The sequence below is a fragment of the Sminthopsis crassicaudata genome, chromosome 4 (assembly GCF_048593235.1).
Source record: "Sminthopsis crassicaudata isolate SCR6 chromosome 4, ASM4859323v1, whole genome shotgun sequence".
NCBI classification, from domain to species: domain Eukaryota; kingdom Metazoa; phylum Chordata; class Mammalia; order Dasyuromorphia; family Dasyuridae; genus Sminthopsis; species Sminthopsis crassicaudata.
Window position 1 is genome coordinate 374,251,877 of NC_133620.1, and position 144,179 is coordinate 374,396,055.

Sequence of the window (144,179 nt, forward strand, 5' to 3'; positions counted from 1 at the left end):
TTCCAGAAGAGCCACTCTTTCATGCTGCTCTATATGTAAATGAAGTATTCTAATCACATTTTGATAATTTTGTTAACTGTAAAGACAAAAACAAATGAGAGACCTGCATATATAAAGAACATTAAGAAAGTAGGTCATAGAAACAAAATTATCAATCAGATTAAAGACAGCTATATTTTTAATCAGTGTTTAATTTTACAGTATCTAATTTTCTTACGACCAATATGAAAACTTAGAAGTGGAAGCTGAAGAGTGTTGAAGGCTAGAATTCCTTTGGATTGTTGGACAAATGGGTTCAATTGATGGCCTAGTTATAACTTAGCTAGAAGAAATGAATATTTGGTTAATCACCATGAACTAAAAATGTACACAATTCCCTTCACACCTTGTACCCATCTCTCTGAACTCTGCCCTCTAGATTAGAGCAAGATGGGACAAGAAGAGGAACACTCTTTTCTATATGAAATCTTTTAGCTTTAGTACACCTCGCTCCTCTAAAATTTAACAAAGGAAATATGTATTTCCCATATATAAAGTAGAAAAAAGATGATTGTACATGACACCACAAATATTCATTGTACCCAATTTATATTTCCTTTTGGCCTTCCTCCATTCCTGTGCATTTAGAAAATTTTCAGTGCCTATCTTTTCTTTCCTTTTCTTTAGAATCTAGGGGATAATGCTACCTCTAACTGCCTTCTAGTTCCTACTGCATATTCCTAAGTGAGGGGGGAAAAAGAAAAGGGGAAAAATTGGCAACCCCCCAAAAAAAACAAACAAAAAACCCACAAAACAACTCAGTGAAGAAAAACAAATTCCCACTTAGCTGTGTCAGAAAGTATGTACCTCATTTTGTACCTTAGACCCAACATTCTGTCATGAAGTGAGTAGTATGTTTATTTGGTCTTCAGGAACCATGGTTAGTCATAATCAGAATCCTTAAGTCTTTGTTAGTCGTTTTTCTTTACAATGTTAGCATTATCATGAGCTCAGAGCCTCATCTGATCATCAGTGCTGACCAGTTTACCAATGTCCTTCTTAAAATGTGGCCCTCATGATAGTCCTCCAGGTGTATTCTTATAAGAGTAGTAGAGCTACCACAAAATTGCTGACTGGGTCCACTACAAATTTATGTAGCATGATTTCAAGAGTATCCTTGCTACTACAGGCCAATACTTTTCCACTACCTTAATTAGATTCCACATTCCACAGCAGCTCTTCCAAAGCATCTTATCCCTCCCCCTCCATCTCAGCTGAGAATCTTTCTGGTCTTGATTTCTACAGAAAAAAATTGAGGCCTTCTGCTGAGAGCTCTTTTCTCTCTTCCTCTTCATTTCATCACACATATGCCTTCTACCATGACCTTCTTCACACATTTCCCATGATAAAGTATCTCCTCTTGCTAAGGCAAGTCCTTCTACAAGTGATGACCCCATTCCAAAACTGTATTTTTCAGTTTTTCTGAGCTCTATCATCCTTGCTCTCACTTCTAATCTCTCCTTTTCTTCTTGCTGCTTTACTACTGCTTACAAATATGCTCATGTTTCCCATATCCTCAAAAAACCCTTGTTTGATCCCACCATTCCATGTAGTTGTCATCCTCTAATTTTTTTCCCTTTCTCTTTGAGAAGGCCAGCTATGTGTTTCCTAACTTTATCACTGAATGGGCATTGCCTCAGTCAAATTGAGCCATGGGAAAGACTTTAGCTTAAAAAGGCCAGGACTTCCACTATATTGAGGGTCATCTCCAGTCATCTTGATCTATACTTTGCCATCCGACCCAGAGGACTCTAGAAGAGAAAATGAGGCTGTTGGCTTAGCACAGCTCTCCCTTACTTCAATTCACTTACAAGTCATAGCATCACCTTTGTGATGCCTTTTTAAAAAATTTAAATAATTTTATTGAGATAATTTTTTTAAATAAAAAAGATCCAGTCACTAATGACATTGAATTTTTTTCATCGTTATTGCACCATCTAGTGGTCTACTCTTAATTTGTATGAAGGTCTCATCCAACAACAGAAAATAATTTTTAATATAAAACTATTTGTTATACCCAATATACTTTATACATATAGAATAAAGATATTTAAAAATAAATAAGTTCTTGTATAGTCTCACTCATAGTTCTTTATATCTAGAAATGTTTCCTCAATATTACATTTTTAAAGATGATTTTCCTTGCAAAGATTTTGTTCAGCTCTTTCTTTAAGTAAATTGGCTTGTTCAGCACTTTGGGCTTGTGCATTCTTCAGTAAGAAGTGGCTAATAAAAAGCTTCAAACCTTCCTACAACATTCCCAGCTTTGGGTTGTCAGATACTCTGCCAAATATTGCAATAAGTTCTTCAACTTCTATTTCCATTAATAACATATATAATATTTTCCATAAAAAGTGGACTCTAGATTTGTTCACCTTTGTGATGTCTTGATCCTCTTTGAGAATGAATGACAAATCACAAGAACAATGAGCTATAAGTAAGATATCTTACAAAAGAGACTTGGCTTTGGATAAGGAAGTGGATCTAAGAACAGAATACAGAGTCATTTGACTTCTTTACCAGCCTTGACATCTCTACCTTTTCACCCTTTCCTTTGGTGTCTAAGTTCCTCCCCAGAATTTGCATTGGAGAAAATGATTGGGCTAGTCATGTTCATTTCTCTTTCTCTTTTGTTCTTGACTTCTCCAGCTTCTTTACCTTGCTATGACATTGGTAAATATTTTCCTCACCCTGCTTTTCAACTCTCCTTTATATATTGTCTTATTAAAATTTAAACTCCCTTATGAACAGACAATTTTCAGATGATGAAATTGCAACTATTTCCACTCATATGAAAGTGTTCCAAATCACTATTGATCAGAGAAATGCAAATAAAGACAACTCTGAGATACCACTACACACCTGTCAGATTGGCTAAGATGACAGGAAAAAAATAATGATGAATGTTGGAGGGGATGTTGGAAAACTGGGACACTGATGCATTGTTGGTAGAGTTGTGAAAAAATCCAACCATTCTGAAGAGCAATCTGGAATTATGCCCAAAAAGTTATCAAACTGTGCATACACTTTGATCCAGCAGTGCTACTATTGGGCTTATATCCCAAGGAAATACTAAAGAAGGGAAAGGGAACTGTATGTGCCAAAATGTTTGTGGCAGCTCTTTTTGTAGTGGCTAGAAACTGGAAAATGAATGGATGCCCATCAATTGGAGAATGGTTGGGTAAATTATGGCATATGAATATTATGAAATATTATTGTTCTGTAAGAAATGACCAGCAGGATGAATACAGAAAGACTTGGAGAGACTTACATCAACTGATGCTGAGTGAAATGAGCATAATTAGGAGATCATTATACACTTCAACAATACTGTATGAGGATGTATTCTGATGGAAGTGGATATCTTTGACAAAGAGAAGCTCTAATCCAATTCCAATTGATCAATGATGGACAGAATCAGCTACACCCAGAGAAGGAACACTGGGAAATGAGCGTAAACTGTTTGCATTTTTTTTGTTTTTCTTCCCAGATTATTTTTACCTTTCGAATCCAATTCTTCCTTTGCAACAACAACAACAAAATTCGGTTCTTCACATATATATTGTGTCTAGGATATACTATAACATATTTAATATGTATGGGAATGCCTGCCATCTAGGGGAGGGGGTGGAGGGAAGGAGGGGAAAATTCAGAACATAAGGGAGTACAAGGGATAATGTTGTAAAAAATTATCTATGCATATGTACTGTGAAAAATGTTATAATTATAAAATTAATAAATAAAATTAAATTTAAAAAAAGAATTTAAACTCCTTGAGGACTTGTTTTTCTTTCTGCTTGTATTTGTATTTCTAGCTCTTTGAAGAAAGCCTAGTTAGTAAGTGATTTGATATCTATTTATCTATGTATCTTTCTATCTACATACCTCTGGATAAGTTGAGAGAAACTGTGGCAAGGGACTAAAGCCAAAACATTTTAGGATAAAGGACCAGGTTTTTAAGTGAGTTATTCAGATAGGAGGAGTACAATGGGAAAAGGAGTAGGTTATCTAGCAGCTCCAAGTTAGCTTGCCAAAGTAAATTTCTTCTCTAGGGGATTCTAAGTTCTCAGAGTAGTTCCATAATGGCAGCTAGGTAGAGCAATGGGTAGAATACTGGGTCTGGGGTCAGGAAGACCCAAGTTCACTTATCAGTGTCCTCACTTTAAAATAGGAATAATAATAATAGCAGGTAACTCTCACTCAGGATTATAGTAAGTATCAAATGAAACAATAATTCCAAACCACTTAGCACAGTACCTAGTACACAGTAAATGCTATTTTCTCCAGGGGTTATGGTGAAACAAAGTATTATTAGAATGATAGGGATATTGTCTATTTGATAGGTAAAAGTATATTTCCTTTCTTTTTTTTCAACAACAGTTCTTTTTTTTATTATTATAGCATTTTTATTTACAAGATATATGTATAGGTAATTTTTCAGCATTGACAATTGCGAAACCTTTTGTTCCAACTTTTCCCCTCTTTCCCTCCACCCCTTCCTTCAGATGGCAGGTTGACCAATACATGTTAAATACGTTAAAGTATATGTAAAATACAATATATGTAGTATATTTCCTTTCAAAGGGGAATCTGGAATATGGGGTAACATGGGAATTTTACAATATCAGAAAAAGTTAAAACCCCTGACAAATGGGAGAGTTTTCTCGATTATTATGAGATATTGTGAGTCCTTTACATTTTCTGCAGGATGAAATAGAGTCCCATACCTACTATGTACATTGTTACTTTGAGTATTTATACAAGATCTAGGAATCCTTTTCTGCTCACATTTGTGGAAAATTAGACATGAACATTACAAACTAAGGATACATTGATTTTTTTGGGGGAAATTCCCAAAATTAAACTCATTTTGGGGCCCCAAATAACAGTAGTATCACGTTTCAAGGATTTTAAATGCTTTCCTTAGGATATAATTGTGGTGGAGGGAGTACAAGCATTATCATATCTCTTCCCTATCCTTTTGTTTTATTTGCAGATGAGAAAACTGAGGCTCAGGAACACACAGATAGAAAGTGGCAGAGAATGAGATCTCAACCCAGTTTGCCTGATTTGCAGGCCATTTCCATGCCACCATGCTTCCCTTGGTAATAGCATGAGTAAGCTTCCAAATACAATAAGCCAATGACCTTTCTTTCCCACTTTTCTTCTTCCTTGACTTCTCTACCCGTTATTTGACAATTTTTAAAAAATCAATTTGATTTTTTTTTAGGTTCACATTTTCTGTTGATCACCCCTTCTCATCAATAATTTTTCCTCTCTTGACTTTAGAAGTGCTACACTTGTTTCTTTCTCCTCTCTTTTTTCTAATTACTCCTTTCCTAGCTCACCTTCTTTCTTTTCCCTGTTAAGATGGGATGATCCAAGATTCCATCCTTGGCTATTCTCTCTCTGGGGAATCTCATTCATTTTCATGATTTGAATTCATACTCCTACACAAAATTCATAGGTTGTTATTACCAGTCCTGCCACATCTTGCATTTTCCAGGCCTATATCTCCATCTGCTTACAGAATATCTCCCCACGAACACCTCAAACTCAACTTGCTCACATCTTCATAACTAAGCTTATTTATTGAAAATAGTATCATGGAAAAAGAAGTGGATTTGTGGTCTAAAGACCTGAGCTTAATTTTAGTTTTGACACAATAGCCATGTGAACTATATAAATAATTTCATCTCTAAGAGTCTCACTGTTTTCATTAATAAAGTAGGTAAAATAATACATTAACAAGATTTTAGTGTGAAATGTACTTTGCAAACCGTAAAATCTTAAAAAAGAGATTTGAAATATTATTTCCCCACAAAGTTTCCCCTTTCTCTTAATTTTGCTATTTCTCTCTATGTCATTACCACCTACCCATGTTTGAAACACTCATCCTCCATCACTTCTTATATCTAATCAGTTGTGGCATCTTTAACTGCTGAAATGTTTATTTTTTTTTTTGTTTGATGAGTTCCTCTTTTTGTTTTATGTATATATGGTTTTCCTTTTTAGCATTTTGTACTTGCAAGTGCTGTATTTCATCACTCTGAAGAATGGTGTTGGATCAGTGCTGATTGCTATCTATTCTATTTGTGCTTGTAAAATTTTTATGTAGCTGTATTAATTAGTAAGAATTTTTATTAACCTATTAATTAGTGCTAATGAGCTGTATTAATTTTAGATTCATTAAATCTTTGTATATGAAAGTTTACACTCCTTCCCAATGGAATCTCAGAATGTTGCATGAAGAAGCTCAAAACCAAAACCAAAACCAAACATAAGCATCTTATGAGTCCTTGAATTCTCACTTGGAAGAAAAACTCTCCTGACACTTGCCAAATAATTACCTTGTGATTTGTAAGTGTTAGTTGTCATTTGTTCTTTTCTCAGTCCCACTTCTTTTTCTTTTTAAAAAAATTAAATTAATTTTTCTTAGTGAACAAAAAACTTTTTTCTTTCTCTTACCTCCCCCCCCCCACTACTGGAAAAATAACCCCAAACTAAACTCTTGTAAGACAGATGCATAGTCAAGCAAAATGGATTCTCACAATTTCATGTCTTAACAAAAGTCTTGATCTGCAGCTTGAGTCCATCACTCTCTCTTAGCAAATGGCCACTTTAATAATCAATTCTGTGAAGTTGTAGCTTGTTATTACATTGATCAGTTAGTATTTCAAATTTGCTTTGTCTTTACAAAGTTGTTTTTTCTAAGTTATTAGAATCAGCTAAGTAGTATACTGCACCAAGTAATGGGTCTAAAGTCAGGAAGGCCTGAATTTAAACCTTGTCTCAGATATGTATTAGCTGCATGACCCTGGCAAGTCACTTAACCTCTATTTGGTTAAGTTTTCTTAACTATAAAAGAGATATTATAATAATATCTATCTTGCAGAATTGTTGGGATGATTAAATGAGATAATATTTGTAAAGTAGTTAGCATAGGCTCTGGCATATAGTAGGTGTTATGTAAATACTCATTCCTTTTCCTGTTTCTACAAATGATGAATTGAAATGGGTAGGAGAACTTGGTTATCTTTTTTCATTTTTAAATTCCTTGAATTCAAGGAGACCTCATTGTAATTGTCACAATGAAGTAGCTATAATTCATAAAATCTATTCATTCTACTCCTGCTATGGGTATTGCATCTGTTCCTTCTAATATAAATTTCTTCAAATGTATAAAAAGAAACTGGGAAAATTATCTCTAAGGTTTCATATATTAATTTGCATATCTAGGAAGTCAAAAAGTACAATGAAAGGTCCCTTATGTAAATCAAAACAAAGTCAGTACTTGTTGACTAGAGATTGGCTGAACAATCATGGTATATAAACACAATGGAGTATTATGAAAAACAGTGAATATGAAGGATTTTGAGATTCATGGAAAGGCTCATTTGAACTGATGCAGGGTGAAGTAAGGTGAACCATGGTAACAACATACATAATACTATAACAAAATCAGTGAAAAGAACATGAAAAGGAAACAAAACTATGGTCAATTTAAAGGACCAATTAGTTCTTGAGAAGAAGTAATCAAACATACTTCACTTTTTTCAGGAGAGATGGGGAGAGAGGTACAAAGTGTTGAATATACAATCATAAGGTATGTCTATTGGTCTGTTCTTTGTATAAAGGGAATTTTGATGCTAGGAGTGGTTAGGAGGAGATTATATCTAGAAATGACTTTTGTAAAAACAAAAGACATAAGTAAAACTTTTAAAAAATCATATAGTTCTTTTATAAATATAGTATATATGTATGTTTTGTTTAATTTGACATGCATATACACATGAATCTTCTAGATGTGGTATTAATAGATATCGCTAGCAGTGGTCCTCAAATTTTTAAAATAGGGGGCCAGTTCACTGTCCCTCAGACTGTGGGAGAGCTGGACTATAGTAAAAACAAAAACTCACACTCTGTCTCTGCCCCTCAGCCCATTTGCCATAACCCGGCGGGCCGCATAAACGTCCTCAGTGGGCCGCATGTGGCCCTCAGGCTGTAGTTTGAGAACCCCTGCAGTTTCCATCACCCATACTTCTCTAAGGAGACTGATTTTTTTTCAAGAGAGGAAGTAGGAGATTATTGATAGAGGTTGACCACTCTTCTCCTTTGAGAAATGATACTGGGCTGAGATTATATCTCTCTCCCTCCACCTCATAAATATTATTAGTCTTGAGGGAATAATCTATAAATTCAAGCTGAGTTTCTGATCACTATCCTTTCACAGGAAAATTGTGCCCCTTTATATACCCAGCTTTATATATCCAAAGCTTGATAACCTTTCAAACAAATACTAGTTCCACGATGAACATGCATAATACTTAGAAAATAAATCCATTTATCCAAAGTGATAGAAAACAGAAATAAGAGAAAAGGATACATATAAAGAATATATATCAGAAACATATAAGAATGAATGAGTTCTCCCATCAGAAATGAGAAATTTCAGTGGATATGAGGAGGAAGAGAGACAGAGAGAGAGAGAGAGAGAGAGAGAGAGAGAGAGAGAGAGAGAGAGAGAGAGAGAGAGAGAGAGAGAGAGGGACAGAGAGAAACAGAATCAGAGGTAGAGACACAGAAACACAAAGAAACAGAGGAGAGACATACAGAGAGAAGACAAAAAGAGACAGAGACAAAGACAGAGACGAGAACAGAAAGACAAAATCCCAGACATCCCAAAGTCTCTAGTGTTATAAATTGGGGACATGATCATGGTGCCTCATGTTATAGTCTTCCCAGAGTCCTCTCCTTGAAGAGAATCTGAAATTCCATGTCTTTTTTCTTAAAGAGAGAAGTCCAAAGTCAGGACATATTTTCTTCTATGCTCCTGCCAACTCTGTCCTTCTGGCAATCACAGAATATTGAATAATCACATAGTCCTATGTAAACCTAAGGCCTGTGTTATATAATAATAGGAAGCTGAATGTGGATTACATAATAACTAATCTTGAATCTAGAGGGCATATGATGAAACACACCTCTCTTCCAATAGGATGTTGGACAGTATTGTGTAGTGATATATATTATTAATTGTAATTATGTTGGTTGGTTTTGATAAACAGTGTTTCTTAATTACAAGGGAAGGTGGCAAATTATTGGGATTTATATTAGGAAATTATCATGGTATAAATGAGGAAATAAATGGGGCAGTGGATAGAACGCTGAACTTAGAATCCTGAAGATCTGAATTCAAGTATGGTCTCAGACACTAGCTATGTGACTCTGAACAAGTCATTGAACCCCCTGTTCTCTCAGTACCTTATCTATAAAATGAGTACACATTGGAGAAGAAAATTGCAAACTATTCCAGTACCTTTGCCAAGAATACTTTGTGATCAAGTCCCATGGAGTCACAAAGAGTTGGATGTAACTGAACAACAATAAAAGGTGGAGGAAAGGAAATAAATTTCTCTATCACTGGATGCTGTAAGTGCTTTGCCACTATTATCTCATTAGATCCTCTCTGCAAAGTAGCTACCCACATTTTATTGTCCTCATTTTACAATTAAGGAAACCGAGACAGAGGATAAGTGACTTGTCCAAGGTCACACAGCTAATAAATGTCTGATGCCATGTTTGAACTCAGGTTTTCTTGATTCCAGGCCTAGCACTTTATTCACTTTGTCACCCAGCTGCCTGACTGGTGCAATAAAATAAAATAAAATAAAATAAAATAAAATAAAATAAAATAAAATAAAATAAAGGCATCAGTAAAAATGCCTAAGCACCCAGGTGATGCAATGTATAGCGTGCTAAATTTGAAGTCAGGGAGATCTGAGTTAAAACCTACCTTAGACACTTCTTATATCACTTAATATCTCCTAGTCAGTTTCTTGATCTCTCAGATGGGGATAATAACGGCTTTTACTTCCTAGGATTTTTGTGAGGAACAAAAGAGATGACATATTTAAAGCACTATGACAATCTTAAAGAATTATATAAATGCTAGTTATTATTGAGAAAAAATAAAGAAAACAGTGTCTGGAGATTTGGGTCTGAATCCTAGTTCTGAATTCTCTGAAAAAATAGGGAGAAAAATGAATGAACTGTTTCATGGTTGTTATGAGGAGAAGGCCTACAAAAATTTTAAACTTCTATAAAAATGTGAAGGGTTATTTTTAGTAATAAATAATAAAATGAAATAAATATAAAGAGAGAGAAGACTCAAAGCCTTTTTATCTTGTTTCATCAAAGAAGGAAGCTCATTTGTTGTCTGTGTTGTCAGGGTGATGATAGCAGAGGCCTGGAAGGAACAATTCCTCTAACTTGACCTCTCATTTCTCAGGAATCCTAAAGTCTTCTTGTCCTACTGTCTTTCCTTCCATTTCCACATCAGTACAGAAAGGTGAAAAATCTCCTGGCTTCTCTAGGGAGCACACATGGTCAGGCTCAGGAATGAAGTTGAACATTCTCATAATTGCCTATGTCATCTTCCTGTGTCTCTTCTGTAGCCTCAGTCATCCTGTTTTTCTCCTGCAGAAGTTGTTCTGATTTCACTTCACTGTACACAACAGAGAAATCCTGAGAGAAAAAGTACATGGATGAAGATCCATGAAAGAGAGAGGGGGAGGGAGAGGGAGAAGAAAAGGGAAAGGAAGAGAGAAGAGGAGGGGAAGGGAGAGAAGGAGGGAGAGAGGAGAGAAATTTTGAGAGATGGATGAAGGTCTAGGAGGGAGAAGGAGAGAAAAGAGATAGAGAGGGAGAGGAAAGGAGAATGGGAGGAAAGGGAAGGGAAGGAAAAAGAAGAGAAAGAGAAGAGAAGAGGAGGGGAGAAAAGAGGAGAGGAGAGTAGGGAATGGAAGGGAAGGGAAGGGAAGAAAAAGAAAAAAAACAGGGGGAAACCAAAAGGAAAGGGTTGTGGAAACAAAGAGGATCTGAGGGAATTGATTGACTCACCTGGGTGGGTGATAGCATTGATGTGAAGTCATCTGCAGGGGAAAGGCAAGCGTGTAGCTTTAGGCAATTACTCTATTTAAAGTCCACCCCACTCCAAATTGTAAGCCTTAGAACCCAGAATTATCAGTTCATTTCTCTTTATAAAGTTTTAGATAAGCTGAATTGAAAAATCAATTAGTCCAAGCTATATTTGAATAGGAGTTCTTTCTATAAACTCCTAATTCAAGTTCAACAAACCTTTGCTTGAAAACTTCTAACAGTTCAATTCAATTTGACATTCACTGAAGTAAACCTTCTTGAAAGCACCTTTGAGGGAAAAAAAGGAATCATGTACTTTTGTGAAAAGTGAACTTTATTGCTCCAGAAAAGACAGAAGAAGAGGTAATGATGGATGGAGTATGTCCAAACAATAGAGCAGTAAGTGTGTGTGTGTGTGTGTGTGTGTGTGTGTGTGTGTGTGTGTGTGTGTAGAAGGAATGGAGCAATGAAATAGTTCTCAGACAAGTCAAAGAATTCTTGGCAAAGACTGGTGGATATAGTAGAGGGGTTCCTGCACAAAATCCATTTCCTGGATCAAGTATCCTAGCACTAGATTTCTTAGCCTTTAATCTATCATGGACTCCTGGGGCAGAATATGGTGAAGTCTACGGGCCCTTTCTCAGAATATTTTTTTTTAATTTTTAATTTTTCAAAATACACACAAAGATAGTTTTCAACCTTTGCAAAATCTTGTGTTCCAATTTCCCCCCCACTTTCTATACCTTCCCTTTTCCTAGACAGCAAGTAATCCAATTTAGGTTAAATATATGCAATTCCAGAATGATGTTTTTAAATGGGTAAAATACAACACCCAAGATTACAAAGGAAACCCATCACATTGAAAGAACTTATCAAAATATGTTAACAACTTTATAGACAACCTGTAATCTAGCCATGGACCCTTTGGGAATTGACGGATCCGAAGTTAAGAGGATTCTTGTCCTGGAGAGAAGAGGAAGTGGCACAGTGCTAATTTACAAATCAATCATTTGATCCTTAAGGCAGCAGAGGTGGAAACTGAGGCAGACAGAGGTTGACTTGTTCAGGGTCCCATAGCTAGTAAGTATCCCTCAGGGAATACTTCCTTGGGTTATTGACATAACTCATTGTTTCTTCAGCTCAGGAAGAAAAGAAAATAGTGAAACAGTGACTAAGTAGTCCAGAATGATAGTATCATTTGTTCTCTAAACACTGAAAGATCCAGATTGTTAGCTGACAATATCACTTTTAGCTCTGATAAGAACTAACTGCATGGCTTTGGATAAGTCATCTGATCTTGCTCAGTCTTAGTTTCCCAATTGAGTAGAGCCCTGTAAGTTCTCTTCTAGCCCCAGAATTTTCTAGTTTTGTGATTTATTTGATTGTTTCCTAGACCACAATTAAGGTGGAGTAAAAAAAAAAAAAAAAAAAAAAAAAAAAAAAAAAGGGACCAAAATTTCCTTGACTTCATGGTACCTAACCAAGCAATTTTGGGGGGTTTCTTTTTGTACTATGGTAAAAAGAAGCCCACCTTTCCTGTCTGTTTGTCACCTTATTTACCTATTACTATTATGTGACCTTAGTACTTGATCTCATTTGCTTCAGCCAAAAAAATGAAGTGAGATTTCTTAAACTTATTTTACACATGATTCCTTTTCACTTAAGAAATTTATTTGACCCCAGATATATAGGCAAATAAAATAAGTACATAAATCAAACATTTACTAATAATAAGTCATAATTTTGTGACTCCCACATTTAGTTATATGACTCCATATGGGGTCATGATCCATAGTTTAAAAATTTTGGTCTAGATGACCTATAAAGTCCCATCCAGCTGAAAATCTCTTTTCCCCTATGCAGAATACTGTGCCTCAAAGACTCTAAAAGTCCTGTTTCCATCTGAACTTCTATTAATTGCCCTCCATTATTTGATCATAGATTAGTAAGAAACTTGGAATAGAAACAGAATTTGGGGGAAAAAAACCTTGAATTTCTTCCTCATCTCTCTCAGCCTTCAACTCTTACCCAGTGGAGATATTTTCTTTTTAACCCACTTTATTTTATTTTAATTAAGGGAAGGATTTACCAACACATGGCCCAGAAAGCTAAGGGACTAGTATCACCAAGGATTAAGTAAAAGGAGAACCCCTTTAGGGCAAAACTCTGTCATTCATCTGCAAGACATTTTCCTCATTGTCCTGGTCATTTTGCCACAGGTCAATAGCCACAAGAATCTATCATGCAGCCAATCCACCAGTTCATAAATTTGGGCATCAATTAGTTGACAAGCATTTGTTAAGCATCTACAATCTATCAAGAATTGTGCCAAGAGCTGAGGATGCAAAGATTAAAAAATATTGTCTTGAGGAGAACACTTGGGCAGTTCTGCTGAGCAAATTTTCAGAAGAAGATGGCCAAAAAAATCTGGCACCATGTTGTAGCGGGCTAACATAATTTGGAATGGACCTCATACAAGAGGACAGGATACAACTCAATATAAGAACCAATTCTTATTATCTCACCTGTATCTTCTTTTTTTTGCTGTGAATTCCAGACCTCAGAGTATACTATGTCACTGATGACAGGATTCACTGTAAGTTCTTGGTCTACAAAGACTGGGTTGTGTGTTCTAGACTGCTGGTCTGTATCTGCAGGTGCTGAGCCAGAAATGAGAATAGAACCTTATAGGCAGGATCAGATGGATGTGCCAGAAGTTAAACATTTATATTTATTACATTATAGCAGAAGATGAAATCCTTTCACACACACACCCTGACTCCTCTTTCCAAGAATCTCTTCCATCTCAGGAATGTTATTGGGCATTCTAGAAAAATCCCATTTTTATTGAAAGGCAGCACAAACAGTATTGGTTTTATTATCAAAATCCTGAGTTTAGGTGCTAGCATTGATACTTATCAGCTATATGGCTATGGACAAAATTTGGAAATTTAGATCCTTAAACTTTGCTCTTTAATATACTTATTTGTAAAATGGGATGATTGTACTATATAAATCATGAAGTTCATTTAGAAAACCTTTCAGCTCTACATTCTCTAAAAAGTAATACTATTCACTTTATATTAGAGTTGTGAGCTCACATAAGAACATTTCACAATTATATGATGATATAAAGAGATATCAAAGGGATCTATGATACACAAAAGGTTAGATGAATGTAATATCTTCTTCCTACTGGCTGAGATGCTGATTAAACCACTCTCTTACAATAGTCATGGGAAACATGTTTAAAAAGGTTTGATCATCCAATCTTTTAGATAAGGAACCTAAAGTGCTAGGTACATATGACTTATTATTGAAATTATCATAAAGTAATAATGATATTAATATAGTGCTTTAAGGTTAAAATTACTTTATATAAATTGTCTTTTTTTATTCTTATAACTCTGTGAGATAGATATTATAGACAGAGATAAACCCATTATACAGAGAAGAAAACTGAAACTCAGAGTGATTAATTTGCCCATGCTCACATAGCTAGCAAGAGTCAGAAGTGGAATTCAGATTTAAATATTTTGCCTGGCTTCAAGTGTATCATTCTTTCCATTAGATCTGTTTGCTTCACAAAGCTATACTCAAGAAGTCTTGTTCTCTGAGGCTCAGCAAAAAATGGGATAGATGGTAGGCTAAACCAATAAGATAATTTACATTTCCTTCTCCTCCTCCTAATTGCCTGGCCTCAGATCTGAAGCCCTTGTTAATGGAGAGGTTGTTACCATTGACATATGTTGGCTCTAGCTCCACTTCAGTAAGGTCTTGGAATCCTGGGATGGCAAAGTCCCTGTAAAATACACATATACATCATATTTACTGGAATATTAACCATGCTAATTATACATTAATGACATCATCAAAGAGAGTGCCCTGCAGGAAATGGTGTGATAACATTGTTTTAGGAAAATCAGCAACTAGAAAGGGAAGAAAAACTTGGTGTTTTTCATGGGGTTTTAAAGTGCATGAATCTGTGCACAGGTGGAAAAGCACATTAAGGAATAGGATAGACCAATGATAACCAAAGCTAGAGAAGCAGGGCAGGAAGCCTGGGGATAGAGCCAGAAGGTGATGGTCATTTAGTCACAAAGTACTAATTTATTCTACTGACATAGTGGCCATTTTAGTTGACCATTTCAGGTAATGTCATCATTGTCCCCCTTGTGTCCCCTACCTCTTCTTTCCTCTCCTCTCCTCTCCTTTCCCCTTTTATTTTATTCTCCCCTCCCCTTCCTCTTTACTCCTCCTTCTCTTCTCCCCCTCCCACTCACTCCTTTTTTTCCTCCTTCCTCCGCTTGAAATGCATACATTAATGCTTACAATATAAAGATCTACTTAGGTTAGTGTAGTATCTGCCCCTAGTGGCCAAGATGCTCCTATGCCAACATTTAATCAACTTAATGAACTTTTTAATTAAGTATGGAAATCAATGACATATAAATGCTAGGTATACATAGAATGGTTAATGCATATTTGGTGAGTGACTTTTCTTTATGTATCCCAAAACATACAGGGCAGAAAATTGGTGCAGTGGATAAAGCACTTGTTATGGAATCAAAAAGATTTATCTTCCTGAGTTCAAATCTGGCCTCAGATACTTCCTAAGTGTGTGACCTTGGGCAAGGTCACTTAAAAGTATTTCCCTCAGTTTCCTTATCTGTAAAATGAGCTGGAGAAGGAAATGGAAAATCACTCCAGTATTTTTTCCAAGGAAACCCTAAATGGGGTCATGAAGAGTTGTACAAGATTAAAACAACTGAACAACAAATGCCAAAGTGTGTGAAATCAGGAAATGGATAAGTATGGTCTCAGGGATAAATGTCATTTTCCTGCTCCCAGATTGTGGACTTCTAGCAGATGACAAGAAGTCATCCACTGAAAAGACTAAGGACTTGCCTAGAGAGTCCAGGAGCAAAATTTTCTCCTGCAAAAAAAAAAGAAAGATTAATGTCAATTAATCAGAAAACATTGTGTCAGTCATTAAATATAACTCAGATACTGTTCTAGATACTGGCAATGTGAAGACAAAATGGTGAGTACAAATATCTTGCCTTCATGAAGCTTGCATTCTATTGGGGAATGTCAGGAGAGAATATGCAGCATTGTAGGAATCTTACACAAAATATGGAAATGGATGCCTATGTCCTTTTTTGTGCCAAGTTAAAACAAGATGACACACTGTAAGAAAAAGGCATGATTTTCACTTGCTAGACTCTTGGAATTTGAATGAAGCCCTTAGACGTGATTGTAGACTTCACTATTATATCCTAAGATGTTAATAGTTCTGACAGACCCAGATTCACATTTAACAAAGTTGTAAGCACCCATCTTCCATAAAGTTCTATGCTAAGTACTACCAGGGAATACAAAAGTGGTCTCAGTGCTCAAGGGGCTTGGAAAGTTATAGCATCATGGGTTTATAAATGTAATTTTGGAAGGAAGCATGGAAGTCAACTAGACCAGTTTCTTGGTTTTACAGATGAGTAAAACACTGGTCTTAGAATCAAGAAGATGAGCCAGAATCCTGCTATAGCTAGGAATGAGCTATATGGTTTCATGTAAATTACTTACCTTTTCTCTATAAAGTGGAGGCACCTATTATGAAATGAGATTATATAGATACATACATATACATGTATGTATGTATCTATATATAACTCTTTGAAATCCTTAAACTCATATATAAATACCATTTATTTATGCTATTTATTATTATCAATAATAATTATTATGATGATGGCAAAGTTGATAGAGTCATGAGTCTGGAGTTATAAAAAACCTAAGTTTAAATCCAGCTACAGATACTTTCTAGTACTGTGATCCTGGGCAAGTTATTTAATCTCTGTTTGCCTCAGTTTTCTCATCTGCAAAATGGGAATAATTAATGATAACACTGACTTCCCAGGATGGTTGTGAAGATCATATGAGATAATAATTGGTAAAGTACTTAGCACAGGACCTTGCACATGGTAAATTTTTTTGAATGTTAGCTATCATCAATCATCATTAATATCATCATCATCATCATCATCATCATCATCTTTTGACTTGTGCTATGTCAGGTACATAAGCAACATCTTATTGTGCTTATTAAAGCACTAGTCCTTTAACCTTAGACCTGAGGCCCTTTTCAATATATTTTCCTAGTTCTGTTGTAAAGGCTATACCCAAGAAGTGCCTAGGATATTTCTATTGAATCTATGTTGTTTCTCCTTAATGATATATTAAATTCTTTTCAAAGATTAACTTTTTGTTAAGGTAAGAACTCCTCTGACTATAGATATCATTCCTGTCCTTTTAATGTAACATTTAAAATGATTGATTCATAGCCATTTCTCATATGTAGGCTGTAAATCAGAACTATATCTTTGGCTAGTGAAAAGAACTGGAATGTGTGAACTCTGAACCACTCTCAGTGATCTTTGAAAGATCTGGAGAATGGGAGGAGGACAACAACATTGGGTTGGACAGGAGCAACTATTAAAAAAAAGGGGGAATGTTTGAAAATAAATAATCAGGGACCCAAATCTTTATTCCTGGTAAAATCCTAGAATATATTAAATAATATATTCTATTATATATATTTTATAGATTATATTCTATATAACATATTCCATAGATTCTACAGAATATATTTTATAATATATTACTGGAAATCTAAGGGAAAAAAAAAGCAGAGATGACACACTGCATGAGGTGGTATAGAAGAAGTTTATTTCCTTTTATGATGTGGCTAACTGATTTGTAGAAGGCAAGAATGCTATTGTTACTATTTTCAGTGAATTCACCAAAGCATCTAACTTCCATGAGGTAGCTAATTAGTACAATAGTTCTGGGTTTAGCAAATCTGAGTGGATCTGAATTTAAATGTGGTATCAGTTACTTGCTAGTTGTGGGACTCTGGGTAAATTACTTAACTTTTTTTGGCCTCAGTTTCCTCATCTGTAAAAATGGGGATAACAATAATATATAACATAACATAAGTATATTGTGAGAATCAAATGAGATTTTATATAAATATATATGTATAATGACTATATATATTTCTCTCTCTATATATACACACATATATATATATATGTACAAATACAAATTATATATGCCTCTGTATATACACACATACAACTTATATATATGATTCTATGTGCATATATGCATAAACAAATTATATATATATATGTGTCTCTCTATATATACATATACAAATTATACACACACACACACACACACACACACACATATATAATCTTGGGGCAACTAGGTAGCTCAATGAATAAAGCACTAGGCTTGGAATCAGGAAGATTCATCTCAGATACTTATTGTCTGTGTGATCCTGGCTAAGTTACTTAACCTTTTTTGCCACAGTTTTAGCATGTTCCAGTATTTTTGCCAAGAAAACCCCAAATAGAGTCACAGGGAGTAGGATACAATTGAACAGTAACATCAGTCTAATCTGTCTAAATAGGGATGTGGGTATAGATACACATCCACATTCATAATGATTCACATAATCATTTATATTTACACATAAATTTATAAATCTTAAAGTACTATATTAAAATGTTATTGTTTTTATTATTAGCTATGATTATGCTATTATTGTGGATGTCATACAGAAATATGGGTTAGCCAGTATAATAATTAAGAACTTAAATGCAATTCAGATGTTTTTAAGTGAGACTGAATGGGAGAAAGGGCCAAAGGAAAAGATAACAGAGAAGTCTAAGATTGAATCTAATCCATGAATAATTAGAGTTTCAGTTCTGAGTCTGATTAAATGCTATCAGATAATCAAAATATGTGATAGAACAAAACTGGTATTTGACTTGGAGTACTCACATCTAGTGCTACCTAAACTTGTCCTCTTTTCCTTATTCTATTTCCTACTTTAGGGAGTCCAGAGAACATACATATGTTCTCCACGGATTGTCATTCACCAGAAAAGGAGGTAGCAAATGTTGATTATCCTCTTGTTGGGACAGGGATACAAATTCTGGTCACTTAAGACTAGATCCAGGAACTGTGACTGGACCATTGGCACTTTTTTCCCATTGTTTTCAGTCATATCTGACTTTTCATGGTATCATTTGGAATTTTCTTGGCAAAGATAATGGAATGATTTGCCATTTCCTCCTCCAGTCCATTTTTAGATGAGGACACTGAGGCAAACAAGATTAAGTGATTTGCCTGGGGTCACTTAAGTGTCTGAAGCCAGATTTCAACTCAGGAAGATGAGTTTTTCTGACTTCAGATGTAGTATTTTATCCACTTCATCACTTTGCTGCCTCTAGGTACTACTTCTACCAAGGATGCATTTCTTCCCTGATTAGCTTCATGTAAGGTCAAGAGTAAGGAAGTCCTTGCCTCAGAGTGGAGATTTGTGGGGAAATGACACAAGCAGCTGGGAATACATAATGATAGTGGAGATTTAGGGCCCACCCAAGGCCAGCTCTATATGCTGGATTCTGAGTTGAAGGATTTAGGGAGAATATGGGTCAAAAGCTTCAAATATCTAGTTTCCTAGGGAGGAGGATGAAAGAACCATCTCATGGCATATTCTTAAGCTGAGGAATAAAGTATACACCCACTAACAGAGAGATCAATCAACAAACATTTATTAAGCAGTTATTAAGCAATATGCTAAGGGGAAATAGGTGTGTAATTAAAAAAAAAAAGCTTATTGATTAATTGATTGCTAGGCACATTGTGTTAAGCCCCAGGGAAAAAATTGGAAAAAAAAAAAGAAAGAAAAAAGACCCTGTCTTTAAAGATCTCACATTCTAATGGTGGAGACAACTAGTTACTTATGAGATAACAGAATAGATGGAAAGTAATATCACAGGGGAAAGTACTAGTAGTGGACAGAACCAGGGAAGGTGGGGCTTAAGCTGAGTTTTGAAGAAAACTGGGATCCTAAGGCAAAAAGTTGAGGAGGGATAATTTTCCAGACCTGGGAAACTACAGAGGCTTGAAGATAGAAGATGGAGTGCCATGTTTGAAGAACAGCAATTAGGTGAGGACAGGTGGATCACAGAGTATGTGGAGGGGAATAAAGTATAAGAAGACTGGGAAGGTAGAAAGAAATTGAGTTGGGAAGAGGCTTAAATGCCAGACATCTACTTTTTATTTTATGTTTAAGGTGATAGGGAGACTTTGAAGTTTATTGAGAAGATAGTTGCCGAGGACACAGCTGTGGGATAGGGGCCGGGACCAACCAATGGAGACAAGGAATAACAGAATGGAGACATAGGGACACAGTGGACAAGTTGGCAAGTGTTCACAGAACTCATATGACCTAGGATAAACACTCTAAATAGTTAACAGATTCATATAGTATCAAAATTTGAAAGGATCTCAGAGGCCATAATAATAGTTAACATTTGTATAACAATTTAAAGCTTCAAAAGCACTTTATAAATACTTCATTTTACCCAAAGATAGATGAGGAAACTGAGTCAGGCAGAGGTTACATGACTTGTTCAGAGTCACATAATTAATAACTGTCCAGTTTTGGATTGGAACTCAGATCTTTGCCATTTTGGGACCATTGCTCTATCCACTATTCCATCTAGCTCAATTCATACCTGGGTAAGAATTCTCTCTCCAAAATATCCACAAATACTCATCTAAGCTCTCCTCAAAGACGTAAAGTGATTTGAAGAGGTGGGACAGTCCTTTTTTTAATTATTTGTATTTCCAGTGCTTAGCACCATATCTGCCATATACTTTTTTTTTTGTTATTGTTTTGCTGAGGCAATTGGGGTTAAGTGACTTGCCCAGAGTTATATAGCTAGGAAGTATTAAGTGTTTGAGGCCAGGTTTGAGCTCAGATTCTTTTGATTTCAGAGCTGGTGCTCTATCCACTATGCCACCTATAATAAATTTTTAACAACTTTTATTGACTTTGACTATTGAAGAGGAACTCAAACTTCCTATTCTACTTTTGGCCAATTATAATTTTTTAGGAAATTTTCTTTATAAAAAGTGGGAATCTGTGTATTTGCATTTTCTGTTCAATCTTCTTCTTTCTGCTCCCTGAGATCAATCTGTTGTTTTTTTCTTTTTGTTTTGATTGATTGGCAAAAATGTGGAGGGAAATAAAGGAGAATTATATTGTAGCAGACATAAACCCATAGGATGGCCCATGTATTTAAAAAAAAAACAACAGAAAAATCCAAAACCTGAATTTTCAATGAGTTCAAGGCCTGGGTGATAACGTTCAGCTGTTTTCATATATTAAAAATCAGGGGGCAGTGAGGTGGCACAGGAGATAGAGAGAACATGGGTTCTGAAGTTAGAAGCAACTGAATCAAAATGTGGCCTCAGACATTTATTAGCTATGTAACCCTCAGCAAGTCACTTAGCCCCAATTGCCTTCTAAAAACAAGTAAAAAAGTCATTTCTGCTGGTATGATAGAGCCAACTCTTAATGAGAGGTATGGTTAAATTTTTAGTGTGAACATTAATACTTCAGAAATCTACAAACATAAATAAGGGCTTAATTTATTGTTTTGTTCATTGTCTGGATAAAAATATTGGAAATATAGATTAAATTTAAAAGTATATCTTGTATACACATTTTAACTTTTTATTTTTCAGAAATCTGGCTAAACATTTACTAGGATACTTCTGATCTGGTCTATTTTTCACCTGGTGCTGCATTAGTTATTCTGTGAGGTCTGAAGCATCAAGGTGATAGTCTGGGCATGAGGCAGAATGGGCTCAGGGATTCTGTAAATGTTATGGAACAGGGCCTACAAACCTGATCTCCTTTGGGATCTGAAGTACAGCAGAAGAGCAACACCAATGAGACCCAGGAATCCAAGCAGGCCCAAGCTGACTCCTCCAGCAAGCAGGCCCCTTTGCTTCCCTTTAGGGATTGAGAAAGGAGAGTATGGCATGAGATCAGGATGGGAAAATAGGCCTAACAATTACTGAATCAATAATCCTGCTGGCTCAGAATATGAGAAGATGGATCAAAGGGATGGGGACAAGGGAGGAATTTTTAAATTAGGCTTAGACTTAGGAAGATAGATACCTGCTTTAGCTCATATTCAGGAATACAGGAAATATTCCTTTTGTCTTTGAGCAGCTGAGTCCTGAAACTAGGTTTGAGAACTATGACTGATTGTGAAGCCAGGGATGGTATATGATCAATTATACCATTATACCACCCCCAGCAGTATTTATATTTTTGTCCAATGTTCAGTAAAGTGATTGCCTCATGGGAGTAGGGGTCTTGGGATTTAGAGAGAAGAGACTCAGCCAGTTGCTGAGCCATTCCTCCCCCAATATCTACCTAGTGATATCACCCAGGATGATATTATTCTCAAGGACTCAACCTTGCACCTTCCCAAATGATATATACTCAGAAACAAGGTTCCATGATCTGGTATCATGAGAAATGCCCTCATTCTTTTGGGAGGATATCAGATGTTCATCTTTGAGATACCAGGTCCAGTCCTCCTTAGATACCTGTGGCAGAAAATTCCACCCCTTCACTGAGCTGGGGACCGATGCCATTGTCAGCCTCACAAGAGTAGATCCCAGAATCCTCAGCTTTCAGAGAAAGGTTGAGAAATGCAGCTTCTCTTAAGTGGGTCCAAACACTCCCCAGGATTATACCCTGGTGAAAAAACTGATAGAAGATTGGACTGGTGCCTGTCTCAGCTTCACATTGAAGCTCCACCAAGTGCTGTCCAGGGGCCTGAGACTTGATTTCACTGATAGTCAGAAGAGGACGGGACACTGGAACTGAGGGAGAGGTTGGAAATCAGTATGTCAGTTTTGGAAACATGAGCCCTTTATTACAATAACTTCTAAACATATATATATATATATATATATATGAAAGTAACACTTTTTCCTACATTACTCAAATTTCTTCCCTGTATCTTTCCCCCTCACACAGAGCCATCTTATATAACAAAGAATATATATATATATATATATATATATATATATATATATATATATATTTATATATATATGTATATATATATATATATATATATATATATATATATATATATACAAAAAAATCTTTCTAGCTTTTCATCTCTGATGTAGTAGTAATAACAATAGCAGTAGTAGTAGCAGCAGCAGCAATAATGGTAGTGGCAGCAGCAGTGATAATGGTGGAGGTAGTAGTGGTAGTGGTGGTGGTAGTGGTATGGTACCTGTTATGGTAGTAATATCCACCTCACAGTTTTATTGTTAGATTTTACAGAGATGGTGCATATAAAGCACCATAGAAATGTCATTTATTATTAGAGGCCATCTTTCTACTACCTTTAAAATTGAAGTGACAGACACAGAGAAAGGTACCTTGATGAAGAAGTGACAGGAGCCCATGTTCCTACTCTTAGTCCAGCATTCTCTCAGCGGTGCTGTGCTAGTACTCACTGTGTAATAAGACATTCTGGGAGCAGAATAATGGGGGAAAAGTGTACCAATTGGAAAGAAACCCAGTTATTCAAGTCATCATTGAGTGATTACAAGAAGGAATAAAGTCACTGAGTCAGTTTTTTTTTGCTAGAAACAGGAGAAACAAAAATGATTTGTTCTAGATAGTTAGGGATGACAACTTAGTTAAAAGCAGGAATAGAGGCCTAAAAGAAAGACACTTATTTGGGTGGGGAGAACAGGAGAGCCTCAGCCTGGACTATAGCTAATAATGACAAGAAAGGAGAAAGAAGAGATTTCTTGGGGAATCAGGGAGAGAAAAATTGGGGCTGGGAATGGGAAAGGAGTATAAGGTTGGTCAGAGGTATTTAGGATCTTCATCCTAAGGTAGAATCTATTTTACCTGTTGTATAGTTGCAAGACCTGAGTTCCAGTCCCCATTCTGCCACTAATCATCTGGGAGACCTTAGATAAGTCACTTGATTCCTCTGAAACTCAATTATTTTTCCCATAAAAAGAAGATTGCAGATTAAATTATCTCTAAAATCCCCCTTAAGACTAATAATCCATGGATCTGCATAAGCAAATATAGAGCTAAACCAACATTGTTAAAATCAGTTTATTAAAATAATTTCCTGAGGGTTTTTGTTTTGTTGTGGTGGTGGTAGTGGGTGGTGATGGTGGCTGTTTTCTTATTTTTACAGATTAGACCATATACACTGGTATATTCAAATCAAGACGGCATTTGGGAAGCTTTTCTAGGTGAAAACTTGAAGGAAAGAATCTCTGATCTCTTCAGGGTAAAGAAATTAAAGATGAGGATTTTTCTTTACCACCACTTGTCACTTCCTTTCAATGAATTGTAGAAAGCTGCAGGCCTGGTCTTTCTGACTCAAAGCCCAAAATGTAATCCCACATACTGGCTTCCATATATGAAGTATATACAAACAAAATAAGAAAGCTGTTTGAAATGGAGAAAGTTAATCCTTTTGTGGCATTTTGACTTAATGAGCTAGTTCCTATTCAAAGCTTACTGTAGGCCACTCTGGCTGTCAACTTGACTACATTAATCTTTGGAAGCCAATTTATTACTGTTGTAAGTGCAGTGGTCTTATAGGGTTATAGGGGCGTGGTGCATATCAGGCACTTGGGACAGAGGAAAACCACTGTTAAGGCTGGTATTTGTGGCAAGGTACACAAAGGCAGTAGAAGAACTAAGCACTGACTGATCAGTCTCAGAAAAATAGCAAGATTAGAGAACTACATATTAAAATAACTTTGAGATACCTTTTTTTTACCTACCAGATTGGCTAAAATGATAGAAGGGAAAAGGGACAAATATTGATGGGGATGTGAAAAAATGGAGACACTAATTCACTGTTGGAGAAATTGTCAACTGATTTGGCCATTTTGGAGAATAATCTGGAATTATGCCAAAACAGTTATGAAACTATCTATGCCCTTTGCTCCATAAATACTACTACTTAGTCAGTTTTTAAAGATCATTAGGGGAAAAGGAAAAGAAAGTTTATGTTCTAAAATATTTATAGTTGCTCTCTTTGTGGCGGTAAAGTATTGGAAATTTTGAGTATGCCCATAATTGAGAATTGACTAAACAAGTTGTGGTATATGATTATGATGAAATATTACTATGTTATAAAAATGATAAACTTAATGATTTTAGAAAAACATGAAAGACTTGCATAAAATAATGAAAAGTGAAATGAGAAGAACCAAAAGAACATTGTATACAATAACAGCGTTATTGTTTAAGACCTTTCACTGAATAAGTTTTTTTGACTATTGTACCCAAATTATCCATAAAGGATATATAAAGAATGATGCTATCTGAATTCGGAGAAAGAACTGATAAGTAGAATAATCACACACACACACACACACACACACATGCACACACACATCTATTTGTGTCTAATGATAGCCATCTCTAGATTGCATGGAGGGAAGGAAAAAAGAAATTTACATGATAATTTTACTATATATTTGAAAGCAATAGCAAATTGTACATAGTAGATTTACAATTTCATATGCGATCATCTTTTTTACTTGTACTGTGTAATGGTAATGCTTGTTTTATTCCATAAATTACAAACAAAAACAAAAAAGGAAACTGGCAAGATCTTAACATGCTTTAGAAGCAACATAGTTTCTAATAACCATTTTGAATATGTCTACTAAATTAACCTCAGACACACTAACTTTTTGCCTTTTTGCCTCAGATTACTCATCTGTAAAATGAGTTGGAGAAAGAAATGGCAAACTACTCCAGTGTTTTTGCTAAGAAAACTACAAATGGAGTCATGAAGAATCATATATGACTCAAACAACAGAACAGTAAGTTAATAAATTTCCAGGGGAAATTAAACCATAAAAACATTGGGGAAAACGTTAGAATTTTCCATCCTGAGTCTCCAAGCAAAGATTCCTGGTGGAAAGAACCCAGGCTTTGGAGTTAGGATCATATTTAATTCTGTAAAGTACTTTTGAGTTGATTTTACAAGTATTTTACAAATGATCCCTCAGAGACTTGGAAAAGTTCAATCATTTATCCAAAGTAATATAGGTGGTAAATGGCAGAGCTAGGTTTTGGATCTAGGTCCTTTGACGGAAATTCTACTTGAAACCATTCTCCCCTCTCCCATTAGCTGATTCCAACTGTGGGCTAGAATCACACCTCCAATACTTATCAATTATATGATATAATACATATCTATAATTATATGATCCTGGATAAATCATGTAATATTATAAGTTTCAGTTTCCTTATCTGTTATAGGGAGCAAATAATATTTGTTCTTTGTACTTTATAGAATTGTTAGGAAGAAATGAAACCTTTCTTATAAATCTCAAAGTGTCATAGAAATGAGTAATTATTATTATTTTGAATCTAATTATAGATTTACAAATCTACAATTTCCCATCTGTACTTATTTGTATTCTGAGGATTGTTCACACTTGTGGTATAAAGCAATTCAAGTTACATTCTAGAACATTTTCCTCAGTTTCCTCATCTGTGAAATTAATTGGAGAAGGAAATGACAAATCACTCCAGTATTTCTGCCAAGAAAACCTCATTTGGGATCATGAAGAGTCAGATGTAGCTGAAAACAACTGAGTGAAAACTGAGCAAAAGCAACAAATCACTGGCTTTGTTGAATTGTTGTTACACTGACTGCTATGAGGGGACCTGTAAGAAATAGGAGCAGTGTCTGAGTTCCTAAGGTCTCAGCCCCTTAAGGAAGGGCAGAGAAGTCCAGGAGCCTATTATGATACCATCCCACCCCACCAGAAGACAGCCTGGATCCCCATAAATGGAATGCTCAATATTGGAGATGTGCTATCTGCCCTGGATATGGTTCCCCTCTGGGAAGGGTCAACGTACCTTTGACTGATAGCATCAGCATCTGACTGGATTGTATAGATATGCCATTGTCAGCCTCACAGAAGTAATTCCCAGTATGCTGTTTGGTCAGTGATAGGTTGAAGGATGCTGCATCTCCAAAAGAAGCTGAACTGTTTTTCATGATTTTACCCTCATGATAAAATCTATAAAAGATCGGGGCTGATCCTCTCTGGACATCACATCGAAGCTCCACAACCTTCCCCACAAACATTTGTGTCTTAGGGATGCTGAAGGTGAGGAGAGGAGGAGACACTGGAACTGAGAGAGAGATAAGGACAAGAGTCAGAGTGAGCTTCTGCTGCTGTGGCTCATGATCCTGGGCATTTGGGGAAGGGAAAGAGTACTCTCATCAATCCTGATTCCTATCCTCTTTATTCTGCATCTAGATCCCTCAGAGGTTTTTCTCCAAAATCTAATAAGAGAATTTCTAAATATTAATCACCTTGACATCAACTCAGAGCCTTTCTTAATCTTCGTCTTACTATTTGTTCACCATCCCTGTCACCCCCATGATCCTTCTTTGCCTCATATGTCCTGTCCTTCCATAACAAATTACAATTTGTTAGGAGGAACTGATACCACTAAATAAGTATTTATTTTCCCTCCAAAGCTCTCCTTTTTTGTGAAACCATTGGACACCATTCCATATACTACTGATTCATCTCTGAATGGAACTCTAAAAACCAATTAAAAATACATTAGCTGAAAATTAATAGCATGGTATATAATTAACAGAAAGAGCCCTATCACTGGCACTGGGATACCTGGGCTCAAATCTCAGTGCCAACATTTATTCTTGTATTGTATTTACTCTGCTCCTCTAAATCTTGATTTCCTCATCTTTAAAATGAAGTCTACAAACAATCTGTCAATAAAGATAACATTTTTACTTCTATTACAGAGCTACAGTGAGGAAAGTATGTTGCAAACCTCAGAATACAATGCAATTATGTATCATTACTAAGAAGCAGAAGAAAGGGATGTTAATACTTACTTTTTATAGAGATGCTCACTAGTCTACTATATAAAGGACTATTGGTATTGTCAGCTGTACAGTAATATTTCCCAGCTTCACTCTCTCTAACAGCCAGTATTTTAAACTCTGCTTTTAGGAACCGCTCAGTTTTCTTCTTCAGGACTGTTGCAGTGCCTTCCTTGTACCAAGAGAATGTGATGTCACCTGTGCCCCCAGATACTGAACAGAGGAGAACCAGCGTTTGCCCTTCTGTCACTTGCCCTCCAGGGGGCTGGATCTCCATATGGATTCCTGAGACAGGGATTCCTGAGTGAAAATGAAGTAACAAATAAGAAGTCTGATCCTGATAGACTTCAGGTTTAGGGAAGCTGTGGAAGGTGAGGCTAATGGTATCTACTTGTGTGATCATAAAATAAATGACATTTGAATTTAAGTTATTGAAAACAGATCAGTATAGGCACTGATCTAGAATTTAGGTCAAGAGTTTTTAAAAAATCAAAGGAAAAAATAGTCTGGTCTGGATATAATAGCACTGAATTTGAAATCAGAATATGTGGGTGAAAATCCTAGCTTTGCAATTTCTCTCTCTCTCTCTCACACACACACACACACACACACACGGGTCAAGTTCCTTCTTGATCTGGGACTTGATTTCCCTATCTGTAAAATGAGATGATTAAACTAATTAATCTCCAGGACCCCTTAAAAATTATAAATCCTGAAACACAAACTTTTTTTTTAACCCAGGAGAATATATATTTCTGACTCGTGATCTTTTAAATTTTATCTAGTTTAACAGAGTTCCATTTCAGGATCTTATTTCTTCCTTTCTGACCTCTTTCCTAACCCCTGGGAACAGACTAATTCTTGGGCAGCTTTGGGACATTTTCCTGAAAGTTCTGATGGGTAGCTTATTCTGTTTTAAAGGGATATGGAAGAACAATAGTATATGTAAACAAAGTTCATTTGTTCTTAAAACTCCATCTCCTTATGATTTACTACATGAAAGAGCAACAAAAACCTTGGCTATCTGGAGATAGGAAGGCACATGCTTCCTGCAGCTTTTTTTTTTTTCAAAGAGTGTCTTCATTTTTACTTCACTCCTTGTTCATCAATTGATAGAGAGCCCATCTCTCTAGGAGAGCTGTTACATTGTCACAAGGATAATGTGATGAGCTATAAGGGCAACTGAATGGTTCAGTGGGTAGATTGCAGGATTTGGTCAGGAAGATTTGTGTTCAAATCTGGCCTTAAACACTGACTGTGTAACCTTGGACAAGTCACTTGACTTCTGTTTGCCTCTGTTTCTTCATCTGTAAAAAAGGAACCTCCCATGGTGGTTGAGTGGATCAACTGAAATAATATTTGTAAATGCTTAGCAGAGTGTCTGACATACAATAGGTACAATATAAATATTAGTTATTATTGTTATTATTATGATTAATGGAAATAGTACAGAAGAGGTCTCAAAATGCATGATGTAATTTACTCAGCCTCCCTCACAGACCTATTAGATCTTTTTCAAATACATACTCTTCACTTTGATCCTAACTGGAAAGCTCTTCTTCCAGACCTCTGATGTTCTTGCAGCACAAAAATAAAACCCAGAGTCTTCCTTCCAGATGTTGGTGATCTGGAGTTTTGAGGTTTCTGTCCATTCTGACAGGCTATTTCTGAAGAAGGAGAAATGCAACTGGGTATTTGCTTTCTCTGGAGGGAGCTGGGTCTCACAGCTCAGAGTCACATTGGTCCCCTCTAAGGGCTCTAAAGTTGTACTTTTCAGTATGGGAAGTGAAAACAATTCTAGAGAGAAAAGATAAGATAGTTTTCAGGAAAGTGCACTTGAGAAATTCTGAGGAAACAAGCTTTGGATTTTCAGCAAAACAAATATTAGAAAAAAGGCACATTTCTTTTGGTACATTTTCCCTTCTTAGTTTCTTCCATCCAATTAACACTTAACCTGATCCCCAATGAGTCAATTCTGTGCTGACCCAGGATTACAATAATTGGCAAGCTCATGAGATCCAAAAATTACCCATCTTACCCTCTGCCAATCCATCCCTTTCATGCCATCATAGATTCTGTGTCAACCCATCCCTATAGGGCTGAAAGTCTTTACCTTGGACTTTGATTACTACTGGTTTAGCTTCTATTTTTTTGCTTGTTATTCCCAATAATATTGACTCCTTTGAAGTACAGTGATACTGGTCATAATTACTTAATCTTGCTTTTGGGATAGAAAAATCCGTGTCTTTAAAAGAGCCTTTTAAAAAACTTTTAATAGTTTTTCCATTCTTATAGTATGTTACATCAGTAAATTCTATGTCCTTCTTTTTCCGGCATCTTAAAACCAGCGTGTCTCCTTCAAACACAGGATATGGGGTCTGTAGAATGAGCTCATCTGTATGAGACAGAAGGAGACATCAGTAACTTAGCTTATCCATGATACCTTTCCCTTTGGTCTTTTGATTTTTTTTATCCCCAATAATGGCTTGAGGATCTGTAATTGCCCCAGTTTTTAAAAATGTCTTCTACATTTCCCATAAGACTCAGACTTCTTACCTCTCCAGGTTGTAGTGACTGCCCTCTATTCCAAACACATGCAGAACCATCTGTGTAGTGATTTAAAATCTGAGATCTACCTGGTTCTCTAAATATAGGAAATGATTGCATAGATCTAGAGATAGATGAAACCTTAGGAGATCTTAGAGGAGGAAAATGTGCCTTAGAGAAGCTAGAATTTGTACAAGATTACACTAACAGTGGCAGAGATGGCATTTGAACCCAACACCTCTTACTCTAGAGCTTCATCTACTGAATCAGACTGAAAGGGGAAAAAAACTCAGAGAATAATAGAACCAAAGTTATTAGTATTCAATCTAAAACCTAAAGTACTGGAGGACCAAAACTTAGTTCAATTCTGCCCTCATCTCTATTTAGGTCCACTTCCACTTCCATTCTGGAGTGAACTTATTTTTTAAAAAATTCTCTCTAAGCTCAACTTCCTATAAAACTTTGTCAATCAGGAGCTGCCATGCCTATGGGGCTGAGCCTTAGTCTCTTTCTCCCTATATGCACACACATTCATACACATAAATATACACACAAACATATATACACACAAAGTTACTGCTAAGGGGATAGAAAGAAAAGGAGAACAGTCCTGCTCAACTCATACCATATCAAACATCGAAAAAATTTTGTTGTTTTAATTGTATTCAACTCTGTGACAACATTTGGTGTTTTCTTGTCAAAGAAACCAGAGTGGTTTGCCATTTCCTTCTGCAATTCATTTGATAAGATGAAAAACCTGAGATAAACAGGGTTGAGTGGTTTTGTTTAGGATTACATAGTTAATAAGTGTCTGAGACCAGATTAGAATTCAGGAAGATGAATGGCACGAGATCCACTGCCCCACCTAACTGCTACATATGCATATACTCAGAATACACACACATATATAAACATATATCCATATTCACATATATGTATATAACAGCACACATATACATATTATATATATTGTATATGATATACCTTTCTTAACTACTTCCTATGTTTTAGACACTGGGGATATATAGAAAGGCAAAAACACATTTTCTGCCTTCAGGGAGCTGACATATTAAAGGAGATCTAGAGATCATAAAGATTTACTCCTTAGCTTAGAGCAAGACTGAAATGAAGGACTTGAGCTCTTAGAGGAACTGTTCACCCATAGCAGATACAGGGTAAATGGGAGGTGATCTCAGAGGGAAAGCACTAACAAAGGGAGGATGGAAGTCTGGGATGGAGGATTAGGAAAGCTTCATACTGCTTAACATGATACCTGATATATATGAGGCATTTAATAAATGCTATTTGACTGACTTGAGAGATCAACTGACATGAATTCCCAACATCTAAAACAGAATAATATAAAATCATTGGATTTGGAATCAAAGAACCTATATTCACATTCCAGCTCTGCCCTTAATAAGTATCTGACTTGGGATGACTCCTTGAGCTGTTTCCTCAATTGTAAAATGAATAAAATGGATTAGATGGCCTTTAGGGGCCCTATTCAATTCTAAATCTTTCAAGATAGAGAAATCTGTGTCTTGTTTGAAATTAGCAAGAGTTCTTCCATTCCTATATGTCACTTCAATAAATTTTGTTCCTTCTTTTCTCTGGCATTTTAGAACCAGTCTCTTTCAAATATAGGAAATGGGGTCTGTTGGATCAGCTTGTCTATATGATGGGATGAAATCCTAGTCTTCCCACATGGACAAGTCACTCTTCTCTGTAGTTGATCTCTAAGAATTCTTTCAAGTTCAAATGGCTGATCTTATGTGTGGGAATCCAGTTCTAATGAATAGGATGAATGTGGAGATGAAATGAAAATACACAAGCCAGGTAGGATCTGTCTAAGCAGCCCAATAATAGATCTGAGAGCCAGAGTTTATATACTTTTTAAGCTAGTGCTACATTAACGCTAGAATTAAGCTAGTGTTTCATTAACACCAGATGTCTCCAGGTGACACTATGTACATTTCAGGGTTAATGTATATACCATACTTGACATATCAGTTTGACAGTACCTTTAAACAGTAACTAGCAGTAATAATAAGAGTTATAAATAGCAGTAACTAGCAGTAACAATGAACCTATGATGAAAGTTGTAAACAGTATAGTTTGTGATGCCCTGTTTCTGTTACATGCATTCTTCACCAAGATCATCTTAAATTTATCTCCAGCATGTTTTTCATTCATTGTAACAAGGATACTGTGAACCAGTGCTTTAAACTGCATGCCTTTACAGAGAGCAGGCCTAAAGTAATACCTGGACTGGACTCTTCCTGTACATGGATTGATTCAATACTGGCCCTCTACACCTATGACTTTCTGGCTCAACAGTTTTTCCCCCAACTTTGTTGTTAAACGTTTCAAGAAGATTTAGAGCAATAAGTTCATAATTTTATTTCCTAGAAAAACTAGGATGCTTTGCAGGATCTATCTATGATAATTTGTACTTATTGTTATAGAGGAAAAAACTGTCCCATTCTAAAAGCATCATTTCATGAAACTACTAGAGAAATGAAGGTCCAATATAGCATGTAATTATGCTAATTCTTATATACTTAATCAAGAAATGAATCCCATCCCATAGCCCTATGATACTTAGGGTAATGTCTTGTCATATGTGCACAAAGCTTCTTATTTTTTCTATGCCTGCTTGTTCAAAGTGGAAGACCAAAATGTTACCCTACAACCAAATGGAAGTGAATATTAATACCCCAAAGGCCAAAACAGGAGATGGAGAAGAAGATAGATACTTGGCTGACCAGGTATCAGGATAGAAAGTCCTGAAAATAGGGATATGCTATTATTGTCCTATAAGATTTCTAACTGCTCCCCAGTCCCTGTCCAGGAAACATTAATATGCAAAACCTTAATCTAGAGATCATAAAGATTTACTCCTTAGCTTAGAGCAAGACTGAAATGAAGGACTTGAGCTCTTAGAGGAACTGAAACCAATTTTTAAAGATGAAATTAATAGATATCTATTGGTATTTGCTATTTCTATATTAACTACATTTAAAGAGTTTAAAAAGAAGAAAAATAATTCAGCAAAATTAATCAAAATATTGAAAAAGTTTGATGTTATAGGTTAATATTTCATATTGGACAATTCTAATTCCTACAAAGGGATTTTGGGAGGTCCAAGTTTTTTTCCCTTACCTCTTGAAAAGGACAAGGATACAGGGTTACTGAGGGGTGAATCCTTGGTCCTGCATTGGTACTGTCCAGAATTTTTAACAATAATGCTGCTATGGGTTTCTTCAAGGAGTTTCTGGTTGAAGTACCATTGTATTTCCCCTGTGACATAGGAGTGAAATCCATTGCATTTTAGAAGCACTCTTTCCCCTTTGAAGTAAGTAGTCCATGGGGGCGTGAGGGAAATCACTGGCTTCAGTGTAGCTGATATGAGGAAGGAAAAAAAGGGCAAAGTTGAAAGCATTCACAACTTCAGCTATAATAGTTAACATACGAAATACAAAAAAGATGATTGTCCCTTTATCTCAATGTATTTTGGGTTCATAGAGGGAATCCCTATGCTATCCCTCCCCTTCCCCTCACACAGTCCTCCAGATGTTCCTGCTTTTCAAAGACTGCCTCCAGCCTTTAGACATTAGCTCACCAATTGGGAGAAGTCTGTCCATGTATTTCAAACAATGAAAGAACATTTAAGAAAGGACATCCATAGAACTGTCTTAGGATCTCAGAAAGGAAAAAGGCTAAATTAGCTCTTTTTTCTTAATGTTTTATTTTTTCCCAATTATATGAAAAACAATTTTAACAATTTTTGTCTTCAAATTTTGAGTTTCAAATTCTTTTCTTTCCCTCCTTCCTCATTGAGAAGGCAAGTAATTTGACAGATTATATATATATTCTTATAAAACACATTTCCATGTAAAGCATTCTGTGAAGAAAACATAGACAAAAAACCCCAAGGGGAAAAAAAAATTATCAAATTTCAATAAAAGTTCTCTGACTCCATAATAGAAAGGGGTCTCAAATACTGCCATTTCCAGAAAAAGAGATATCATAGAATATTAATACTTGAAATAGGCCATTCAGTCCAAGTTCCCCATTTTATAGATAAGGAAACTAAAGAACCTCAAAGGTATGACTTACTTAAGGTCATATAGTTACAAGTGACATACCTGGGATTTGAATCCAGGTTTTCTGATGCTACTGTATTTTAGGTGAGGAGTCCACTTATGTGCACAGGTATTTGGATATATGTGTATGTGTGTGTGTGTACATACACATTTACACACATATATATGTACACAATCAATAAGGGCTACTATGTGCCAGGCACTGTGAGTACATATCCATCTATATATCTATTCATGATATGTTGTTAATGACAGAGTTTGATTCAGGATCCAGGTCTAATATTTCTCATGCCTGATGCATTTTTCAACACATATCTCTTTTAGGAGAGCAAAGGGGAAACTGGATAGTTGCAATATCCCAGGAAATGTTGATCTGAGGAAAAGGATTAATGCCATAGTTTCTGGCTCTTGCTTATTTGGAGACCATGAAAAATAAAATATAACTCACCAGATTGTCCACAGACTGAAGCTGCAAGAGAGGCAAGAACAGATTATTCAATGTGGGATTTCTCAAAACTTTTCATTTAATACCTCATATTCTGGAAGAGAAAGACAAGGTGGAAGAAGAAAAAGAAGAAAAAGAAAACAAGGATGATTGGAAGCAAAAAGAGGGAAAAGAGGAAGATGTTCTTTCTTGTACCATGAGACCATTAATCACACTCTTTCCTTTTTTTCCTCTTCCTTTTCCTCTTACTCTCCCTGCTCCTTTTCCAGCTTCTGTTGTCTCCTCCTCTTCATCATCATCATTGTCATAGCTAGCATTCTTATAATACTTTGGTTTGCAAAGCTTTTTGTATAAGTTAGCTTGTTTGATTCTCAGAACCACCCTTTGAAGTAGGGACTATTTTAAATTCCCATTTTAAAGAGCTAATAAGTGCCTGAGGCAAGACTTCTAACTCCCAATCCAGTCTATATGAGTGCCATCTGACTATCTCCAGGTGATGTTCTTAGAATGCTTGTCACCTTCTTGCCTAAGCAATTCATACTTATTTTACAATGCACTATTCAAGTCCTGCCTTATCCGGAAAACTCTCTCTGACTATTGCAAATCAAATGGAATATAGTCTTCCTTCATTTTTATTGCAATTATCAGGAGTTTGACACTTAGCTTGAGTTGACTCATATCACTGCTGTGATATTGTCTTATTCAACTTCTTGGGGAAGTTGGGATTGTCTTATTCAACTTCTTACTTTCTATGACATGAAAGTAGCACAGCCCCTTATTCTTGGTAGGTGGAAAAAAAATTAACTTCCATTCATTTTTGGTTTGAAATTCTGAGAGAGGGAAGATAGAATCACACTGTATTATTTTTGCTTAATCGTTATTTATTATATGGTAGGACATTATATACTTCAGGTGGCAATGAATCCCTACCATTTACTCAAACCTTTGTTATCTGGATTGATCAAATCTTTAGACCATCCCTTCCCCCCACAAAAAGGAACCATCACAGTCAGCATAAAGAAAATACCATTTCTACAACACTTAACCTTTATTGTATTATATAATATAATTTTTGAAGATCTAGAAGTTCCCTCCCTCAAACTCCTTCCCCCAAACCTTTCCAGGGTTTTTTCCTACAACAAAAAATAGTTTATTGTAAATACCAGTGGGAGTGAGGATAAGGTAGAGAATCTGGAATTCAAAAGTTGTTTTAAATGTAACTGGGAAAATATTAAATGAATGAATTAAAAAAATAAAATAAACCTCATTTTTAAAAACTGAGTTTTATCATTTCACACACAATTGGAATATTAAGAAAAAATGAAAAAAATTGTCATAAAAAATAATAGTGGTAAGCAAGGCATTTTATGTACAAATTCACCAAATAGAAACTAAAATCTTAAACAATTTAGACAATAATTAAAGACTTCTAAATAAAAGCCTATTTTCATGTGACTATATTCAATTAAGATAAGGGGTATAGGATGGATTTTTTTTTGTTTGTCTTTTAATTTCCTTTTAAAAAACCCACAATATCTGAAAGATATTGAGAAAGCAATGACTATAAATAGACAAAATCTTAGAAGGAAAAGAATAATGGAGTATAATCAGGAAGGGAATAAGAGAAAGGGAAATAAATATTTCAGGGACAAAAATATCTTACTCCTCATTATTAGTAGGTAAATTTTTATTTTTATTTTGAGCAGAAGAGTAGGGTGGGACAGAGACATTCAGGAAAAAGATTTATCAGAATTCTAGTGTAAGTAGGAATTTTTAGATTTCTCTCTCTGCTTTTGAGAAGATAAGAAAGTAGGGATAGAATATTGGAGAAGGGAAAGGAATGTCACAGAAGAAGAAATGAGTATTTGGCCCCCTCAACAGACAGGAGTTGCATATAGACATGATGTCATAGTATAGAGAGAGAGAGAGAGAGAGAGAGAGAGAGAGAGAGAGAGAGAGAGAGAGAGAGAGATTATTATCTTATTTCATAAATCACAATAAGTTCTAAATGAATATGTACCTAAATATAAAATGTAATACCAGAAGTTACAGTGGTTAACAAGATGGGGTACCTTTCATATCCGTGGTTAAAGGGAGATTTCTCAACCAAATAAGGCACAGAAGTAATTGTAAAAGATGAATTATACAAAATTTAAAAGTTTTTATACAAATATAATAAAAACATAATAAGAAGAGGAATTATTAAAAACATGTATATCAAATATTACTCATTATAGTCCAATCTCAAAGATATATAGGAAATTGACAGGAAGATATTAGACCAAGTCATTCCTAATTTGTAAATGGCCAAAAGGTCTCAAAAGAAGAATTGCAAATGATAAATGATAAAATATACAAAGCAACATATGCTTTAAATCTCTAATAGTAAGTAGGAAAAATTATCTGAACTTTCATTTCATCCATCAGCATAGCAAAGGTAATAAAAATGAATAATGAATTTTGGAAGAAGTATGAGAAGAAAGGATCACATGCCTGCGGATAAAACTATGACTTCCAACCATTTTTGTTATTGACTTGGAAATTATACCAAAAAAAGTTACTACATTTCTTATATTTTTTACTCAGAAACCTCACTATAGGAATGTTTTCTAAAGATGGGAAAAATAGAAATAAACATCCTATATTCCCAAATATTTGTAGTCAAGAACAGGAAACAAAGAGAATGCCCATTGATTAAGGAAGGATGGAATATATTATGTCATAACAGCACATGTATAGTGGAAAGAGCACAGACTCTGGAATCAGAAGTCTTGGGTTCAAGTGTTTTCCTTGATACTTAATTATCTGTGAGACTTTGGGCAAGTCACTTCAATGGGTCTCCATGTCTGCATGCATAAAATGAGGAGGTGGGACTAAGAGACCTCTGAGACCCCCTATAGTTAATGTCCAAGGTGTGAATGTAATGGAATATTATGACTGATTAAGAAATATTGGATTTCTCCAAAGGACCTATGAAGGAAAATGTTAGCCATCTCAAGAGAAAGATTTTACACATATTTATTTCTTTGTGTTAAATTGGTGGTCTTCTTTAGTGTGTGTTGGGGAGAGAGTGAGGGAGACAGTTTGAAACTTAAAATGTAACAAAAAATAGATTAAAAAAAGAAATGATGAATGTGAGTTCAGAGGAAGGGGATACAATGGATAGAACATTAAATTTGAGTCAAGAAGACTTGGGTTCTCTGGCCTCAGATACTTCCTCATTGTGTGATGCTGGTCAAGTCATTTACCTACTGTTTGCCTCAGTTTTCTCCTCTGTAAAATAGGGATAATAACAGCATTTATTGCCTAGGATTGTAGTGAAAACCAAATGAAATAGTGCTTAGCAGAGTACCAGAAATATTGTATTGTTATTCAGTGATTTCAGTTGTGTCTCACTCCTTGTGACCCTATTTGGGGTCTTCTTGGCAGATATTGGATATTGCCATTTTATCTCCAGCTTATTTGTATAGTAAGTAAATGTTAGTATTTATTATTGTTGGAAAAACATAGGACAATTTGAATGAATTTATGCAGAGTGAAATAAACTGAACCTAAAGAATGATACACACACACACACACACACATATATCATTGTGTTGAAAATATTATTAGTAGAAAGCTGAGACCTGATTAACTAAAAAAATCCCAACAATTATCCAGTTATCCTAGAGAATGGATCAAATGGACCACTCTCCTCATGGTGAGGTACAAGGAACAACAAGGTCCGAATGTGGAATATATTGGTCAGATTTGGTCTTTTCCTCACTTGTTTAATTTTTTTCCTTAAAAATTCCTGTAATGTAAAACCAATATTCTTTAAACTTGTTTGAACAAAAGATAAAAAGAAAGAAACATGAACAATTATTGTGACTATCCCAGGCTGCCCAGGGCAAGAATTTCTTCCCTAAGATCAACTCAGAGAGGGCTTTGTTTCTTTTATAGGGCAGATCCCATTCTGAAAATCCTACTTACCAATCACCAGCAGTGATGCCCATAGGAGCATGAGGAGAAGGTCCAAGGATGATTGGAAGGGAAATGTTCTTTCAGTAGCAAATAGATTCATTTCTTATCCTTGAAACAGAAATGTGCACATTAAGACAAAGGTTTGGAAGCAGCTTTTCAGAAGAGAAGTGGCCATCTTAGTTAAAAAAAAAGGAAGTAAATAAATCTTCCTTCAGTGCTAATTATAATTTCTTCCCTTTTGATTGTCTTTACTCTTTCTCTTTCTAAAAGAAAACAGTTTGTCCATATTTTCTTCATCTTGTTATTTGTCATATTTTTCTAACTTTTGCCTGTCTCTCAAAATCAGCTCTCTCTGGTACTGCATTTGGGACCAAACTGAGGTCCTGTTAAATTGAATATAATTTGCTTTATATTGCTAAAGGGGTCTTTACTTTCACATATGCAAATGTTTAATGACTTTACTGCATAATTCCCCCTCCCTCCTTAGAGCAACACAAAGCTGTCCGGCTATAGAAAATTCATTTATGTGCCTCTAAACAAATCAAGTTTTCTAATCTTAAATAGGAAGTACAAAAAGGAGTAAGGACAGTTTAACCCTTACCTGATCAGTTAAACCAAAGACAGAGGGTCGAGAGCTATGAGAGCTGGAAAAAATTTCCTCAGTTGAGCAAAAAGCCCTAGTTTGAAATATTTGTTTTAGGTCTTGGAAAGCAATACTCTTCATCATATGGTCAAAAGCTATTAGACCCTAAAAGAACCACAGAAAATAGTTAAGTCCAACCCCCAGTGATGTAATGGAAAGATGATTGACTCCTAAGAGACTCAAAATGGAGTTTCCTTTCAACTATTTAGGTTCACACAGTTTGAAAAACTCTGCTCTAAGACATCTGCAACTTTGTGGAAAACCAGAAGCTATACCAGAAGTTTAGAGAGATACAATGTATTTAGGAGTAGGGTAGGGCAAAGCAGAGGTAAAAGATGTCTTCTTCCAAGCAGATGGCTAAGGAGTAAAAGATGTAAGAAACATAAATAACAAGAGGGAATTCAGAACAGCTGTGCCCAATTTAATTCAACAAACTTTTATTAAGCCTTTACTCTATGCAAGAATTCTGTTCTTTTTGTCCTGTTCCTATTATATATAGCATAGTCATACTCAGGAATAGGAAAGCAGTGTTGTCAAGAAAGCAGCTGCTACTGGTCTTAGTGTGCAGAGTCCCATAGGTATATTTTATGCAAAAGATCTAAGCAGTCAGAAAACCCAAAGTATTAATATTTCCCTAGAGAAACAGATAACATAGAGGAACAGAAACATTGACTCAAAGGAAAGAAGGCCTAGATCCTACCCTCAACCATATATTCAATAATAACTTTAGTTTCTCTACAGGGTTATTGAATTGCTAGATGGATGCTTCTAGTTATAATTTATTACTTTTAAATAATATATTTTTTTCTCTAATCACATGTAAAAGTGATTTGTGACATTTTTAAAAGTTTTTTTTTTTTGTTCTAAATTCTATCCCACTGTCCCTTTCCTTTCCCCTCCCGGACATAGGTCATACATATCAATCATATAAAAAATTTTCATATTAGTCATTTTGCACAAGAAAACTCAATCAAGAAAGAAAAAGAAAGAAAGAAAAGAGGGAAAAAAAGCATGTGTCAGTCTGTGTTCAAACAATATTAGTTCTTTCTCTGGAGGAAGATGACATTTTTCATGATGAATCTTTTGGGATCATCTTGGATCATTGTATTGCTTACATTTACTTTATTATTCACAATTTTTCATCATTTATTATTGCTGTTATTGTATACAGTTTTTTTTACCAGTTCTGTTTTCTTCACTTTGTATTAGCTCATGTAAGTCCAGGTTTTTTCTGAAATCATCTTGCTTGTAATTTTTTTTAGCACATGGAATGACTGAACAAGTTGTAGTAGGTTCTTTTTTTTTATTTTTTTGGTTTATTTATTTTTATTTATTTTTATTTTTTTGCTGAGGCGATTGGAGTTAAGTGACTTGCCCAGGGTCACACAGCTAGGAAGTGTTAAGTGTCTGAGGTCAGATTTGAAGTCAGATCCTCTTGACTTCAGGGCTGGTGCTCTATCCACTGTACCACCTAGCTGCCCCACAAATTGTAGTATTAAAACAATATACCACATCTTGGTCAGCCATTTCCCAATTGATGGACATGCCCTAAATTTCCAATTCTTTGACACAAAAAGAACTGCTATAAATATTTTTGCACAAACATTTGATTTTTTTATCTATAGAACAATATGCAGTGGATACTGCCACTTTCAGGTTCCATTATGAATCAATTAGTATCTGATATTCAACATATCATTACATAGCTTCCACTTTTCCCTTTGGTGAGTTCATCCTGGAGCTTTCATTTTGTAAAGGGATTGTATTCCTGACTTTTGGAATTTCAGAATAAATTATGGTATATGAATGTTATGGAATATTATTGTTCTGTAAGAATGATGAGCAGGATGATTTCATAGAGACCTGGAAAGGCTTACATGAACTGATACTAAGAGAAGTGAGTAGAACCAGGAGATCATTGTATACAGCAACAGCAAGATTGTATGATGATCAATTCTGATGGAGGTAGCCTCTTTTCAACAGTGAGATGATTCAAGCTAGTTCCAATGATCTTATGATGAAGAGAGCCATCTGCAACCAAAGAGAGGACTGTAGGACTAAGTATGGATCACACTCCCCCCCTTTTTATTATTGTTTGCTTGCATTTTGTTTTCTTTTTTCATTTTTCCCTTTTTGATCTGATTTTTCTTGTGCAGCTTGATAATTGTGGAAATATGTATAGAAGAATTGCACATACTTAACATATATTGGATTACTTGCCATCTAGGGGAGGAAGTGGAGAGAAGAGAAGGAAAAAAATATTTGGAACACAAGGTTTTGCAAATGTTGAAAATTATCTTTGCATATGTTTGGAAAATAAAAAGCTTTAATTATTAAAAAAAATAAGCTCATGTTGCCTGGTGCACATAAGATAGTATTAACAAATGCCAATTCCTTATTTTTCCCTCACTCTTTCTTTTCTTCCCTCCTTTCCTTCTTTCACTTTCCTTCCTTCCTTCCTTCCTTCCTTCCTTCCTTCCTTCCTTCCTTCCTTCCTTCCTTCCTTCCTTCCTTCCTTCCTTCCTTCCTTCCTTCCTTCCTTCTTTCCTTCCTTCCTTCCTTCCTTCCTTCCTTCCTTCCTCCCTCCCTTTCACCCTTCCTTCTGTCCCTCCCTTCTTTCTTTCCTCTTCTCTTGCTTTCTTCCCACTTAAAAGGCGTATATGACAAGGACAACAATAATTATGCTAAAAATAACAATTGAAAAGCTGGGTACATTTGTATCGATGAAATAGAATTTTTAAATTGTTTTTCTTTTAAAATAATTTTTTCAAAGAGCAAAATTTTATTTTCTATTCTTCCCATCTTTCTCTGTCAATAAAACAAACAACCCCCCAAGTATTTGTAACACACATAGTCAAGTAAAACAGATTCTTGCAATGGTCATGCCTATATCTTCTACATCTTCTTTCTGTCTCTGTCTTTATTTGTTATAAGATTAGGGCTAGTAGCTTTGACATTAGGCTTGATGGTTTTGAGATATCATGACAGTCTTCCCTTAAGGAAGGGTGTGAGCTTATAGAACATACTCATAGGGAAATACTGACAATAATATTTTTCACAGATTATACTTTTGTGTCACCCAAATAATATATTATCCACCATCAGCTTGTTGTTTTTCCCCTGGTGACAAATTCCCCTGGATACTATTTTACCTTGACCCCTGATGTGTAACTTCAGCAGCTTAGAGGAGCCACTCAAAATCAGAGTATGAGAACTTCACACTAAAAAGACCATTTTGGAGCACAACCTTCCCTTTACTGGGAGCACCCCCTTCCTTCCAGAAGCACACCTATCTATTGGAGCACCCCCTACCTGCTCAATAGACTTGTATCTCTGTGCTCCCCAACACAGCACTACCCTTGAATGAGTTATATTCCATGTTAATGAGTTTGCTCAGTTGTATTTAGTTTCCCTTTTTTTTCTCTCTCCCTCCCCCTTTGCTCACAACAAAACTTTTCCTTGAATTAATACTCATTCTTTTATGTGCTATTGTTAGCACCTAAAACTCATTAAGGGGTTATTTTCTCCAACATCATTGGTTGGCCCATAGATCTTTCCTTAGACATAAACTGGATCCCTGAACAAAAATTTAATCTATTAACAGTAACACATTCATTGTGGGAGTATGAAAATGTGAGTACAGTTGTAGAAAGTCTGGGTCAATAGGGGAAACCTACAATCTCCCAGGAGAGACTCTTTATGGCAGAGGATTGTCTCAAAACATTCTCTCTCTCTCTCTCTCTCTCTCTCTCTCTCTCTCTCTCTCTCTCTCTCTCTCTCTCTCTCTCTTTCTCTCTCTCTCTCTCTTCTCTCTCTCTCTCTCTCTCTTTCTCTCTCTCTCTCTCTCTCTCTTTCTTTCTCTCTCTCTCTCTCTTTCTCTCTCTTTCTGTATATATACACATGTGTACACACATACAAATATCTGCATTTCTCTGTCATTCTACACCTTTGCACCCTAAGTTTTCCACTTTTCTATTGTGGATTGTTAGTATTCTTTATTATCAGTTCTCTCAAATCATAGTTGGCAACTGAGCTGATTAAATCTTGTTGCTATAGTATAAATTGTGCTCAGTTCACTCTGCTCATGTCATGCAGGTCTTCCCGGGTTTCTCTGAACCATACCCCTTTTATTCCTTATAGCACAAAGAACTTTTCTATGTTATCATTTGTTCAGTCCTTTCTTAATTGGTGTGTATTTCCTCAGTTTTCAGTTCTTTGATAAGATTAAAAGAATTTACATGGAAGAGAACTGAAGGGGTTTAAGTGGAAAACAGGAGATGCTATAAAAAGGCTTCTGACATGAAGTGAGATGTTGGAGTTAGTGGCCTCTACAATTTCTTCCATCTATAAGACCCAGGGATTCTAACTGAATGATACAGATCTGATGATGTGAAACCTTTTTGCAACCTTAGGCTGGTATTATGCCTGGACCCAAAAATAGTAGGTTGGGAAAATTCCTTGGAGAGAGAAGCTGAAGAACTCAGGACAGTTCAGAAAGGGACTACACAGACTAGACTTACTTAAACAGCTACTTTATAAAAACTTCTTTGCTGAGAAAAAAAGTCATTCCTAGCCTTGCGGAAGTACTGATCAGCATGATCATGAACATGCTTGGTAGAGAAGCACTTCTACTTCTCTTTTTTTAATTCATTTTCTCTGAGGGAGCAAGCACTCTAATTTGGATGCTGGTGTGGACTGTGCCTAGTCTGAATTTGTCTGATTTCTTCTTTTATCCCTATGGAGCCATTCTTCATTCTGGCCCTTGGTGAGTAGGGTAGCTTAACATAAGCCCTCAGGGATAAGATGCAGATGGAGGCCTGCAGGTTTCCCAGAAATGATATCTTTGGATGTGCTGTTTGAAATATATCTTATTGGTGAATTTCATTTTTAAAAGATCATGGTGAACAGGAGGGATACAGTAGGATTTTAGGAGGACAAAATATTAGGATCTCAAAAAGAAGGGAAGAGAATAGAATCCACAAATTATACAACAGAAAATAGAGTTTGACTTCTCTTCCTGCCAAAATTCTAGATGCTCTCATCAAAGGGATCACAAAAAGGCATTAAGACCTGGTCTTGCCAGTCTAAGCTTATGTCCTTTTTTGACAGGGTTACCATGCTGGTAGATAAAAGGGATATTAAACATATTATTTATCTAGATTTTAGCAAAGCATTTGACAAAATCATAATATTAATTGTCACATACATAGCAGTTTGAGGTTTACAAAACAACTTTGAAAAGAAAATATCTCATTTGATCAGCACAACAACTCTAGGAGATAAGTGCTATTGTTAGCCTCATTTTGCAGATGAGGAAAATGAGGCATACAGAGATTAAGTAATTTGTCTAGGGCAAAAAAGGGTCTGAGACTAGTTTTGGACTCAGATCTTCCCGATTTCTTGATCTAGCACTCTAATCACTGCATACTATGCTATTCTTGAAGAAAAGACTGGAATGTGGGCTAGATCAAAGATTCTTAAACTTTGATTTGCAAACCTTTATGGGATCACATAATTGAATGTGGGGGAGCATGAAATTATGATTTATTATCAGCTTTGCCCAACATTGCAAAGAGCCAATATATACTAGGATAGGAACCATGAATATTAAAGCCTTATCGATTCTCTATCCTATCCTTTATGTCAGGGTGGCAAACTCCCTAAGGACCAAATTCATGTCTGTTTATGTATTCATCCAACCTAAGAATGGTTTTATATCACTGTGAGATACATACCTCAAGGAGGTCATGTTAGAAAGGAAGTCTTCATGTGCATCAAAATATTTGTAGCAATACTTTAAAAAATTTTATAATAGCTTTTAATTTTCAAAATACATGCAAATATAGTTTTCAGTATTTATCCTTATAAGCCTTGAGTTCCAAACTTTTCTCCCTCCTCGCCCTCCATCCTCCTCCCCTAGACAACAAGTAATCAAATATAAGTTAAACATGTGCAATTCGTCTAAACATATTTCCATATTTATCATGCTACACAAGAAAAAAGAGATCAAAAAGGAAAAAAAAGTAAGAAAGGAAAAAAAAAACTCAAGCAAACAACAAAAAGATGAAAACACTATGTTGTGATCCACATTTAGTCCCCATAGTCTTCTTTCTGTATGCAGATGATTCTCTCTATCACAAGTCTATTGGAGACCTGAATCCTCTCATTGCTGAAAAGAACTACTTATTTTTTTTAAGGAAAAAAGAACTGGAGACCAAATAATTGACCATTATCTGAGGACTGGACAAATTAGGATATATGAACAATACAATGTCATAGAGAAGCACATGATTTGTGGAGGGAATCATTGATAAATATTTAGGACTAGTGACTGTTTATAGGGTAGAGAGGAGTTCATTGCTAGATAAAATAATGACAGGAGAATTCTGAAAATGGACTTGAGACTGAGTATGTGAAGAGACATATATTTTTGAACTTGACCAATGTGTGAATGTTTCGCTAGACTATTCATGTTTGCTTTGAAGATTTTGCTTATTTTTAAAAATGGTTCAACTGAGGACAAAATCAGTAAGAAAGATAAATGTGTGCACATATATACATATATGCACATATGTGTATATACATATATATGTATATATATAATATATATGGGTGTATGCACATGTATGTATATACACAGACATATGCAAGGCAAATGCAGAGATTTATGTAGCCTAGCTCTGCATTGAACCTTGAAGCAAAGGGACTGGATGAAGGACCTCTTCCACACAGAGATGCCAATATTCAGGGATATGATGAGGAAGTCTGGTTAGATTCTATTTTTTTATATGATGGTTCAAGGAGACTAAAAGTTTGGGATGTCATTGATTATAAGGTTATCTGTGACAGCACCAAATGAATGATAGAGACAATAAAAGTTGATAGGCAGAGAGAGAGAGCTCATTGTGAATTAAGGTGATACAGGGTAGTATAATAAAGAGGATGACACTTGAACTGGACCTGGATGGGAAAAATAGAAAAACAGTATTCTAGTTGTGGAGGACAGGAACTATTTTCTTTTCTTTCTGGTAGAAACAGGGACCTGTTACATGGCCTGAGGAGCAGCCTCTCATATCACAATGGATACAGAGCTAATCTAAGTTAGAAAATCCTGGTTTCAAGTACTTTCTCTGACACATATTGACTGTGTTACTCTGAGCAAGACATCTAAGCTCAGAGTGCCCAGTTAATTCTAAGCTGTTAAAATGTAGAACAGCTATATATATATATATATATATATATATAGCTGTTCTACATTTTAACATATATATATGTGTGTGTGTGTGTGTGTGTGTGTGTGTGTGTGTGTGGAGAGAGAGAGTTTCCTCAATGGGAATTCTTTACAATCACATGATTGAACACCTCCTGATTCCTTCTTCATTTCTTTCCCTTTGTTATTTCTATGGATAGAAGTAATCTCTCTTTTTAAAAATTAATTAAATTAATTTACAAAGCATGGATATTTTTTCCAACATTGACCCTTGCAAAATCTTTCAAATTTTCCCCACCTTCTCCCCACCCCCTCCCCTAGCTGGCAGGTAGTCCAATACATGTTAAATATGTTGAAATACATGTTAAATCCAATATATGTATACATCTTCTTGCTGCACAAGAAAAACTAGATCAAGAAGGAAGGAAAAGAAAAACTGAGAAAGAAAACACAATGCAAGCAAACAACAACAGAGAGTGTGAGAATGCTATGTTGTGCTCCACACTCTGTTGCTATGGTTCTCTCTCTAGGTGTAGGTGGCTCTCTTCATCCCTGAACAAGTGGAACCAGTTTGAAGCCTCTCATTGTTGAAGAGAGCCATGTCTATCAGAATTGATCATCGTATATTCTTGTTGTTGACATGTATAATGATCTCCTGGTTCTGCTCATTTCACTTAGCATCAGTTCATATAGGCCTCTCTAAGCTTCTCTGAAAACATCCTGCTGGTCATTTCTTACAGAACAATAGTATTCCATAGCATTCATGTACCATAATTTATTCAGCTATTCTCCAATTGATGGGCATCCACTCAGTTTCCAGTTTGCTGCCACTACAAAAAAGGGCTGCCACTAAAATTTTTGCACATGTGGGTTCCTTTTCCTCCTTTAAAATCTCTTTGGGAATAGACTCCCAGTAGAAACACTGCTGGATCAAAAGGTATGCACAGTTTGATAACTTTTTGAGCATAGTTCCAAGCTGCTCTCCAAAATGGTTGGATCTGTTCACAGTTTCACCAATAATGTATCAGTGTCCTCTCGATCCCCTCCAACATTTGTTGTCATCTTTTCCTGTCATCTCAGCCAATCTCAGAGTTGTCTTAATTTGCATTTCTCTGATCAATAGTGATTTGGAGCACCTTTTCATGTGGCTACAAATAGTTTCAATTTCTATATCTGAAAAATGTCTGTTCATATCTTTTGACTATTTATCAATTGGAAAATGGCTTGAACTATTATAATTTGAGTCAATTCTCTACATATTTTAGAAATGAGGCCTTTATCAGATCCTTTGGATGTAAAAGTGTTTTCCCAGTTTATTGCTTCCCTTCTAATCTTGTTTGCATTAGTTTTGTTTGTACAAAAACTTTTAAACTTAATATAATCAAAATTATCTATTTTGTGATCAATAATGGTCTCTAGTTCTTCTTTAGCCACAAATTCATCTCTCCTCTATAAATATAAGAGGTAAAGTATCCTATTTTCTTCTAATTTGTTTATATCATTCTTTATGTCTAGATCATGAACCCATTTCAACCTTATCTTGGTATATGATGTTAGGTGTGGGTCTCTGCCTACTTTCTGCCATGCTAGTTTCCAATTTTCCCAGAATTTTTTGTCAAATAGTGAATTCTTATCCCAAAAACTGGGGCTTTTAGGATCATCAAATACTAGATTGCTATAGTCATTGACTATTTTGTTCTGTGAACCCAACCTGTTCTACTGATCAAGTTCTTCTCTATTTCTTAGCCAGTACCAATTGGTTTTGATGACTGCTGCTTTATAATATAGTTTTAGATCAGGTACAGCTAGGCCACCTTCATTTGCTTTTCTCTTCATTAATTCCTTTGAAATTATTGACCTTTTGTTCTTCCAGATGAATTTTGTTGTTATTTTTTTCTAGGTCATAAAGTAGTTTCTTGGGAGTCTGAATGTTATAGCACAAAATAAATAGATTAGTTTAAAGAGTATTGTCATCTTTATTATATTCATTCGACCTATCCAAGAGCACTTGATATTTTTCCAATTGGTTAGATCTGACTTTATTTGTGTGGAAAGTGTTTTGTAATTTTGCTCATATAGTTTCTGACTTTCCCTTGGTAGATGGATTCCAAAATATTTTATACTATTGACAGTTATTTTAAATGAAATTTCTCTTTGTATCTCTTGCTTTTGGATTTTGTTAGTGATATAAAAAAGGCTTTATGTGGATTTATTTTGTATCCTGCAACTTTGCTAAAGATGTAGATTATTTCTAATACTTTTTTAGTTGATTTTCTGGGGTTCTCTAAGTATATCATTATATCATCTGCAAAGAGTGATAATTTGGTTTCTTCATTTCCTATTCTAATTTCTTTAATCTTTTTTTCTCCTCTTATTGCCAAAGCTAGCATTTCTAATACAATATTGAATGGGAATGGTGATAGTGAGCAACCTTGTTTCACCCCTCATCTTATAGTTCCAGTTTATCCCCATTATATATGATGCTTGCTGATGCTTTTAAATAGATGCTACTGATTGTTTTAAGGAAAAGTCCATTTATTCCTATACTTGCTAGTGTTTTTATTAGGAATGGTTGTTGGATTTTCTCAAATGCTTTTTCTGCATCTATTGAGATAATTATATGGTTTTTGTTAATCTGGTTGTTGATATAGTCAATTTTGTTAATAGTTTTCCTAATATTGAACCAGCCTTGCATTCTTGATATAAATCATACTTAGTCATGGTGTAGTATCCTCTCTTTGCTAATATTTTATTTAAGATTTTTGCATCAATATTCATTAGGGAGATTGGTCTATAATTTTCTTTCTCTGTTTTCACCTTACCTGGTTTAGGTATCAGTATCATGTCTGTATCATAAAAGGAATTTCGTAGGAGTTTTTCATTCCCTTTTTTTTTCTTCAAATAGTTTATATAATATTAGAGTTAACTTTTATTTAATATTTGGTAGAATTCACATGTAAATCCATGGTTTTGGGGATTTTTTTAAGGGAGTTGATTAATAGCTTGTTCTATTTTTTTTTTTTCTAAAATGAGACTATTTAAGTAATTTATTTCATCTTCTGTCAATCTGGGCAATGTATATTTTTGTAAATGTTACTCCATTTCTCTTTATGCCTCTTTATTGGCATAAAGTTGGGAAAAGTAATTCAAAATAATTACTCTAATTTCCTCTTCATTGGTGGGTAGTTCTCCCTTTTCATTTTTGAGACTGACAATTTGATTTTCTTCTTTCCTTTTTCTAATCAAATTAACTAAAGGTTTATTTATTTTGTTGGTTTTTTTCATAAAACCAACTCTTAGTTTTATTTATTAATTCAATAGGTTTTTTTTAGTTTCAATTTTATTGATCTCTCCTTTTATTTTTAGAATTTAAAGTTTGGTATTTGATTGGGGGGGTTTAATTTGTTCTTTTTCTGCTTTTTTAGTTGCAAGCCCAAATCATTGATCTTCTCTTTCTCTGTTTTATGCAAGTAAGACCTAGAAATATAAAATTTCTCCTTATTACTGCTTTGGCTGCAACCCACAAATTTTGGTATGTTGTCTCATTATTGTCATTTTCTTGGGTGAAATTGTTAATTGTATCTATGATTTTCTGTTTCACCCATTCATTCTGTAAGATGAGATTATTTAGTTTCCAATTACTTTTTGGTCTATTTTTCCCCTGGCCTTTTATTGAATGTAATTTTTATTGCATTGTGATCTGAAAACATTGCATTTAATATTTTTCCTTTGGTTTTGAGGTCTTTGTGTCCTATATGTGGTCAGTTTTTGTATAAGTTCCATGAACTGCTGAGAAGAAAGTGTATTCCTTTCTGTCTCCATTCAGTTTTCTCCAAAGATCTATTATATTTAGCTTTTCTTGTATTCTACTTACCTCTTTAACATCTTGTTTATTTTGTGGTTTTATTTATCTAGTTCTAAGAGAGAAAAGTTGAGATTTCTCACTATTATACTTTTGCTACCTATTTCTTCTTGCAACTCTCTTAACTTCTCCTTTAGGAATGCACCACTTGGTGCATATCTATGGTACCCTTTCACAAGATTTAGTTTCCTTCCTTATCTCTTTTAATTAGATCAATTTTTGCTTTTGCTTGATCTGAGATCAGGATGGCTACCCATGCTTTTTTTACTTCACTTGAAGCATAATAGATTCTGCTCCAATCTTTTACCTTTATTCTGTATGTATCACTCTGCTTTAAAGGTGTTTCTTGTAAACAACATATTGTAGGAGTCTGGTTTTTAATCCAGTCTGCTATATGCTTACATTTTGGAGTTCATCCCATTTACATTTACAGTTAAAACTACTAATTCTGTATTTTCTGCTATCTTACTAACCCCCAATTATACTTTTCTCTTTCCTTTTCCCCTTTCCCTCCTCCCCAGTATTTTACTTATAAGCACTCCTTGGCTCAAGCATTCCTCACCCTTTAGAAATCATCCCCTTTTCTTATATCTTTCCCCTACCATTTCTGTTTTCCCTTCTTTTTAGCCTCCTCCTTCCTTTCCCCCTTTCCCCTCCCAGTTTTTTATAAGGTGAGAGAGGTTTCTCAGTGAACCAAATATATCTAACATTCTTTTTTTTTGAGCCAAATCTGATGGGAGTAAAATTCACACAATATTCGTCACCCTTCTTTCTTTTCCTCAGTTTTAATAGGTTTTCTTGCCTCTTCCTGAAATGTAATTTTCCTCATTTTTACCTCCTTTCCCCCCTTTTTTTCTTTTACAATCCCCTTTCCACCTTTATTTTCTTTTTCATACAATTATAGCAGTAAAATCAGATTATACATGTATTCTCTATGTATATACATAACAGAATTAGTTCTCAAGAGTTTTTTTTATTTTTACCTTTTTATTTTTCTCTTGAGTTCTGTATTTGGAGGTCAAATTTTTTGTTTAGTTCTGGTCTTTTCATCAAAAATAAATGAAATTCACCAGTTTCATTGAATGTCATCTTCTACCCTGAAAGAAACTCCTCAGTTTAGCAGGGTAAATTATTCTTGTCTGCATTCCATGTTCCTTCAGCTTTCAAAATATCAGATTCCAGGCTCTTCTATCCTTAAAAGTGGAAGCTGCTAGGTGCTGAGTAATCCTTATTGTGGCTCCTCAGCATTTGAATTGTTTCTTTCTGGCTGCATGTAATATTTTTTCCTTGGTTCGATAGTTCTGAAATTTAGCCACAATATTCTTTGGGGGTTTTAAGTTTGGGGTTGATTTTAGGAGGTATTCAGTGAATTCTTTCAATGGTCATTTTACCTTCTGATTCTATGACATCTGGGTAGTTCTCTTTGATAGTTTCCTGAAAAATAGTGTTTAGACTCTTTTTTTTCATCATGGATTTCAGGGAGTCCAATAATCTTTAGATTGTCTCTTATAGATCTATTTTCCAGGTCAGTTATTTTCCCAGTTAGGTATTTTAGTTTTTTTTTTCTTTTTCTTTTTCTTTTTTTCATTTTTTTGGTTTTGCTTGATTGATTTTTGTTGTCTCACTGAATCATTGAATTCATTTCCATTTGTTCAATTCTGAATTTTAGTGAATTATTTTCTTCATTTATTTTTTTTACTTCTTTTTGTAATTGTCCAATTGAATTTTTAAAATGAGTTGTTTGTTCTATGGAATTTTTTTTCCATTTCACAAATTTTGTTTTTTAAGGCGTTATTTTCCTTTTCTCTTTCACAAATTCTATTTTTCTGGGAATTGTTTTCTTTTTCCATATTATCAAATCTATCTTTTAATGAGTTATAAGCTTTTTCCAAACCCTTTTGCAAAGTTTTCATTTCCTTTCCCCATTTTTCTTCAAACTCTCTTTTAAGATCCTTTAAAATTTCTTCTAGGAGAGTCTTGTGTGATGGGGACCAGGTTATATCACCTTTTGGGACTTCATCTGGAGGCAATTTGCTTTTAGTCTCTTCAGGATTTGATATCTGTTATTCTCTTTCACCATAGAAGCTGTCTATTGTCAGAGTTCTCTTTACTTTTTTACTAATTTAAAAAAATAGTTAAGATCTGCTTTTAGGGCAGGGGAGGTTTTTCAAGCTTCCTCTACAAGCAAGAGCTTTCTCTGTGAGTGGCCATGGCTACACTGGGTCAGTGCTGACTCACTCCCAGTGATGGGTGGGAGTAGCCAGGTCCTGTGAGATTCTGGCTTGAGGGTCACTATTAACCTTTGTGGTTGAGTTGGATGTTTTCTAATTTCTCTGCTGATCTATTGGCTTGCAGCCAGGGCAGAGTAGCCAACATTGCTGCTGTAGATTCCTCCCCATAGATTCTCTGCCAGGTGGAGTCTCAACCACCCTGGGACTTTGCATTGTCTTCACTGGTGTTTGTATTCAGCTGCTTGTGCTGGCTTCCTCCATCCCTTTTCCGATTGAAATGGACCTTTTCTGGTCTGTTTCCTCCCCAAAAATTCTCTGCCAGGTGGAGTCTGCACTGCTCTGGGACTCTGTGCTATCTGTGCTGGCATTTGTACTCTGCTGTTTGTGCTGGCTGCCTCCTTCCAATTCCAATTGAAACAGACCTTTTCTGGTGATCTTCAAAATTATCTTCTGCTGGTAATTTGTTGCACTCCCAAAATCTGTGGGCTCTGCTCTGCAGAGCTATTTCAGAGGCTGGGTTTGCTTAGTTAATCTGAGGGTTATAAGAAAAGGTCAGAGAGAAATGTGTGTCATCTCTGCCATCTTGGCTTCACCCCCAGAAGTCCTAGAACTACTCTTTACTGCTGATTCTGTCTTATCATTCTATGATTTCAAGTGGTGAAAGACATGTCATAGAGTCCAACTTCTGCTAAGTCTTCTCAAACTGAAAAGACTTTGATCACAAACCTGGCATCCTAACAGTCATCCCAATACTTGTCTACCTTAGTTCAGAGAAATTCAATGCCAGAAGGCAGGTCACCGGGACAGTAACCAAATTTTTTTTTAATAGGGTCTAGATGATCACTGAAATGGATTATGGAAGGAATTTGTGATTGGACTAAGGCTATACCAGGTGGATTCTAAGGTCCTTTCCAACTCTGAAATTGTGCAAATCCAGACAGGAAAAGTCAGAGCTCACAAATAAAGGAGATGGAGGTGTAGACATTGCAGGCAAAGGGATGAGTTGGTGATCTTGGAGAGGGGAGAGGACAGCCTGGGATGGAGTGTACTTCCTGACTAAGGACTCCTATAATGGATGGGACCATCTGGTGAATGGTGAGGGGACAGCCCTGAGCTAAGGGAATACAAATGGGTGTCTGTTCTTATTCATCACTTCTTACCTTTCAGAACAAGGCAGCTCCAGTGTATATGAATGTGTATGTATTATACCAAGGGACATCCTAGATGGTCATTACCAGGAGCAAACTCCTAATCCCTACTAACAGTGGGGTAGAATGGAACCAGCACTTGATTTGAAACGGGAGGACTTCTGCTTAAATGCCAGTTTTGCCACTTAATGCCTATTTAGCGTCTATAAACCTCAGTTTCCTAATCTGTAAAATGAGGTCTCTGCAGGAGATGAACTAGAAAGTCCTTTGCAGCCCCAAATCTATGATTGCATGATCCAACTCATGAAAAACTTGTGCTTAAGTCAGCTGATGCAACTAGTGGCATTGTGGCAGAGTGCTGGCTGGGTCTGGAGTCTGGAAGACCAGAATTCAAATCCAGCCTCATACATGTAGTAATGTGACCTTGGACAAGCCACTTGGCCTCCATATACCTCAGTTTCCATAACTGTAAAATAGCAATGGTAATAGTGTCTTCTCAGGGTTGTGAGGATAAAACAAGAAAATATTTATACAGTGTTTGGCACAGAGTAGGTTTTTAATGAATTCTTGTTTCTTTTCTTTTTTTATAAGGTATGGAGGGGTTTTTAGCTACTTTGGGAAAATACCTATAGATTCTTGAGAATATTGCCTCAATCAACCCATGTTTTTGTCTCTCTCTTGCAGCTCTAGTCAGTGGAAAATTTGGTGAGTTTCTCTTCTTTTTTCTCTTCAGGGTCTCTGAGTAACTATGTAATTTCTGCAACCACAGAAGATCTGTTTGTTATCTTTTGTGGAAAGAAGCCTTGCCTACATCAGTCTCTTTTGGTGAGAACTTGAGGGCTATGAAAATAGCATCTGCTTATAATGATGCTAATGCCAAAAAGTCAGAACTGCTTTGTGGTTATACTCTTTATCTCTGGCCAACTGGTATTCAAAAAACCCTTCATTCTTCCCATGCATTGCTCTTGGCACCCATTACATGGGGATTGCATATAGGAAAGAGAGAATGGTAGAAAGGTATCTGAATGGTATAAAAGATACTCAGAACTTTATGGGAGGACAATGTTCTAAAGGAGAGCACTAGTAGATAAAAGTCAAGGATATATGCATTTTCCATGATGTGGAAGGTGGAGATGACAGCTTCATCTTTCTTGACATCTTTGGCTTTTTTAGGGCTTTTTAGCAAAAACCTTTGGTAGTTTATAATATAGATAGTCCCTGATATTATCTTAGAATGTTGAGACAACAATTAAACAATAAAGGCTTATTAAATGCTTACTGTGTGGGAGGCACTGTGTATACAAAGACTTCTCTCTCTCCCACCCCCCAAATGTAGACAAGTGTGTAAACACTGAGAGGTCAGTTGTTCTGGTTATTTCATTTTTCATGCAAGGAAACTGAAGTTAGAGAGAGAAGTTACATGCTCAAGTCACAGAGGTAGTAAGCAGCAGAACACAGTCAGAAGTTAGATCTTTTCTGACTACAGATGCAACAGATGCTTCCCATTGCACCAATCTGCATATGAAATGATGGAAGCTGAACCAAGGGAGCAATAGATATGAAGATAATATTAAGGGAAACAAAAAGAATAGTAAAAGGCAACTGAACTCTGGGTACTTTTAACAACCAGTCTTTGGAGCTCTTGGTTCTTTGCAGAGAACAGAAGATAAAACACCCTTAATTCTTCTCAATATAGAGGCATGAGAATACAAGTAAAAATAAGGCTTATATTATAGGAGGTCCCTGTAATGGTTACTCTTCCTTACTTTGTTTAGCAATTTAATAATTTTTGTTTAACACAAGTCATCAACAAAACTTATAACGATAAAATAATATAAGGAAGAGAACAAAATAGAGGCTTTTGAATCTAATAATCATTAGTTCCAAAGAGATATATGTATATGTATATTTACATATTTATATATGCATACACATATACACATATACATACATATGAAAAAAATCTAAATACATAAATCTCTAAAGTGACTTAGACTTTCAAATACAAAGGTTCCTCTATGAAAAATTCTTCCCAATCACCGTAATAGGTTTTGATCCTGACCTACTTGTTTTTCCATGTCTGTTGCTCTGTCTCTTTTTTTATGTCATTTTATAAATTATTCTCTTACTTCTGCTCATTTCATTCTGATCAACCAATCAATCAATAAACATTTATTAATCATGTATGATATGTCAGATACTGTGGTAATCATTAAGGATACCAAAAGAAATTTTAAAAAAGTTAGTTTCTGCCCTTAAGGACCTTATAATGTAATGGGGTGGTGATAACATGTGTACAAATATATGTAAAGCAAGCTATATACAGAATAAATAGGAAATGATTAACAGAGGGAAGTAGATCAAAATTAGCTCATAGAGGTCTTTTGAGTTTCCTTCAACACTTCTTATGACAAAGTTACATCCTATTATATTCATATGTCATCACTACTTAACCATTTCCCAATAGGTAGGCACCCTTTTAGTTTGTGGGTTGATTTTTTTTTTTGCTACTACAAAAGAACTGCTATAAATATTTTTGATACATATGAATCCTCCTCTTTCTTGGATCTTTAGGCATAGATTTAATCAGTGGAATTATTAGGTCAAAGAGTTTAGATGTTTAATAATATATTTTTGTTGCTCATTATTCTGTATCTTCTAATATTGGGTCTGAGTAGTTGGTAAGAAGTGAGAGGGTATAAAGACACTTGACCTATCTATTTATTCATTTCTTGTCCATTGTGAAAGAAGCTAAATACTGTGGGATAATACTATGAATACTATGCTAAGTTCTGAGGGAGAATACAAATATAAATAACATATAGCCTTTACCTCTAGGTATGAGAATACAGTATGCAAGACAAGATAGAAAATTCTGTAATATAGACTATGGAATCTTGAGGAGGGAAACACTACTTATAGCAGAAATGATGAAGTTGTTGTTTGTCCTTTCTTTTTTTCTTCTTTTTTTTGTGCCCAGTTGGATCCCCAGAAGGGCAGCTACTGTAATGCCGGAGAAACTGAGGCAAGATAGAAATTAGAGAGTTTTTAATATTTTAGTAATTGGAGAGCATAATTGACTGGACAGGACTCTTGTCTCAAAGTATCCAGTGATGAATGGGAGAATGCCAAGCCCTCTTATACCTTTCTGAACAAAGAAAAAAGAGCTTGAAAGGTTTTACAGAACCATTTGGTTCTGTCAGGATGGGGAGAGGCTATAAATTCTTACTAAAAGCCAGAGCCAGGATGCTTGAATAAACAGAAGTAAAGATGTCAATGAAGTATCTGGGATAGTCTTATATCTTGGAATATTTTAGAGGGGCAGTGTCATAAATTCTTGAGGGCAGAAAGAGTTAGGAGCCAGGAAATCTGATCCGCCCCTCATCTTGAGCCTCACATTTGACAATTTACAATCTTAGGACAGATGGTCCTCAGTTTTAATGAACCAAAGGAGGGTTTTACAACTAGGGGATTGAGGCAGAACACTTAAGGAAACTGAGATAGAACAATTCAGGAAAACTCAGTCAGGACAATAAGGGAAATGGAGGCAGAACAAATTAGGGAAATGGAGTCAGGACAATCAAAGAGAATTGTGGCACAACACTACTATTGCTTATAGGTTGTTGTTTGTCCTTTCTTCTTGAAGAGGATCATGACATCAGGAAGGTGATGCCATGACTTGCAAGTGAATTGGATTGATGTAAGGAAAGACTTTGCAGTCACCAACCTCACTCTCTCCTCCAGAGCCTGGGGGTTCTTTGTATAAAGCATATAAATTTTGGTCTCTAAAACCTCACAAGTTATTTTGGGGGTTTATCAACTAGATTTATTTTTCAGGATCATGCCTTAAACCAAAGTCACTCTGGCTCCCATTGGCCAACAATAGGTTCTAGCCCATGTCTGACTTAGTCATTGTTTTGGACCCTGATAACTCTCAGTGAGTATAAATAGCAATTGTTTCTATTTTGGTCAAAAAACTTTTAGGGTGTTCCCCTCTCAGATAAATTTTTCTTGAGGGGGAGTAACTAAAAGAGGTCATTCTTTGCTTCATTTCTTACCTAGACTTAATTACTGAATGGGTATTGCCTCAGTCAAACTGAGACCTGTTAAAGACCTTAACTTAAAAAGGTCAGAGATTTCTACTACTTCCAGGACCATCTCTATCTTCCTGTTCTATATCTTGTCACTGGACCCAGATGACTCTGGAGGAGAAAGTAAGAATTATTTAAATCCAATTCACTTGTAAGTCATGGCATCACTTTCCTGATGACATGGTCCTCTTAGAGAAGAAAGGACAAACAACAACCTATGAGCAGTAGAGCTGTCCCTCTGAGGACCCAACTGGGCAATTCCAGTTGGGCAATATAGCTCCTTTTCTCCCTTCCTTCCTTCCTTCCTCCCTCCCTCCCTCCCTCCCTCTCTTCCTCCCTCCCTTCCTTCCTTCCCTCTCTCTCTCCCTTCTTCCTTCTTTCCATCCCTCAGTCTGCATAGGAAATCTTACCCTTACCTATGGGCATTCTGCAAAATATAAATTTTGATTGTTGAAATCTTGAATGACATCTTGAGTTTATGGGCTAGAATGTCTTTGTTAAGATGTCTATCTTAAATCCAAATCACTCTGACTCTCATACTTTGGTCAAAAATAAGTCCCAACTCAAGCCTCATTTGGTCATTATTCAAGCTCTGATGGCTCAAGTTAGTGTAAATAACAATAGGGTTTATAATGAGGAGAGGCTTTTTGACAGAAGCAGCATTTTCTTGGAAAATCAGTAGGATTTTGATAAGCAATGACTAAGAATTGGGGATAGCTTTAGAGGTCATAAAGAAAGTTGTCCAAAGATAGGAAGGAAGAATGCCTACAGAATAAAGGGAGGATTGGAGGGACTAAAGAGAACTTAATGTTTCATGCAATTTTAACCATTGATAGTCCTGGACATTTCAGGGGCTCTATTTGGTATTTTCAAGTGAGGAAGGCACTTACAGACTTGAGAGCAGTCTATGGTCTTGCTTCCCCTACTTTTTCCCTCTATCTCAACTGCTTAGATTAATTTAATTAAAATTAACAAGTATTTTATAGATAGGCAGCTAGGCAGTTCAGTGGGTAGAGCACTGGGTCTGATGACAAGAAGATCTGAGTTCAAATCCTGTATCAGACATTTGCTAACTGTAATCTTGGGCTGTCACTTAACCCCTATTTGTCTCACCTGTAAAATGAGGACACACAAGAAAACCCCATGGACAATATCCTTGGAATCACAGAGTTGGACACGACTAAACAAAAACAAGCAACAATATTATATGTCAACCCTGTACTCAATGTTAGAAGCACAAAAGTGAAAAAGTGCTTCTAAATAACATATACATAGAAAATTAAATATAAAAGACAAAATAATTTTGTGCAGAAGAGCACTAAAAAGTATGCATATGTGATCAGAATAAGTTTTTTCTCTGTGTGTGTGTGACCAGAATAAATTTCCTGTGGAAGGTTGTAACTGTCGTTCTTGTTTGTCCTTTATTCTCAAAGACTTCAGAGAGGTAATGCCATAAGAGATAAGTGAATTACATTTAAATGAGAGAGGGTGTTGCAAAATCACCAGTTTCATTTTCTCCTCTGGGAGAAACTATCTGGATCCAATGGCAAAATATAGATCAGGACTACTGGAAATGACCCTTACCTCAGATTGTGATTGTCTTGAGTCCCAAAGCTAATTCTTATAGAGTGATCTCAACATTTCTGTGGTCTATAAAGTAAAAACAAATAAACAAACTCTGAACATATTTGGTAGTAGAGAATGGCAAATTCTGAGCCCTATGGTCCCTTGTAAGAATAGAAAGTGATCAGAAAGAAGCCAGAGACCCAAATTTCAGAGCAAAGCTTGAAATTAGTATGTGAGAATAGATAGATGAGCTATGTTTGAAAAAAATTGTTCCTAAGTCAAGTGAAGCAATCCCTTTTCTATCATTTATATATTAATTTAGAATGTTGGAACAGCAGATATCTTTCCTTTTTTCCCCTTTTTCCATCTTTTACTCAGCTCTTTCATCAAAACCCATGATTTTTATCAATCCTCCATGGACCACTTTCTTCAAAGGGGAAAAGGTGCTTCTGACATGCAATGGATCACATTTCTATGCACCAGGAAAGACAAAATGGTACCACAAGGGGAAAATGCTCCAAGAAACCTCTGGAAACAACATAAAGGTTAATAGTTCTGGAACATATAAATGTACAACCAACAATTCACCCCTTAGTGACTCTGTAACATTGATCTTTTCTCCAGGTAAGAAAAGAGGTGAATTAAAAAAACATTAAAATGGTTTCAATTTATTTTTCTCTTCCTGGGAATCCCAGGACTCAGAGACAATAATTCAGTTCTTCTCCAGGTCTAGAAGTCAAGGCCCTGTTACCTCCAGTTTTAGCTTTCACTCCACTGCATCAGATTTTCTCAGATTAAGACAGGAAATATAAATGGCTTAATAGCCCGAGTGATTGTGAGGATACTGTCACTTTTGATAATAAAATGGAAGTTGAGAAGAGAGAAAGGTTTGGGAGGGGAAATAACTGGTTCTATTTTAGATATGTTGAGCATGAGCTGAATTTTTTCACCTGGGGAAAAAAATCAAGATGTAGGGAGGATGGCAAGAACAATCTAACCAAGATTCTAGTCTTGTCCAGGAGAAGGGACAACTCATTGTTTAGAAAGTCTTGAATGTATCTCTATGGGACTTGGGAAAAGGGAGAGTATCATTAAATATATTACCATTTAGGGTAACATTACTTTTATATGCTTTGGAAAATTTTTTAAAAAGTGTGATTTGTTTTATTGCAGTGGTCTGGAACTAGTAACTCTGAGGTATAGTCTATATATTCTTAAATATCAGATATCACCAGATCATTTTTTATTTGAACTTAGTTAAAAAAAGATAAGAATAATGAAATAACAGTGATATTAATGATGATGATGATGTTGATAATGATGGTATCTTCCACTTTATATAGTTGTTTAGTTGGCTTTCAAGTCAGGAGGAACAGGATTCAAATTTTCCCTTCGATTAATATTGGATGGGTGATATTGCTAAATCACTTTACTTTTCAGTGCTTAGATAACTCTTTAAGAAGATAACTTTAGAGAGAGTGCTGATATTTGATAAAGGGAATTTCCTCACCTGGGCATTCTTATACCAATGAAAATCAGAGGTCCAGTCTCTAATCTTAAATATTTTGCCTCATTTGCTCTTCATATAAAACCAATGAAATGGGTATTATTATCATCTTTATTTTACCAATAGGGAAATGAAGGCTCAGAGAAATTAAATGAATTTCCAAAAGACAGAGCTAGTATCTGAAGCAGCATTTGGACCCAGTTTCACTCCAAATTCAGTTATATATTCACTAAGCCACTCTGATTCTAAGCAGAGCACTTTTTCTCCTCCACAAATCCAAAATTTTGAATCTGTCCTATTTTATAGGCTCAACAGATATGTCGACAAACATTATTTGAGAGAAGTCATCTTACTTTGAAGAAGAGGGAAATTGTCTCAGGGAATTAATCTTAACTAACCTAAACAAATAGGAAACAGGGCTACCCATGAAAGCCCTGAACATCCTGATGAAGCTTTGTACTAAGGATTCCCTGGTCCTCTTTCCCTCTGCATTGCACATGGTAGATAATGGTCTATTGAGTGCACAGAGAAGTCCATACCATCATAGATTCTGCAGGATAGACTTTGTTATAAATGAATGAATATATTAAACCTTAAAAGGTTTAAAGATTACTATGATCAAATAACTAATGAATATGGGTATGTCTTACAGTTCTTTTGACCATGCGGATTCCATATCCTGTATTTGAAGGAGACAGTCTGATTCTTCGGTGCCAGGAAAAAGATAACGATACTTTGACTCATGTGACATACTACAAGAATAAAAAACCTTTTTCTGCTTTTAATCAAAACTCAAATGTCTTTATCCCACAAGCAAGATTAAGTGATAGGGGTCGATATTTCTGTGCTGCAATCAAACATAAGTTACGGAAGATTATTTCAAATGAAGCAGTTCTCCACATCCATGGTATGACTGTCATTATTATGGGAAGGGAATAAGGATAGTCAGTGGCAGGATTACTGAATGGGTAGAGTTTCATGGACAAGACAAAGGAACATCTTATGGAATGATCATTAATGGAAACAGACTGGGCCATTAATATCCCTTCTCTAGGGGGTTGGAAAAGCAGGAGTAAAAGCAACCAGGGGAAGAGAAAACAGGGTTGGGGAGGTGACTGTGGATAGCTATGTCTCTTTGGCTAAGAATCAGCAGGTGTTAAAAAAAAATAAGGCTCACTTTTTTTTGTTCTCTTCTTTCCAGAGCTGTTTTCACACCCAGTGCTGGAAACAACAGATTCTCAGCCCATAGAGGGGAGTGCAGTGACTCTGAGGTGTGAAATCTGGATCTCTCCACAGAAATCAAACATCCAATTTCTCTTCTCCTTCTTCAGAGATCCCGGGATCATGCTATTGGGCCAGTCGAGAGCTGGAGAGTGCCAGATCTCAAAATTCTGGAGGGAAGACTCAGGGTCTTACTGGTGTGAGGTAGAAACTGTGTATCCTCAGCTTTACAAACAAAGTCATCCGATAATGATGAGGGCGAGAAGTAAGTGTGAAGGAGAGAGATATGGAATTAAGAAAAGAAGGCTGGGTAAATGATATCACTTTTGACATTAAGTCACATTTTATGTGATTTTTCCTGTCCATAGTATAGGAATGGGACTCTTACTAGAGAGGTGGGGCTCTTCTGCTTAAGTGGAGCATTAGGAATGGATTGAGAATCATAAGAATCCAAGGCAATAAATGCATTTTGCTTCTGGAGGTAGGAGCAATGTTTACAATGTCTCAAAGACACTTCTTCCCTAACGTGTAAGTGGCGTGTGTTTGTGTGTGTTTGTGAGTGTGTTGAGTGTGAGTGAGAGAGAGAGAGAGAGAGAGAGAGAGAGAGAGAGAGAGATGAGAGAGTAGATGATAGTGAGAGCGATATGAACATGAGAAATCCTAGAAGATACCGATTGAGCTAACAATTCCAGAATAGTAAGGTCCATGGACGTAGGACATTTAGGAAAGGAAATACATTATGAGAATAAATAATCTGAGGATCTTCCAGATGAACACATCATGCTAGGCACTGGAATATAAGAGGAATTCAATAATATAATTCTTTCTCCAAATTAATATTACAATCTAGTTGGGAAGTTATAGTTTTTAAAAGGAGCATATGCTAAAGGTGGAGTATATGCTGAGTCAAGTCAATATGGAAATAAGTGGGTTCAACATTCAGCAAGCATTTATTAAATATCTCTGCTTATCAAGGTATCACTGGGAGCTAGAAGAGTAGAGGAGAAGCTTGGCTTGATATATGGCCAATCTCAGTGCTTCAAAAATAGTAGAGGAAAATCTGTTGGAGGAACTAGCTTTCCATGTAGAAGTCCAATCCTATTTAATCTTGGATAATTGATGCCATTGGTAATTAGGTTAGAAAGTTAGCTAGTTACAAAATTCCTAAAACTTGATTAAAGAGGAAGGAGGGTATTGTTTCCTCCCCAGGAGTGGTTTGGATTTTTTTTCTTTTTTAAAAAATTTTTATTATAGTTTTTTATTTACAAGATATATTCATGGGTAATTTTACAGTACTGACAATTGCCAAGCCTTTTGTTCCAAATTTTCCCCTCCTTCCCCTCTCCCCCCCTCCCCCAGATGGCAGGTTGACCAATACATGTTACATATTTTAAAGTATAAATTAAATACAATATATGTATACATGTCCAGACAATTATTTTGCTGTACAAAAAGAATCGGACTTCGCAATAGTGTACAATTAGCCTGTGAAGGAAATAAAAAAAATGCAGGCGGACAAAATTAGAGGGACTGGGAATTCTATGTAGTGGTTCATGGTCATCTCCCAGAGTTCTTTCTCTGGGTGTAGCTGGTTCAGTTCATTACTGCTCTGTTGGAACTGACTTGGTTCATTTCATTGTTGAAGAGGGCCACATTCATCAGAATTGATCATCATAGAGTATTGTTGTTGAAGTATAAAATGATCTCCTGGTCCTGCTTATTTCACTCAGCATTAGTTCATGTAAGTCACTCCAGGGCCCTCTGAAGTCATCCTGTTGATCATTTCTTACAGAACAATAATATGGAATTATTTTCAATTTTCACTCCTCAACATCTGACCCTGAAAATTCCTATTTCATGTATTCTGACCTTTAATTCAGCACTTTAAATGTTGATTTCAGTTTCTTTTCTAACCCCAAATCCCCTATAGAAGAGTACCTCATAAGTCATATCTTCACCCAGGAATCCCCATCACTGGAGTTCACATAGAAGTGCAACCTCATGGAAAACATGTGATAGCAGGGCAGAAGCTGGTTCTTCTTTGCTCAGTAGCTGAAGGCTCAGGGACTATCACATTCTCCTGGCACAAAGAAGGCACAGAAGCCATTCTGGAGAAGAAGATTCAGCACTCAATGGTAGCAGAGTTCACAATTTCTGCTGTGAGGGAGAATGATTCTGGGAAATACTATTGCACAGCTGACAACAACAGCAGCCTTATTCCCAGTCATTCTGTGAGCATTACTGTAAAAAGTAAGTTTACCTCTATTCTTCTCATCAACTCTTGTCGCCTTTCATTTCCTCTCCTCTCTTCTTTTCTCATGGCTTTCTCCCTCTCTCCCTCTTTCTTTCTTTTGTTTTCTTTCTCTTTCTTTTTTTCCCTCCCTCCTTCTCTCTCTCCCTCCTTTCCTTCCTTCCTTCCTTCCTTCCTTCCTTCCTTCCTTCCTTCCTTCCTTCCTTCCTTCCTTCCTTCCTTCCTTCCTTCTTTCTTTCCTTCCTTTTTTTTCCTGGGTAATTACAAATACAGAAAATAATTTGCAAAACTCCAAAAAAAAAAGTTTGGGAGAAAAAGTTTATTTAGCAATTTCTCAGTCAAGCTCATTCTTGGTCCAGATCTGTCCCTGCTCCTCCAAAAGTTTCCATTTTCCTTCCTCCTTTCTTGCTTCTACTCTAGCCTAAGTTGGGCTCTCACTAAACTCTCCTGTCCATCTTTTTGTTCTAGGTCTCCACTCTTCTTTCTGTCCAGATTGAATTGTTTTTCCAATTTTCTGAATTTCTCTATTCCCAAGGGATAAGCTGAAAATGAAGAGATTCTAAGAAAAGAGATACAGATTGGATAATGTTTTTCCAAGATTCACTATCTCTAAAGTTCACATAGAAATCTATTACCTTAAGGACTAGACCATAGAAACAGGAAACACTGAGCATGTCATATTCATCAGGCATAGAGAGAACATTAGAGAAAGCCTGAGGAAAGGGAGACTTGGTGTTTACTAAAAAGCAGATTTTGAACTCTTATGAAGGAAGGTGGTGGCAGTAAAGTGAACTGACTTTCTTGTTTTCTCAAACAACCCTCCTTTTCCCTACATTATTTGAGAGGGCAATCTTATCTTCTACTCTTAGATTTTTCACCTGATGATTTCAAATCCCTAAGCTGATTTTTTTCATCTTCTGTAGATTCACTTGAAGGGTTCTTTGGGACACTTCTAATGGCAGTCAGGACAGCAGAGATAACAAGGACCTTATCTCTTCTTCAATTTCTATTTGATACTTAAGAAGACCAAGAGACCCTCCTATGTCCCGTTTTTTAGATTTGCTGTTCAACTTTTTATGCCAGTCCATATGAAGCAATAGGTTTTTTGCCCCAGGAAATTCTAGGCCCTGGGTTGCTCTTGTCTAAGACTCATACTTTCCTCTGTGCCCACAGGGAATGAAAGGGGCCCACTTATAGCAGTGATCACCGTAGCTCTGGGAAGTGTTCTTGGTTTTATTGCTGTTGCTCTTCTGGTTTACTTCAAGCATCAAAGAAAATCAGGTTTGTTGCCCTCTGTTATTTCCTTTTTGTCACAGCCAGAGAAAGTGTGGTAGTTACCACTAGATGTCAGTAACCCTGGGTTTAAGTATCAGCTCTGACACTTACAAGTTCCCCATATCAGTGAAAGTACTGGATCAGTCTTTAGCCTAGAGATGAAAGAAATAAGGTGCAAAAAAGTATTCGGACTCCAAATCCTAGCTCCTTTACATTAGAGCCATGCCAACTCCTTACAATGTAGTGCTCTTACCATCTAACAAATTAGTACCCCTGGAGGTGGTTAGTAATACATTGGTTAGATTGCTGGGCCTGGAGTTGGGAAGGCAAGAGTTCAAAACCAGCTTTAGACACTTAAATATGACCCTAGGCAAGTTACACATACAAATAATATTTGTAAAGTGTACCATTGTATCTTGTCAACGGTAGTAGATTCCTCTTCTTTCCCTTCCCTTCCCTTCCCCCTTCCCTTCCCCTTTCCCTTCCCCTTCCCTTCCCCCTTCCCTTCCCTTCCCTTTCTTCCCTTCCCCCTTCCCTTCCCCCTTCCCTTCCCTTCCCTTTCTTCCCTTCCCCCTTCCCTTCCCTTCCCTTCCCTTCTCTTTCTTCCCTTCCCCCTTCCCTTCCCTTCCCTTCCCTTCTCCCTTCCCTTCTCCCTTCCCTTCCCTTCCCTTCCCTCCCTTCCCCCTTCCCTTCCCTTCCCTTCCCTTCTCCCTTCCCTTCCCTTCTCTTCCCCCTTCCCTTCCCCCTTCCCTTCCCTTCCCTTCCCTTCCCTTCCTTTCTTTTTTTTGGTGAGGGAAAGGAGAAAAAACATTTATCTAGTATCTACAATTTGCCAAGCATAGAGTTAAGTGGTCATTTGATCCTTACAATAACCCCAAAAGGTGGGACCTTGAGAGTGCTATTGTGCCCCATTCATTATATACTTGAGGAAACTAAGACAAGCAGTTAAATGACTTGCCCAGAGTCACACACCTAGTAAATGTTGATTTGCATTCGGGTCTTCCTGATTTCAGACCAGGCACTCTATCTACTGTGTACCTAGCTGCCTTCTCAATCCTTTGGTGATTCTATGACTATATATGTTCCTCGTTGAAGGCCTCACCTTCCTTTCAATAACTTGTAATTAAGTTTGAACTTTCCCCATTTTGTAATGTGATCATTTAAAAGAATATTAGAACTGGAAAATAGCTAGTCCAGTACCCCCTTCTTTATTTGACAAATGAGAAGATTGAAACCCAGAAATGTTATTTACCTAAAACCACAGTCAGTCTTGAGAGCTGGCTCTTCTGATATGAAGTCCAGCAAGCTCCATTTCTGTTACTCTGTGCTAAAAAAATCTTAACATAGACTGCAAGATTCAATGCTAAATAATCCAATTTTCCAGTGAGAGTTTTTTTATAAATTTAAATGCAAATTATGAAAAATATGAATTTAATTAGGACATTGTTGTTTTTGAATATTGATAATATTATAAAGAAGTAATTTCACCATGCAATGTAAGCAGCAACAGTTTTCTCAAAGAGAAGAGCAATAATACTGGTTATTCTGAGCCTCAGTCCAGGAGCCATTTTCAGAGATGCATAAGAAGCCTTGTCCTCTGCCTCAACGTGTGAAAGAATATTTTTGCACCTTAAAAGATAGTACTAAAATAGCCCAGTCATTTCTGGGAACTTCTGTTTGTTCTTCAGGGTTAATTTCACTTCCTCAATATAGGTATACTTTCCAAACATTTATGAGAAATTGCATCTACTTTGGGAACTAAAGTTAAATGAGCAATATAGGCAACTTAATGGATTTTTGTGAGGAAGGAGGAAACTGCAAATTGTGGGGCAAACTGTGATAATATAATTAAGAAGGTGTGTGTTTGGTTATCTACTGTTGACACTTTTATGGTTCAAAGAAGTCATAGATGGCATGTTTGTCAAATTGCAAATGCTAAGATACCAAGGTGGAATACATAACATATTGGATAAGAGAACTCATGACAGGCTCCATGAGGAACCAGGTCTAACTAGATGGAATTTGTGATCAAGTAATCCTCTTTAGTTTTTTCTTTGATCAAGTAATCATCTTTAAAAATAAAGAATGGAGTAGGCATAGTTAGAGTGAAAAGAGATCTAGGTTTTTAAGCAGACTACATTCTCAAAATGAGTCTACACTGAGAGATTTCTAGTGCAGATGACTGTTAGATACTTTCTGTTATCCCTTCAGACTCAGATTTTATGATGCCCTTCAAAGTTGGAGAACTCACTACATTTCAAAGTAGCACATTTCCTCCTTTTACACCTTTCTAATTGACAAGTTTTTCTTTATATTGAGTAAAAATCATCTGTAATATGATCTCTGTTCATTGTTCCTAATTCTAAACTCTTAAGACCAGTAGAAAATTGGTTTATGAAAAACCACATGAAAGTGAAAGTCTTTCAAAAGATACTCACTTCTCCCTTCCTGACATTCCTCAACAAGGCTCCTTAATTTCCCTGTCTTTGTTCCTTCCCTTTGCTCTCTGAACCCAGCCTGGGAAGACTTTGCTGATGATGTGAGCCTTACCATCACCATATAATTTTTTTTTGTGTGTGATTCTGAGTGAGAACATTTGATTCCATGGATTTGGGGAAGTTTTGGATGAGAGGGCATTATAAGATAAAGAAAGACATGCTATTTTTGTGGACAAAGATCAGGGGGAAAACCCAGAGGAAAAAAATTTGTAGTGGCACAAGGCTTTGGGGAGTCTTTAGCCAAGAGGGCACAGAGAAATTTCTATGCTTTGTGCGGTGATAACCCCAAATAGACCTTTTTCCTTCAATTTCCCGCATAGTAATGAAACTAATTGAAAGGGAGATTCTACTTGCTGGAGTAGGTCAAGAAAGTTAGGACCAGGGATAGAGGATGAGCCTAAGCCAGGAAAACATGGTTTCTGTCACATATTGAGTATGTGAACTTAACCTCAGTACTCTAGGGCCAGGGATGTAAAACTCTGGGAGGCCCCAAAATTCTTGAGAGGCCTAATCAGATTGAAATGTAACTGGGAAATGTTTAATAAAATAAATAAAAATACAACACAATGGATAATGTTAATTTGTGATTTTCTAAGTTAATATGGGACCATAGGGATCCATTTATATTTGAGTTTGATGCCAGCTAGTCTACTCAGTTGTCCAAAACTATGAATTGACTCTATATCAATGAAATCACAAAGTCTAGTACCTATGTTTAGAAATTTACAGATAGTAAAATTGACAGCTTCTCATTTTCAAGTTTATGCACACATAGGGGGTGCCTACTTTGTGTAGACAGGGAGGATGATGGGACATTTGACATTTGAGAACAAGGATTTGGGTCTGAGTTCAGGTTCTACCCTTTACTTGTTTAACTTTGCAATTTTGAGCAAATCAAACTACCTTATTAAACTTTAGCTTTTTTAAATCAGTAAAATAAGAATAATCAGTTTTGCATTATCTAGCTCTTAGGATTATAGAGAGCATCAGATGAGAAATGTGTGAGAAATACTTTTAAACCCATGGTCACAACCTTAATTATCACTTACTTGCCTTGTAATTTTGATAGGTTTCAGAAGGCTTCTCATCTACATTGTTCTCTCAATCTCTTTTTCCATATCACTACTTTCATATATAAAAATCTAGCTGGAAATAGTGATGTGTATATGTGGTCCCTGCTGCTAGGGAAGATAAGGGGAGAGGCATATACTAGAGTTTAGGAATTCTGAGTTACAGGAGATTAAACACCAAATTGGGTACCACATTAAGTCAGACATCAATATGATAGGCCCCTAGAAAAAGCCTATCTTGAGGCTGCCCAAGGAGGAACAAACTAACCCAAATCAGGCTTACATGTTTATCAAAATTGGGACTGACCTGTGACTGGATAGTGTGCTTCTTGCCTGGAATATTAGGTCTCAAAAAAACAAACAAACAAAAAACCCAACAACCTCAAAATCTTTAGCTTAATGGCTTCTTATTAGATAAAAATTAAATATTTTTTCATTGACATTCAGGGTTCCATTCTGGTTCCATTCTAACTTTCTATCTATCACCAACATTAAGAAATAGAAATCTCTTCTGGGGTTAAGAGGAGTAATATCTAAATCAGGATTTAAGTAAATACAGATGAAAAGGTCATGAAATGTTGGCAGTGGGATTTCTTCAGGGTATCAAAATCCAAGGGGCTGAAATTAGAGCTAGAAACCACTAAGAGAAGTAGAGATTTAGGAAGAGGTTAGTTGTTATCTTTGCATATTAGAATGTGGGGAGGTGATGGTGACACCTAATTTGTTTCCCCAAAGCTTTGGCCCTTTCATAGCATCTGTATGACTTTTCTGTTTCAGATGGGTTCTGAGATGATGACATGATTAAAGGCAGGGTCCTCAATGTTATTTCCTGACTTAGACAAGAAGGCCCCGGGCTTGGACATTAGTTTACATTAATTCCTAACATGAATTTTACATTCAGTCAAGTTGGACTGAATTTCTAACATTTCTAACTACTCCTTATGCCTTTTTGTTTCTGTACCTTTGTTCATGCTTTTATTTATGCTGTAATGCTGGAGAAACTGAGGCAAGATAGAGATTAGAGAGTTTTTAACATTTTATTTGAGAGGAAGAGATTGTGCTGGAACCAAATGGATCCATGTTTTGGTCCCAGGGCTGACTGAGACTTTCATCTCCAAGAATCCAGCAGCTAATGTGAATCTCCCATGACTCCAAGTGACAAGGGTAGACTGAGGCAGGGGCAGAGTCATAGCACTGAGAGCAGGAACAGACTAGCAATACAGTTCTGACAGGGTGGGGGGAGCACCAGGCATTCTGATAAGTTGGGATCAAGAAGAACAATAACAAAATGGGAGGAGGTACCAGACCTTCTGATAAGTAAGGAAGGTCTGTCTAAGATAGAAGGTCTTTCTCCTTATCTGGATTAAACATTTATAGTTTATAATATGAATGTAGCCAGCTCTAAATGATATCAGTTCTAATGATTAGGAGGGAGGGGTGATGTTTCAACCAGGGGGATTGAGGCAGAACAACTAAGGAACTGAGGCAGGGCAATTGGGAAACTGAGGCAGAGTAATAAAAGGGAGCTGTGGCACAACAATGCTGTGCTACCCTCTTCCCTGGCTGCTAAATTCTTATTCATCCTTCAAAACCTATCTCAAATGGTATCTTCTCCAGAAGCATTCCCATATTTTCCCATTCAGTAATGATTTTTCAATCTTTGTATTTCCCATAGTACTATGTACCTTTTTGATGTAATCAGTATGTATTATTTTGTATTATAGGTATGTGCCATATCCACCTAATAAATTGCAAACTCCATAAAGGCAGGGACAGTGATTTATCTAAACTAGCCTTTGGCCTTTGGGAGCTTAAAGTTTTGTTGAGGAGATGACTCTAGATTATAAAACAATTAAAGGACAATATAATAGTTTATAGTTAAAGAAGTTCATTTGATTCAGGACCAAGTGAACCATCAAAACAGTTCATGGCCAGTTGATTGCAGATTTCTGAGCCTCCCAGTTATATTTTATATACATACCACACACACACACACACACACACACACACACACACACACACACACACAGAAACATACACATATAGGTATTTCAGCACCTAGCACAACCTTGACAGACTATATCTTGAGGAGTTAGCATAAAATTCACCCACAAATCATGTTTTTACAATTCAGTTGGTTTGTTTCAGGGGAATACAGTATGTACATGCATATAGACATGTATATATGTATGTATGTGTATATATATAAAATGCATTATAAGCTATTAAGTGTTATATAAAAGCCAACTATTATAACCAGAAGGTAACTGTAGATGATAGATAAAGTGGGCCTGGAGTCAGGAGGAATCTGAATTAAAATCCAGCCTCAGACATTTACTGGCTGTGGAATTTTAAACAAGTCTCTTAATCCCTGTCTTCCTTAGTTTCTTCATTGGTAAAATGAGGATAATAATAGCACCTATCTCTCAGAGTTGTTTTGTAGATCAAATTAAATAACATTTGTAAAGTACTTTGTGATGAGGTTCTGGATGTCTAGGTGCAGTTGGAAGAAAAAGATTGAAGTATTTCTCTAAGGCAGATGGGGAAGGGCATCAGTTTAATCTTATCTGTTTAACCCCACCTTGATGTATCCAGCCAAGAAATACAACTTATGTCAACCTCCTGAGGTCCATCCTCTATGGAGGTTGTGGGCAGCCTCATATTGCTGTGCAAGAAATCCCAGTTATGTCCCTGAGGTTAAATTTCCCCTATAAAATTTATCTATGATCCACGTCATCTTTGCTTGAACCCACTTTGGGTCAGTCCACCATTGCACTTGTCTTGTGCTCTCTTTCCCTTCATTTTTCCATCACATGGTGTCTCTCCTCTGATCCCTACACCATGTCTTATGGTGTCTGTTTCCTCCTTATAGCTAACTCTTTTAGGCTGCTAAGTCCCTTTCAGGATTTAATCTGTCAGTTAAGGGCACTTCCAACTTCTTGGGAGTATTTCCTTTCTCCTAACTAATTGTGGGTTTTACTAGAGAACGTGTCCTTTCCATCATTAATTGTTAAAACTTTTTTGCTAACTAAATGCTCTCCCACTCTTTTTCATATTTGCCATTCTTGGTGTTTATTGTATTCCTTTATTTTGTCTGGAACATCTCCTAAATAAATCAACCTTTTGCCAAAGAGAATGGCCATTGTGAATTCTATCATTTGGTGCCTGAGACTACAAACCACATCTTTTACTACATCAGCCACATCACTTTGTAAAAGTCTTATTTAAATGCTAGCTATTATTAAACTTCTAGACAAAAGGTTTTGTGCTGTGGAGGAAGTGTGCTATCTAGTAATTTCCTATCCTAATTCATAAATGAAATTATATACCTGTTTATGTATATTTGTGTGTGTGTGTGTATCTATATATACACATCACTATAAAGCAATAATATTTATAAAGTGCCTGGAATGTCGTGGATGCTTAATGTCTGTCTCCCCTAATCCATCCACCTCCAATTAATTATTCTTGTAAACTAGGTGTTTCTGTTGTTTCTAAAGAAATTTGAGTTTCTTCGGTGTCTCTCTAAATTGAGAAAAAGCCCCAATTCCTCTATTGTAGTTTCAGATCTACCAGAGACATACCTCTACTAATACATTCTTCTACTTTGCTTTTCAGGGCAAAATTATTCTACAGACCTGCCCAGGTGAGACCTGCCTAGACTTCCCCAGACCTCTGCTTTTCTTTTTACTTTTTTTTTTTTTTTTAAGGTATACACACTTCAGAAATATGGAATTTAGTCACTGTTTATTTCAGTGATTGGACATGTCTTGTTCTTAACACCTTTCTAGATGTATGAAAGCTGTTTCCTGAACTCACCTTCTTTCACCCCCCCCCACTCAGTCTCTTATAACTGGTGTTATAACATTTATTTCTTTAACTCATTGGTTTATATAGTGCTATCTGTTTATTTATATATATTCTGTCCATGACAGTGACTCAGGCATGGAATATTATAATTATACTGTACTTTTCATCACCCATGGTATAATCTGTATTTAATTCTGTGCATGTACTGCCAAGGATCAAGTCTAGGCCTGTGTCTTTCCACAAAGTGTTCCACTTTTATTCGCAAGAGCTTCACTGTATTTAAATGGACTATGCACTGTCTAGCCTTCAGTCCCAAGCTGCCTGATCTTCTCCAACCAGTTCTAGCCTGAAGGGAAAAAAATCTGCTTGATGTTGTCAACTCATGTCATTCAGAATTTTCTGTGCCTTCTTGGCTGCTGGTTTCCCTAAAATCCTGTGTTACTCTAATTTTCCTTTTTTCTCAGAAATCCCCCTCCACATCATTCATATTTAGTTCTGTCATTGTTTCCCAAAATGACATGCTTTTCTGTGTTTCACAGGAGCCTTCCTATCCAAATCCAAGAAACCATGGAATCAAATGCATGTACACAGTTGGAACTGCAAGAAATACACAGTGATGGTAAGTAAGGCTTAAGCAATCAGCAAGATCTTCCTAAGGTGGGCTCAGAGAGTAGAAAGAGGGGAGAAGGAAAGGGAAACTGAGGAGTTTTTTTGAGAAGTGTGTGGGGGGAAGACAAAGGAATATTATTCTTTAAAAAGCTTTCATTCAGTATTGACCAATGTACATTGTCCCAGAATATAGAACCAGAAACAATGGGTAGAAATCATATTGCGAATGATTTTTATCCAATGTAAATGAAAACTTCCTGTTAGAGAGGTATAAAGAAAAAAATACATTTGAAAGGTGGTGACATTCCCATTACTGGAGGACATCACAAAATCTCAGAATTAGAAGGGACCTCAGAGAGTATCTAATCTAATATACATTGAAACCTATCTAAAATATACTCAATAAATGATCATAAAATTTTATTTGAGGAAATCCAATGGGGTAGAACAGACTACCCTACCACTTCCTGAGGCAGGCCATATTATTCTTTAATAGGGGAGGAAAGTGTAAAATTTACTTTCCTATTAAATTTCCTCTTATTAGATTTAAATAACATTCTAACATTGTTTGGTATATTTCAATCAGATAAAGGGTTGGACAAAAAGACATCTCTGTTGTCCAACCATAAGAGTCTATGAATTTGAGGTTAAGTCTTGTATAGTCTTTCTAACCGCCTCAAGTTTGAATTTTTAGGGAGTTTGTTGGAAAAAGTCAGTAGCATCTTAGACAATCTCATCTTCTATTCCAGAGACTCCAGTTGTTGAAGATGTGATCTATTCAGAAGTCTGGAGTACACAGCAGGGAAAAGAAGAGGCCGGTGAGATACTGGAACTCGGAATAAAATAATTTTGTTGGAGCTTAAGAGTACTAGCTTATACCAATAGATATTGACATCCTTCAGCTGATTCTCAGAGTGGTAGATGTGAATGGTGTGAACATGTGAGAACTGTCCTCAGGTTTGCACTGAGAGAAGCAATCTAGTCTCTGTGTGGCTGCCTCACCCTATCTGCTTCTCTGCTTCCTCAGCCACTCCTTCATCCAAAACTATATGTGATAGCACGGACTGGGAATCTATCACTTGGAACAAGTAACAAATCCCCTGCCTGACCAACATGAGCTTAGCTTATGGCAGAGTAGCTGCTTTCCTGAACTACTAAAGTTCAGTGCTCTCTTGTGTCCTGACCAGCAGAACTGCACAATGTCCCATCTCTGCTATATTGGGGAACTAGCTTCATTTAGATATATTATTTTAACATTCATTTTTAAAAATATTGAGTTCCAAATTCTCTCCTCTCTTTCCTTTCCCACTCACTGAGAAGGCAAGCAACATGATATCAATTATACATGTGAAGTATATATTTCCATATTAGCCAAACTGATTCTAGAATATGGAATTTTTTGTTTTTGACCTTCTGTGAAGCTCCCTCCAGGTCCCTTTGGTAGGGAATTAGACACATAGATTTCTTTATTTCTTTCTTTCTTTTTTTTTTTTTTACTGTCTTCCTGGAAAACTGTTATAGAACTTGGAGGCCCTGTCTGATCCCATCTAGCCTCCATTTTTTAGGATGTATATTGAAGAGAATCAAACTTCCCCCTTTCTCACAGTAGTCCCTTTCTATAAAATTGTAGTAATGGGCAAACTAAATAATACAAAGTATTTGGAGTTTGCTTCAGGGAAAATTTCTGATCATGGGTGAGGTTTTTTTCTCCTTTTTTACTCTTAATGGAGAACACTGACAGGCAGCAATCAAAAGTGACTGGTTAGGGAATTCTCATGTTCACATTAATAAGATGCTAAGGATGTAAATGCAAAAATCTGGTGTTAGAAGAAAAAAATTGTTAGTTTTATTGGAAGATATGCTCTGTCTCTTATATAGGGGTATATAAAATGTGCATACAAACCAAATATTTATTCATAATAAATCATAATTTTAAGATTCCCACATTCCGTTATGAGACCCATTTTGGGTAGCAACCTACAATTTAAGAAGCTGGAGGATAAAGGATAAATAAGCCAGAAAGTTGAGTCTGTTGAAATAGGAACAGAAGTGGAAGAAAGGAATAGTTTTTTAAAAAGAGATGACAATGACCAATGGAAAGGTTTGGGGTAGAGTGGGCTCTTGGATGATTAAATATAAGCTTTAAGGTTGAACATTATACTCTTTTCTTTCCATAGAAGATGCTTCAGGAAAGCCTCCACTTGACAAGGTGAGTTATACTCCCTGGCTTCCCAATCCCATTTCCTTTCTTTTCTCTAGGGCTTTACATTTGTATTTTGTTTCCCAGGACTACTCAGTCATCTACTTGGTAGTGAAGAAGGAAGAAGCTCAAGGAGACTCAACTGGGAGTTCCCAGATTGTGAATGAGAGCAATGGAGATACTACAGATGGCTTTAAAAATGTCCAACTTTCTTGATCCATCCAGAGCTACAGGTTCATGCTTGGCACATTCTTTAAAGATCTTAGAGATCTTTTACTTTACCAGTTCTTTCAGGATTCTTTTATTTATTTCTTGAGGAAACTGGCACAGTTATGGAAAAATTTAGGCAGGAGGTTTGGTATCCCAGAGAGAACCTATGACTTTTAAAATTTCATGCTTTTATGACTTGTATCTGAACCTTTGTATTCCTGAAGGACTGAAGACATGGAGGCAGAAATGCCTTTCCATTTTCACATTGAGAAAACTGATACAAAGGCACACACATATATGCACACACATGTTTACGTGTGTGTGTACTGGAGAGGGAAATGGCAAACCACCCCAGTATCTTTGCCAAGAGAACTCCAAATGGTCTCACAGAGAGTTGGACATGACTAAAATGACTGAACAGCATAACAATAAGAATCATACATATATAATAAATATTACATATGGGTACATATAACAATAAGCATATAATAAATACCATAGGATCATATAGAGCCTTATTGATACAGAAAACTCCCAGATAAGGAAACTTCTAACAATTCAAACCAGCTTTCTCAAACCAGCATATATATATAAAGAAATATATATAATATATACAAATAGATATATATCTATATATAAAGATAGATAGATATCCATATATAAATATCTATCTATATATAGATATGTATTTATATATCTATAGATATATAAATCATTTTCAGATTTTCCCTACAGCACATTTGTATTGTTTTAGGTAACTATTTTCTCAATCAACTATTGCCTTCTATTCTCTAATCAACTATTGACTTTGATAAGAACTACTGTACTTCTCTGGCTTGTACTACTGATGTATGAATTTTTAACTGTAAAAGTAATGACCAAGCTTATTATTGTCATCGTCATCATCATCATCATTGTATTATGATTATTTATTGCATACTTAAACTGAAAGTATAAATGCTGCCCCCTTCCCATTTTGGGAACCTTCTTTTTAAGCAGAAAAAATGTTTGTATTAAGTATGGCTTATTGGAATTCTTTTGTAATAGATTTTGTATGGTTCATCATAATTTTTCTTTTTGCATGTTGAGCTAATAGTTTTCTTTGAAGTACAGCTGCTTATAGTATCATAAACTTGTTTTCCAAGAATGTAACTGGTGTTTTTTTCTTTCTCACAATTTATGTAAAAATTCCTGCCCTATCCCCATTCTTAAGGTAAAGGTAGTTCTTGTCAGGGTTATTTTCAGTTTATTTACTAGCACTAGAGCAGGGCAGATATACAATCTTGAGAAGATCATCCTAAAGTCACTGACAGCATAACAGACAAAGGTTAATTATGGGAAGGAGGTTTCTAGCAAGTGCTTGCAGCTGAGGTCCGAGAATCCGAAATGTAAGTCTAGACTGAGATTACCACAAAGACTAATTAAGACTGGGGGGAGGGGGAAGTCGGTGAGTCTGTAAGTGCCCTAGGCAATTAACCCTTCAAAAAGTGTCCTTTAACCCAGGCTCTGGTACCACGGTCGATTAGCATCTGTAAATCTTTTAGGACACTTGATCAAATTCCTTGCAAATGAAAAGCAAGGGACTGCAGCCATTGAGCATTCTCTCTTTGTAAACAAGAGCAATCCACTCTCAAGTTGCTTTGGTGCCAAAGACAGGTCCTTTGACCTTCTCACAGATACTGGTGCATATATTTAGTCTAAAGAAATCTGGTGGAGGAATATAAACTTTACAATCTGAAAAGATCTATGACCCTCATTTGAAAGCACTCAATAATGGCAGCTTGTAGCATTCATGTTCTGGGGATTTGCTGTTTATACAAGATGAAGCCTTTGTAGTTAGTAGTTTTTCAGTTGTGTTTGACTCTTTGTCATCCTTTTGGGGGCTTTCTTGGCAAAAATACTTGAGTTCTTTGTCATTTCCTTCTCCAGCTCCTTTTACAGATGAGGAAACTGAGGTAAATAAGGTTAAGTGACTTGTTGGAGGTCACACAGTAGTGTTTGAGGCAGGATTTGAACTCAGGAGTTCCTGATTCAGAGATCAGCACTCTACCCACCGTGCCACCTACATGCCTGGGATGGAGTTTGTCATAACTTATTTCTTTTGATACTCCTTATTATTCAATTAACTGCATTAGAATACGTATGAGTTCTATGTTGGATTTGCTTTCGCCTTTTAGTGCCATGGAAGTAACTTCCATTTAGAGAACGTCTGCTATTATTTGTTGGTCAATAAGAAGGAAAGTCTGATGTCACCATGGGATTAGCCTTCTAAATCTAGGAAAGATGCAATGAAAGAAGCATAGGGCTAGCAATGAAGACCACCTTAGTCCATGATAATCCCTCAGGGGCAGAATCATTCAATGGAAATATCACTGACAGGAATCTAGTTATATCCAGCTCTGTTATTATATGTTTTTAGGGTAGTCACTTCTCTTTGATCTTCAATTCCTCATCTATGAAATGAGAGGGTGGGACAAGATGGTCTGGAAGTTTCTTCCAATTATGATTCTATGACTTCCAAGATATTTCTTGTGTCAGATAACAATAAATCACAACTCCACAGGCCTCTAAGTTTCAAAGTGCTTTTTTCACAACAACCCTTTGAGATAAAAAATATGAATATTATTATACCCAATTTACAGAGCAGGAAAGTGAAAGTGTATGTGAAAAGTGTGTATGTGAAATAGCATGCTGAAGAGGTATTCCAGGACTAAAAAAGAAGCTCATTGTTACCATCTTCTTCTTCCCCATTCCTACTTTTACAATATCCTCTTGTGATTAGAAATAATTCCTCAGAAATAATAATAATAGCTGTGCTTAATAGAAGCAACTTGGAATAGCTTGCTGTGACTGTTTGCCTATTATAAAGGAAAACATTAGGGTGAAAGAGGGACTATCCATCTTGTAGACAAGTATTGCTTACTGTCAAGGCAACTTTGGTTCTAGTATTTTAAGAATTTAGTTTTTTTTTTTTTTCGATGAACAAAGATCTACCTTCTTTCCCTTTTACCTTCCCACTCCTCTCCCCTTGAAAAATAAAGAAAAACAAAACACTTGTTACAAATATGCATAGTAAATGAAAATAAAATCTCTCTTATTGTCATTGAACTTCACAAAGCTGGTAAGTTTCGTCATGACTCCTCTGGAATAGTGATTATTGAACAGGTGGCCTTTGAAGGATAATAATATCATATTTTAAAAAATATTTTTGTCTTTTATTTCACCCCCAAATAATTTCTTCTTAAGTCTATGAATCCTTCCTTTTACCAACCCCCCCCCATTTTTTGCTAACAAAACACAGGCTGTGCCTAATTGTAGGTGACATTCCACAGGCATAGTTTTTTCCTGAAAACACTGGTTATTTTATTATCAGTTCTAAAGATTTAAAATTATTAGTGCTATTTCATTAGTGTTTAGCTTCCTTTTAGAGGAGTTATTATTTACGTGATTGTGGTCATTCTGAATATCATGGTTTTGTTTTCTTCAATCTATATCACATCATCAGATCTTTCCATATTTCTCTGGATTCTTTACATAGAATATCTGTTATGGTATAATAATATTCCATTACATTCATATTCTGAAATTAGCACGGCAATACCATGTTGAAGGGATGTAATCACTGTCCATATTGCCCACCTATAAGCTAAGCCAGTGGGTCTTATCTTTTATCAATTTAAATTTTTTGTATAAGTCAACATTTTTATTCCTAGACTTCCAGGTTTCATAAATACAAAAACTGGTAGTATAGAATGCAATTAAATTCTTTTAGCTATCTAAAAGAAAGACTATTTCATAACTATTTTAAGATATACCAACACTGTAGTTTAGAGAACATTTGACTTTGGAATTAATTTTTTCCTGGGATGTCACTAAGAGACTAACCTAACTACAAAGTTGGAATATGAGGTATTTGAATATATCAAAGTTCTAGAATAGTTTCCTAATATGCTCATTTATTCATTTGCTTCCCATAGTCAGAATAGCTCATAAGCTTCTGTTAGGTGCAGTTTCATAGAGCAACAGAGAGAAATGCAAACCCAGGCCTTCTGACTCTGAATCTATTATACCACAGGGATCACAGCTACAACTTAAATCTAGGTTTTCTGATCTCCAGAATTCACATGGCATGATGTTCTTATCAAATAAAGTATAACACTAAAGCATTTCAAAAACTTTAAAATCACTCTCTGAAGGTAAGCAATTATTGTTAAATGCTGACAATTTAATACATAATATATACACACGCAGAGGTACACATGCATACACATGTACACACAGGTATAAAATATATACACATGCATATAAACACACATATATACATACATATAAATGCATACATACACACAAATACATACAGACATATATATATATACATATATATATATAATTCATATACCAAATACATATACACAATACATACATGTATGCAAATATATAAACACATAATGCAATATATGTAACATGATAAACTTACATACATATGTGTATATATACACATGCAATATATAGATACATCTACATATGCACATAATACATACACACAATATACATATGCATAGATTCACATATATACACACACACACACACAGTAGAATAGTTCAAATTTTAAGTTTACTTGTGGCCACCAGAGGGAGATTTCAAATCAGTTGCTGCTATAGAAGTTTCTGTGAAGAAGCATATAAGGAACTATAACAGCATTATTAATGCTATCTATTCTAGCTCCCTCACTAGATTGTTTCGAGTGTCAAATGTGATGATAGATGGGAAACATTTTGAAAAAAAAGTAAAATATTTTAATAACAAATATCGTTGTTCATCTGTGACCTTTGTGACCACATTTGAGATTTTTCTTAGCAAAAATGCTGAAGTGCTTTGCCATTTCCTTCTCTAGTTCATTTTACAGATGAGGAAGCATGCACACAGCATGACTGATTTGCCCAGGTTCCCACAGTAAGAGTCTGAGACCAGACTTGAACTCTTCAAATGTAAGATATTATTTCAAATCAAAAAGATTGTACAGTTAAAATGTTAATCCCAGTTTTAAAAGTTTGACAGACATAGTTTCTGGATAATTAATTTATTAATAATGTTACTATTTTATTGATAAAATAGGTCAGTGGCACTTTCCAATGCCAATATATCCTCATGGAGGTGAGCTCACAGTTTATAGAGCCTTGAAAGAGTGGGTGCTCCTGAGGATGGCAATCAACTCTGGTTAACAATTAATGAGAGAATGAATATTATAACGAAGTTCTGAGCTATATTCCAATGAAGATCGTGGGGTACATTACATGGATCACCCAAGTCTTGGTCAAAGATGTATCAATTTCCATTTCACTTTTCTGACGAATGGGAGAATCCACATTTTCCTGGATCTGTGTAAATAATGAGCAGGAATCCACTCACTCATCTAAACTTAAAATTTGTTTTACTATCTTTAATTAGGTTTTAGCCTGGATAAATCTTTTTTCCCCCTGAGGCAATTAGGTTTAAGTGACTTGTCTAGGGTCACATAGCCAGGACTTATCTGAGGTCACATTTGAACTCAGGTCCTCCTGACTTCAGGGCTGGTGCTCTATCCACTGCACTAACTAGCTGCCCCATGGGTAAATCTTTAAGAGAGATTTCCCACACTGGTTGATTTCTGGATGAGAAATCCAGTAGTACTAAAGGTCCTAATTCAGCAATTAGTTATTAAATACAAGAAAGAAATAATCACTTCTCTCAGTTAAAATCATGTGAGGTATATACCACACAAGGCGTTACCTTATATGAGACTCAATGGACTATATTTTAATGCACTTACCTCATAATACTGTATTGTAGCTTTCTGTTACAGTATTCTGTCTCTCTACTAAGCTACTAAGCCCTGGCTGATGTAAAGCATTTTTTTCTCCCTCCAGCAGCAGTATAGCTTTAAAAATGTTTATTCTTAATGATTTACTGAAATAACAAATAACTGAAGAGCACTATAAAAAAAGAAATCATGGTGGGGGGAGGTCTAGTGCTGGTGAGGTAGGACTTCGGGAGCTGTCGTTTCTCATCTAGTGAATCTGGGGAGTTTTTTGAGGAAGTGGAATGATGAAGGCAGAGAGTTTTGTGGGATCATTACAGGGTAATTTGGGAGGAATGTCTAAAAGTGAGAATAGGTAGTAAAAAAGTGAGCCAAGTGAATGAATGAATGACTGAATTAGGAGGTCTTTTAATATACTGATATATGAGAGGCATATAGATAGTGATTTTAAGAATTTTGATTGACATTCTGGAGAGCAATAGGAACTATGCCCCAAAGGCCATAAAATTATGCAAGCCCTTTCAAAATATTCAAAATATTGCTACTAGGTCTGTATCACAAAATCATAAAAATGGAAATCATAAAAATGGAAAAGGACCCACATGTACAAAAATGTTTATAGGAGTTCTTTTTGTGGTGACACTGGATTGGAAATCAAGGAGATGCCCATCAATTGGGGAATGGCTGAAAAAATTGTAGTATCTGATTGTAATGGAATACTATTCTTTTATAAGAAATGATGAACAGGTAGATTTCAGAAAAACCTGGAAAGAGTTACATGAACTGCCACTGAGTGAAGTGAGCAGAACCAGGAGAACATTGGACACAGCAACAGCAACATTGTGCAAATGATCAACTTTGACGGACTTTGTTCTTCTCAGCAATACTATGATCTAAGTTAATTCCAAAAGACTCATGATGGAAAATGCCATACACATCCAGATAAAGAACTGTGGAGTCAATGCAGATTGAAGCATACTATTTTCATTTTTTTTTCCCCTGTGGCTTTCCCCTTTCGTTCTGATTCTTCTTTCTCAAAATGACTAATGTAGAAACAGGTTTACTATGATTATACATGTATAACCTATATCAAATTGACTGAGGTCTTGCCTAGGGGAAGGGAAGGAAAAGAAGGAGAAAAAAATGGAAATCAAAAGCTTATAAAAATAAATGCTGAAAATTGATAAATCAATTTTTAAAAAAGATTTTGGTTGAATAGTCATTATCTATATAATTTCTTAACAGCAGATTTGGTACTGAGATGATTGACTTGATGTAATGGTAGCTTTTTGAAAACAAAAATCACAGAAACAAAACACCCTAATAAAATAAATATTTATTTTATTGTACCTATATAGTATGCATTAACATTTGCATATTGGCTTATGAGGAGTAAAATTCTTAATGGCACCTTAGTGCCATGAGACAGGATGTGAGAATGATGACTGTACAGAGTATTGAACTAATTAAACACTTATCCTTTCCAAACAAACTAGTCACATTCAACAAAAGCAGCAGCCCCAAGGCAAAACAACAACACAATACCACGCTACCAGATGAATTCATGCCAACAAATTAGACAGCTTCTCTGTGTGGGAGAGAATGTTGAGCCAGTACACAGTTGGCAACAGTGGAGCAGAGAAGCAGTGAGCAGCTTTCAGAGTTTGTTGTATAGTGCTGTATTTGCTGATCTGGGTGAAAACATTTGCAAACATCAATCCTCATTTGACAAAAATGGTAGAAAAATTCAGAAGCTGCTAAATGAAAAATAAAAACTCCATAGGGAGTTCCAGCAGGATAGTTTACTCATCTCTTAGAAGGCAGCATTTAATTCCATTCAAAGTAAAGTACAAGTGAATTTCAGAAATTTGCAGGATTCTTGGCTCAATAAGTAGGCAGATGAAATTCAGTTTTGTGCTGACCATAACAATTCAAAGCATTTTTTTTTTTTTTTTTAATTCCATGAAGGCTATTTGTGGGCCAAAGATCTATGATGTATCTTAACTATTCAGTGCTGGTGGAGGCATTGATTAGGACATGATCCTAGAGAGATAGGCTGAACACTTCCATACCATAGTCTCATTCTCATTCATTCTCTCTCTCTCTCTCTCTCTCTCTCTCTCTCTCTCTCTCTCTCTCTCTCTCTCTCTCTCTCTCTCTCTCTCTCTCTCTCTCTCTCTCTGTTTTTTAATTCCATTTCTACTTTTCTCTCATGCTTTATCACTCCAGGACAGTTTCTTGAATTATTTCCTGCATTATTGTGTCAAGGTCCTTTTTTTTTTTTTTTTTTTTTTTTTTTGGTCACAATTTTCTGGCAATCCAGTTATTTTTATATTTTCTCTTTTTGATCTGTTCTATAGATCTGTTGTTTTTTTATAAGATGTTTTACATTCTGTTCTGTCTTTTTCATTCTTTATAATCTGTTTTGTTATTTTTTTTAATCTCTCATAGTTTCACTGACTTACCCTTGCCCAATTCTAGTTTTTAAAACATTATTTTCATCTTTGAGACTGTATCTCTTTTTCTAGTTGGTTAATTTTTTCATAATATTCTTATTTTTCTTGGATAGGTTTTAAAATTTTTTCTTCAGTGTCTCTCATTTGATTTTTAAAATCCTTTTTGAGTTCTTTTGTAAATTCTCTCTGGATAGGAAGCCATTTCATTTTACTCTTTGGGATTGAGATTTTTTTTGTTTTGTTTTTTTGTTTGTTTTTGTTTTTGTTTTGTTTTGTTTTTTTTACTTCAATGTCCTCCTCTGAATATTAACCTTGATCTTTCTATTTCTGTGGTGGGGTTTTTCTTCTTTGCCAATTCGTTGTTTTTTTTTTTTTTTTTTTTTTTTTTTTAATTAAGAGGTATTAGAGTAAGCACTTCTAATCCTGAAGTCCAGTGTGGTGCTTCTGCCTTCACTTCACCTCTCCTCTCTGACCCTGTTTCTCTGAACAGGAACCCCAAATCAATAGCTCCACCCTCCAGCAAGTGCCCACACCCAGCAGTGTCCATGCCCCTGCCTCTGCAGGGTTCTGCTTCCTTCTTACCCAGGGCCACATTCCAGTAGCACAGCTGGGCCTGGTGTTCCTCATTAGCCAAGGTTCACTCAGTCTTCCCGGACACAGACCCCAACTTCACAAACAGTCAAGGAAGTGAAAGTTTCCGTGGATACTTCTGAGGTTCCCGCCACACCCAGCTAGCCCCAAGGCTCCCCACAGGGTGTTTCTATGGAGCTAGTCTAGAGGTGGGTTAATCCTCACCTCTGGGTCTTTCTTCAGATCTTCTCAGGTTGTATCTGGAGGACTTCTGTTCTGCCTCAAATTTTCTTGATTTTCTTGCCCTGAGGCACAAATTTGTTCTACTTGTGGGGAAAGTCTGAAGAGCTTGAAATTTATCCACCTACTCCACCACCTTGCCAGAATCCTCCCCCATAGTGTTTTCGACAGATATCAATCAATACTAAAGCCATTTACTTACCTCAAATTAAGGTCAATCTCTCCTTGACTGAAATCCCAATTGAAGAACAGGTTATGAATGCCATTAGGCTTCTTTCTTGTGGCAAAGCATCTGAAACTAATCCTATTCCAGCTAAGATTTACAAGGTGGGGGGTGAGTCCATTTGCTCATACAAAAGTGAACGAAAATTTTCTGGATTATATGGCAAGAAGAGGGAATTCATCTTTGTAAAGACAAAGGAAATAGATTGTCCTATGACTGTCACAGTGGGATCTCTCTTAATCATTACTAACAAGATTCTTGCCAGAGTCCTCCTTTAATAAGCCAATCTTTTGGGGGCAGCTAGGTGGTTCAGTGGATAGAGCACCAGCCCTGAAGTCAGAAAGACCTGAGTTCAAATGTAGCCTCAGACACTTAATACTTCCCAGCTGTGTGACCCTGGGTTAGTCACAACCCCAATTGCCTCAGGGAAAAAAAAAAAAAAAAGCTGATTCTTCAAAAGATTGTCATCTCTCTAGAGAGTCAGTATGGCTTCAGAAAGGACTGAGAAATGATCAATTTTTGCTACTTGACAAATGCCAGGAGATGAACAGAGGTCTGATACAAATTTGTATAGTAGTCTGTAAATCTAACCAAGACCTTTGGTACTGTTAGTCAAGAGGGCTTATGAAAATTATGTCAAAATTTGGTTGCCTGGAAAAGTTCATCAGTGTTTGTTTTTTGTTTTGTTTGTTTTTTATCAATTTCATGATGACATGTTTGCCTGAGTTCTGGATAATGGACAATGTTCTTGTACTTTCCTAGTCACCAATGGAGTGAAACAAGGCTATGTGCTTGCTGCCATGCTTTTCAGCATGATATTTTCAATCATTTTGTCAAATGTCTTCATGGAGGACATACATGACAACAAGGTCAGCTACAGCACTGATGTAAATTCTTCAACTTGCAAAGGCTACAAGCCAAGACTAAAATGGAGGAAGTGTTGGTGGGCCATTTTTTGTTTGCATATAATTGTGCAGCCTCTGAAGCTGAGATGCAATGAAGTATGGATTGATTCTCTGCTGCTTGTGCTAATTTTGGCCTGCAACATTAAGAAGACACAAGTGCTCCATCAGCCAGCACTACACCATCTATATGTGGAACCATTGATAACAGCAAATGGAAAAAATGTGGATAAGTTCACTTACCTTGGCAGTATATAATGAGGTTGATAGATGCATTGCTGGAGCTAACTCAGTGCTTGGGAGATTTTGAAGGAAAGTGTGGGAGAAAAGGAGTTAGACTGAGTACCAAACTGAAGCTCAATAGAGCCGTTGTACTGGCTTCATTGCTGTATGCCTGTGAAAACTGCATAATATACTAGTGCCATGTCAGGAGACTGGATTGCTTCCATTTGACTTGTCTTAGAAAGATTCTGAAGACCACCTGACATATCAATAAGATATCAAATATTGAGATTCTTTCTTGAAGAAAACTGCCAAGTATTCCCCATTCTATTGCAAAGAGCATAACTGTTGGGCTGGTCACATTGCTCTAATGTCAAATATATACCTCCCCAACAGACTATTTTATGGAGAACTCACAGAAAACAAGTGCTCACATGGTGGCCAGAAAAAGCAATACAAGGATACTCTCAGAGTCTGTCCTAAGAACTTTGGAACTGATGATATGACATGGGGCACACTGGCACAGGATTGCCCAGCATGGCATGCCCTCATCAGAGAATGTTCTGTGCTTTATGAATAAGGCAGAATTGAAACAGCTGGAAAGAAACCCAAGATGCACAAAGTTAGAGAATCCACCCCAAATGTTCACATGGACTATTTGTGCCCAACCAGCAGAGAGCATTCTAAGCCCATATTGCACTGATCATAGACACAATGTGTTAGATTCTTACTAGGTGGTAAGTTGGTACTTGGCAATTCTCTAGCCCAGAATTCACACCTTTAGTTCACATCTTTAAAAGGAGTTTACACCTTTAGTCTTCTGAAAGGAGTTTACACCTTTAAAGGAGTTTACACCTTTGGAATTCCCACAAGCCCATTCTCTGGGAGGATAAAAGGGGACGGCAGTCTGGAAGAAGAACAGTTTAGACTGGGAGAAGAACAAGACTTCCTGGGAAAACTTCAGGGAAGCTCAAGGAGATTCAGAGCCAGGATTCAGGAAGAAGAGGATTCGAGATTCTACCTTCGCTCTGGCTGGAGACTCCAGAAGCTTCCCAAGAAACCTGCTCACAGAGGAAAAGATTTTACAGAAAAGAAACCTCCTCCCAGAGAAGGATTATAATTGAGAGACGACAGAACTTTACATTTTGGCGCCCAACGTGGGGCAAAGACTTATTCTGAGCCCTTCAGAGGAGCTAGCTGGGACTTGACAACAATGTAACTTAACTCCAACATAGTGGTGTCATTTTGGTCCTCTTCAAGAATGAAGGACAACAATCAACCAACACTTTCCCCCATATTATCTGAATCACTGGTCCTGCTACAAAAGCTGGAATAGTCATCCCTTCCACATTGTGATTTTCCCTATCATGGTTTCATATATCACAAAATGGCATAAGAAATTAAATGGGAATTTTTTTTTTTTGAGTTTTGCAGATGCCACAGAGAACACACAAAGGCTAGCAGATGACAGAAAAAAAATTAGAAATTCAGAAATGCATAAAATATATGTATAGTATTATATAACACCAATATATTTTATTTTTTAATATCATAATTATTCAGCCTTCTTCTCGGGTAGAAAGGGAGGGCCAAAAATTTTCACATGGATTTGTCAGATCATGAGGGTGCTGTGCTGCTAACTTCAACAATGTCATTTTCAGTTCTATAGTCTGGGTCTCTCTAGAACAGAGGATATGGAGCACTGGAAATCCTCTATTGAAGCAAGGGGAGTTGGTTTTAAGCTCTAGCCAGGGATGTACTGGAGTTAGCTCAAACAGATTCACAAAAGCTGATTGTTAAATTTTCATTGTGAACATAAATACCTTAGAAATCAACAAATACCACATATAAGTGCTTGACTTACTATTTGTTGATCGTCTACTTTTAGAAAGTGATTTAGAAAATATTTATAATGAAGATTAAACTTAAAAATGGGCTTTCTCTGTGTGTATGTATTTCTTCCCATAGATTTGGATGTTATATGTTTATTGGTATACCACTGTTCTTAATTTTTTATTTAACTAGCTCAGGGAAAGTCATTGATTTCTCTCATTCTCAGTTTTTCCATTTGTAAAATATGAAAGTTTGATTACATGATCTTTAAAATGCTTTCCAGCTCTTTTTTAAAATTATAAAATAATTTAAATAGAGGATACTAGGGGACGAAGTAATATAGAATCTGGAGTGACCTGAACTTGGAGCTTTAGATGCCCAAGAACAAACAAATCTGATCTGGAAATCCCCTTGCATTTCCCACAACAGAATTTTGCTTAGGGGTTTTTTCCGGAAGTTTAGAGAGAAAAAACTTAAAAAACAGAAGCCTCAAGAATTAGCTAATATACTTAATCTGTCAGAGATAGAAGGCTTCACAGAAATTATCTAATTCAGTTGCTCATTTTACAGGATAGGAAAATGTGGCCCAGTAATAGATATAAAATTGTCTAAAATAACATATCATTCGTGTGACAGAACCAGAGTTCAAATCCAGTTATGCTGATGCTTACTCCATGGACACTGTCAGGTTATCTTCTTGTCTTCCTAGGCACTTAAATTGTGGGAAGGAATTAAATTGAGAAGATCAAATTAGTCACAGTTTGAGAAAAATCTAAGTTTCTAAGTCCATGGAGAATAGAAAGAATCTCCCTTTTAATATCATATAAGCAAGATATCTATATCTATATCTATATCTATATCTATATCTATATCTATATATCTAATATCTATAAGCAAGATACTGTAGTGCTTAAGGAGGAAATAAGACAAAATGGATAAGAATTTAAGACTTGGAGCTAAGAGAGTCTTACTTGGCTTTAAATCCTATCTCTAATACTAGTCATTGTTAAATCACAACCTTTCTTTGACATTAATTGTGTCCTCATTGTTAATCACAATTTTTTTAGGCTTTAGTTTCTTCATCTGTAAAATGTAACAACATAAAACTTTGAAGCACCATATATTTGTCAGCTATTATTATTTTCATAGATTTTTATCAATTTTTAGGAGATGACATAAAGAGAGAACACTTTTTATGGCCAAAAAACATTCATCATTTAGCAAATAATCTTCTGGTATTTAGTTTATCTGCAATTAGGCTGATTTTTGAGTGATGATAAAAACATTATTTATCACTAGATATAATTAGCAATTTTCATTTGGGTAAAACAGTAAGAAATGTGTCTTCAAATTATCTGTACAATTCATTATCTCTACTACTCTACAACAGTAAAAAACTATAAGTAATTAAGACAAATTCAGTTGAGGGAGAAAGGTAACTAATTACTGTAGAGATCTCAGATACATATTGTAGGTTACTATTTTAAATAATTATTCTTGTTAACTAGGTGCTATATTTAATTATTTCTACACTAAAATATGAAATCCTGAGAAACACCCCCAATCCTTTAAACAAAATTTTTTAAATTAACATTTCCTCTCATGTGTCTTTCATAGAACAGTCTTGGAATATTTTTGGGCTTTCTCATTCAACCATTTATTAACTTGATCTGCTTTTTGTTACTTATTTTCACCTCCTGGTCTCTTAATCTGTATCAGAGCTCTGTCTTCAAAACCCTATGGTCACTTTCATAGCACATAGTAGAATGGGATTTTGATGGAGAGTATATGATATGGGAACACAATATGGCAGCTGCAGAAGGAAGATGCCATGAAAATTTACTAAAAAGCTGCTTTTGTAACATTTGGACCAGAAAGAATTCCCAAAATGAGTTCATCTCTTATAAAGATAGAGAGATGAAAAGACTTGAGTAAAATAGGTTTCATAATATTTTGAAGTGGGACTCAAAACAACCCTGTACTTCATGGATAGCTTTGTGAATGATAGTTTTTATTTATTCATTCATTTATTTAGAATGCCAATTAGTCACACTGAGTCCTTGTGAATATAGTCCCTGACAATTTCACTTATCTAAACTGGAGAGCTTTGATTTTTAATTTTTAGAAATATATCTCTATTTTATAGGTTATTTTTGTGAGAATCACAGATGGAATATTATGAAAGTTGGATTAGATGACTTCTAAAGTTTCTTCCAGCCCTAATTTTCTGTGATTCTATAATTAGGCAATTTACTTTCCTCCTGAGTATGATGGTACTCTTGTCCATTAAAGCAGAGGGCCTTCTTGCCCGCGTAGGCACTTAAATAGTAGAAAGAAGAACAGTTCAGAAAGATAAAATCAGTTGGGACAGTTACGTGGCACAGTGGATAGAGCACCAGCCCTGAATTCAGGAGGACCTGAGTTCAAATCTGGTCTCAGACACTTAACACTTCCTAGCTGTGTGACCCTGGGCAAGTCACTTAACCCCAGCCTCAGGTAAAAAAAAAAAAACAACAAAAAAAACCTCCCCCTACTCTACCCCCCACCAAAAGCTCTCATTAACTTGGCACTTCGATCTTTGTAAAGAACTTTCCTCATAATAATTCTGTGAGATAGGTAATATAAGCAACATTTTCCCTCTTTCACCTCCCTCTCCAGGCTCAAGGTAAAGCAAATGATTCCTCCAAAGGGGAAATGACTTGCTAAAAGGTCATATAGTTAACTAGCAGAGGTAGGATGGATTCCAACGTCATCTAATTCCAGACTTAATGTTCTTTCTCCTATACCACAAGACCTCACCAGATCACTGGATTGTTAACTGTCCCAGAGCATAAACTAGGAGCATAGTTTGGCAAAATGATGGAGTAATGGAGTATGGCTAGCATACCACTTTTCAATTAATCAGTTTGCTTAATCATATTGTTTTGATTTGAGGGAAGAATTCATGGAGCTGAATAACTAAAAAGACTGGAAAAGTAGGAAATAGATGGTGGGGAATACTGAATGCCAAATTGATATATTTTGCCTTAAAAGTAATAGGGAGCTTCGGAGAAGATGTTTTAGTAGGAGAGTTGTTGAGGTGTGAGAAATGAGGGGGAAAGATCCCCAGACCAGTGTCACAGATTCTTGAGAAAGAATTTGTAGTGCTGAATGCAGGCAAGGTTTTTGCCAAAAAAAAAAAAAAAAAAAAAAAAGGTTTATTATTTTAAGAAACAACTTCTCAGTGGGCCAAATCCTGAAAGGATTTTTAGCGAAGATTTGGGGTTCAGCCTTTGATTATATTGGTTTTTTTTGTGTCCTGAGGCTAAGGAGCAATCTCCAGATGAATTTGAGGGACTAATTTTTCAATTCAATAAAGGGTGATGATTATGCCCCAGGCCAAGATCTCCAATTGAATTGTAGGTGGAGATCTCCCCAATGGAGATCCATTGTAGAGTTTCCCCTAGGAACAGGAGGATGGGACCCCTCCAAAGGTTGGGAGAGATTGAGATTTTAGGGTTTCTCTAACCCAGGTCCACCCATCCCCAAAGATCAGGGGGACACAATTTACATTACAATTGTGCCTTAGAGTCTTTCAGCTGTTAATTGAAGAATGGATTGGAGAAAGAATAATGAATCTTATTGTGTTGGAAGAAAACATGGTGATAGTTTCAGAAAAATCTGGGAAGCCTGGTATCAATTAATGCAGGGGGAATAGAATCAGGAGAACAACTTGTATTGCAACAACTTTATCAATATGGACACCTCTGAACAATTCAGTGTCCGATTATGACTCCAGAAGACCAAGCATAAATCACCTCCTGCTTACCTCCTGACAGAGAGATGTAAACCCAAGATGCAGAATGAGATAAATTCCTTCATTGGCATTTTCATAAACATATTTTTTTATTCTGTATATCAAGTTTATTTGTTGTTAGGAGATGGGTATTATGCTTCATCATGAATGCTTTGGAAACACAATGAGTTATTATCCTTACCAGAGTTTTTCAAAGAATCTTTCAGAGTAGTCCATTTTAAAAATGCTATTATTATAGTATAAATGTAGCATTTTTTTTTCCCAGTGTGAGGCACAGGGGGTAGGAGGAAGAGAAAACTATTCATTAATTGAAAAATTAATTAAAAGCAAGGTAAAGCAATTTCACTTAAAAAAAGGAAGAATGGATTAGAGAATGGGCAGATTGAAAGCAGGAAGGCAAATTCAGAGTAAGTCAATTAACAAGCATTTATTAAGAGTTTACCATGGGAAAACTATTATCTGTTTAGAGAGAATAGATGGAAGGTAATCTCTGAGGGAATGCACTAGCAGCTAAGAAGGATCAAGAAAGGTCTATAGTTTGAGTCTTTAAAGGAAAAAAAAATTAAGGGAAAGCCAGGAAAACTTGGAAGCCAACGAAGAACATTCCCACTATGAGAAAATTCTAGTGAGTTAAGAATGGAATGGAGTGAAGAAAGATTGAAGACAAGGAGACCAACTTGAAGAACAATTCACTAGCTCAGACAAGAGATGAATAGGGAATAAAGGGAGATGGAAGCTATGTGAGCAGTCAGATCTAGGGGCCTCTATTTCTTCTGCACTAAATTCTAAATATTTTGAAAACCAGCTTTGATTTTATCATTCAATTGAAATTTCTCTCTCCAAATTTACCAATGATTTCCTTGTCACTGTAATTGTTAAGTGCATATAAAAGAGTCAGCTAGAACCAGCTTGTATTGGCTCCAGAGAGCTGATTATTATTGGGTGATTATACTGTAGAAATGGCAAATACTATAAATGGCTTGATTTTTATTTCTTTTTTGGATTGTCAGTTTAAGAAAGTTTTAACAATTCTGATTAAATTTAAAAGCATTCCTTGTACTTTTTTAAAAATTGACATGTTTGTTAACTATTTTCCAACATATCTCTGACTATGTGTCTTGGTGCTGCAGCAAAGATTGATTTTTTTTCTGGAAATTATCTTGAATTATTTTGATTGTTGCTTTGTTTTCTATGTTCAGATATGTCAGGCACTTCTATTATTTCTTGTATTATGGTGCTCAGGTTTTTTAACTTTTCTTGTTCTTCTGGGAAGTCTATAATACTTAAGTTCTCTCTTGTCTTCAGGATCAACATGCTTTGCTTGATGGACATAATGTTTTCTTTTAACATTTTTCCTTCTAGATACTATCTTTCATTTCCATATATTTGTGTTCCCAATCAAGTATTTCCTCTTTTGTTTCTTTGGTGAGGCTTGCCATAATTGATTCAAGTTTTGTTTTGCCTTTATAATTTTGCCAATTATTTCTCTTGTGTAGGCCATAAATTCTGTTTTCATATTGCATATTTTCTTTTAAACTGTTAAGAAACATTTGGCTGTAGGTTTATACTTTCTTGGCAATCCATAACCTCTATTGCCTCATTAGTTGTTGATTCATTTTTCTTTGTAATTGCAATATTTATTCATAGATGTGTGGGGTCACTTAGCTGATGATGATCTAAAGAATGTATTCCATTCTCTTACATCTCAATATCTTCCTTGTTTGCCCATTTGCTCATGCACAAGGTCTTTACATTAATTTTCTTCTTCCTGAAATTGTTCAGTTTTTTCTTCATATTTTCTTCTATTGTTTACTTTCTGATTCCTTCCCCTATGATTGTGGTTTCCTGGCTGCTGTACCTCTAAAATGTCTCAATTTAAAGCATGCAGGAAATTCATATTTCGACAACCTCTTTCTTTATTCTAAGTGAGTTTTAGGGGAACAGAACCACCTCCAAATGTTTGCTGAACTCTTTCCCTCAGGATTAAGTGGAATATCCAATAACCTGCCCCAGTTCCCACTGGGAAGACAGAATGCCAGTTTCCTCTTCTTTGTGTGACATTTAAAAAAGTTTGGGAGTCATAATTTCTGAGTAATTAATCATCTTATTAATAATGCTAGCATGTTATTAATAAAAGGGGTCAGTGGCACTCTTGAATGCCAAAGACTATCATTGCTGCAGCTTATACCTTATATGCCCTTGGAAAATTTGTTGTTCCTGAGGATGGCAATCAACTCTGACTGGGTACCAATTAATGAAAGAATGAATATTACAATGAGGGACTGGATGTATTATAGTGAACTTTGATTATGTAATTTACTTCTAAATTACCCCAGACCTTTGCAATAGAATCAAAGAATTTATCACCACCAAACTCATGCAGAGCACAGTAGTCTTCTCCCTTGGATTAAATTTTTTATAAAGTTTGACTATGACTGAGGAAAAAGTTAATTCAACCTTCAGAGACTGAGCTTTTGAAAGGAAGGCTTTAGAAAAAGTGGGAAACTCTGGATCATTCCAAATCATTGTCTATTAATAATCATTTCTTTCCAATAGAAGTCTGGAAAACAGTAGGAACTCAATTAATGTTTGTTGGGTACCAATTATCTCTTGTCAACTTAATGGCCTTTTTCCCCCCAGTCTTCATCCTTCTTGACCTATCTGCAGCAACTAACACTATGTACCACCATCTCCTATTTAGGTGTCTATGATACTATTTTCTTCTAATTGTTTTTCTACCTAACTGACTACTTTTTTCAAGCTACTTTAGTAGCATGTCACATCCAGTAATCATGAGTATCCACCAAGATTTTCTCCTGGACTCTTCTCCCTCTAAAGATCTCATTTGGAACTCATCAGCTCCTATGGGATCAGTTTAGATCTCTGTGTAAATGATTTCCAAATCTAGATATCCAGCCTTAATCTCTCTTCTGAACTCCAGCTCAAAGTACCAATTGTCTTTTAGATATTTCAAATGAGATGTTCCAGATGCATTTCAAAATCAACACATCCAAAATAGAATTCATTATCTTTTTTCTCAAATTGTTTTCTCTTCCCAATTCCCTTATTATGTTGAGGGTAGTATCATCCTCTCACTTTTCTAAACTCACAATCTAATCTCTGTGTCATGCAAATCTTGTCATTTTTATCTTCATGAGATTTCTTACTAACATCCTCTTCTTTCCTCTAACACAGTCATCACCCTCACATAGACTTGAATCACTGTCATGTCTTTGTTGTTATTCAGTCATATCTGACTCTTTGTGAACCCATTTGGGATTTTCTTGGCTCTGCCATTTCCTTCTCCAGCTCATTTTACAGATAAAGAAACTGAGGCAAACAGGGTTTACTGATTTTTTTTCAGAATCACATTTTAATATGTTTGCCAGGAAAACATCAGTTGAAGTCATGAAGAGTCAAATATTTAAGAAATTCAACAACAAAATTCCTTGTTCCACCTAGATGCTTCACTTGGCTACTGATTGCTTTGGAAAGGGAGAGGGAGACAAGAGGGAGGAGGAATTGATCACAAGAAATCCTGAGGATTGAACCTGGGTGACTGAGGAAATAATGATAAGAAAGAGCATGAGGCCTTGATTTGCCAGAAGAATTTGTATATGAACCCAAGAAAGAAACACACACAAAAGGGGAAGAGATCATCTTAAAATGAAATTAATGCAAGCTGAGCTGAAAAAGCAGAAATTAATGTCCCCCACCAAGAAGGAAGTGTTGTAATGACAGAATGTTATAAATAAAAAGAGCTAAAGATAAAAAATTTCTTTAGATTTAATTACAGGACCATCAATTCAGAATGGGAAGGTATCTCTGAGGTTTTTGAGGATAATGCCTTCTTTTTACAGATAAGAAAATTGAGGTCCAGAAAGGTCAAATTACTTGCCAGAGAATAGAGAACTAGTAAGTGCCTGAGGAGAGGCACAAAGGCAGGTCTGCCTGATTCCAAGTCCAGTGTTCTATCCATTAAATTATGAGATCTCTTTCTCCAAGGGAAGGCTGTTCAAATTTGAGATGACAGTTAGCAATTCTTTACCTAGAAACAACTACAGACTGAAACTGTGGCATTTTAAAAGGTTGAGAGACATAGTTTCTGGATAATTTAAATATTTTATTAGTAAGACCATCATGAGGATGATAGAAAAATTCGGGGAAGGGTAGTCAGAAGCAAACCACTTTAAGGAAAGATAAGAGGAAAGGAGAGAAAGAGAAAAAATAAATAGAGGTGAAAATAGGATGGAGGAAAATATAGTTAGCAACAGTAACCATGAAAAAAAATGGAAGTGGCTTTCTCTGATAGACTTCATTTCTCAAATATATAGAGAAATGAGTTAAATTTAAAGAAGAGCCATTCTCCAATTGATAATGATTGATTTTTAGTTTTCAGATGAACTAATCAAAGCTATCAATAGCCATATAAAAATGCTCTAACTCACTTATTTCTTTAAATAATAAATTTTAATTTTCAAAATACATGCAAAGATAGTTTTCAATATTCAACTTTGCAAAATCTTGTATTCCAAATTTTTCTCCCTCCCTTCTCTCCATCCCCTTGCCTAGACAAGAAGTAATCCAATATATTCTAATTTGCTTTTGATTGGAGAAATGCAAATTAAAACAATTCTAATAATTTCTCACAGATCTAATGAAATTAAAATGATATAAATTGTGTCCTCCTTGGCTTTTGGGGAGCAATGGGAAAAAACTCTGAGAAACTCTCCTCTGAGAGAGGCCCTCCTCAGGGAATCAAGATAAGTGGTTTCATTCTGTTATCTTGGTGATGACTAACTGCACCCTCTATTGAGATGAAAATTAGTCCAGGACCACTCCTAGTAGCTGGAACTTAAATGGAGTCATTCAATTGGAAATCTAGGCCTGGGGGCAGTGACAACAGGAATCTCATTTAATAGAAACCTCAGTCTCAGATTTCTTATAAAAAAGACAATTTTAAACTCCAAATCTTTGCAGAAGTCTGTAGTAGGATTATGCTTTGCCAAGAGACCTCTCCTCTTGGCACAGCTGCCTGCTAGGACTCCTGCCAGCTGTGGAGAGACTCTCTTCTCAGTGATAACTTTTTGTTATTTCTCTGCCAGGACCTCTTGCCACTGAAGAGTCTGTTTTACCAGAAATGCTGGCTTCTTAGTGCCAATAAAAATTTCCCTTTTGCCATTCAAACTTTTTGGGTTTGTGAATTCTTTCGCATTGGACTTGTGCATCTCTGACCAGAGGGAATTCCCACAACTCTCTGCATTGCCACACTAACTGCTTCAATAACTGTCAAATAGTTAACAGTGCCTACCTATTAAATGGCTAATAAATGCTTGTCTCCCTTTACCACCCTCTCCCCTTCTCAGATCAACTCATCAAATCTGCTGACCATTTCCCTTTTGCACATTGCTTTGAGTGGATTTGCCATCCTAGGAGGTCTGTATGCAAAAGAGGCTGGATGACTAATCCTCAGGTGTATTATAGTGGAGAGTCCTATTGTGTATACACTGCAACACTTAAGTGTCTTGCAACTCTCAGGTTAATTCTGAATTTACCATGGAGGCTCCTGATCTTGCAGTTTGGTCTTTTGGGTAAATTGAGGCCCAAGTAGGGACTTCCCCATACAGGTGACAGGGAATGGTTCTCATGTTGGCCACAATCCCCACAACATTGATGTTCTGGCTAATAAATCATCTCAAAGGATGTAATATGAAGTACTCTGTGAATGCTTATCTTATTTATTATTGTTGTTCACATATCATCATTGAAGGGGAACACTTGGTAAGAAAACTCCCTCAACTTAGGGAGCCTGGCAATGACTTCTTATAGTCTTAGAAAATTGTTCAGGGGGCCTGAGACATTGAGTAATTTTCCTAGGGCTACGCAGTCAATATAAGTTAGAGATAAGTTTGGAACACAGATGGAGGACAAAGTCCTGGTCACAGCCACCCTAATTCCTGTCCTGATGAAAGTGAGTTTATGTGAAATTTGGTTCCTGCTTTAGTAATTAGTCAGGAAAGTGATCACAAGATCTCACTTTAGATTTGGGAGGGACTCTCCACCTCCCACATTTTACTGAATGTTAAATTGTAAATTTTAATGTAAAATTTTAAGTATAAAATGTAAAAAAAAAAAAAAATTACTGAAGAGAGATAGGTGACTTGTGGAATAAGTTTTTAAAACAGGATTCAAATCCAGGTGCTCCTTTCTCCAAGTTCAGTCATCAGACAACTATATCTCCCTGTCTTTCTTTCTGTATTAATGCTTAATGACAGTATTAAGTAAGTAGTCATATGATAAAGCTGGCAACTGACATGAGAGACAAAAGCAGAAGAATAAAACATAATTAAGGAAACATGATTCTCCATGTATTTTCTTTGCAAAGATTCTGGAATAGTTCATCATTTCCTTCTCCAGCTCATTTTACAGATGAGGAAACTGAGGCAAACAGTTAAGTGACTTGCCCAGGATCACCCAGCTAGTATCTGAGGCCAGAGTTAAACTTAGGAAGATGAATCTTCCTGACTGCAGGCCTATGCACTTGGCACCTAGATGCCTTCATACTTGCTTGGCACATAGTTGATACTTAATAAATGCTTATTTTCCTTTTGTTTTTTAAAATAATAGCTTTTTATTTTCCAAATACATGCAAAAATAGTTTTCATCATTCACCCTTGCAAAACCTTGTGCTAAATTTTTTCCTTCCCTTCTCCCCATCCTCCCTCCCAGACAACAAATAATCTAATGTAGGTTAAACATGTGCAGTTTTTTTTATAAATATTTCCATATTTATCATGCTGCACAAAAAATTATTTTCCTTTTCCTACTCATGACCTTGTTTTTTATCATTTTGTTCTCAAGCATCCAACATCTGCCCTGCCCCCACCCTGGCATAATTTATCTTTCAAAGTTTATTTGAGACCAGTTTTCATACTATTTGCCTTGGGTAGATTTTATGAATCAGGCTTATATTTTGTGAGGTTTGTTTTAGGTGCAAAAATATTATTTATGGCTGTGATTTCAATTAAACTGAACAGATCTTTATTAAATACTTTGTGTATTTGGCCCTATGCTAGCCTATAGGGATATAAAGGTAGAAAAATCAAGATATGTGCAGGAGATTGAGGGCTCTGTAGGGGGACTTAGAAGCCCCAAAGTCAGCCTTATCCCAGAATAGACATTAAAAATGGTCACATTTCCATCTTTTTCCTATACGCCTCCAAATTTCTTTGGCCTCAAATTCAACTTGGCTAAAATCAAACTCAGGTCCCTCCCTCAAGTCTTCCTTCTGATTATCCTATTTCTGTTCACTAGAAACCAGCTTTTCCATTAGACTAGGCTAGAAGCTATGGGGTAGATCATTGACACTTCTTTTTCCCACTCTCATTATGAACAATGGTCAAGAAAGGAATGGTCCATTTGAAATGAACATTCTCCAAAGTGAATGATCCTGGAGGGTAATTATCAAGCATCTTACTAAGGAAGCAAGTTGCCACCAGAATGCACTCACTTTAAAATGTAATTGATATAAGACAAGCACTGAAGGTGGTAATTTTAGCACATTATGAAAGTGTGCTGAGGAAGAAGGGGAATTATGTAATGACAAGAACAGATGGAACTCTTCAATAGGATCCATGGACCACAGATTTTGGTCAATCCATATTTAAAGATGAGAAAATGAAGCCTGAGAGATGAGATGATTTTTTCCTATAAGTGCTTAAGCCACTTTTTCCCTATAAGTTCTGGAGAGCTGGTTGTTAATTTTTTAGCATGAGCATCATTTATACCTTGGAAATGGGAGAGAGAAGGCTTGTTATACTATTTCATTGATGATCTAGACTTAAGAAAGTGATGAAAAATGTTACAAATGCAGAATAAACCTAAAAGTGTGTCATAAATGTACTTTTCCACCCTAGAAAGCCAACTGTTCAATATTTACAAGCATACTTCTTTCTAGAGAATAGATAAAAAGTGTCAGGACTCGAACTGAGAATTTCTGGGAGGAAAAAAAATTAATGTTTTCTCCCTTGCACCAAGATGTCTCAGTATATGAACATTATCAATAGTTACACATAATGTTTAGGACTGGAATGATTTTAATGATCATTTATTCCATGTAATTCATTTTAGAGATGAAGAAACTGAAATATAGCCTGTAAGAATATTGAAAAAGAAGAAAAAGATAATCAGAACTTTTAAAATGGTTCTAGTTAATTCTAGGTTCTGAGACTCCTGGTGTAGGATGCTGAATATTTTTTTAAACAGCAATATTCCTTGAATGGAAAGCATGTTTTAATAAATTATGAAACCTTGATAAATATAATTATTAAATACATACAAATTCTCTGATTTATCTTTGCATTTACTAAGCAATCTTTTGTTTTGTAATTTGTTTTCCTGGATGGATGTGCTAGGCCAGAAAGGACACTCTCCATGTAGCTGATTCTACTTCCTTTCATAATGAAAATCTCAATGAATCAATTAGATGGCTTCAAATGTGTGTCTGCTCAGGGTGCAGTTTTGAACTTAGGGAAAGAATTGCTGTAAGATTAGAATTGGAAAAACAATTTGAGTGTGAATCCAATTGTTGCTGAGGGGGTCAGAAGAGCTTTGCATTTTCATAATTTTCAGCAACATTTTGACGTCCGTCTGCAGCATTGGTCTTCTTTGAATCTCTAGATTGAGGTTTCTGCTTCACCTCAGCATAGATAACTGGGGAGTCCTGCAAGGGAAAATACTGGGGTGAGGATATGGGAGAGAAAGAAAAGGGGCAAGGAAGAAATAGCCAGAAAACCCAACTCACCTTGATCTCTGGAAGCTTTTTTGTGTTGTTTGCTGTGGAAGGAAGGAAAGCTTTGATTTGTGAGTCTGTTGAAATTCAGTTTCAATCTCTTACTAGGTGTACAATCCTACACCAGCCAAATAACCTCTGTCTGCCTCAGTTTCCTCAACTTTAAAATGGGGATTATACAGAACCTACTTTATAGCTTGTGAAGGATAAGATGACATAACATCTATAAAGTGTTTAGTGCCTAAGCACATGACAGGTACTTAATAAACTTTGGCTCCTTTCTCTTATCTATATATCATCAAAAGTGATTGTCAAACTAGATGCTAATCCTCACATAAAAAGAAGAATTAAATTCAAAGAATTTGCTTTTGCAATTGTCTGTTCACTAATCAATGATCATATACATCATAGGTCAGAGATTTAAAAGAAACAGGATAGGCTTATTATCTATAGGCAGCACAGTGAATAGAACTCCAGACCTGGGTATTTTTATAGATGAAGCACAGAGATGGACAAAGATTTGTCTATAGTGACACAGGTGGTAAGTAAATAGTTAAGATTTGAAACTAAATCCTTTGAATATAAATACAACAATCTTACCAAATTTTTGATTTTTCCAAGTATTAACAATATGTCTTTTTAATGCATTTATCCTATATTTTATATTATAGTTATTTGTATTTGTATCTTATTAATTTATTAGATTAAAAGCACCTTGAGTGTAGGGACTATATCTTATCTAATTTTTTTTTTCTCTCCTCTGGGATCAATATAGTAAAGCACTGAAAATGTACTTGCTGAATTAAATTTTGGTGAATTGAATTAAACTAATTGAGATACAAAACCTTAGTACTAATCCTTTTTCTCCCTATACTTTCTTGCTTGCTAATCTCATCACTTCTTAGGAATCACTAGATAAACATAATGGATTAAATAACTGAGTGATCTTACCTTCTTTTCCGTGTTCTTTGGAAGTGACCTCAGAATAAACCACATTTTCAGCAACAGGATTTACTAAAAGAGAAGACAAAAATTTCCAGAAGATATTGGCCAGGGGAATAACACCATAGATTTTTAGAAGATTTCAGAGATCATCTAATCCAGAACCTTTGCAATGCAGGAACCCTTTCTTCAACCATCTTACAGATAGTCATCAAACTTTTATTGGAAAACCTCTAGTATTGTTGAGTTTACTATTTGCAATGAAGCATTTTCCATTTTTAGAAACTGATAGTCATTGTTATAGAGCAATACTCTAAGATCCAATAAAACATAATTTAGAATCACAATCACTTCCCATTGACTCATTTTTATTTACTTTTCCCAACAGAGTACTCCAGAGCTCAGAAGAGACAATGTCCTTACTTATAGCATTCACTGGAACAGAAGATCAAGAGGCTCTGGCCAAGAGCTTGGATTACTAGCTTTTCTTAACCATCTTCCTCAGAATCTTCCTTACTTGATGATGAGACAGGCAAATCCAAAAAGATACAAGATAGAATCCTGAATCAAGAGCCTTGGGAAAAGCACTGTCTCACAGACCCACTGACTGTTTCTAATTTGGGCTGCATAGCTAACATTGATGAGAACAATCATGGTGGATGATTTGAATTGAATAATATATAGGATCAGTTTTTTTTTTTTTCTCCAAATACCAAAATTAGTTGCTGACCAACTGCCATTGATGGTCAGGTAAATCAAGAGTTCTTGGAAGTATAGGACAGCATTTCCAGACTATCCTTCCTACTTCCAATCTAGTCCCCACAATCATTACTCCAGGAAGCAATCCTAGGGAATATATGGCCTGGCAGATCCTTCTGCAATTGCTTGTGAACAAAATGATCAACACTATCAAATGGGCCATCCCTTTTAAGTTACTGGAAATAGAAAAAAAATCATTTATATCTGCTTTGCCACTTTACCATGGGACCTTTCTATCTGACTTGCAATTAAAACCTTTATGTGTTGTCTACCACCATCAGAATGTGAGTTTCTTAAGAGAATTTATTGGATGATCTTATTTTTTGATTTCTATCCTCAGCACTTAGCATATTATTTTTCTTATATTAAATATTTAATAAGTGGTTTTTTATTTTTTTATTCATTCATGATTCTAGATAGGCCACTCATTGATTTTGGATAACTGAGCTTGAGCAAGGCCTTGAACACCTACAAGAATTTAGCTCTGCTTACCTCATGTTCCCTTTTCTTTTCCTCACTCTACTCACAAAGCCTGGTTCTTCAACCTTTGCCCAAAGGTGAGATCCTTACCATTACCATATATTGGCATCAGTTCCTTTTGGGAAGATGAATTTGAATAGACAGGTTCTTGAAGGTTTGAGATAGAAGAGATCCTGTGGGAAATAAATACACAAGCTATACCTTGGAACAGAAACACAAGTAAACATAAATAAGTTATGGGCAGAGTCCTGGAAGCAAAAAGAATGGAAATGGTATTGAATTTTAGGGAAATCAGAAGCCAAAAGCTTCATTGAGAGATCTGGGTATTCTATGAGATGCATTCTTTATGAGCATAGGCATTATCAATTACACAGGCAACTTATGTGGGTTCTTTTAAGAAAGAAATAATGGAAAAAATTAAAATAAAGAGAAACAATGTGATGGAATAATCAAAGAAGGCATAGTCTTAAATTGGAATGATTTAGTAATAGGCTCAGTCCATAGATAAGAATGCCTTAATGATGAAAGGCTCACTCAGAATAGCTGAAATATTTATCCTTTTCATTATCCTAATAACTCTCAAAAGGGTTTAATTTAGCCCCTTTATTTGTTGGGTTAGACTATATATAAAATCAGTTAGAAAAACACAGTCCATGGGTTGGAATCTCATAACCTAAGGGTAAAATACAGGGAAATGAAAAGCATGAGTCAAGTCTGTGTGATAAATAAGCATATTAATATTAGACAAAGGCAGATCAAATAACTGGATAGTGAAGGGGATGTCTTAGGAATAGTGATGAGGGACACTGTCCTATGAAATTATCTTCACATTCCAAAATGTATGAAAACAGCTCCATCTCCAAGGACAAAAGGTCGTAATTGATCCACTTTTGAGCTTGTGCATGGGTGAGTGGGGCAATGTGATGGGACATGGGAAGGCAGAAAACAGAGGGTAGAAGAAGCAGAGTCCTTACCTGTGTGGGCTGGGGGCAGAGCTTCTTCCTAAAAAGCACAAGAACAGGGTGTCAGAAGAGAAGTAGGTCTTCTCTCCTTCCCTCTCTTTTCCTTCCTTCCTTCCTTCCTTCCTTCCTTCCTTCCTTCCTTCCTTCCTTCCTTCCTTCCTTCCTTCCTTCCTTCCTTCCTTCCTTCCTTCCTTCCTTCTTTTTTTCTTCCCTCCTTTCTTCTCCCCTTCCCTCCTCCCTTCTTGTCTTTCTTCCTCAATCTTCCTCAATCAATCTTTTGTCTTTCTTCTTTTTCATTGTTTTTTTCTCTCTCTCTTACCTATTTTATTTTTCTCTGTCTCTGTCTTTTTCTAACTCTCTCTCTCATATACACCCATACCCACCCCCACAGAGCATCCACTTTTCAGTTGATTTTTATGTATATTTTTTTCTTATAGACTATGAACTCCTTTCGGACAAAGAGTGTCTTTTGCCTCTCTTTGTGTCCCCAGAGTTCAGCACAGGCCTTGCATTCACAAATGCTTTTTATTACCTAATCTAAGAGAATTTCAAGAGCAGATAATCATTTGTCAGATATGATAAAAGCAGAAATTTCTCTATCATTTTAAAATTTGCAAAGTTTTGTAATCTGATTTCTACTTCACAATACTATCCTTATAGGGATATGGATTAGACTACATGCTATCTGAAATTTCTCCCAACTCTCAGTTTGTATGATTCTATGAAAGTTAGCTACCTGCTAACTCATCTAGAAGATTTTGTTTGAAGATAATGAAAGATTCTCTTTCCTGGAGAATGGATTCTTTGAGGGGCAGACAACTAAATGGAGCTTTATAAAGAGTGTGAGATTTGGAGTATAAAATATTTTTATTCAAAACTGGCCTCAGGCAGGTGGGCAAATTATTTAAAAGCTCCCTGCTTCAGTTTCTTCATTTGTAAAAAGGAGAGAATAATAATGGCAATACCTTACAAGACTGAATGAGATAATATTTTTAAAGGGCTTCACAAACTTTAAAGCTATTTGGGGGAAAAACCTACTGTAATCTAATTTACCTGAACAGGATTAATAAGCTGATAAGTGGGAATTTTAAAGAAGAGAAATAAAAATTATAGGTTTAGAATAATTTTGTTCTCCCCCATAAAGAAGTATTAGAAGATAGAGTTCCAAAGAGTAGTTTTCTAAAATCAATGAATTATAAAAATCTTTTAGAATGTACTCATTTCACATAGATTTTTCAAAATTGACACTCCTATATCAAATTGCCTACCATTTTAGGAAGTGGGGAAGAGAGAAAGAGGAGTTTAGGGAGGGAGGGAGGGAGAAAAATTTGGAACTCAAGATCTCATAAAAATGAATGCTAAAAATTGTTTTGACATATAACTGGGAAAAAAAACTGTTAAAAAAATCCATACCCCAACTGTATTTTCTCTCTGCTTATATGTATTCCACTGAGCTGAGAATATAAGCAAAGAAATAGACACCACAAAAATGCCTTCCTTGGGAATTTGTGACCAAAGGAGAACTAGAGATCATTATTGATCACAAAATAGAAAATTTTGATTACATCAAATTAAAAAGCTTTTGTACAAATAAAACTAATGCAAACAAGATTAGAAGGGAAGTAACAAATTGGGAAAACATTTTTACAGTTAAAGGTTCTGAAAAAGGCCTCATCTCAAAAATATACAGAGAATTGACTCTAATTTATAAGAAACCAAGCCATTCTCCAATTGATAAATGGTCAAAGGATATGAACAGACAATTTTCAGATGATGAAATTGCAACTATTTCCACTCATATGAAAGAGTGTTCCAAATCACTATTGATCAGAGAAATGCAAATTAAGACAACTCTGAGATACCACTACACACCTGTCAGATTGGCTAAGATGACAGGAACAAATAACGATGAATGTTGGAGGGGCTGTGGGAAAACTGGGACACTGATGCATTGTTGGTGGAATTGTGAAAGAATCCAACCATTCTGGAGAGTAATCTGGAACTATGCCCAAAAAGTTATCAAACTGTGCATACCCTTTGATCCAGCAGTGCTACTACTGGGCTTATATCCCAAAGAAATACTAAAGAAGGGAAAGGGACCTGTATGTGCCAAAATGTTTGTGGCAGCTCTTTTTGAAGTGGCTAGAAACTGGAATATGAATGGATGTCCATCAATTGGAGAATGGTTGGGTAAATTATGGTATATGAATGTTATGGAATATTATTATTCTGTAAGAAATGACCAGCAGGATGAATACAGAGAGGCTTAGAGAGATTTACATGAACTGATGCTGAGTGAAATGAACAGAACTAGGAGATCATTATACACTTCAACAACAATACTGTATGGAGATGTATTCTGATGGAAGTGGATTTCTTCGACAAAGAGAAGATATAACTCAATTCCAATTGATCAATGATGGACAGAACCCGCTACACCCAGAGAAGGAACACTGGGAAATGAGTGTAAATTGTTTGCATTTTTTGTTTTTCTTCCCAGGCTATTTTTACCTTCTGAATCCAATTCTTCCTTTGCAACAACAACAACAATAACAACAACAACAACAACAACAACAAATTCAGTTCTACACACATATATTGTATCTAGGATATATTATAACATATTTAATATGTATGGGAATGCCTGCCATCTAGGGGAGGGGATGGAGGGAAGAAGGGGAAAAATTCGGAACAGGAGGGAGTACAAGGCATAATATTGTAAAAAATTACCTATGCATATGTACTGTCAAAAATGTTATAATTATAAAATTAATTTTATAAAACTAAAAACAAAACAAAACAAAACAAAACAAAAACAGAATAAAGAAACAGCTGAAGGCTTGGAAAAGGGGAAGGAAAAAAATGACTTCCTTGGATAGATTCTAATCCAAAGCAGATTTGAAATCAGAATTTGCTTTCAGCCCCTTTACCACCATAGTCATGGTTCAGTCTTCTGTCAAGAAAGGCCTTTGAAAGGCCACATAGTACAATGGAATGATCCCTGGATCCTTCCTCTCTCATTTACTTCCTAATGTGAAAATGGGCAAGTTAGTTACTTAACTTTTCTGGGCTTTAGTTTTCCCATCGGTAAAATGAGCTTCTAATGTCTCTTCCAACTCCAAATCTGTGAAATCTCTAAAAGAAAACTGAGCAATAATCTTAGCAATGGGTATAATTTCATATGGAGATTAACCCTCAATCATCTGAAACTAGAATGAAGGATTGTGCCTCATTCTTTGGTGTAATTTCTGTCACTATTAAGCAATAGCTTATGTCATTATGTAGCACAATGGCAAAATACTAGTTTCCCAACCTTGAGTTTGAATTCCAACTTTCCCATCCTCTACTTGTGTGACATTAGGAAAATCCTTCTATCTCTTAGTATTTTGCTCTATGTCAAAAATAAGGATTTGAATTTCTAAGTTCTTTTCAGCTTTAAGTTTTATATTCTCATAAAGCTTCTGTTCAGTTGAATTAGTGACTATTTATGTGATTTTTCTGATTTTCCTGAGGGCAAGCAGGAGAGGTGACTCACTAGGCACTAGCTTTCCAAATACTAGATTGGATTAAGGGCAAAGGAGGCTAGTTGTTATGAGAAATCATCACTGTAACTATATTTCAGAAGTGTCCTGTACTGCACATTCAAAAAGTAATATAAAGTATATAGGAGCAGGAAAAAATTGGTTTAGGTCCTTAGAAAATGAACTGTGTTCAGAGATAGCGTATCAACAACAAACAAACAAACAAAAAACCAAAGCCTGAACTCCATTTAATTATAATTTAATCATAAAAACTGAAATAAAGAATAAGAAAATGTAGTACCTCCCTCAACTTCATTCAACTTGATTTTATAAATAGGGAGAAAAAAAGCATGGAATGCTACATATGTCAGTTTCTGTTGAAAGGTTGGATAGTTTTGCTAAAAAAGACTCCCCCCTCTCACTCTTTTCCTTCTCTTTATTTTTGTTCAGAGGGATGTCTCACTAACAAAAATTATCAATAAAAATGAAAAAAAAATCTATATAGGGAAACAGCTCGGTCAACAATATCAAGTCACAAAACTGAAATTATAGCTGTATATAAACTGCTTACTTAATCATAAACTGTGTATTTTCCATGCTTGGAGTCAGAAAGTCCTGAGTTCAAATCCAACTTCAAATATTAGCTATGTGATCCATGGGTAAGATACTTATCTCTGCTTCAATTTCCTCATCTATAAAATGAGGTTAATAATAGTACTTACTTCCAAAGGATCAAATGACACAATGGTACAGTACTTAGCACAGTGCCTGGCACAAAGTAAGAGCTGTATAAATGTTAACTGTTATTATTATAATACTCCTTTTCTCTCCCCTCCCTCTACTTTACATTGCATTAAAATTTTATTTGTAGACATTTTATCTTCTATAATATGATAGAAGCTACTGAGGGAAAGGGTGTTTTATTTTCATTTATGTATTCTCAGTACCTAATATAGTGTCTGGCATATGGTAGGTGCTTAATAAGTGCTTGAAGTGTAACTTAAGAGGTCAAGGTCTTTGCTCTCATTGATGGAAAACTTTATGGGTAAAAGACTTAATAATGAGGCAAAGCAAATGAAAAGGGAATGCCAAAATATTCTCCAAGATTTATTCTTGTCCTGGGGATGTAGCTTTTTATTCTGGCATTGATGTAATTTCTTTAATGAACCATGAAACTCCTCTCCAGGTTAAAATCTTCATTGTTAAATTGAGGAAAACACACCCATGGTTGGATGAATGGGCTAACTGGTTGCAGAAGTTCTTCCTCTTTCCTCCTTCAAATAAATGATTTCTTGTGGGTGTCTATTGGCTTCTTTATCTTTGTTGAAATGCCCAAATTTCCTTTTCTTCTCTCTACAGATCTCTAAGACCCATCAGGATAGATGAGGTTTCTGAACTGGTACAAAATCCTCAGTCAGATCAATTATGATGTTAGTGGGGACAATAAAACAAGGAATTCATACCTTTTCAAGGAGTTACCTAGTCTGGGGATTTTTTGCACTTTGTGAAGAAGATAACATTAAGACAATGAGGACTTTATCAGTCAGTCAATTAGTCACTCAACAAACAATTCTTTAACACTCACTGTGTGCCAGGCACTGTTCTAAGTGCTGAGGATCCTAAGTACTGATCATCCTTGACCTCAAGGAGCTCCCATTCTAATGGAGGAGACATCCTGTAAATAACTAGGTACATTCACAATCTATACCGAACAGATGGAAGAAATCTCAGGGGAAAAGCAGTTAAGAGCACTTGACAACGCTTTTGAAGAGAAGAGAATATGAATTGAGACTAGAAGGAAGCCAGATAGAGGTATAAAGGGAACAGGCATGGGTGGGTCAGCAAGTTCAAATGTGTAGAGATGACAGATGACAGATGGAGTGTTTGGTGCCAATAAAAAAGATTTCCCTCTCTCTCTCTGTCTCTGTCTCTGTCTCTGTCTCTCTGTCTTTGTCTCTGTCTCTCTCACATACACACATACATGCCCTGTTTAATCAGAATCATCTCTTGTCATGGAAAGATTCCAATACATAAAAATAATATAGAACTCACAAGCTAGCTTAGTGTAAAAAGTGCAGGATTGGGGTTCTAACCTTGAGTCTACTACTGATAAGCATTATAATCAGGTACTTTATTATTTTAGAGTCTCACTTTCCTCTTCTGTAAAATGAGTCATTGAATCAAGAAAAATCTATGTAAAGTCTATGATTGTTGAGCCATTCTATGACTGTTGAAATGTAAGCTGGCATTTAGGATTCATTTGTATGATTTTAATTTTTTGTCAAACTATATAAAGATTTTTCAACATTATAAAAAATAACATACTAAAAAAGAAAGAAAGAAACAGTAAGTAAGCCAATATGCTGAATGCCAAAATACTGGGAAAATATGAAGGGTCTAAGCTGTGAAGTGCTTTAAATGCCAAATTTGATTATTTGGTTTGGTTTGGGAGGTAATAAAGAGACACTATTATTTGCTGAGTAAGGGTGTAACATGGGCAGACCTATGGTAGAAATTCCTGTTAGCATTTGAGTGGAGAAAACATTCCTTGAAGCAGAAAGAATCTTGAAACTTGAAACAGAAAGATCAATGGAAAAGCTATAGCAGTAATCCAACTAGAGATAATAACAACCTGAATTGAATGGCTTTTTGAGAGATGTTGGGATATATTACTGGGTTTGGAGTCCTATCAGCTATTTGTTTATTTATACTTTTTTTGGAGTAGATGAAAGCAGAGATTCTTTGCTTCACTGAATAGATGCGGCTTCAGTCAAACTGAGACCTGTTGAAGACCTTAGCTTAAAAAGGATAAAGTCACCACCCATTTCATTCAGGACCATCTCCAGTCGTCTTGGTCTATTTTTGACCACTGGACCCAGATGGCTCTGGAGTGGAAAGCGAAGCAGGTGACCTTGCACAGCCCTCCCTCACTTAAATTCAATTCAGTTGTATGTCATGGATCATCTCCCTGATGTCATGGTACTTGAATGACAGACAAACAACAACAGCTGTTTGGCCTCAGGCAAGGCTGTTTTGTCTGGAAATCATTGGAATTAAATAATAATTGAAGCATATATAATTATATATACAAATAATATAATGATTACATCAAGTATATATACATATATATGCATATATATATATGTATATATATATATATATATATTAAATTACTTAATTGAATTTTCTATAAGAAGATCTGAAAACCAGAACAAAAGACATTTTTGGTGGAGCCATTTTATTTGCATGGACTTTATTTTCTCAATTCTGAAATGATTTCTAAATTCTCTTATGTTTAAGAAAATAAATGTTAAATTCTGAGTCATTCAGGTAGGAAAGGGAGTCCACATCATAATTCCAAATTAGCTTTCCAGTCTTAATCCTTTTGTATGCAACATCTGTTTGCCAGCTAAAGTGGATCTCTTTCTATTCCCCATGATAATTTTATCCCCTTTCATGACGTTCTCCATATGTGGACCTCACCTACAGTCTCAGAATGTCTATTTCTTTCTCCATTGCCTAATGCCAATATCACTTGTTTGATGAAGCCTGCCTCTTTTCACCCCTATAAGAAAGAAAGCATATTTCTTTCTTTATATTTATACAACATTTATGTGGATTACTTTTTTGTACTTGTTTCATGCTTCCCTATTTGGCAACGGTGTGCATGATTTTTCCTCTATTTAATTGTAGACTTCTTGAGGTCATGGGTTGCTTTGGTTTTGTCCTTGCCACCCCCCCCCCAAGTGAGCCTGGCATATGGTTGATATTTAATGGATGTATGTTGAATTGAATTCAGTTAAGTTCTCAATTTGGCATCTCTGATCACTAGCTATTAGAAGTATAATAGAACATAAACAAAAATCTAATATATCAAACTAGTTTCATGAATGTGTAAGCTTAAAAAAGGGTAACTAGTAAGCTACAAACCTGACTTTCTCAGGAGTTTGAAGTAAACCACAAGAACAACAATAGTGAGGATAAAGATGATGATCAGGGCAACAGTAATTCCCATGATGGCCGTATTTGTCTGACTTCTTATAGGATCTGTGAGGAAACAATTATGAATGAAACTTGGAGGAGATATACCTGGGCCCAAAGCATCTCCAGGTAAGGGAACATGGGTGAAAAACAGAGGATTTTGTGGGTCTTTCTCTTAGGAACAGGTTGTAGGTAGGATCGGATGATCTCAGTTGTATTTACTTAGTAACCTCAATTATGTTTTGCTAATTACTAATCTGGGGAGAAGGTTGATAAGCAGTTGTTAAGCTCTGACTTCCCCTCATCCCACTCCTTCATGATTCAAGACACAGTTTAAAATTTGGCTAAACCAGTTTCAGAAAATATTGCCCTATAATTCAACATCGTCAAAGTTTTTCCATATTTTTGGAGGGCAACATCAATCCCAGAGCATCTTACCTACCTGAGATGGAGAGCGTCAGATTTTTACTGAATTGATAACTGAAACTGTTGTTGGCTCTACAGAAGTAATTCCCAGAATGCCCAACTGTCATGGTGAGGTTGAAGGAAGCTGCACCTCCAGAAGGAGCTATCTTGTTCTCAAGGATTGTGTTCTCATGATAAAATTGATACTGTATTGGAAAAGAACCTCTGAGGACTTCACAGTGAAACTCTACCACATCCCCCACACTGGCTTGTGCCCTAAATGCACTGAAGTTGAAGAAGGGCTGAGACACTGGAACTGAAAGAGAAAATAAAATGTATCAGAAAATTTATCCTCTTGCAAGGAACTCATGAATTCTTTACCTAAGATGTGTGAAACAGAAAGATGTCTCAGTGTCTTTTCAGGCTCTATAATACATATATTCTATATTTAATAATGAGATTTCCCCCAGATATGTTCTAGATTTTGGAGGTTTTTCCCCCCCAGCAGAATTCTTCTCTATAGTTATACTCTCTAAGATTAGGTTAATAAGACCAGAATTAATCAAACATGTAAATCTCATCCTCAATAAACTCAATAAATATCAATTTATGGGGAAAAACCACTTATCTTATGATTTTCAAAACATTGTTAAACAATCTGGCAGAAATTATGTTTAGACTGACATTTACACTATATGCCATAATAAGCTCCAAATGGATACATGCCTTCAATATAAAATTACAAACAAGATATTCAAGGAACTGAAAGGAGTCATCTTGTACAACTATGACTAGAGGGAGAATTCTTAAATGTTTAGTCAGATTCTCAAATAAACAAGGGATGGAAGTAATCACAAAAAATAGAATAGATAATTTCAATCATGTAAAATTGAAAAGTTTTCATATGAACACAAAGTTTCTTTAATTATAATTTGAAAATAATGATAGCATATACATCAGGCGATAAAATAAATAATAATATATTATAACACAATATATAATACATAAATAATATACAATACACATATGATAATATATGATAATATATATTAAAAGTACATAATAAATGGTTATTTCCTTTTCTTCCATCAAGGTAGTCAGAATTAGAAAGAAATAGTTAATTGGGAAACATTTTTGCATCAAAATCTCTCATAAAGATCTCATTTTCATGTTATATAGGGAATTGATGAAAATAATATTAGAACATGAAAATAATATTAGGACCAATACCCAATTAGGTAAGTGACCAGAGGAATATTCAATCATTAATTCAAGAAGCATTTCTTAAGAACCAGTGCCAGGTACTGTGCTATATCTTGGAGATACAAAGACTAAAATAAAATGCTTTTTGCCTTCAAGGAATTCAACTTGTCTTGACCAAAATAATGTGTGCATAAAAATAAAATACAAAATATATAGAAAGAAATTTTTAGGGGAATTCAATTAAAAATGGAGGGATGAAGAGAAATCTTTTGCAGACAGAAGTATTTGAAGTAGACTTTAAATGATACTGGGGATTGTCTACAGCTATAATGAGGAGGGGGTTTTCTTTCTTTTATAAAAAATTTTGGTTTTAGTATCACTAAACCTTAGTCTTATTCCTTCTCTACCCTCTCTCCTCACCAAAATAAAAAATTCTATTATAACAAATGAGTATAGTCACTCAAAACAGATCTAGCACTTTGTGCCTGAAAATGCATATCTCATTTTGCATCTTTAGCTATCACCTCTCTACTAAGAAGTAGATTAGCATTTTGATTGGTTATTGAATTAATACAAGATCCTAGATTATTGACAGTTATTTTCCTTTATGATTCTGCAACCATTATGTAACTTTTTTTTCTGTTGGCTCTGCTTATTTCACTATGAATAATTTCATTTAACCACTCCCAGGTTTCTTTGAATTCAATTGTTTCATAATTTCTTTCTTTTTAAAAATTTTATTCTCAGTTAAGAATTCTGTAACGAGCTGTCGTCTCTAGAAGCTGCCGGATCGCTCTCTGGGAAGAGATCTGCTGTGTCTACTCAAATCTTTAAGACAGATTCTTCTTCCTGTAGTGAACCGTTGTCTCCATGTAGTTGCTGTTAACTCTTGTCCTTAGAAGTGACTTCCCTTCCTGCAGAGAGCCCCGTCAAGCCTGATGCAATGCAGAGTCTTTTTATTGAATCTCCTCCAGCTCTTATCCTTCTCCAGGCAGACTCACTTTCCAGGCCCACTGTTCTCTCTTTTATTCTCCCAGAGAATGGGCGTGGGATAATGCAAGGGCTTCTGGGAAGAACCACCTCAGCCAATGAGCCTGCTCCTTCCATCAAGTCAACCTGAGTTCTCACCTTGTAATTGTCCAACCTGAATTCTCACCTTAGTAATCCTAACAGAATTCTCTCCTTTCTTCCTGCTCCTTCTCTAAACATTGAGAAGGCAAAAAACCTTTCAATATTTCTTATGGAAAAATAACATAATTTGTCAATTGGTAATCTTATCACTCCCCATGAATTTAATTATCATTTTTATTCTGATGATTTTCATATCTACTAATCTAGCCCTAACTTTGTGGCAAATCTCTTGTCTTGAATTTCTAATTGCTTATTATACATCTCAAACTCAATGCCTTATATATGTATTTTCCACTTCACATGTCCCAAACTGAACTCATTATCTCCCCCCACCAATATTCTCCCCTTCCAAATTTACCTATGACGTTCTATCTCTCTCCCAGTCACCAGATTTAAAATGTAGGTGTCATATTCAACTTTTCACTCTTTCTCACCTTCCATATTGATTTTTTTTCTGATGTCTGCTAATTTTACCTTCTTAACATCTGTCATATACATTCCCTTCTTTCTTCTGACATTATCACCATTCTCTTGCAGGCTCTATCACGTCACATCTGGATTACTGCAAGAGCCTACTGGTTGGTCTCCCAGCACAGTCTCGTCCCACTTTAGACCATCCTCCAATCAGCTGTTAAAGTGATATCCTAAAGCTTGGGTCTTACTTCTTTTCCTCTTTTATTTGACCCACCTCACCCCCATTCAATAAACTTCATTTGTTCTCAACCATATACCGGTTCAAATAAAAAATCCTCTGACACTCAAAGCCTTTCATAACCTATATCTCTCTATTCCCTTCTCCCCAATATTTCTATTCTTCTTATGATTTAAACTCCAATATGTATTCTATGATTCTGTCCTGTTGTTTCTCAAACAAGACACTCCATCTCCTAACTCCAGTCATTTTCATTGGCTGTCCCTTATTTTGGACTTATATGTCTATACAATGAGAACTTAGGGAAACATATAATAAGGAAGGAAGAAATGGGTCACTTGTATATTACAAATAGATATGGGGAATTATCTTGAATATATTGGTGAGGAGGAATCATCTTTTACCAGTTTAAGGTAGTGTTGATTATCTATCCATAAGCTTCTGGACCACAACTTTCTTTGGCTTTGGGCCATTCTAAGGAAGGACCTAGAGGGGAATTGAAACATTTCAGTAATGCCTCACTGGAAAGACATTTTTGTCATATAGGATATAGAGGCTATTGAGAAGTGTCAGCTCCACCCTACAGTGGAATCATTTAAGGTATTCCAAACATATTTGCCTTAAAGTCCTAGAAGAAAACTTTCTTTTATTCCTCTAGTCTACAATTATCTCTCTTCTATTACTTCCTCTTCTAGAGTGAAATGATGAACACCGTTCACCATTAATCTGTTCTGTGATTATTTCCTGGGAATGTCATATCTCCTAATTCATTGCTAGCCCTTTGCATTCAGAAGCCAGGCCTGAAGCTTCTTTGTATCTTACTATTTTGGCCTACTTCTTAAGCACTGAGAATAGTATTGGGCATGAAGCAAATACTCAACAAATATTTTTTTGGAAGTGGCTAGAATTGTAGGATTAGTTGATAATATTTTTATAATTCTATATCAGAGTTATCTATGACAATCTAGTCACTAAGATATAAAGATACAATGGTATAGGGTTGTAAAAATATTAATTAATCCTGCAATTCTGGGACTCACTTATCATTTTAGTCTTGATAATCACAGCTCTAACTTGGCTGGTAAAACTAGGGTGGGCTTCAAGTCACCAAAATTAATGTGGTTATCTTGGAACCTAACAACATTTCTTAAGCAGCATAGAGGTCACTGTATTAATGAATTTCTCTTTCCCCCATCCTCTAATGAGCTTATCTCATTTAAAAAATAATATTGTTGCACTGAAAATCTTAAAAATTGACTTGAGAAGGACTGTGCCAGCTTTATGCATAATAAGAAAAATTTCTCTTTTGATAAATGATCAAAAGATTGGCATAGGCAGTTTTCAGAAGAAAAAGTAAAAAAAAGAAAACTCAGTAGTTACACAAAAATGCTCTAAATCACTGAGAATTAAAGGTACTGCCTAACAACTGTAAGACTGACTAACATGACAGAAAAGGAAAATTACATGTTAGAGGGGACACTAATGTTCTGTTGGTGGAGTTGTGAACTGGTCTAAGCATTCTGGAGAATAATTTGGAATTATGTCCAAAGGGCTATAAAACTGTGCGTAGCTTTTACTCAGCAATATGACTATTGGGATTGTATTTCAAAAATATAAAGGAAAAAGGCAAAGGACCTATATGTATACACACATGTTTATATATATATATATATATATATATATATATATATATATATATATATATATACACATGCAGTGATAACCATATATATGTGTATATGTGTCTATACATATGTATATATATAGAAATACAATATATTGCATTATATATGTATGTGTATATATGAATATCATATATATATATATATATATATAAAAGTAGTTATTTTTGTGATGACAAATAACAGGAAATTCAGGGGATACCTATTACTTAGAGAATGACTAAACAAGTCATGTTTTATGGTTATGTTGGAATGTTGTTGTGTTATAAGAAATGACAAGAGGGATGGATTCAGGAAAACATTGTATAAACTATAGCAATCAAAACTGTAATGATGTTTTCCTCTGAAAGACTTAGCTGCTCTGATCAATATAAGGATTTACACAATTGCAAAGGATTTGTGATGAAAAAATGCCATGTACCTCCAAAGAGGGAACTGGTGAACTCTGATATATTTTGAAGTATACTTTTTTTCACTCATATTTTTTCTTGCTTTCCTCTTCCCTTCAACATGACTCATATGGAAATATGTTTTGCATCATTTTATATGATTATGAATGATATCTTATTGTTTGCCTTCTCAATGGGTGATAAGAGGTATGAAGGAGGAGAGAATTTGAAATTCAAAATTTTAAAAAATAATGTTAAAAATTGATTTCAGGATGCTTGCTCAGGATGGGATTCACACTGCTTGTTTAGAGCAAATTTGTTCTGTTGCTTGTCCCCAGCAAATTATTTATTTATAACTCTATTGATGTCATAATGCAAGAGAAGACCCAAAGGAAATCTAGTTAGTTGGTTGTCTCTAGCACTACTCCCATTTCCAAGGGAAGAGGAAAAGCATATTACAATGTAACCCAAGATTTAAACTGATGCCAGAGCCCCTTCCTCCACTTCTCTATCCCAGCCTGCATCACTGATACTCACTTTTTACACCGATCTTCACGTAGTTGCTCTTTTTCAAAATATTCTGAGTCATTGCTTTTGCCTCACACTGGTATGACCCTGAGTCTTTTGTCTGGATGGCTGGGATCTGGAGCACATGGGACTTCTTCTCACCTGATGTGATGACCGTGCCATCTCTGATGAAGGAGAAATGCAGTTTGGTGTCTAACCTCTGTGGAGACAGCTGAGTCTCACAGCTCAGGATCATTGGGGTCCCTTCTATGGGTTCAGACATTGTGGTTTTCAGCTCAGGGGGTACAAACAGTTCTAGAGAGAGGAGGCAAAACCAAGATAGTGAGGGTCAGAGCTCCTGGGGCAATGTCTTATGTTCTCAGCTGAACATATGAAGGGACACACAGATGAGTCCATCTCATTTCCCTTCAATGCTCCAGCTATGAGCTCATCTTCCTGTCTTCCCAACCCTCCACATATAGACCCTAGCCCTAAACAGTCCTTTCCCTTCCTCCCTCTCTCCTACCTCAGGACTGAAGTTCTTACCTTGGACTTGGATATCTACATTTTTTGAAATTTCTCTCCAAGTAGACCATATAGAACTAACAACTCTTGCGCAATGATATTTGCTATTGTCATTTAAGCCAGCTTGTGAGACGGAGAGCAACTTATCAAAATCTGTAATAAGATCAAGCAATTTTCTTTCATTTTTATAGTATGCCATGTGTTTGACTGTCCCAGTGTTCTTTCCCCGGCATCTCATGACCAATGTGTCTCCTTCAAACACAGAATATTGGGTCTGCAGGATCAGCGGATCTGTAAGAGAACCCAGGAGACGTTGGAGACTCAACTCCCATCTTTCTGCCCTGTCTTCCTTCCAACTGACTCTAATCTGGAGATTATCTGATGAATAATGGGGAATCCAGATTCCCCTTGTGCTTCCTGCTTGACCCAGATGTCTCACCAGTTCTCCTTCCCTGGAACAAGGAGCTTTCCTAGATGGTGTTCTCTCAGATAAATCCCCAAACATCTGCTGTGTGAAGGGAGTCCCATTTTTTATTGTACTACCCTCAGTGGTCAGAGTTGGTCCCTAGCTGTCAGGGAATCTCAGGGTATCCAATTGCTTTCTGAATGACTGAAGGGGAGTAGGGGAGGCACTCCCAGTTCTGCTGCTACCCCAGGCTTAGCACATGGCATTCTGGAGCCCCCAGTGCCTCCCTCCCAGTGGGAGACTGCACTTAGAAACTCTGTCCTGAGGCTTGGTGAGGCCCTCTGTCCTCACCAGAAGAAAATACCAGGTTCACAGGATCACTGAGGGTTGAGCCCTGTGTCTGGCATCTGTACTCTCCAGGCTGGTTAGTCTGAATGATGTTTGTAGGTAGAATTTCTTGCAATTGTTGGTTTTTGTACCACCATGCCCTTTCTGGTTTAAAAGGGCCAGCTCCATGGCAAGTTAAAGTCACTAGCTCCCCTTCAAAAATAGGTGTCCATGAAGGTCTGGGTTCCACCACAGATTTCTTTGCAATAGCTGGATGAGAGAAAAAGAAGGGCATGAGATGAAGGTGCTTGCGCACCTAAAGGATAGGAAAGGTAGGAGAGCACCATCTACCCTGGGATGGAACCGAAAGCTGGAGTTCTATGTTGAGATCCTCTGTCCCAACCTCCAGCTCATGCACAGTCCACTTACCAACTAGAAATTTAGTAAAAATTAGAGAAAAGCATCTTGGCCTCCTAAAATGCTAAACCTCCTTCTGATTCCAGTCCAAATTGACAGGAGAGATTAGATATCAACTAAAGATTGGTTTGGGGGGAAGGGAATCAAATGTGCCCAAATGAACCCAGGAGATCAGGCCTAATATCGTTTTAATGGCAGGTTAGGTCCCCAGGGGACTGGGTTGATTCTGAAGTCTCCTTGAAGTAGACTTCCAATTGAAGTAGACATTCAAGATGTAGTTTTTTCCCCCTCTTGCATGTGTCCAATGCTATTTGTACACGTTATCATATTTTATCCTACACACATGAAAGAGGCTTTTGTGATTTTGTGATTTCAGATGAGAAAATTGGGTTGGAGATGAAGTGATTTGTCTAAGGTCACATTGTAGAAAGTTTCAGAACCTGGATTTGAAATAGTCTCTTGATTCCAAATCTAATACTCTTCCCACTGCACCATAGTTAGAAGTTCTACACTTGAATTCTAGTTTGAAATTGTGTCCTATACACATGATTTCACCTAATTAAGCCTCAGTTTCCTTTTCTGTAAACTGAGATTAACTTAGATCATCTGCAAGGTCTTTTCCTGCTCTAAAATGTAATAGTTTATGATTCAAAGTATGGTCTTGTTTGCATGAGGATGCCCCAGGGTCAACCCCAAATCCTCATTATAACAGATAATTATATCACTGTTCATATCTGGGAGAAGAATCCTGAGCAGAAACCCTGGAGGAACTGGGAGTAGCCTGAGCCTGAGGCCCAGGAGAGAGAACTGAGGAACTGCAAACCTCAATCAAGAAGTATAGAACAGGCAGGGCAGCTCAGAGAAGCCTCTAAGTGCATCCTGTGGCCCTGAAGGAGATGGCACTGAGACCCTGAGAAGCAAAGAAAAGGGTGACTCACCAGCTTGTCTGCTGAGCAAACCTGGAAAAGAGAAAATAGCCAGAAGTTAAATGGAGTGGAGATTCTCAAACTTTTCAGCTTTTCTAACTTCTCAAAAATTCTTCAGATCCCTCAGTAATATTATCAACTTAGTTTAATATCCTCCCTATACTAGGCCTAAAAGAAACCTCCTAAATCATGACTTTTTAAAATAGTATTTTATTTTCCCCATTTGAAAGACTAACATTCATTTAAAAGAAATTTTGAATTTCAAATTCTCTCCTTCCCTTCCTTACCTCCCTCCTCCCTGAGCAATAAGTAATTTGATATAGCTTATATATGTGTAATTATGTAACGCATTTTCATATTGGTCATGATGTAAAAGAAGAATCAGAGCAAGAGAAGAAATTATGAAAAAAAATAAAGAAGATGAAAACAGGATATTTTGATCTGCATTTTGACTCCATCCATTTTTCCCTCTGGATGTGGATAGCATTTTCCATAATGAGCATCCATCTAAAAATCCCTTCACAGCCTGGCCTCAGCCTCTCTGTCCAGCCTCACTCTATGTCACGCTGTTTCATGAGCTTTGTGCACTTATTAATTGTTATGTCTGTTCTTTCCCCATGACATTTGATCTCTGAACTCCCTTCCTATGTACTGTCTTCCATGCTCACAATGTATGTCCTTTCCATATCCACCATAAAAATCCCTCTCTTCCTTAGGATTCACCTTAAATACTCTGCCTCCTAAATTATTTTGATTTTTAAAAATTCATATTTATTCTATCTCTATCTAGGTCTGTATACTTTGTTTTCATTGATAGCATGCAAGATTCCTGAGAGTAGAAATTGATTTATTCTTTGTATTTGTAATGTGCAGCCTAGCTCAGTGATTGGCACATGGTAAGGCTTTAATCACTTTTTGCTGATTGATTTACCCATCATTAAACACTAGACAGATATTTGGAATTCAAAATTCCAACTATTATGAATTATGAAATAATAGAAATTTTAAAAGCACCTACTATGTGTTAGTCACTGTGCTCAGTGTTGGGGATATGAAAAGAGGTAAAAGCCCATCATTCCCTTCAAGGAGCTTACAATATAATGATCCCTTTAAAAGTTTGAACTATTTAGTCTGATAAATTATGGCATCAAACACCACAATATCATAGAAGAGAAGCAGATAAATGATTTTTCCCCCATACATGAAGCATTCCTGATCTAAAGGCAATGGTGTGGAGTGAAAGGAACTCTTGAAGGCAAAGAAACCTGGTGTCTAGTCCTGATTTTCTGTCATTTCAACCTCTGTGGTTCTCAATTTTCTTCTGTTTAAAATGAAAAGGATGAAGTAGAATGTTTCTTGAGATTCCTTATGATTTTTATATTTAAAAGTTACTTTCTAATTCCTACTTTGAAAGAGATTGTAGAATCATAGATCATAAAATCATAGAAATTTGAGTTGAAAGGGAACTCAGTAACTACCATAGGCATTCCCAAATTATTTAGTTTAAATTTAAATAATTCAATTTGTTGAGCCATAGAATAAAGCTTCATGATTTGTTATGTCTTTAAAAATTTAATGCACAATATTTTTTATTTTTTCCATAGTCACTTATTTTATATGATTTGTCATTTAACTCACACAATTTTGACATAGATTCTTTAGTTCTTCATCATGAAACCAGACCACATTGGATTAGACAGACTTTGATTAATAGTGTATTTTTAAAAGTCTAGGTTTTTAACTGAATTTAAATTAAGCGAATTCTTAGGCCTTTGAAGCATTTTGATTTTTTTTTTCTTGGATAAATTTCTTAAAATTATGTGACATGTAACGTTTCAATATTCCATTTACATTTGGGAATTTCTGTAATTCCAGAGCAATTTTGCTTTTCAGTCTATTATTATTTGTTTCACAGTCGATCATTATGTCTATGGGAACAAAACTTCAGGCCCAGTGGATTTTTTTAAAATCCCCAAATCATTTTTGAGATCTTTTACAGTCTGATAAAGACCCACTCTTTTAGGCTCACTTGTCATTTCAATCTTCAAAAAAATTGAGCCTCTTCTGTAAGGAAAATACATTTTTTCATATTTTCAGTCCTTTAGTCTTTGTATTTTATTGCACATGAGAACTTTTCTATTCCTCCCCAACAACACAGAGGTTTATAGCTATTCCCTTGCTCACCTCCCTCCCCAACCCAATTTTTGTTATCCTTCTAGTTTCCAGAAGAAAAATCATCAACATTCTGTTTAGCAATCACGTCCCTCTGAAGGCCTTTGCTTGTTTTCCAGGGATTAATTAGACTCTTTTGCATCAATATTTTTGTCAGGTTGATCAATAATATTGTTTTGAAATTTTTATTTCACTTTTCTTTGGTGTAACTAATCCTTACTCATTGTAGGTTTGAATTATCTTTGAAATATTTGTCTTCCATCAATCAATAGCCATTGCAATAATTCTAATGGTAAATAAGAGTGTGCTCTTCATATATTACAATTTCTATATCCTTTCTTGGAGTAATACCTATTCTTAAAAATCACAAAATTAAAAACAAAAACACACTCAACAGACACACTTAAAAGACATTTGTATGACATGACATGCAACACTCAGCTGGCAGAGAATTAAGTGAATATGGGAAGCAGTTTCAGTCTGGTTTTATCTTGTCAAGGTCAGATGGAACTGAGTCACCTTTGGTGTCAGTAGAAGCACATATACCCAAACCCTGCTTTCATGAAATGAAACCATATCCGAATCTTGCTTATCTCACTTAATTACCACATTTCTGTAATATAGCTCTTATATGAAAAGGGATTTTCTTTATAAATATCTGGCATGGAATCATCTAATATTTGCCTAACAAACTCACAATGTGAGGCAACCAGGTAGTACAGTAAATGGAACAGTAGTCCTGGCATCAAAAGGGCCTGAGTTCAAAAATGGCTAAATCTGACCTCAGACAATTGACATTTATTAGCTATGTGTCTTGGGCATTTCACTTAATCTTAATTGACTACCTTAAAAAAACAAAGTCACTCACAATGACAGAAAGCCATTAATCTTTGAATCAGATCAGTCTACTCTCAGTTCACATTAATGGGACAGTTTTCTTGATGTTATGGCTAAAGTTGTTTCTTTGCAATTTGCATCTATTGCTTTTATGTTTTCTGAGACTAAAGAGACTACATCTAATCTCTCTTTCAAATGATATCCTTTCAAATATTTGAATATAGCTAATCCCATGAGTTTTTTCTTCTCAAGATGAAACATCTTTATTTCCTCTAATTAATTCTCATATGATATGAATCTTTTCTGGATTCTGCTTGTTCTCTGAGGATTCTCCAAATTGTCAATTTCCCTAAACTATGGTGTCTAGCAAAAATGGAATTCACAATACCAATAAAGAAAAGTAATACAATTATATTATGAATCAAGGAACCATAGGCAATAAATCAATAGATTAATATCAATATTGCATATAAATACTAAAAAAATATATGTATCAAATAGCATAGTATCTAAATACAAATTTTTGTATTTAGTTAACTGAATTCTCAAAAGATATATGCAGCAAAACTATTTCATAAGAGACTTTCATATTTCTTTCTCAGAGCTGACCAAATCAAGCCAAAAGATAAACAATAGGAAACACAAAGAGCTGAAGAAATGGTTGAAATATTTGGAGCTTAAAAACTTATGATGTCTGTTAAATTGTTTTAAATTGTTTGTTGTCTTTATGAAAATATATCTTGTGCTAGGAAATAAAAAGCAGAAATACTAAATACTACTTTTATGGGCCAGAATTGATACAGAGGGATAAGCAAAAGATGAAGACTTAAATGGAGATATTAAAATAACATTCTGAATTCAAGCCAATTAAAATGATTAAAACAATAAATATATAAAAACAATGATAAGAATGAGAAAATAAGTTAAAAAGCTTGAGATATACCTAAAGCAATCTTTAGGATAAAATTGTAATACAAAGAATGTATTTTTATTAAAAAAAGAAAGACTGCATTTGTAAATTGACTGAGTCAAAAATTAAAAATCATCAAACCAAAAATAAAAACAAAAGAGTTCATATACATTCTTCAAAATATTCTGTCAACCCATCACTTTTCTATCTAGTTATAATGATCATGTTTCATTTTGAGTTCTCTGGAATTGTGGTTGGTTATTATGTTGAATGGAATTTCTATTGCTTACCTTTACAATATTAGCATTATTATAAGTTATTCTCATGACCCTGTTCAATTAAATTCACATCAGTTCAGATATGTCTTCCCAGGTTTCTCTGAAACCATTTCTTTCATAAATTCTTTCAGTGAAGTAGAATTCCATAATATTCACATGTTATAACTTAATTAGTCTTTCTCTGATTTATGGATATTTCCTTAGCTTCTAATTCTTTGTCTCTACAAAAAGGGAGAGGTTACTAAAATATTTTTGTTGATAGGGTTACTCTTTTTCTTTCTTTGATCTGTTTTGGGAATAAAACTAGTGACATTATAGTTGAGTCTAAAAGCATGCACCACTTAATGGCTTTTTGAACATAATTCCAAATTGCTTTTCAAAATGTCCAAAACATGTGCACTTTTACCTATAAGGCAGTAATTTGTTTATTTTCCCACAGCCTTTCCAATATTTAAAATTTCCCTTTTTCTATTTTTTGTCAACATTCCCAATCTGATGGATATGAAATGGTACATTTATTTCAATTTGAATTTCTCTTAGTTATTACTTATTAAGAGTAGTTTCTCATATATGTATTACTGACTTTGATTTTTCTGTCTTTCTTCTTTTTGGTCTCTGAAAACTGTCTACTTGTATTCTTTGACCATTTATCTACCAGGCAATTTCTTTTCTTGAAAATTTAAATAGTTTCCTATATATAATAAAATCTTTATGAGAGAAATTTGCTACAAAGATTTCCTCCAATTTTCTTATTTTCCAATTTTGGCAACATTTATTTGTGCACAAACTTTAATATTTATGTATTTCAGGAGTTAGATTTGTCTAAGTTTGAAAGGAGCAAATTTAGAGCTCACTATTTTTCTTTATTTTTTTGTTTTTATTTTCCTCTACAGTTTATTTAATTTCTTTCTTTAAGAAATAAATACTATGCTTTGTGATGCAATGGCATTGGTCTTGAGTCATTGATAACTTTAAGCAAAATAAGGTTTTCCAATTTATTTCTTTTGAATTAATTCCATATTTATTGTTAATACATCTGGGGCCAGGTTTACTGCTCCTGCCTTTTTTTTTTTTTACTTCAGATAAAATATTACAGTCTACTATAACCATTTATTTTAATTGTCTATGCAAATTTCTGTTTTAAATGTATTTCTTGTAAATAACATATTGTTAGATTTCCCCCCCCCCCATCCATTCTATTATCCTCTTCTGTTTTATGAATGATTTAATATCATTCACATTTATAGTTATGGTTGTTAATTATGGATTTCCCTCAAGCCTATCCTTTTATATTTTTTCTCTTTGTTTTCTGCTCCATCTTTAAGAATTTGTTTTGTTTATGACTAATTCCTCCCTCAATTTACCCTGTCTCTTATTCTTCCTTTTTCTATAACACTTTTCTCTCATGCTTCTCTGTTGCATAAAATGTATGACTATACCCAAACCTCTGTGTGTAGAAAAATTCTTCTCTCCTTTGACCAAGGATAGCTGAAAATGAGGTTCAAATGTTTTATTCCCCATCCCCTTTGTTAAATAAATATTTTCAAACTATATTTATGTGAAATAATTTTCTTCATTTTTCTCCTTTCCCCCTTCCCAGTGTATTTTTCTTCCTTTGCCTTTCCATTCTTCTTTTAGGATCCTTCAAAGCTAATAGAATCAATTCCATGGCCTCTATTTAGAAGCCTTTTATGATGATGAGTAAATTCTGAGGGAATGCATGTAACATTTTCCACATATTTTACATGTAAAAAAATTATGCCTGTTTCAACCAGTCACTAAAATTTTATGGAATGCTTGTTATAAGTTAGGCACTATGCTTAATGTTGGGGCTGTAAATAAAAGGAAAAGGATGGTTCTTGACCACAAGGAGCTCACAATCTAATGGAATGACAACAGGCACATAATTGTGTAATGATAGACAAAATTGATACGAAATAAAAGCTACAGAAAGACAAAATTTGTGGGAAATAAACAACAGAGGAACCATTTGAATTAAGAAAGATTTGGGTTGACTTCTGGTGAAAGAAAGGATTTTAGGTAACCAGGAAGCCAGAAAAGGAAGAAAGCTTGGGAGGCACAGGTGAGGTGGAAGAGCATATATGGGAGATGGCAAGAGAAAATACCTATCATTGGGAGATGGAGTTTCTTGTTTGAAGAAGAGCAGGAAGGTCAAAGTGGTTGGACTGAAGAGAGAGTGGGATATAGCTGAGATGAAAATGATATGTAAAGGGTAAGAAGAGTGAAAGTGTCTATGCATGTGCATGTGTGTGTATGTGTTTATATATGCATGTATTTGTTAGTGTGCAAGAACAATAACAACATGAATGAAAACAAAGTGGAGTGAGCAAAAGCAGAGTACAATTTATACAAATATAGAAACATTGTGAAGAAAAAAACTTTGAAAGACATAAGAATTTGGATCAATGAAGTGACCAACCATATCTCCAAAGAAAATGATGAAATATGCTATACCCTTACTGATAGGTGCAAAGAAAGAAATACATTTCTGGATGTGTCCACTATGTGGATTCATTTTGCTTGATTATGTTTATTTGTTATAAGTTTTTTCTTTATTTCCAATTTTAAGTGAGAATATGGGTGGTCAGATGGGATTAGATATAATAATGAATGAAAACAAAAAGGTCACTGAAATATTTTTCAGATTCAAAGTAGAGAAAAGGAAATTCAGAAGGAAGCACAGATAAACAAGGTAATTTTTAAAATGATGTAAAATTTATTATTATTTTTTTAAAAAAAAACAAGCATTATGAAAAGGAGATTCATAATTTCATATAGAATAATCTTTTTGTTTTCTGCCATATACATGGAAATTTTCTTTCTTGATATTTTAGTTCAGAATTTTAATTAAAAAACCCCCAACTATCTGGTAGTTAATCTGCCAACGCACCTTTGAGATCTATATATATAATGACAAAATGTTTTTCTTTATTTGTTCCTGTCATTTTAGCCAATCTGACAGATGTGTAGTGGTATCTCAGAGTTGTCTTAATTTGCAATTTCTCTGATCAGTAGTGATTTGAAACACTCTTTCATGAGTGGATATAATTTCAATTTCATCATCTGAGAATTGTCTGTGCATATCCTTTGACCATTTATCAATTGGAGAATGGTTTGATTTCTTATAAATTAGAGTCAGTTCTCTATATATTTTGGAAATGAGACCTTTATCAGAACCTTTAACTGTAAAAATATTTTCCCATTTTGTTACTTCCCTTCTAATCTTGTTTGCATTAATATTGTTTGTACAGAAACTTTTTAGTTTGATGTAATCAAAATCTTCTATTTTGTGATCAATAATGATCTCTAGTTCTCCTCTGGTCATAAATTCCTTCCTCCTCCACAAGTCTGAGAGATAGACTATTCTCTGTTCCTATAATCTATTTATGATCTCATTCTTTATGCCTAAATCATGGACCCATTTTGATCTTATCTTGGTATATGGTGTTAAGTGTGGATCCATATCTAATTTCTGCCATGACAAAATATTTTCTAAAGAAATAAAGAACAATTAAATTAACTGGAGGCATATTTAGTGCTCCTGGATAGGCAGTGCAATATCATAAAAATTGTGATACTACTTACAAGTACAAATTTATTGCTATCCAAATTAAGCTACCAAAGGAATACTCTATAGACAAAATAATAATACAATTCATTAGAGGATCAAAGATCTACTCTTTCAAGGAAAATAATGAATGAAAGTAAGTATGATGCAGGAATACTACTTCCAGATCTCAAATGGTACTATAAAGACATAACAAAACTATTTGGTAATGGCCAACTCCCTAATTTTTCCACTGTCTGATTCACCATAAAAGCCCTTTCAAACTTCTTCATCTATCTTCAAACCTCTGTTACCCTTCCTTCTTTCTCAGTTGAGAACTTTTCTTTATATTTACAAGTTGAGGTTTTCCTTGAGAATTTCCTATTCTTTCTTCCTCATGTCAAATTACTCAGATGTTTTATGCCACAGTTTCCTCCTTCATGTATTCCACACAACGAAGTGGCTCTTCTCTTTAATAAAGTAAACATCTCTACTTCTGTGGGTGATCCCATTTATTCCTATCTTCTCTACCAGCTTGTCTCCTCTGTCATCTTGACTGTCACTAATCTTTGACCTCTCCCTATCTATTGGTTGCTTCTTTAGTGCTTTTAACCTTGCCTATCTTTTCTCCCTCCTCAAAAAGCTTTCAACTGATATATCCATCTCAACTAAATCTTACCCTATATCTCTCCTTCTTTTCATGATTAAATTCCTTGAAAAAAATCCCTTCCTTTGGTGCATTTACTTTCTTTTTTCTTCCTTCTTAGCCACAGCCTTGCTTCAAATCTTATCTTTCAATGGATTTGTTCTCTTCAAAGTCAGAAATGATCTCTTAACTGCTAAATTTAATGGCCTTTTCTCAATCTTCTTGACCTTTCTGTAGCCATTTACATGGTTAGTTACCCTCTTTGTACTTGATTTTTGTGACACTATCCTCTTCTGGGTCTCTTTCTACTGTTTGACCACTCCTATCTATTAGAATACTCCTCAGTCTTCTTCATTCAGATTGTACTTATTACCCATGAGTGTCCAACAGAATTTTATCCTTGGCCCTCTTTTCTTCTCTCCCTCCATTTTTTTGCTTTGTGGATTTATGAATTTTTATGTATTCAACTGTATTCTTTATGAAGATGGCTTTAAAATATCATCCAGCCCTAAGATTTCTCTTGATCTCATGTCTTGCATATCCACTTGCCTATTAAATATCTTAAAGTGATTGTCCCAGATACATCTCAAATTCAACATGTCCAAAAGTGAGCTCATTATCTTTCCACCCAATCCTTTCCCTCTTTCTAAATTTTCTATTACTGTTGAGAATGCCTACCTTTCTCCCAGTCACCTAGGCTTACAATCTAGGAGTCATTCTTCTCTCTCACTGCTTATATCTAATCTGTTCCCATCGCCAGTTGGTTTTACTTTCTTAACATTTCTTATTTACAGCCCTTTCTCTTTCCCAACACTGCCACTCCTGTCATGCAGGTCCTTAATACCTGTCACCTGGATTATTGCTCATTGGGCTCCAAGCCACAATCTTCTCCCCACTCCAATCCATACTCTAGTCAGCTGCCAAAATAATTTTCCTAAAGCACAAATCTAACCATGTCATATCTTTACTCATTGAATTCCCATGGCTCCTGATCCCTTCCAGGATCCAAAATAAAATCTTCACTCATTCACAGTCCTTCATATCTTGATCCCTCAGATTTTCCTTCTTCCCATCTCTGTGATCTTGTGCCACTGGCCTCTTTGCTGTTTTTGCACAAGAGAGTCTCTTTTCCACCTCTTGGGACTTTCACTCACTGTCCCCCATCCCTGGAGTTCTCTTCTTCTTCCTCACCACCTCCTGGTTTTCCTGATCGTCTTCAAGTCCCAATTAAAATCATTCCTTCTTCAGGAAGCCTATTCTGCATCCCATTTACTACTGGTGCTTTGTGTTTCTTGCCTCTCTTGTTTGAATGTTGTCTACCCTATAAGACTGTTAGCTCCTTGAAAGAAAGGATTTTCCTTTGCCCTTCTTTGTATCTTCAGTGCTTGGCCCAGTGCTTGGCACATAGTAGACATTACCTGTTCAATGACTGGATGACTACTCTCCTTCAAGCTATAAATTCCCAATTGTTTTCTTTTAATCTTTCTCTTTCCCAATTCATCTATTTCATAGAACCAAATTAATTTTTTTCAAACTCAAATGAGACCATATCATTCTTCAATTTGAAAATTCTTAATCATTCCTTATTCCTTCTAGGATAAAATAGAAAAAAAATTCTTCTGTTATTTAAGTCTCTCCTCGATTTGCCTTCATAATTTCATATCCTATTGCTAGCTTTGGTATACTTTCCATTTTGATCAAACTGATGTGATAGTTATTGTCCTAAGACAGAAATTCAGACAAAAATAATACAGTATTTGTGGAGAATATGCACCACTTATATATCTCCTGCCTTAGTGCCTTGGCACAAATGGCCTTCTCTATCTGTAATGGGTACTTTCCCTTTTGTTAAGACATAGCTCAAGTTTTGCCTTCTATAGAAAGTCTTTCCTTACCTCAGCTGTCAACAGACTCATTGTTTTGAAAATTTCTATTGTTCTGAATATATTTTGAATTTATTTAATTGGGTAAATTGAAGATAATATCTATTTCATTTTTGCTTTTATATCCCCAGCATCTTGCTTTGGAAAAAGTTTTTTTTTTTAATTGAATTGGTTCCTTTTAGTATCTTGCTTTGGAAAAAGGGTTTTTGAATTGAATCGGTTCCTTTGCAAAGAAACTGATATCCATCCATTAAAAAATTCCATTTCTAGCTGATTTTCTGATTTAATGAAATTAAAAACAGATATATTGGAGACATAATTTAATGATATTTTCCCCTGCAGTATCAAGGTTGTTCATCTTTATATTGTTTTTCTAATATGCAAGATTTGCTTTGTCCTCCCTCTCTCTAACTTGGCCTTGTTCCTGTAGCCTTGAGGAAGAGACTGACTTTCCCATCTCCTTGTAGAGATAGATTTTATCTTAATCCCAGTTTCCCCAGAATAGGATCTTTTATTCTAAAAAAAATTGTTCTCTGAAAACTAGGATTTTCTATGATCTCACTCCAGGTTCCCCTCTGAGTTACTGTACTCACCAAGAATCAATAGCAGTACCCACAGCAGCATGAGGGGTAGGTCCAAAGATACTGGGACAGGGGATCCTCTAAGCAGTAGAAAATGTCAATTCAAAGATCAGAATTAGAGACCTTCAAAACTGTCCTTCAAAAGAGAGCAAAAGCTTTTGTGAAATTAGAAAAAAAGGAAGTCAAAGGGACTTCCCTCACTTGTTAACCCACATGTCCTTTCCTGCAGACATTGAGAAAACTAAAACTTCTTTTTGATTCAACAGCTCATGTACACATTCCACTCTCCTTTTACCCCCTGGATCTATGATGATCCTAATCTTCTTCATCTGCTATATCCCCCCAAAACTGATTTCTTCAGGTCCAGTTTTTCAGGAGAAATTGCCTCAATTTGCTCTCTCTGATTAAAAAAAATATCAGATTATGATCTTTTTTGAATCAAACTTTATCTACTTTGCATCTTTCAAGGGGCATCTCCCTCCACAACTTTGAGATATGTAATGTTTCTTTCCTCATTTATAATCACCCCTGTGAAGATTTGATCACTCATTTGAAGGTCACAGTCTAATGGATCCTTCATTCTGATGTCTAGGCATTGAGTTTTCCTCTTCTTCTTTCTTCTCTTTTTCCTCCTCCTCTAATACCTCAGTCACTGAACTCTCTTTTGTGCTGTGCCATTAATGTGGAGAATAATTTAGCCAGATATAATCCCTATCCTGGAATCTCACAGTGTCAGAAAATTACACTATTTGATATATATGTTTAAAACTAAAGGAAGAGGAAACATTAACTAATATATAATAATAACTAATATGAAAGTTTTTAAGTAGTATATTTCCAAAGTAGATGCATATTTGGGGTAAGGAGATAGGAAAGGGACAAAGTTAAGGGGTAAAGGGCTTAAAATGTGTTTATGTATATAGTATAGATAGAAAGGATGCTTAGAATAGGAAGGGGAAAATATATGAAAAGGGATCCATGTTTTGTCCTTCCATATGTGCTCCCCAAAGGCAATATTATGCCTATCATGAGGTGTGACCTTTCAGGTGAATTCCTGCAGTATTACCTTTTTCATTAAGTATGTGAATATCTATTCATTTTTCTAGGTTAGCTCTTTTATGACAAATTTCTTTTATCATGTCAGATCTAGATTCTAAGTGATAGAATTGTTGAGTCCATTTGTGATCTTATTTGGGGTTTTCTTGGCAAAGATATTGGAATGGTTTGCCAGTTTCTTTTCCAGCTCATTTTACAGATAAGGACACTGAGGCAAACAGGGTTAAGTGACTTATCCAGGGTCACATAGCTACTAAGTGTCTGAGGTTAGATTTGAACTCATGAAGATGAGTCTTCCTGACTTTAGACTTGGCACTTTAGCAATTATAATGTATATGGTGTATATGCAATTATATGCAAATGAGCTGAGGGACCATTATGCACTCCATCATTTAACATCCAACTTCAGCACAATCCTTAAATTTTTTTAATCCTTTTGTGTCCATGAACTGTGCTTTTTTTCTTCTATAGAAAGCATTCCTTGACCTTCACCCTGGAGAGGTCTACTTTTAACCTGCATTAGAAGTAGAGTATGATATAGTAGAGTATTGTATTGTCTCTGGAGTCATAGGATCTGGATTCAAATTCCATTTTGATACTTAATACTGGTGAGCCCAGAGACAATACTCCTAAGACATATGATAGGTCAAGTACATATTTTTAAACAGACACATTATTGGAATTTATAAAAATAATAATATTTCTATCCTTGATGATGGACATGCCAATTGGTCCAGACCATTTCAGAAAGCAATATGGAACTATGCCCCTCACCAAGTCAGTAAACTATGAATCTCCTCTGATCCATTCATGCTAGGCTCATACCAAAGATATCAAAGAAAGAAAAATAATAAACCACATATACAAAAATATTTAGAGCAGCTCTTTTTATAGGGATAAAAACCTGAACATTAAGGGAATGAACAATTAGGAAAAGACTGAACAAAAAACAGTATCTGAATGTAACAGAATTATTGTTTCATAAAATATAACAAAATGAACATGTTTGATGCAACTGGAAAGATTTCTATGAACTGAAACAGTGAGATGAGCAGAACAAATTACATAATAACAACATTGTAAGGATGAGTAACTTTAAAATACTTAAGAACTTTGATCAGTACAATAATCAACCATGATTCCAAAAAATGATGACAAAGAATGCTAGCCACTGCTTGGTAGAGAGATAATGGACTCAGTGTGTAGAATTAGATGTACATTATTGGAAATGATTTATTTATTTTTCTGTTGTATTTGTCTATATCTGAGAAATCACATTACAGTTGTCAGCACTTACTGTATTCTTTCTGGTATTTCCAATAATTCAGTTGATTTTTTTCCTTTAAGTATTTAGAAGGTGTATTTTTTTATGCATATGAGTTTATCACTGATATTATTTTGTCATTTGTAGTGTCCTTGAGCATAATGTCATTTACCTGTTTACGTCTTCTAACCATTCTTATTTTGGCTGTTACCTTGTTTGAGATCTGTTTGCCATCTTTAGCTTTTTTTGTATTCAGGTGAAATATAATAGATTCTACATCAATTTCTCATTTCAACTCTAAATAAATTTTATATTTTTAACAAAGGCAGCATGCTTCTGTTTTTTTCCCTTCTTTTTTTCACATCTTCATTTCTTTAATGTGTAGAGTATATTAAGGGCAGCTAGGTGGTGAAGTGGATAGCGTACTAAGATCGGAGTCAGGAAGACCTGAGTTTAAATTTGGCCTTACACACATATTAACTGTGTGACCCCAGAGAAGTCACTTAACCCTTTTTGTCTCATCTATAAAATGTAATAGACAAGGAAATGACAAACTTTGCTAATAAAACCCCAAATGGGGTTATGAAAAGTCAGATATGACTAGTTGATTTAACAACAAGAGCATTTTATTTTATTTTTAAAATTAATTTTATAATTATAATTTTTTTTTTTTTTGATACTACATATGCATAGGTAATTTTTTACAACATTATCCCTTGCATTCCCTTCTGTTCCGAATTTTCCCCTCCTTCCCTCCACCCCTTCCCTTAGATGGCAGGCATTCCCATACATATTAAATATGTTATAGTATATCATAGATACAATATATGTGTGCAGAACTGAATTTTTTGTTGTTGTTGTTGTTGTTGCAAAGGAAGAATTGGATTCAGAAAGTAAAAATAACCTGGGAAGAAAAACAAAAATGTAAAGAGTTTACACTCACTTCCCAGTGTTCCTTCTCTGGGTGTAGCTGATTCTGTCCATCATTGATCAATTGGAACTGGATTATATCTTCTCTATGTTGAAGATATCCACTTCCATCAGAATACATCCTTGTACAGTATCATTGTTGAAGTGTATAATGATCTCCTGGTTCTGCTCATTTCACTCAGCATCAGTTCATGTAAGTCTCTCCAAGCCTCTCTGTATTCATCCTGCTGGTCATTTCTTACACAACAATCATATTCCGTAATATTCATATGCCATAATTTACCCAACCATTCTCCAATTGATGGGCAGTTTCCAGTTTCTAGCCACTACAAAAAGGGCTGCCACAAACATTTTGGCACATACAGGTCCCTTTCCCTTCTTTAGTATTTCCTTAGAATATAAGCCCAGTAGTAGCACTGCTGGATCAAAGGGTATGCACAGTTTGATAACTTTTGGGACATAATTCCAGATTGCTCTCCAAAATGGTTGGATTCTTTCACAATTCCATCAACAATGCATCAATGTCCCAGTTTTCTCACATCCCCTCCAACATTCATCATTATTTTTTCCTGTCATCTTAGCCAATCTGACAGGTGTGTAGTGGTATTTCAGAGTTGTCTTAATTTGCATTTCTCTAATCAATAGTGATTTGGAACACTCTTTCATATGAGTGGAAATAGTTGCAATTTCATCATCTGAAAATTGTCTGTTCCTATCTTTTGACCATTTATCAATTGGAGAATGGCTTGATTTCTTATAAATTAGAGTCAATTCTCTATATATTTTTGGGATGAGGCCTTTTTCAGAACCTTTAATTGTAAAAATGTTTTCCCATTTTGTTACTTCCCTTCTAATCTTGTTTGCATGAGTTTTGTTTGTACTGTTAGGTGCTAATGAGATAATAAGATATTAGGTTCTTACTAAGTGCTAAGTCAGTATTTGACAATTCTCTAGTTCCTGCCTTTACTGAGAGTTTTTACTTGTGAATTGCTGGGGAAGAGCTTGCATGCTTAAGAGGAGCAAGTTCATTGGTTGAAGTAATTTTTCCCAGAAGCCCTTGCATTATCCTACGCCCATTATCTGGGAGAATAAAAGAGGGAAGTCACTACTCTGGACGAGAGTTAATGGCAACTGTCTTGAGACAACGGCTCTCTACAGAAAGAAGAATCTGTCTGAGAGATTTGAGTTGACACAGCAGATCTCCTCCCAGAGAGCGATTGGCAGCTTTGGGATACAACAGCACATTACAAATTGGCGCCCAACGTGGGGCACTAACCCACAACCCTGAGATTAAGAATCTCATGCTCTACTGACTGAGCTAGCCAGTAGTCCTTTATTTCAGGAAGCACAAGAATCTCATTCTAAATATCATCAGACTGCTCAAGCTTTACGTTTACAATTTGGAATCACAAGAGAGGAAGCTAGGAGCATAGTAAAAAGCTGTACAGCTTGTCTTCCTTTCCATGCTCCTACACTCCCCCTAGGGAAGAATCCTCGTGGTTTGAGACCCAATGAAATCTGGCAAATGGATGTGACCCACTATAAATCTTTTGGTCGTCTGTCTTTCATCCACGTGGTAGTAGATACCTTTTCAGGATTCACTTTTGCAGTGGCAACAGCAAAAGAGACAACCCGTGTGGTTACTGAATTCCTTATCCAAGCATTTGCAATTATGGGTGTGCCACAAGAAATAAAAACAGATAATGGACCTGCATATAGTTCTAAACATTTTGCACACTTCTGTGTGCAGTATAAGATATTACACATTACTGGAATACCTTTTAATCCGCAAGGTCAGGCAATAGTAGAGAGAAGAAACAGAGACATTAAGACACTCCTCCAAAAACAAAAGAAAGGGGGAGCTACAGGTAGCCCTAGGGAACTTCTAAATTTAGTTCTCTATACCATTAATTTTCTAATTTTTGACAAAGATGCACTGGCTCTGGCAGACAGGTTTTATAACCCACCAGAAGGGCAGCTTCCAGTGCGAGCAGCTCCACTGTCCTTAGATAATCACCAGGTGATGTGGAGAGACCCAGAAAGTGGTGAATGGAAGGGACCAGATAGGTTAACTGCCTGGGGGAGAGGGTTTGCTTGTATTTCTTCAGATGGAGAAGGAATCAGATGGATGCCAATGAGTCATATTCGCCTTGTCCATCAGAGAGAGACAGAAAAAGAGAAAGACCTCAAAACAAAAGAGAAAATCTAAGAAACATCTGACACTGAAAGAGCATGGCTAATAAGAAGACTGTTAAAGAACTTTAAAAACCAGCAGGAATCATTGGATTTCCTAACACAAGATGAGATTAATGGACAATGGACTTATGGACATTTATAAATTCTCAATTTATGATTATTTGATCATGTTATTTGTTACATACTTCTAGCATGCGTTACGTTACTATGTTACTATGTGTTTATGTAATCTATGTAATTATGTGTAATGCCTCCCATATTGGTGGATTTATGTTTCAAGGTCATGACCACCCTATGTTCTAAATCAAAAGAAAGGAGGAGATGTTAGGTGCTAATGAGATAATAAGATATTAGGTTCTTACTAAGTGCTAAGTCAGTATTTGACAATTCTCTAGTTCCTGCCTTTACTGAGAGTTTTAACTTGTGAATTGCTGGGGAAGAGCTTGCATGCTTAAGAGGAGCAAGTTCATTGGTTGAAGTAATTTTTCCCAGAAGCCCTTGCATTATCCCATGACCATTCTCTGGGAAGATAAAAGAGGGAAGTCACTACTCTGGATGAGAATTAACGTCAACTGTCTGGAGACAACGGCTCTCTACAGGAAGAAGAATCTGTCTGAGAGATTTGAGTTGACACAGCAGATCTCCTCCCAGAGAGCGATTGGCAGCTTCTGGAGACAACAGCATGTTACAAATTGGAGAAAACAGCATATTACATTGTACAAAGGCTTTTTAATTTGCTGTAATCAAAATTTTCTATTTTGTGATCAATAATGATCTCTAGTTCTCCTTGGGTCACAAATTCCTTCCTCCTCTACAAATCTGAGAGGTAAACTATCCTATGTTCCTCTAATTTATTTATGATGTTGTTCTTAATGCCTAAATCATGGACCCATTTTGATCTTATCTCAGTATGTGGTGTTAAGTGTGGGTCCATGCCTAGTTCAACAAGAGCATTTTAATGTAGATTCTTTTTGGTCCATCTTTTGTGATGATAATTTATTGTTTGATTTTGCACAGTTTTTTCTGTTCTTGAGGTGATTTTAGAGGGAATGGACTTTATTTGATTCTTTAATCATTTCTATTTCCTTATGAGCACATGTTATTCAGAGCACTGGTGCCTCCTCCTAAGTCTACTCTGAATAAAGTATGGGCCAGCTTCACCTCAGAATAAATGAAGAAAATACCAGAGGGGAAAGCAGATAGGTGATATAAATTGAAGGTCCCTGAAGAATCCAATGGGTCTAGAGTCTAGGTCAGGAAAGCAGGACATTTTCATAATTTTCTGTAACATCTTCATGATTTTTATCAATGGTCCCATCTTTCCATGTTGGGTCACTAAGGCTATATGTCTTGACTTCAGAATATGTCACCGAGGAGTCCTGGAAGAGAAAAAAAAATAGATGAGGACATGGAGGATAAAGAGAGAAGTGCCACAGGAGAAGAAAAGCAGGAAATATGACTCACCTTGTCCTCTGGAGGGGTCATTGAGCTGTTGGCTGTGGAGAGAAAGGAAGTGTTGAGTTGTATGAAATGACCTTCCCACAAAGACTCCATATACAATCTTAGTACCACAACCCTTGTGCCCTCATTGCCTCCCTCTACATTGATTTTTCTTTCTCTCCTATCTCTTTAAGTTCTAATCCAGACAGATTTCTTTTTCTTCTGTCATTTAATTCTTGTCTTTTGTTAAATCTCTCTAAAACTCTACAAATTCATAAAGTCTTACTTTGCACTGTGAATGCAGTGCCCTTTCTATTTCTTCCCTTAGAATGTGAAAAGAATAGTTGCTTTTTATGATCATGAGAATCCGAAAGAAGCCTTTTCTAGTTGCTAAAAATGCTTGTTATTGCTCTCTTAATGTAATAATCTCCAATAGTCAGCAGCTTTCTTTTTTCCCAATAGTGTTTCACTTTTTTAAATAAATGCTAAGATAGCTTTCAACACTCATCCCTGTAAAGCTTTGTGTTCCATTTTTTTAATCCATTCCTTCCTTACCCTCCTATTCCCAAGACAGCAAGCAATCTGATATAGATAGGTTAAACTGGGCAATTCTTTTAAGCACATTTCCATATTTGCCATGTTGTACAAGAAAAATCATATCAGAAGGAGAAAAAACTATGAGGAAAAAATAAGCAAGCAAATAACAACAAAAGTGTAAACACTGTGCTTCAATCCACATTCAATATCTATAATTCTTTGTTTAAATACAGATGGCATTTTCCATTCCAAGTCTTGGAATTGTCTTGAATCACCCCATTGTTGAAAAGAGTCAAGTTCATCACAGTTGATAATCACATAATCTTCTGGTTACTGTGTACAATATTCTCTTGGTTCAGCTCATCATACTCCTCCATCTCTTTCTCAAGTGAAAACTCCTTGAGAATAGGGACTGACCTTCCTTTGAATTTGTCTAACAAGAGTCATCCAAAGGACTATGCTCAGAATTGCCCTTCCTTATATGGCTGGGCATATGAGAACTCAATGGCCTTCTTCTGGTCACATAATGACAGTGCTAAAAATATTCGGTGTTTTGAAATGACAGGATATCCTCATTGGTGCTGGGCAGTTGATTGTGGCAATAGCTGGTGGGCTAGTGGATAGCAGCAGAAGGATTAGCAATGCTCCATTTTATCTTGATTATACCTTGTTTGTACAAAGTTGTTTGTTTTTCTTTGTATCTGCAGGGATTAACAGTATTTGACACATTGTAGACTTTTATTAAATGCTTATTCACTTAATTTAAATTAAGGGATTTTAAATTTAAAACAAGGGATACAATAGAAACTGAAATAGGAGACAAGCTTGGGGAACTAAGCAATGAGGTACAATAGCCTATGGGTCTACTACCTGAGCTCTTAGTATGGCTCTTTCTGCTTCTGGTTTTTAGTGTTCAAAATGGGAGTTATGGGAAAGTTATTGACTTTCCATTTGGGACAACAGGTACCAGATAGTGAAAGGTTGTCTCCTTTCTGTCCCAGTAGGGCAGAAACTAGTTCTAATGTGTATTCTATTCTTTAAAGTTATATTTATACTGCCTGAATAGTTTTAATTTCTTTTGTGGGTTGAATAAATATGACTTAATTTTGGTGTTCCAACTCCTAGGCTTTCTTCTGGCTTTGGGCTGAGTCCAAATGAAAGACAGAATTCTTTAATTATCATCTCTTAGGAACTTAAAAAAATAAACTTTACAAAAGGCAGAACTAAATTGGATCTAGGGTTTCACTTTTTCTCTAGGGCTAAAAAAAAAATTAGTTAGGGCCCCATTTTGCTATTTGAGACAAAGTTGAGCTGTTAAGGCTTGCAGTCTCACTTTCTCCTATTCTGCCCTCTACCTCCTACTCCATGAATTTTACATTTTCCCTTGATTCTATACTGTCCAAACAGTTTAGTACATGCATGCTGATAAAATGGCTATGGGTGGTCCAATCTTCTTATTGACTAGTCTTTCTCTGTCACCAGGATACTCTGCTTATTGGATATAGGACCTCCAGAACTCTCCAACTCACAAGGTCATATCCAATTCTGGATATGTTCAACTCAAGAAAGGTTTTAATTACCAACTCAAGAAAGGAAACAGAAAGTAGAAAGGGGCAGCCCAGGGGCAGCTTGACAATTTAACTCCATGTTTCACAGGGGGAAGGGAGTTTACAGAAATGGTTCCTTACTCATCCACATGGGAAAGTTGGAAATTTTCTTTTCTTTTGACTGCACCATTCCTCATCCACTTATCATTGTTATGGGGCACACAATAATGAATGTGAGAAATACTAAAAAAATTAGATCCGGACATTACAGTAACCCAGAAGATAATTGACCAATTCATTGTCTGAAGGAAAGGAACTGTACTAACAGCAGAAAAGTTGGCTTGCTTCTTTACCTAGAGCTTCCTCTTCCTAGAGAAGTGCGGAGCCTACTTCTGGCCGATTCCTCTAGATTCTTGATTTTTTGTTTTTGTTTTTGTTTTTTGTTTTTTGATAGCTGAATGTGTCATATATGTTTCTAACATAAGGGACCATTCAGGGTTTTCTATACCATGTACAAATGTCCATTTTTCCTAGTGTTGTATCACTGGATTGTTGGGAATAGATCACAGAATCCCTACATGGTCCCTGGACCAAGGAAGGCAACTGTGAACAGGTGAATCTATTGCCTTACAAAGAAGACCAATCCATTTTGAGATATCACAATCCATTGATACATGTCATAAATCCTAGGAAAGATATGATACTGAATTGTAATTACTGACCAGTGTCTTACCTCTATTTTTTCCTGCTTCATATTTCGTACTTCAGAATAGACCACATTCTCAATAAAAGCAACTTCCCTCTCTCCCTCCCCCTCTCCCTCTCCCTCCCTCTCTCCCTCTCCCTCTCCCTCTCCCTCTCCCTCTCCCTCTTCCTCTCCCTCTCCGTCTCCCTCTCCCTCTCCCCCTCTCTCTCTCCCTCCCTTTCTCCCTCCCTCTCCCTCTCCCTCTCCCTCTCCCCCTCTCTCTCTCCCTCCCTCTCTCCCTCCCTCTCCCTCTCCTTCTTCCTCTCCCTCTCTCCCTCTCCCTCTCCCTCTCCCTCTCCCTCTCCCTCTCCCTCTCCCCCTCTCCTTCTCCCTTTCTCTCCCTCTCCCTCTCCCTCTCCCCCTCCCTCTCCCTCTCTCCTTCTCCCTTTCTCTCCCTCTTCCTCTTCCTCTCCCCCTCCCTCTCCCTCTCTCCTTCTCCCTTTCTCTCCCTCTCCCTCTCCCTCTCCCCCTCCCTCTCTCCCTCCCTCTCTCCCTCTCCCTCTTCCTTTCCCTGTCTCCCTCTCCCTCTTCCTCTCTCCCTCTCCCTCTCCCTGTCTCCCTGTCCCTCTCCCTCTCCCTCTCTCCCTGTCCCTCTCCCTCTCCATCCCCCTCTTCCTCTCCTTCTCTCCCTCTTCCTCTCCCTCTCTCCCTCCCCTTCTCCCTCTCCCTCCCCCTCTACCTCATTCTCAATGAATGGAGTCACTGGAAGATAAGAGAAGGTTTTGTAGGAGATCCTGGATATAGTTTCAAACCACTGAATCTTCTTCTCATTCATCTCCTATTCAATATTTCCCTTCATGATTCTGAAGGAATCTTAAGATCATAGATTGAGTCAAAAAAAAATTCAGAAACAACTTAAAGCAACTTCCTCATCTTAAACTTTAGTAAACCAAAGTTCAAGGAGCTTATGATTTTGGTTCAGACAGAAAATAGCAAGGACAAGCAGGTCCCTAGCTCCAGAACCAATACACTTTGTACTCTTGATCTTTTGTGAGTGACTGTGTCTAAGGAGAATCTTTCTGCTTTTCTCTCCCCTCTCCCTCTCTCCCTCTCCCTCTCTCCCTGTCCCTGTCTCCCTCCCTCTCTCCCTCCCTCTCTCCCTCTCCCTCTCTCCCTCTCCCTCTCCCTTTCTCCCTCTCCCTGTCCCTCTCTCCCTCTCCCTGTCCCTCTCTCCCTCTCCCTGTCCCTCTCTCCCTCTCCCTCTCTCCCTCTCCCTTTCTCTCCTTCCCTCTCTCCCTCCCTCTCTCCCTCTCCCTCTCCTTCTCTCCCTCTCCCTCCCTCTGTCCCTCTCCCTCTCCTTCTCTCCCTCTGCCTCCCTCTCTCCCTCTCTCCTTCTCTCCCTCTCCCTCTCCCTCTCTCCCTCTCCCTCTTCCTCTCCCTCTCTCCCTCTCCCTCTCCCTCTCTCCCTCTCCCTCTTCCTCTCCCTCTCTCCCTCTCCCTCTCCCTCCTCCTCTCCCTCTCCCTCTCTCCCTGTCCCTCTCCCTCTCAATCCCCCTCTTCCTCTCCTTCTTTCTCTCCCTCTTCCTCTCCCTGTCTCCCTCTCCCTCTCCCTGTCTCCCTCTCCCTCTCTCCCTGTCCCTCTCCCTCTCTCCCTCTCCCTCCCTCTCTCCCTCCCTCTCTCCCTCTCTCCCTCTCTCCCTCTCTCCCTCTCCCTCTCCCTCTCCCTCTCTCCCTCTCCCTCCTTCCCTTTATCCTTCTCTGTTTCTGTCTCTGTCTCTGTCTCTGCCTCTCGGTCTCAGTCTTAATCTCAGTCTTGGTTTTTCTCTCTGTTTCTATCTCTCTTCTCTCTCTGTCTCTGTCACTGCTTGCCTCTATTTCTGTCTCTCTCTTTGAGTTTTTTGTCTCTGTCTCTCTTTCTTTGTCCATCTTGCTCTCTCCTCTCTCTGTCTGTCTGTCTCTCTGTGTATGTCTTTCTCTCTGTCTCTGTGTCTATCTCTGTCATTTTCTCTATCTCTCTGTTTTTGTCTCTGTCTCTTTGTCTCTCTCAATCTTTGTCTCTGTCTCTCTCTGTCTCTGTCTCTCTCTGTCTCTGTGTCTCTGTGTCTCTGTCTCTGTCTCTGTCTCTGTCTCTCTCTCTCTCTCTTTCTCTCTGTTTTTGTCTCTTTCTGTCTCTTGGTCTCTGTCTGTTTCTGTTTCTCTGTCTCTGTATTTCTCTCTGTGTCTCTCTGTTTTTGACTCTGTCTCTATTTCTCACTCTTTCTCTGTCTGTCTCTCTCTGTGTCTGTCTCTGTTACTGGCTCTGCCTATCTATTTCTGTATGTGCCTCTTTCTGCCTTTCTCTTTGTGTCTTTGTTTCTCTCTGTTTCTGTCTCTCTTTCTCTGTGTTTGTCTTCTTTATCTGTCTCTTTGTCTCTTTCTTTCTCTTTGTGTCTTTGTCTCTCTGTGTGTCTTTGTCTCTTTTGGTCTCTCTGTCTCTGTCTCTTTATCTCTCTGTGTGTCTTTCTGTCTTTGTATGACTGTCTCTCTCTTCTCCATATTCCTTCTTTTTGTTTATTTCTATATTTACCCCTTTCTTTTTAGGAAGCAGCTAGATGGCTCAATGGATGGAATGCTGGGCCTGTAATTAGAGTTCAAATGCAAACTAAGACACTCATTAGCTGTGTGACCTTGGGAAAGTCACTCGATCTCTGCTTGTTTCAGTTTCATCAATGCAAATGAAGATTGTCTTGTTTGGTGGTTGTAAAAATCAAAAGAGACAATATCTATAAGAAACCCTTAGTATAGTACTTGGTATATAGTTGGGGATAGATAGATAGATAGATAGATAGATAGATAGATAGATAGATATGTGTATGTATATGTTTATTTTCTTCTCCTCCCTGTTTTCATGTGCTTACCCTGGAACCCTATTCCGATAGGAAAAAGACTTTACCATTGGTATATATTGGTTGAAGCTCCACTGGGGTGATTGAATTTGAGTGGCCAGATTCTTGAGGGTCTGTGATAGGTAGGTCCCTGTGAGACACAGAAACACATGAATATACTTTGAGACAATGAAAATATGACTGATTGTTAGGAAGAGAACCCTGAGAAAAAGAAGAGTGTGGTGAGAGGAACAGGGAAGGAAATAAGAAACCAAGAGCTCTGAACAGTTCATGAAGTGATTTGTATGGAACCTTACAGGAGAAACACCTGTTATGAGATAGCTAAAAAGGAAGAGCAAACTAGATGATGAACTATGGTGGCCTGGACTCAAGCTCCAGAGAATATGATTCTCTGATGCATATTTTGGTCACTCTGGTTGTCTGGATGGCTCAGTTATCTTTATTCTTATAAGAGGTATATGAAAAAAGCAT

The 144,179-nt window shown here is 36.0% G+C and overlaps 4 protein-coding genes across 19 annotated transcripts in view; 1 reads left to right on the plus strand and 3 right to left on the minus strand.

Moving 5' to 3' along the window:
• Positions 1-10,193: 10,193 nt before the first annotated feature.
• Positions 10,194-39,579, minus strand: LOC141539435 (Fc receptor-like protein 2). 5 transcript variants are annotated; one of them, XM_074262224.1, is made up of 15 exons: positions 39,448-39,579; positions 38,856-38,954; positions 34,887-34,907; positions 33,495-33,734; positions 29,896-30,177; positions 29,310-29,579; positions 27,795-28,082; positions 26,780-27,058; positions 22,447-22,725; positions 21,734-21,841; positions 15,868-15,895; positions 14,697-14,761; positions 13,485-13,619; positions 10,942-10,973; positions 10,194-10,566 (listed from the first exon to the last, which is right to left on the minus strand). In XM_074262224.1, the coding sequence occupies exons 2-15, from the start codon at positions 38,944-38,946 to the stop codon at positions 10,435-10,437; spliced, it is 2,250 nt and encodes a 749-aa protein (XP_074118325.1). In that variant the 5' UTR covers positions 38,947-38,954; positions 39,448-39,579; the 3' UTR covers positions 10,194-10,434. The 5 variants fall into 5 exon arrangements, with proteins under 5 accessions (XP_074118325.1, XP_074118324.1, XP_074118327.1 ...); XM_074262223.1 differs by having other exon boundaries at positions 13,485-13,643; XM_074262226.1 differs by lacking the exon at positions 29,896-30,177 and having other exon boundaries at positions 13,485-13,643.
• A 4,581-nt stretch (positions 39,580-44,160) lies between these two features.
• LOC141539438 (Fc receptor-like protein 4) lies at positions 44,161-77,395 on the plus strand. Of its 8 annotated transcripts, none has more exons than XM_074262233.1 (12): positions 44,161-44,254; positions 54,625-54,645; positions 59,976-60,221; positions 61,757-62,011; positions 62,306-62,590; positions 64,288-64,575; positions 65,750-65,857; positions 73,038-73,065; positions 73,769-73,848; positions 74,588-74,656; positions 76,016-76,047; positions 76,126-77,395. In XM_074262233.1, exons 1-12 carry the CDS (start codon positions 44,227-44,229, stop codon positions 76,252-76,254), a joined length of 1,569 nt encoding a protein of 522 aa, XP_074118334.1. In that variant the 5' UTR covers positions 44,161-44,226; the 3' UTR covers positions 76,255-77,395. The 8 variants fall into 8 exon arrangements, 6 of the variants coding, with proteins under 6 accessions (XP_074118334.1, XP_074118335.1, XP_074118336.1 ...); XM_074262234.1 differs by having other exon boundaries at positions 76,019-76,047; XM_074262235.1 differs by having other exon boundaries at positions 73,772-73,848.
• Positions 77,396-100,365: 22,970 nt separating this feature from the next.
• Positions 100,366-131,309, minus strand: LOC141539436 (Fc receptor-like protein 3). 5 transcript variants are annotated; one of them, XM_074262228.1, is made up of 12 exons: positions 131,181-131,309; positions 120,306-120,326; positions 118,975-119,220; positions 118,239-118,508; positions 117,723-118,007; positions 112,166-112,444; positions 111,673-111,789; positions 104,234-104,261; positions 103,350-103,432; positions 102,030-102,092; positions 101,091-101,122; positions 100,366-101,009 (listed from the first exon to the last, which is right to left on the minus strand). In XM_074262228.1, exons 1-12 carry the CDS (start codon positions 131,209-131,211, stop codon positions 100,887-100,889), a joined length of 1,578 nt encoding a protein of 525 aa, XP_074118329.1. In that variant the 5' UTR covers positions 131,212-131,309; the 3' UTR covers positions 100,366-100,886. The 5 variants fall into 5 exon arrangements, 4 of the variants coding, with proteins under 4 accessions (XP_074118329.1, XP_074118332.1, XP_074118330.1 ...); XM_074262231.1 differs by lacking the exon at positions 118,239-118,508; XM_074262229.1 differs by lacking the exon at positions 120,306-120,326 and having other exon boundaries at positions 131,172-131,309.
• Positions 131,310-137,323: 6,014 nt separating this feature from the next.
• LOC141540831 (Fc receptor-like protein 2) overlaps positions 137,324-144,179 on the minus strand; it is a 13,575-nt gene continuing 6,719 nt past the window's right edge. The window contains 4 exon segments of the mRNA XM_074264774.1: positions 137,324-137,993; positions 138,079-138,162; positions 140,872-140,933; positions 143,756-143,838. Coding sequence (XP_074120875.1) covers positions 137,868-137,993; positions 138,079-138,162; positions 140,872-140,933; positions 143,756-143,838 — 355 coding nt within the window. The 3' untranslated portion in view covers positions 137,324-137,867.

Bases quoted from the DNA above. Each gene is read 5' to 3' on its own strand.
- LOC141539438 (XM_074262233.1), top strand. From the start codon at position 44,227: ATGGAGCCATTCTTCATTCTGGCCCTTG. The intron at 44,255-54,624 runs GTGAGTAGGGTA...TCTCTCTTGCAG, and splicing joins ATTCTTCATTCTGGCCCTTG to CTCTAGTCAGTGGAAAATTT. The intron at 76,048-76,125 runs GTGAGTTATACT...TTTGTTTCCCAG, and splicing joins GAAAGCCTCCACTTGACAAG to GACTACTCAGTCATCTACTT.
- LOC141539436 (XM_074262228.1), bottom strand. From the start codon at position 131,211: ATGCTGCTGTGGGTACTGCTATTGATTCTTG. The intron at 111,790-112,165 runs GTAGGTAAGATG...GTTTCCTCACAG, and splicing joins TCTGACGCTCTCCATCTCAG to ATCCTATAAGAAGTCAGACA. The intron at 104,262-111,672 runs GTTTGTAGCTTA...TGTGCTTTTTAG, and splicing joins CAAACTCCTGAGAAAGTCAG to GAAGAAGCTCTGCCCCCAGC.
- LOC141539435 (XM_074262223.1), bottom strand. From the start codon at position 38,946: ATGAATCTATTTGCTACTGAAAGAACATTTCCCTTCCAATCATCCTTG. The intron at 21,842-22,446 runs GTATCTAAGGAG...CAATCCCTAAAG, and splicing joins GGTGGAATTTTCTGCCACAG to GGAAGCAAAGGGGCCTGCTT. The intron at 15,896-21,733 runs GTTTGTAGGCCC...TTTTTTTTGCAG, and splicing joins CAGATCCCAAAGGAGATCAG to GAGAAAATTTTGCTCCTGGA.